We start from the raw sequence: 126,895 nt of genomic DNA on the forward strand, positions 1-126,895 counted from the left end.
CACTCTAACACAAGGCTACGCACTCTAACACCAGGCTACGCACTCTAACACCAGGCTACGCACTCTAACACCAGGCTACGCACTCTAACACAAGGCTTGGTACTCTAACACAAGGCTACGCACTAACACAAGGCTACGCACTCTAACACAAGGCTACGCACTCTAACACAAGGCTACGCACTCTAACACAAGGCTACGCACTCTAACACAAGGCTACGCACTCTAACACAAGGCTACGCACTCTAAAACAAGGCTACGCACTCTAAAACAAGGCTACGCACTCTAAAACAAGGCTACGCACTCTAAAACAAGGCTACGCACTACAATTTTGTCAGCGACACCAACACTTCAGGCGTGTTTTGAAAACAACAGCTCACAACCCTGCTCAAAAGCAAAAAACACCCTGTTCAGAAATATCCTTGCTCCTGGAAAAGCAATTGAAGAAGTATAACCAGCGCAACAAAACTGTGAGTTCTACTCAATCTATTTTCTAGTGCCCTATAAAAAAGGCGGAGGCCTCCGTCCGATCCTGGACCTACCGTGCCTGAATAGTCATCTTCCAGCACTTCAAAATGCTGCCAATCAAAACTGTCTTGTAGCTGCAGGGTTGCCCCCAAAATTGTCCTTCAGCCAATTTCTGTAATTTTGACCCTCCCCCGGGAGCTCCCGGCTGCAGGGAAGAACCCCGGGAGCTCCCGGCTGCGGGGAAGAACCCCGGGAGCTCCCGGCTGCAGGGAAGAACCCATCTACATAGATTCTATATAGTATAAAGAAACAAAAACCAGACTTCTTTGACAGAATTTGGTGTCCGTATGTGGACCAGCTCAGGAAGTGTGGTGCTTGAGTGACGGTGAAGGCTACCGTGTTAGCGTGTTGGTCGGGGCTGGTGGCTGCGGTGGTTTCCGACTTGTGTCACGTTCAGACCGGTTGGCAGGCCATGGGGGGTCTCAGTTTCAATCAATCAATCGTTTCGGTTTGTGAATGTCCATTTATTTTGGATCGATTTTTTTATTTTATTTTAAGATTTTGTTCAGTAATTATATATTTTTTTAAATATGTGTATATGGCAGCCATCTCTATGGGATCATGACCTGATTGGTGCACAAACAGGCTCACACACTCCTGTATCTGAATTCATGAATGGTGGCTCCTTCACACCCTCATGGGAGTTAGATGTTGTCCTACGATCATTTATGAGCCTGTCTTGACTTTAGCTATGGGAGCTCTTAGCCAAGACTGCCTTTCTACTGGCTATGGTTTCAGCCAAACGTGTTGGATAATTACATGCGCTATCTACCCATCATGCCTCACTTTAGCAGAAGATTGGATCTAAAGCAGTGCTTGGGCCAAACTTCTTACCTAAGGTGCTTTCATCATCACATGCTAACCAGCTTTTAATCTTAGTGGTATTTCAACCGCCTACCCACTCCTCACAGGAGAGTCCAGAGTTGCATGCACTTTGCCGGGTTAGGGCATTAAGTACCTATGTTGCTGCAACAAGAACAGTTTGTCAAACCGAGCAGATTGTTTTGTGTGTTATGGGGAGAACACAAAAAGGTCCAGCTGTCTCCAAGCAGAGAACGTTGGATTACCAATGCAGTAGGGTAGACCAACTCCAGACACCGTGGTAGTACAATCCACGTCATGGACGCTGTTCAGAGGAGCCTCCTGGACTCGATCTGTGCTGTTGCCAGTTGGGCAACACCCATGACTTTCATGAGGTACTACAGACTGCATGTTATGTCCACACCCATCAGTCTGTGGTCCAGGTCACCTTGGTTTTCAGAAAGTCCGGGTCTTAGGTGTGTGAATGCGAGTGAAACAAGCATGCCATTTCGCCGTGTTACGTGATCAGGCCTTAGATTGCTGGTGTTTGTGGAAAGACAAATTGACATAGAACCCTAGAAGTGAGTCTGTTAAAAAACTCTGTCTCACCCAGGTGGTTGACCCCCAGCTGCATCTCGAAACCGTCCTTGGTCTTCATGTAGGGACACATCATGACCCCAGCATTGTTGATCAGGATGTGGAGGTGGTTGACCTCTGCAGGGGTCAGATACAGAGTCAATATTATACTTTGCTTTACAGAGTAAACACATTATAATATTAGTGCTTGCCTTGAAATATACTGTAATAACACCAGAATAAATACTGTGATATACTGTAATAACACCAGAATAAATACTGTAATAAACTGTAATAACGGCAGAATAAATACTGTAATAACACCAGAATAAATACTCTAATAACACCAGAATAAATACTGTAATAACACCAGAATAAATACTGTAATATACTGTAATAACGCCAGAATAAATACTCTAATAACACCAGAATAAATACTGTAATATACTGTAATAACGGCAGAATAAATACTGTAATAACGCCAGAATATATACTGTAATAAACTGTAATAACGCCAGAATAAATACTGTAATAACACCAGAATAAATACTGTAATATACTGTAATAACACCAGAATAAATACTGTAATATACTGTAATAACACCAGAATAAATACTGTAATAACACCAGAATAAATACTCTAATAACACCAGAATAAATACTGTAATAACACCAGAATAAATACTGTAATATACTGTAATAACACCAGAATAAATACTGTAATAACACCAGAATAAATACTGTAATATACTGTAATAACACCAGAATAAATACTGTAATAACACCAGAATAAATACTGTAATATACTGTAATAACACCAGAATAAATACTGTAATAACACCAGAATAAATACTGTAATATACTGTAATAACACCAGAATAAATACTGTAATATACTGTAATAACACCAGAATAAATACTGTAATATACTGTAATAACACCAGAATAAATACTGTAATATACTGTAATAACACCAGAATAAATACTGTAATATACTGTAATAACACCAGAATAAATACTGTAATAACACCAGAATAAATACTGTAATATACTGTAATAACACCAGAATAAATACTGTAATATACTGTAATAACACCAGAATAAATACTGTAATATACTGTAATAACACCAGAATAAATACTGTAATATACTGTAATAACACCAGAATAAATACTGTAATATACTGTAAAGGTTACGGGGAGGTCTATGTCCCAAATTGCACAAAAGTAGTGCACTACATAGGGAATAGGGCTCTGGTCTAAAGTAGTGCACTATATATGGAATAGGGCTCTGGTCTAAAGTAGTGCACTATATAGGGAATAGGGCTCTGGTCTAAAGTAGTGCACTACATAGGGAATAGGGCTCTGGTCTAAAGTAGTGCACTATATAGGGAATAGGGCCCTGGTCTAAAGTAGTGCACTATATAGGGGAATAGGGCTCTTGTCTAAAGTAGTGCACTATATAGGGAATCGGGCTCTGGTCTAAAGTAGTGCACTATATAGGGAATAGGGCTCTGGTCTAAAGTAGTGCACTATATAGGGAATAGGGCCCTGGTCTAAAGTAGTGCACTATATAGGGGAATAGGGCTCTTGTCTAAAGTAGTGCACTATATAGGGAATAGGGCTCTGGTCTAAAGTAGTGCTCTATATAGGGAATAGGGCTCTGGTCTAAAGTAATGCACTACATAGGGAATAGGGCTCTGGTCTAAAGTAGTGCACTACATAGGGAATAGGGCTCTGGTCTAAAGTAGTGCACTACATAGGGAATAGGGCTCTGGTCTAAAGTAGTGCACTACATAGGGAATAGGGCCCTGGTCTAAAGTAGTGCACTACATAGGGAATAGGGTGCGATTTGGGACGCATATTGGAGTTAGTAGGCTGACCTCGGAGGAAGCGTTGAGCGAAGGCCCGTATGGAGCTGGTATCAGCCAGGTCTAGCTCTCGGACCTCTACGTTTGCCTTAGAGTAGATGCGTCGTATAGATGCTGCGGCCGCCTCACCCTTCTCCACATCCCTGCACGCCATGATCACCCTCGCACCTGGCAATAGACAATAAAACAGTAAGGCCCGAGGGGGTGTGGTATACGGTCTGATATACCTTGGCTTTCAGCCAATCAGCATTCAGGGCTCGAATCCGCCAAGTTTATAATAACCAATCATCAGCATCGTTGATACTTTATTGAATGGTCTCTTCTCTTCTTCTGTTATCATTATCTTTGTGGTGATGAAGGACAGGAGGCCTCACCATGAAGGACTGTTGGGAAGACCATTAATGAGTCCTAAATGGCGCCATACACCCTCAAGTGCACTACTTTAGACCAGGGCCCCAAAGTAGTGCACTATATGGGGAATAGGGTATCAATTTAGCAGAGTTTACACAGGCAGCTCAATTCTGATCTTCTACCCAATTACTAGCATAAGATCTGACTGGTCAAAATACCCATTAGTGGCAAAAGACCCAGAATGGGCTGCCTGTGTAAACGTTAGTCACCTCTGATAGCCAGGTCCAGAGCAGTCTCCTTCCCAATACCAGTGTTGGCTCCAGTAATCAGGACCGTCTTCCCGTCCAGCCGAGTCATAGACATACATGCTCCACCTGCTGAGTATTTCCTGGACAGAGAAACAAAATGGATTTGTTTTTATTTATCTACAATCAAACTTCCATATCAGTCCTGTCTGTGTTGGCGAGGTTGGCTATGGCATATAGTGGAAGTCCACACCTGGGCTGCTGTTACAACCCCATTCTCCATATCGTTCCCCATTCCCACTACATTGAGAATAGGACGCCATTTGGGAGGTATCCTGAGGCTACAGAATAGAGATACAGGTGTTCAACTTTTTTATTTTGACAGTAAAGTTGATTATTATTATTATTATTATTATATATGACTATTATTGATCGTTCAACATGCAACATTATTGTTACTCAATATGCAAGATCACTTTCTGGCAACAACGATCAAACGTCAAATCGTACGACTCAGTCACGCCACAAAACCTGGCTCGGTCTCACCGAACAATAACGGTTACAAATATAACTCCGCCCACGCGCGCAACGCTGTCGTGCATAATCATGTCATGAAATATTGTAGCGAGCTACTGTACAGCACTTCCTTACCTAAGGAATTGCATTATCGTTTGCTCATATTGACATATAAACCATGTTCAATTTATTCCACAAAACAACAACAAATGAATGTTATTTTTGAAAAATGTGGTTGTCTTCATTATGGAAAAAAAATAGTGTTGATCTAGGCTGTACTGCATAAAAATAATCTGGATCATCGTCATCAACGTTGATGTCGATTCACCCATTCATCCCCGCCAATAGTCTTCTTAACCCCAATGGCAAAACACAATCCTTTCGTTTTTAGCTTGACAATGACGGTAATTCATTTCTATTGAGGTTAGACTAATTAGCCAAGCATAGAATCAGATGATGCATCGACTACAGCCTCGAACATAAAAAAAAATCTTACCTAATGTGGGGTGCGAATAAAACCATGAGCAGTGCGACCACCCCAAGACCTGCGACAATCAATACGAGCACCATCATGACACGGATTCTTTCGCTGTCTCTCTATTGTAGCCCCTTCTTCACTGCTCTTCATTCATAGCGCCGTTCTGTGTTCACCTGACCAACAGCTGATCCAACATGTCAAAGCATTATGGGGGAGGTGTCGGAGGAGGAGTTATTACACATCACGTGTTGTCACAGTGATGCTCGTTCAATGGAATCCTGGGATTGTAGTCTTCCAATAGATTCGACACAAACGCACTACTATTTCCACTTGCCTATTGTATTTGAAGTTGTATTGAAAGACAGTTCCGCTATGCATATGTATTAATTTGTAAAAACAATAGGCCTATTTTGTAATTCACAGAAAATTCTACAATTTTTACAAACTGCCATTTGGTTTGAAATATACTAGTCTATATCCTAATCCTCAGATGAAAAAAAAATAATATTAATCTGAAAGAAGGTAAAGATCGCCAGTTTGTAGTCCTGTAAAAACCGGAAATGAGTTGCCTTTGGATCATTCAGCCATTCCTACGGGGGAAAAATTGGGTTTGTGGGATAAACGCCGAAAATAATGTCTGAGGTTAACACAAGTTTAGGAGATCTTATACGTTTTGTTCTATGATATAATAACCGTTAGTTAACATGACCTTTATGAATTATGAAGCCTTTATTTTACTTCATGTGCACTTTGGATTACATAAATGCCCCAAAATTCAAAGTGACATTAGCTGATGAAGATTATGTCATAGAACAAAATGTAGAACAAATCAAATTGTATTAGTCACACGCGCCAAATACAACTGGTGTAGACCTCACAGTGAAATGTTTACTTACGAGCCCCTAACCAACAATGCAGTTTAAAAAATATGGATAAGAATAAGAAATAAAAGTAACACGATATTGAAGAGCAGCAGTAAAAAATTGCAATATATACAGGGGGGTGCCGGTACAGAGTCAATGTGCGGCCCCATTGATGTACTGGGCTGTTCGCACTACCCTCTGTAGTGCCTTGCAGTCGGAGTCCGAGCAGTTGCCATACCAGGCAGTGATGCAACCAGTCAGGATGCTCTCGATGGTGCAGCTGTAGAACCTTTTGAGGATCTGAGGACCCATGCCAAATTATTTAGTCTCCTGAGGTGGAATAGGTTTTGTCGTGCCCTCTTCATGACTGTCTTGGTGTGCTTGGACCATGTTAGTTTGTTGGTAATGTGGACACCAAGGAACTTGAAGCTCTCAACCTGCTCCACTACAGCCCCGTCGATGAGAATGGGGGCGTGCTCGGTCCTCTTTTTCCTGTAGTCCACAATCATCTCATATGTCTTGATCACGTTGAGGGAGAGGTTGTTGTCCTGGCACCACATGACCAGGCCTCTGACCTCCTCCCTATAGGCTGTGTTGTCGGTGATCAGGCCTACCACTGTTGTGTCATCGGCAAGTTTAATGATGGTGTTAGAGTCGTGCCTGGCCATGCAGTCATGAGTAAACAGGGAGTACAGGAGGGGGCTGAGCATGCACCCCTGGGGGGGGCCCTGTGTTGAGGATCAGCGGGGCGGATGTGTTGTTACCTACCCTTACCACCTGGGGGCGGCCCATCAGGAAGCCCAGGATCCAGTTGCAGAGGGAGGTGTTTAGTCCTAGGGTCCTTAGCTTATTGATGAGCTTTGAGGGCACTATGGTGTAGAACGCTGAGCTGTAGTCAATGAACAGCAATCTCACATAGGTGTTCCTTTTGTCCAGGTGGGAAAGGGCAGTGTGGAGCGCAATAGAGATTGCATCATCTGTGGATCTGTTGGGGCAGTATGCAAATTGGAGTAGGTCTAGGGTTTCTGGGATGATGGTGTTGATGTGAGCCATGACCAGCCTTTCAAAGCACTTCATGGCTACAGACGTGAGTGCTACGGATTGGTAGTTATTTAGGCAGGTTACCTTAGTGTTCTTGGGCACAGGCACTATGGTGGTCTGCTTAAAACATGTTGGTATTACAGACTCGGACAGGGAGAGGCTGAAAATGTCAGTGAAGACACTTGCCAGTTGGTCAGCGCATGCTCGCAGTACACGTCCTGATAATCCATCTGGCCCTGCGGCCTTGTGAATGTTGACCTGTCTAAAGGTCTTACTCACATCGGCTGCGGAGTGTTATTACACAATCTTCCGGTACAGTTGGTGCTCTCATGCATGTTTCAGTGTTATTCGCCTTGAAGCAAGAATAGAAGTAGTTTAGCTTGTCTGGTAGGCTCGTGTCACTGGGCAGCTCTCAGCTGTGCATCCCTTTGTAGTCTGTAATGGTTTGCAAGCCCTGCCACATCCAACGAGCGTCAGAGCCGGTGTAGTACGTCTCGATCTTAGTCCTGTATTGACGCTTTTCCTGTTTTGATGGTTCGTCGGAGGGCATAGCGGGATTTCTTATAAGCTTCTGGGTTACAGTCCTGCTCCTTGAAACCTGCTCCTTTAAACAGTGAAGGTGGAAGCAGACCAGAGGTCTACACGGTGAAGGTGGAAGCAGACCAGAGGTCTACACGGTGAAGGTGGAAGCAGACCAGAGGTCTACACGGTGAAGGTGGAAGCAGACCAGAGGTCTACACGGTGAAGGTGGAAGCAGACCAGAGGTCTACACGGTGAAGATAGAAGCAGACCAGAGGTCTACACGGTGAAGATAGAAGCAGACCAGAGGTCTACACGGTGAAGATAGAAGCAGACCAGAGGTCTACATGGGGAAGATAGAAGCAGACCAGAGGTCTACATGGTGAAGACAGAAGCAGACCAGAGGTCTACACGGTGAAGGGGAGGCAGCGTAGCCTTCATAAAGGAAACTGAAATCGCATAGTTTTTAATGGAGATTTTAGAATATTCACGTAAGTCTGTACCCTATTGGATGGAAACCTGCACATCAGGATCTCAGTTGCAATGTGTAAGGGACTCTCAGAGAATTCATTTATAGACACTGAATTGAGCTGAGAGTCACAGGGTTGTGATGGAGCTCATATAATTAAAGATTAAAGATGGACTTTATGATAACTCTGACTTGTGTGTGGTTTGCTCTCATGATTTGGTAAATACAGGAACATTTCCACTACAACACTACAAGCTTTGTATATTGTGAATGATGTTTGGCTTAGTTCAGTACTCAATTCCAGATTAACAACAGATTTTAACTCTTGACTTTGCACAGCAAACATGTACTACATGATAAATCATTGTAGTCAATGACCAGAATTTATTTATGTTGTAGAAAGTGTAAGTTCTGAATGAGAAATGGTTTAATGTGTGTAAACTAATTTACCACACTGTAATGGATGAGGTGTTTCAGTGAGGTGTTTCAGTGAGGTGTTTCAGTGAGGTGTTTCAGTGAGGTGTTTCAGACACCGTTTTCAACATACTAATGTTATTTTGCAGTGGCTTTTATCCAAAAGTGACTTAGTGCTAACGTGCTAACGTTTGACGTTTGGGTGGTCCAGTGAACGTAGTCAACAGGTCAACCTAACGTTTGGGTGGTCCTGTGAACGTAGTCAACAGGTCAACCTAACGTTTGGGTGGTCCTGTGAACGTAGTCAACAGGTCAACCTAACGTTTGGGTGGTCCTGTGAACGTAGTCAACAGGTCAACCTAACGTTTGGGTGGTCCTGTGAACGTAGTCAACAGGTCAACCTAACGTTTGGGTGGTCCTGTGAACGTAGTCAACAGGTCAACCTAACGTTTGGGTGGTCCTGTGAACGTAGCCAACAGGTGTTTATTATCTATGCATAGTCACTTTACCCCAACCTACATGTACACATTACCTCAACTAACCTGTACCCTCGCACACTGACTCTGTACCGGTACCCCCTGTATATAGCCTCCACATTAACTCTGTACTGGTACCCCCTATATATAGCCTCCACATTAACTCTGTACTGGTACCCCCTATATATAGCCTCCACATTGACTCTGTACCGTAACACCCTGTATATAGCCTCCACATTGACTCTGTACTGGTACCCCCTGTATATAGCCTCCACATTGACTCTGTACCGGTACCCCCTGTATATAGCCTCCACATTGACTCTGTACCGGTACCCCCTGTATATAGTCTCTACATTGACTCTGTACTGGTACCCCCTGTATATAGTCTCTACATTGACTCTGTACCGGTACCCCCTGTATATAGCCTCCACATTGACTCTGTACCGGTACCCCCTGTATATAGCCTCCACATTGACTCTGTACTGGTACCCCCTGTATATATCCTCCACATTGACTCTGTACCGGTACCCCCTGTATATAGCCCCCACATTGACTCTGTACCGGTACCCCCTGTATATAGCCTCCACATTGACTCTGAACCAGTACCCCCTGTATATAGCCTCCACATTGACTCTGTACCGCTACCCCCTGTATATAGTCTCCACATTGACTCTGTACCGGTACCCCCTGTATATAGCCTCCACATTGACTCTGTACTGGTACCCCCTGTATATAGTCTCTACATTGACTCTGTACCGGTACCCCCTGTATATAGCCTCCACATTGACTCTGTACTGGTACCCCCTGTATATAGCCTCCACATTGACTCTGTACCGGTACCCCCTGTATATAGCCTCCACATTGACTCTGTACCAGTACCCCCTGTATATAGCCTCCACATTGACTCTGTACTGGTACCCCCTGTATATAGCCTCCACATTGACTCTGTACCGGTACCCCCTGTATATAGCCTCCACATTGACTCTGTACTGGTACCCCCTGTATATAGCCTCCACATTGACTCTGTACCGGTACCACCTGTATATAGCCTCCACATTGACTCTGTACTGGTACCACCTGTATATAGCCTCCACATTGACTCTGTACTGGTACCCCCTGTATATAGCCTCCACATTGACTCTGTACCGGTACCCCCTATATATAGCCTCCACATTGACTCTGTACCGTAACACCCTGTATATAGCCTCCACATTGACTCTGTACTGGTACCCCCTGTATATAGCCTCCACATTGACTCTGTACTGGTACCCCCTGTATATAGCCTCCACATTGACTCTGTACCGGTACCCCCTGTATATAGCCCCCACATTGACTCTGTACCGGTACCCCCTGTATATAGCCTCCACATTGACTCTGAACCAGTACCCCCTGTATATAGCCTCCACATTGACTCTGTACCGCTACCCCCTGTATATAGCCTCCACATTGACTCTGTACCGGTACCCCCTGTATATAGTCTCTACATTGACTCTGTACCGGTACCCCCTGTATATAGCCTCCACATTGACTCTGTACCGGTACCCCCTGTATATAGCCTCCACATTGACTCTGTACTGGTACCCCCTGTATATAGCCTCCACATTGACTCTGTACTGGTACCCCCTGTATATAGCCTCCACATTGACTCTGTACCGGTACCCCCTGTATATAGCCTCCACATTGACTCTGTACTGGTACCCCCTGTATATAGCCTCCACATTGACTCTGTACTGGTACCCCCTGTATATAGCCTCCACATTGACTCTGTACTGGTACCCCCTGTATATAGCCTCCACATTGACTCTGTACTGGTACCCCCTGTATATATCCTCCACATTGACTCTGTACTGGTACCCCCTGTATATAGCCTCCACATTGACTCTGTACTGGTACCCCCTGTATATAGCCTCCACATTGACTCTGTACCGGTACCCCCTGTATATAGCCTCCACATTGACTCTGTACCGGTACCCCCTGTATATAGCCTCCACATTGACTCTGTACTGGTACCCCCTGTATATAGCCTCTACATTGACTCTGTACTGGTACCCCCTGTATATAGCCTCCACATTGACTCTGTACCGGTACCCCATGTATATAGCCTCCACATTGACTCTGTACCGGTACCCCCTGTATATAGCCTCCACATTGACTCTGTACCAGTACCCCCTGTATATAGCCTCCACATTGACTCTGTACCAGTACCCCCACATTGACTCTGTACCGTAATACCCTGTATATAGCCTCCACATTGACTCTGTACCGGTACCCCCACATTGACTCTGTACCGTAATACCCTGTATATAGCCTCCACATTGACTCTGTACCGTAATACCCTGTATATATCCTCCACACTGACTCTGTACCGTAATATACTGTACATATACCAATACAGTCGGACAAATATGATGGAGATAACATTGTAAAAAAAAAGTGGTTTACTTTTCGAGTGCAGTAGTCAGCCGTGTGTTCCTATAGTCAATGATTGTTTTTTACATAATCCCAAAACCATCCGTTTATAAATTACAATCTGGGTCAGGTGGGCATGATTTGAAAGCTTGGTCTATTGCCAACTAAAGTAGCTAAGTTATGAAATATGATCTCACAGGGGTTATGCTTTAATGACCTGATGTATAGCATGTTACTGGACAGCCTGACCTGATGTATAGCATGTTACTGGACAGCCTGACCTGATGTATAGCATGTTACTGGACAGCCTGACCTGATGTATAGCATGTTACTGGACAGCCTGACCTGATGTATAGCATGTTACTGGACAGCCTGACCTGATGTATAGCATGTTACTGGACAGCCTGACCTGATGTATAGCATGTTACTGGACAGCCTGACCTGATGTTTAACATGTTACTGGACAGCCTGACCTGATGTATAGCATGTTACTGGACAGCCTGACCTGATGTTTAACATGTTACTGGACAGCCGGACCTGATGTATAGCATGTTACTGGACAGCCTGACCTGATGTTTAACATGTTACTGGACAGCCTGACCTGATGTATAGCATGTTACTGGACAGCCTGACCTGATGTTTAACATGTTACTGGACAGCCGGACCTGATGTATAGCATGTTACTGGACAGCCTGACCTGATGTATAGCATGTTACTGGACAGCCTGACCTGATGTGTTACTGGACAGCCTGACCTGATGTATTACTGGACAGCCTGACCTGATGTGTTACTGGACAGCCTGACCTGATGTATAGCATGTTACTGGACATCCTGACCTGATGTATAGCATGTTACTGGACAGCCTGACCTGATGTATAGCATGTTACTGGACAGCCTGACCTGATGTATAGCATGTTACTGGACAGCCTGACCTGATGTATAGCATGTTACTGGACAGCCATTTTCAACCTGTGTACGGGTATGAGTGTAAAGGGTTAAGCAGAGAAGGGGGCACTCGTGTTTCTGGGATATGTAGTTGGTAAGGCAGGTGACAGCAGGTGGTTGTGGCACAGCGATAAAAGAGTATAAAGTAACAGGAAGTAGCTATGCAGATTCAGGGTGTCACGTTCGTCGTAACGAGGAGACCAAGGTGCAACGTGATTGGAATACATTCTTCTTTTATTAAAACAAAGAACACTTAAACAAACTAACAAAACAACAAAACAAACGTGCCGCTATAAACAACGAGTGCTGACATGCAACTACACATAGACAATAACCCACAAAACCAAAATGGAAAATGGCAACCTAAATAGGATCCCCAATCAGAGACAACGATAAACAGCCACCATAGACCTACAAATATACCTAGACAATACCAAAACCCCATAGAAGTACAAAAACCCTATAGAAGTACAAAAACCCTAGACAAGACATAAAACACACACACCACCCTCGTCACACCCTGACCTAACCAAAATAATAAAGAAAACAAAGAATACTAAGGTCAGGGCGTGACACAGGAGGTGGTGATAAGACTATAAAGTAACAGGAAGTAGCTATGCAGATTCAGGAGGTGGTGATAGGAGTATAAAGTAACAAGAAGTAGCTATGCAGATTCAGGAGGTGGTGATAAGACTATAAAGTAACAGGAAGTAGCTATGCAGATTCAGGAGGTGGTGATAGGAGTATAAAGTAACAGGAAGTAGCTATGCAGATTCAGGAGGTGGTGATAGGAGTATAAATTAACAGGAAGTAGCTATGCAGATTCAGGAGGTGGTGATAGGAGTATAAATTAACAGGAAGTAGCTATGCAGATTCAGGAGGTGGTGATAAGAGTATAAATTAACAGGAAGTAGCTATGCAGATTCAGGAGGTGGTGATAAGAGTATAAATTAACAGGAAGTAGCTATGCAGATTCAGGAGGTGGTGATAAGAGTATAAATTAACAGGAAGTAGCTATGCAGATTCAGGAGGTGGTGATAGGAGTATAAATTAACAGGAAGTAGCTATGCAGATTCAGGAGGTGGTGATAGGAGTATAAAGTAACAGGAAGTAGCTATGCAGATTCAGGAGGTGGTGATAAGACTATAAAGTAACAGGAAGTAGCTATGCAGATTCAGGAGGTGGTGATAGGAGTATAAATTAACAGGAAGTAGCTATGCAGATTCAGGAGGTGGTTATAGGAGTATAAATTAACAGGAAGTAGCTATGCAGATTCAGGAGGTGGTGATAAGACTATAAAGTAACAGGAAGTAGCTATGCAGATTCAGGAGGTGGTGATAAGAGTATAAATTAACAGGAAGTAGCTATGCAGATTCAGGAGGTGGTGATAGGAGTATAAATTAACAGGAAGTAGCTATGCAGATTCAGGAGGTGGTGATAGGAGTATAAAGTAACAGGAAGTAGCTATGCAGATTCAGGAGGTGGTGATAAGAGTATAAATTAACAGGAAGTAGCTATGCAGATTCAGGAGGTTGTGATAAGACTATAAAGTAACAGGAAGTAGCTATGCAGATTCAGGAGGTGGTGATAGGAGTATAAATTAACAGGAAGTAGCTATGCAGATTCAGGAGGTTGTGATAAGAGTATAAATTAACAGGAAGTAGCTATGCAGATTCAGGAGGTGGTGATAGGAGTATAAATTAACAGGAAGTAGCTATGCAGATTCAGGAGGTGGTTATAGGAGTATAAATTAACAGGAAGTAGCTATGCAGATTCAGGAGGTGGTGATAAGACTATAAAGTAACAGGAAGTAGCTATGCAGATTCAGGAGGTGGTGATAAGAGTATAAATTAACAGGAAGTAGCTATGCAGATTCAGGAGGTGGTGATAGGAGTATAAATTAACAGGAAGTAGCTATGCAGATTCAGGAGGTGGTGATAGGAGTATAAAGTAACAGGAAGTAGCTATGCAGATTCAGGAGGTGGTGATAGGAGTATAAATTAACAGGAAGTAGCTATGCAGATTCAGGAGGTGGTGATAGGAGTATAAATTAACAGGAAGTAGCTATGCAGATCCAGGAGGTGGTGGGACCAGCACACAGTAAGATATAGGGGCTCCCGAGTGGCGCAGCGTTCAGGAGGCGTCACTACAGACCCTGGTTCGAATCCAGGCTGCATCACATCTGGCCGTGATAGAGAGTCCCATAGGGCGGCGCACAATTGGCCCAGCGTCGTCCAGGTTTGGCCCGGGGTAGGCCGTCAATTGTAAACAAGAATTTGTTCTTAACTGACTTGCCTAGTTAAATAAAGGTTAAATAAAAATAATATATATATATATATATATATATATATATAGAAACATGTCCATCATGACTGTCAGGGCTAAACCAGACAAAAGGTGTGTCTATAGATTGGGATTAAACCTTAGGTCAGAGATGATATATATATATAAGACAATATCTTAGGTCAGAGATGAAGCAACTACTTTTCCACGTACAGACAGCCTGACCTGCCGTTTTATTGTGTGCAAAATGATGCGATATCAACACAATCCTGAACAATGTGTCATCTCAATACTTAACTGATTTCCAGTTATAAATTCTTACCCTGCACTGACTCTGACTGCTCAATAGAGGAGGGCATCAGTTGCAACACCATGAGATGGCGCCATCTCTTTTGGGATCTTCCCAAACTTTAGTCAGAAAGACCACAACCTCCATTTGTTCTCCGTCAACAAGCTCGCAACCAGTCACATACAGTGCCTTGCGAAAGTATTCGGCCCCCTTGAACTTTGCGACCTTTTGCCACATTTCAGGCTTCAAACATAAAGATATAAAACTGTATTTTTTTGTGAAGAATCAACAACAAGTGGGACACAATCATGAAGTGGAACAACATTTATTGGATATTTCAAACTTTTATAACAAATCAAAAACTGAAAAATTGGGCGTGCAAAATTATTCAGCCCCCTTAAGTTAATACTTTGTAGCGCCACCTTTTGCTGCGATTACAGCTGTAAGTCGCTTGGGGTATGTCTCTATCAGTTTTGCACATCGAGAGACTGACATTTTTTCCCATTCCTCCTTGCAAAACAGCTTGAGCTCAGTGAGGTTGGATGGAGAGCATTTGTGAACAGCAGTTTTCAGTTCTTTCCACAGATTCTCGATTGGATTCAGGTCTGGACTTTGACTTGGCCATTCTAACACCTTGATATGTTTATTTTTGAACCATTCCATTGTAGATTTTGCTTTATGTTTTGGATCATTGTCTTGTTGGAAGACAAATCTCCGTCCCAGTCTCAGGTCTTTTGCAGACTCCATCAGGTTTTCTTCTAGAATGGTCCTGTATTTGGCTCCATCCATCTTCCCATCAATTTTAACCATCTTCCCTGTCCCTGCTGAAGAAAAGCAGGCCCAAACCATGATGCTGCCACCACCATGTTTGACAGTGGGGATGGTGTGTTCAGGGTGATGAGCTGTGTTGCTTTTACGTCAAACATAACGTTTTGCATTGTTGCCAAAAAGTTCAATTTTGGTTTCATCTGACTAGAGCACCTTCTTCCACATGTTTGGTGTGTCTCCCAGGTGGCTTGTGGCAAACTTTAAACAACACTTTTTATGGATATCTTTAAGAAATGGCTTTCTTCTTGCCACTCTTCCATAAAGGCCAGATTTGTGCAATAACAGTTTCCAGTATCCCTGCGTTGCTTTCAGGTCAATCGCTGGTCTCTCAGACGATCTTTACAGCTGCAAATAATTTGATGACCGTTTTCCTTTTTAAAACAATAATACAAATAATGATTTGTGATGGACTAAATGGTAATTTGCAAGGGTATTACTTAAACCCTTTTGCTCTTTGGGGAGTGTAGGTCATACATGAACACACAGAGGCACATCCCGTCACCTAGCATCTAAGAACGAGTTTCTGTTTGATAACAGTCTCCAGTATCAATGCGTTTCTGTTTGATAACAGTCTCCAGTATCAATGCGTTTCTTAGATGCTAGATGACACGTGTTTTGTTTGATAACAGTCTCCAGTATCAATGCGTTTCTGTTTGATAACAGTCTCCAGTATCAATGCGTTTCTGTTTGTTAACAGCCTCCAGTATCAATGCGTTTCTTAGATGCTAGGTGACACGTGTTTTGTTTGATAACAGTCTCCAGTATCAACATTTACAAGCGAACAAAAACAGGGAGAAGGGAGAATCTAAACAGCAGTTACCTTGCCAGCTACATCAGTGAACTAGTAGTGGCACGTTCCTGCTCTGCTTGCGCAACACACCTGAAGCACACATATATCAGATCCCTTCCTGTGACACTAGCTAAACAAGCATATAATGAATTGAAATAAGCCCACACCAAATAACATTTTATTTGTCACATACACTTGGTTAGCAGATGTTGATCTGAGTGTAGCGAAATGCTTGTGCTTCTAGTTCCGTTAGTTATGCAGTAATATCTAACAAGTAATCTAGAAATTCCACAACAACTACCTTATACACACACATCTAAAGGGGTGTAATGAGAATATATTCATATAATTATATGAGTGAGCGATGGTGAGCGGCATGGGCAAGATGCAGTAGATGGTGTAGAATACAGTATGTACGTATGAGATGAGTAATATAGGATATGTACACGTTATTTAATGATACCTTTTATTAAGTCCATTTATTTAAGTGGCCAGAGATTTGAGTCCGTGCGTTGGCAGTAGCTGTTTGAATGTTAAATGACGAGACAGAGGCATTGATGCGAGTAACCAGTCTTGTTCAGTACATGACAACACATCCGGGTATCTCAAGCACCCCGGTAAAACACAAGAGTTGCAGTAATGAACATTTACCAACAGATGGCATCACTGTGCCATCTTACACCCATAACATCTTCCATTTAATAAAATAGGACAGGAGGTGTCAATTCACTAACAAAACAAACCTAGTAACAATTTCCAACATGAACAGTTTAGTATTTGTTGTTGTTTTTTCCAGGTAACAACAACACATTTTGATATTCTCTTCACTTTTATCTCTGTCAACAATCCCTGATGGGAAACCTACAGATTAAGTATTTTTGGTGGCTGAGACAGACGCCCGCAGCGTGAAAAGACAGGGGGCTTGTCTGCGAGGACTGCGGGTTCCCGCACAGGCGTGTCACCTGAATGTCTAAGGGGAGAATTGATGGGCGAGGGAGCGGCCGACCTGTGATCCCCTGGCTCTTCGCCCAGTGCCTCAGGCCCCATGTGACTTGCTGTGGTTCTGTCTTTTGTCATGCGACCCCTTTGACCATCAGGGTTCTGAGTAGGTGCTGGCTCAGCAATCCGAAGGTCAACCCTGTTACGACGGTACAGTGATCCATTCACTTCGACCAAGTAGGAGCGTGGTGCCACTTTCTGTACACAGGATCTGAGTCTCCAGAGGCCTGTCCGGTCCCCTGGTAGTGGCTTCATTCGCACCGTTTCACCCACCCTGATCTCAGGTAAGTCTTTTGCCGATTTGTCGTAGATGAACTTGGAGACCTGTCTTCTGTGACGTAGCTTCACCAGCACGTCTGTCACCACACATGGCTCCAGGAGAGTGCTGGCTACTGGCAGAGCTGCTTTTAAGCGCCGTGCCATGAGGCGCTGTGCCGGGCTGCTGTCCATGCCTTCTGTCGGGGTATTGCGCCACTGCAAGATTGCTTTCCAGGCATCTTTGCCCTCTCGCAGAGCCTTTTTGCAGAGGTTCTTTGCGATTTTTACTGCGGACTCTGCCTTCCCATTAGCTTTTGGGTGTCGTGGTGATGAAGTGACGTGCTCGAATTCCCATCCTGCAGCAAATTTTCGGAACTCAACTCCGGAGAATTGAGGTCCATTGTCTGAAATTACCCTATCTGGCTGGCCATAGCGGGCAAACTGAGCCTTGCAGTGTTTGATCGTTGTCTCTGCTGAGAGGTCGGGGAGGAGGTCGATCTCCCAAAAGTCTGAGTAATGATCGACTACCAGCAGAATGTCTTTGCCACTGTGCTGGAAGAGATCTAGACTTACTATCTGCCAGGGGCGCATCGGTAGCTCGTGGGACATCATCGTCTCTCTCTGTTGCTCAATGGCATATTCATTGCAGATTGTGCATTTACTGACATAGTCTTTGATTTCACTCTGCATTCCTGGCCAATACAGTGTGTCACGTGCTTGTCTGTAACAGGCCTCACCTCCTATGTGACTTGAGTGCACGCGTGCCAACATCTCAGGGCGCAGAGACCGGGGAATAACGACTCTCTGACTCTTGAATATTACTCCGTTTTGAACACTGAGCTCCTCTTTGATTGGCCAATATTCTCTGGCGGATAAAGCAGTTTCTTCCCTGCAGTCGGGCCAGCCCATCAGAATCACAGACCTCAATGCCTGGAGTTGCCCGTCCCTGTCTGTGTGCTGTCTGATTTGTATAAGGCGCTGGTCCGTAACATTAAGGTAGTCAGCCTGGTTGATGTGTTCAACATCCACTTGCTCTGTTTGTAAGCTGCACACTGCATGTTGTTCATGCATGGAGCGTGTGTGAGTGCCTGATGCAGTAGCCCTGCTGAGCGTTTCACTCACATACATCTCTGGCCCTGGCTTATACACCACCTTGAGGTTGTAGTTTTGTAGGGCCAGTAGCATGCTCTGCAGTCGTTTTGGGGCATTCAGGAGAGGCTTGCTGAATATAGCAATAAGGGGCTTGTGATCTGTCTCTGCGGTAATATTGTCGCGCCCGTACAGGTAGTGGTGGAAGCGTTGGCATGCAAACACAATGCTGAGGCACTCCTTCTCTATCTGGGCATAGTTCTGCTCTGTTGGGGTGAGTGCCCTTGAGGCGAATGCCACAGGCTGGTCCTCCTGCATGAGGCAACAGCCAAGTCCATACTGGCTTGAGTCACTCTGAATCGTGACAGGTTTTGACACATTGTAGTATCGCAGTACAGGTGTCTGGGTGACCAGTTGTTTTATTTCCCTCACCGCTGCGTCATGTTTTGGGAGCCAATGTCAGATGGTGTCCTTGTCCATGAGCCTCCTCAGTGGCTCACACACTTCAGAGAGCCGCGGTAGGAATTTGGCCAGGTAGGTGACGAATCCGACGAAGCGCTGCACTCCCTTCACGTCAGGTGGGTGGGGCATTTCCAAGATAGCCTTCACTTTTTCAGGATCCGCCTTCAATCCGGTGGAGGACAAGATGTGCCCATGAAAGCAGACCTCTGGCACTTTAAACTGAAGCTTTTTTATGCTTAGCCTTAGCTTGACCTGTCTGCATCTGACCATCAGGGCCAGCAGCTTGGCGTCATGGTCACATTCTGCCTCCTCATCACTGTCCCCACAGCCCACTACGAGGATGTCATCTGCTATGGGCTCCACGCCACTGAGTCCCATCAACAGCATGCTGTTTCCGCTGATACACCTCTGGAGCCACGGAGACACCAAACGGAAGTTTCAACCACCTCTTCCTGCCCCAGGGTGTCCAAAAGGTGGTCATGTAGCTGCTGGGCTCGTCGAGCTTGCACTGCAGGAAGGCATCACTGGCATCCACGAGCGTGAAGACTCTGGCCTTTGGGAGCTTGTAAAGAACATCCTCCAACGTGGGCATAATGTAATGTGAACGTCGCAGAGCCCGGTTGAGGTGTTTAGGATCAATGCATATCCGTAGCTTGTCTGGTTTCTTGACGATAACCATATTACTTATCCAGTCCGTAGGCTCGGTGACGGATATGATGTGGCCATCTGCTTCGTATTTGTCAAGCTGAGCCTTCGTAGCTGCTTTCATGGCCACTGGTACATTGCGGGGTGCACACTGGACAGGCTGGATTGCTGCGTCCAACTCCAAGTGGACTTCCCCAGGAACTGACTCGACCGGTGCGTTGAAGACATCATGGTACTTGCTTAGGAGTGTCTCCTTGATCAGGGGCCCAGCCTGGACTTTGTCTATAATGTTAAGATCAGCTGGGATGGTGAAGTTAATAAGTCCAAGGCGCTCGCATGTAGAACCTGACAGTAATGGCTGTTGACTAGCCTCAACTATTTCAAACTCAAGGGTGTATTTCTGGCCACGTAAAACACACTCTGTCACAAACAGGCCTAAAGAGGTCATGAACTGGCCTGAATACAGTTTCAGCTTGGTGCTATTCTGTGTGAGTTTGTCTCTGGGCGTGAGCCTCCTTTTGTCTTTAAGGCTCATAACGTTGCATGTGGCCCCTGAATCTAGCTGGCATTGCTGTGGTTTATTATTAAGTAGCAGAGTGACAAACCACTTTTGTCCTTTTGCCCTCACTGCCCCTATGCACTCGCTAGCATATACATCCTCTGTGCTGTCGTTCCCTTCATCTGTGTTTGTTTCCATGGAGTGCACTTTACCCTCCTTTCTCTTGCTTTTCATGCAGACCCTTGCGAAGTGATTAGCTGTACCACAGGATTTGCATATTTTTCCATAGGCTGGGCAGTGTTCTTTTCCTCGTCCATGAGAAATGCCACAATATCGGCATGTATTGGGGTTGTCTACTGCAGAGTTGGCTGTAGTATTAGCATTAGCTGTTGCAAAGGGGAATTTCTTTACTGGCTGCCTGAATGTAGCATTGACATTGTCCGTATGTTGCCTTTCTAGCTCCATGGACCTTATCCGTATATCAGTAAGCTCTGCTGCACGGCATGTCTCCACTGCCAAGGCCAGCGTCAGGTCACGTTCTCTCAGCAAACGTCTGCGGGTGCCCTCATCCGTTATGCCAAGCACAATCTTATCTCTGATCAGTTCATCTCTTAAAGCACCATAGTCACCATAGTCACATGTAGCCTTTACCCTTAACCTAGTGACAAAGCTGTAAATGGACTCCCCGTCCTCCTGTTTGCAACGACCGAAAACATAACGGTGGCTGTTTAACAGTCTGATGGCCTTGAGATAGAAGCTGTTTTTCAGTCTCTCGGTCCCAGCTTTGATGCACCTGTACTGACCTCGCCTTCTGGATGATAGCGGGGTGAACAGGCAGTGGCTTGGGTGGTTGTTGTCCTTGATGATCTTTTTGGCCTTCCTGTGACATCGGGTGGTGTAGGTGTCCTGGAGGGCAGGTAGTTTGCCCCCGGTGATGCGTTGTGCAGACCGCACTACCCTCTGGAGAGCCCTGCGGTGCAATTCCCATACCAGGCAGTGATACAGCCCGACAAGATGCTCTTGATTGTGCATTTGAAAAAGATTGTGAGTGTTTTAGATGACAAAGCCACATTTCTTCAGCCTCCTTAGGTTGAATTGACGCTGATGCGCTTTCTTCACCACGCTGTCTGTGTGGGTGGACTATTTCAGTTTGTCCGTGATGTGTCCGTGATGGGAACTTAAAACTTCCCACCTTCTCCACTACTGTCCCGTCGATGTGGATAGGGGGGGATGCTCCCTCTGCTGTTTCCTCAAGTCCACGATCATCTGCCATTAATCTAAGGTTTCTGGTTGGGGAAGGTTTTAATAGTCACAGAGGGTATGACATCTCCGATGCACTTGCTAAAAAAAACTCGCTCACTGAGTCAGCGTATACAACAACAAATGTTGTTGTCTGAGGCTATCCGGAACATATCCCAGTCCACGTGATCGAAGCAATCTTGAAGCTTGGAATTCGATTGGTCAGACCAGCGTTGTATTGACCTGAGCACGGGCGTTTCCTGTTTTTAGTTTCTGTCTATAGGCTGGGAGCAACAAAATGGAGTCGTGGTCAGACTTGCCGAAGGCAGGGCGGGGGAGGGCTTTGTATGCATCACGGAAGTTCGAGTAGCAATGATCCAGAATGCTACCAGCTTGTGTCGCGCATTCGATGTGCTGATAGAATTTAGAAAGTATTGATCTTAGGTTAGCTTTGTTAAAATCCCTGGCTACAATAAATGCAGCCTCAGGATGTATTGTTTCCAGGTTACATAGAGTCCAGTGAAGTTCTTTCAGGGCCGACGAGGGATCTGCTTGGGGTGGGATATACGTGGCTGTGACTATAATCTAAGAGAATTCTCTTGGTAGATAATGCGGTCGGCATTTGATTGTAAGGAATTCTAGGTCAGGTGAACAAAAGGACTTGAGTTCCTGTATGTTGTTGTGATTATACCATGAGTCGTTAGTCATAAGGCACACACCCCCGCCCTTCTTCTTACCAGAGAGATGTTTGTTTCTGTCGGCGTGATGCGTGAAGAAACTGGGTGGCTGTACCAACTCTGACAACGTATCCCGAGGGAGCCATGTTTCCTTGAAAACAGAGAATGATACAATCTCTGATGTCTCTCTGGAAGGCAACTCGTGCCCTAATTTCGTTCACCTTGTTATCTAGAGATTGGACATTGGTGAGTAATATGCTCGGAAGCGGTGGATGGTGTGCTCGCCGTCTGAGTCTGACCAGTAGGCCGCTCCGTCCGCCTCTCCTGCGGTGACCGCGTTGTTTTGGGTCGGGCCTCCGGGATCAGATCCCACGTCCGGGGTTAAGGTCCGAACACGGGAAAGACGTATTCCTGGTCATAATGATGGTTAGTTGTATTCCTGGTCATAATGATGGTTAGTTGTATTCCTGGTCATAATGATGGTTAGTTGTATTCCTGGTCATAATGATGGTTAGTTGTATTCCTGGTCATAATGATGGTTAGTTGTATTCCTGGTCATAATGATGGTTAGTTGTATTCCTGGTCATAATGATGGTTAGTTGTATTCCTGGTCATAATGATGGTTAGTTGTATTCCTGGTTATAATGATGGTTAGTTGTATTCCTGGTCATAATGATGGTTAGTTGTATTCCTGGTCATAATGATGGTTAGTTGTATTCCTGGTCATAATGATGGTTAGTTGTATTCCTGGTCATAATGATGGTTAGTTGTATTCCTGGTCATAATGATGGTTAGTTGTATTCCTGGTTATAATGATGGTTAGTTGTATTCCTGGTCATAATGATGGTTAGTTGTATTCCTGGTCATAATGATGGTTAGTTGTATTCCTGGTCATAATGATGGTTAGTTGTATTCCTGGTCATAATGATGGTTAGTTGTATTCCTGGTCATAATGATGGTTAGTTGTATTCCTGGTCATAATGATGGTTAGTTGTATTCCTGGTCATAATGATGGTTAGTTGTATTCCTGGTCATAATGATGGTTAGTTGTATTCCTGGTCATAATGATGGTTAGTTGTATTTCTGGTCATAATGATGGTTAGTTGTATTCCTGGTCATAATGATGGTTAGTTGTATTCCTGGTCATAATGATGGTTAGTTGTATTCCTGGTCATAATGATGGTTAGTTGTATTCCTGGTCATAATGATGGTTAGTTGTATTCCTGGTCATAATGATGGTTAGTTGTATTCCTGGTCATAATGATGGTTAGTTGTATTCCTGGTCATAATGATGGTTAGTTGTATTCCTGGTCATAATGATGGTTAGTTGTATTCCTGGTCATAATGATGGTTAGTTGTATTCCTGGTCATAATGATGGTTAGTTGTATTCCTGGTCATAATGATGGTTAGTTGTATTCCTGGTTATAATGATGGTTAGTTGTATTCCTGGTCATAATGATGGTTAGTTGTATTCCTGGTCATAATGATGGTTAGTTGTATTCCTGGTCATAATGATGGTTAGTTGTATTCCTGGTCATAATGATGGTTAGTTGTATTCCTGGTCATAATGATGGTTAGTTGTATTCCTGGTTATAATGATGGTTAGTTGTATTCCTGGTCATAATGATGGTTAGTTGTATTCCTGGTCATAATGATGGTTAGTTGTATTCCTGGTCATAATGATGGTTAGTTGTATTCCTGGTCATAATGATGGTTAGTTGTATTCCTGGTCATAATGATGGTTAGTTGTATTCCTGGTCATAATGATGGTTAGTTGTATTCCTGGTCATAATGATGGTTAGTTGTATTCCTGGTCATAATGATGGTTAGTTGTATTCCTGGTCATAATGATGGTTAGTTGTATTTCTGGTCATAATGATGGTTAGTTGTATTCCTGGTCATAATGATGGTTAGTTGTATTCCTGGTCATAATGATGGTTAGTTGTATTCCTGGTCATAATGATGGTTAGTTGTATTCCTGGTCATAATGATGGTTAGTTGTATTCCTGGTCATAATGATGGTTAGTTGTATTCCTGGTCATAATGATGGTTAGTTGTATTCCTGGTCATAATGATGGTTAGTTGTATTCCTGGTCATAATGATGGTTAGTTGTATTCCTGGTCATAATGATGGTTAGTTGTATTCCTGGTTATAATGATGGTTAGTTGTATTCCTGGTCATAATGATGGTTAGTTGTATTCCTGGTCATAATGATGGTTAGTTGTATTCCTGGTCATAATGATGGTTAGTTGTATTCCTGGTCATAATGATGGTTAGTTGTATTCCTGGTCATAATGATGGTTAGTTGTATTCCTGGTTATAATGATGGTTAGTTGTATTCCTGGTCATAATGATGGTTAGTTGTATTCCTGGTCATAATGATGGTTAGTTGTATTCCTGGTCATAATGATGGTTAGTTGTATTCCTGGTCATAATGATGGTTAGTTGTATTCCTGGTCATAATGATGGTTAGTTGTATTCCTGGTCATAATGATGGTTAGTTGTATTCCTGGTCATAATGATGGTTAGTTGTATTCCTGGTCATAATGATGGTTAGTTGTATTCCTGGTCATAATGATGGTTAGTTGTATTTCTGGTCATAATGATGGTTAGTTGTATTCCTGGTCATAATGATGGTTAGTTGTATTCCTGGTCATAATGATGGTTAGTTGTATTCCTGGTCATAATGATGGTTAGTTGTATTCCTGGTCATAATGATGGTTAGTTGTATTCCTGGTCATAATGATGGTTAGTTGTATTCCTGGTCATAATGATGGTTAGTTGTATTCCTGGTCATAATGATGGTTAGTTGTATTCCTGGTCATAATGATGGTTAGTTGTATTCCTGGTCATAATGATGGTTAGTTGTATTCCTGGTCATAATGATGGTTAGTTGTATTCCTGGTCATAATGATGGTTAGTTGTATTCCTGGTCGTAATGATGGTAAGTTGTATTCCTGGTCATAATGATGGTTAGTTGTATTCCTGGTCATAATGATGGTTAGTTGTATTCCTGGTCATAATGATGGTTAGTTGTATTCCTGGTCATAATGATGGTTAGTTGTATTCCTGGTCGTAATGATGGTAAGTTGTATTCCTGGTCATAATGATGGTTAGTTGTATTCCTGGTCATAATGATGGTTAGTTGTATTCCTGGTCGCAATGATGGTTAGTTGTATTCCTGGTCATAATGATGGTTAGTTGTATTCCTGGTCGTAATTATGGTAAGTTGTATTCCTGGTCATAATGATGGTTAGTTGTATTCCTGGTCATAATGATAGTTAGTTGTATTCCTGGTCATAATGATGGTTAGTTGTATTCCTGGTCATAATGATGGTTAGTTGTATTCCTGGTCATAATGATGGTTAGTTGTATTCCTGGTCATAATGATGGTTAGTTGTATTCCTGGTCATAATGATGGTTAGTTGTATTTCTGGTCATAATGATGGTTAGTTGTATTCCTGGTCATAATGATGGTTAGTTGTATTCCTGGTCATAATGATGGTTAGTTGTATTCCTGGTCATAATGATGGTTAGTTGTATTCCTGGTCATAATGATGGTTAGTTGTATTCCTGGTCATAATGATGGTTAGTTGTATTCCTGGTCATAATGATGGTTAGTTGTATTCCTGGTCATAATGATGGTTAGTTGTATTCCTGGTCATAATGATGGTTAGTTGTATTCCTGGTCATAATGATGGTTAGTTGTATTCCTGGTCATAATGATGGTTAGTTGTATTCCTGGTCGTAATGATGGTTAGTTGTATTCCTGGTCATAATTATGGTAAGTTGTATTCCTGGTCATAATGATGGTTAGTTGTATTCCTGGTCATAATGATAGTTAGTTGTATTCCTGGTCATAATGATGGTTAGTTGTATTCCTGGTCATAATGATGGTTAGTTGTATTCCTGGTCGTAATGATGGTTAGTTGTATTCCTGGTCATAATGATGGTTAGTTGTATTCCTGGTCATAATGATGGTTAGTTGTATTCCTGGTCGTAATGATGGTTAGTTGTATTCCTGGTCATAATGATGGTTAGTTGTATTCCTGGTCGTAATGATGGTAAGTTGTATTCCTGGTCATAATGATGGTTAGTTGTATTCCTGGTCATAATGATGGTTAGTTGTATTCCTGGTCATAATGATGGTAAGTTGTATTCCTGGTCATAATGAGGGTTAGTTGTATTCCTGGTCGTAATGATGGTTAGTTGTATTCCTGGTCATAATGATGGTTAGTTGTATTCCTGGTCATAATTATGGTTAGTTGTATTCCTGGTCATAATGATGGTTAGTTGTGTTCCTGGTCATAATGATGGTTAGTTGTATTCCTGGTCATAATGATGGTTAGTTGTATTCCTGGTCATAATGATGGTTAGTTGTATTCCTGGTCATAATGATGGTTAGTTGTATTCCTGGTCATAATGATGGTTAGTTGTATTCCTGGTCATAATGATGGTTAGTTGTATTCCTGGTCATAATGATGGTTAGTTGTATTCCTGGTCATAATGATGGTTAGTTGTATTCCTGGTCATAATGATGGTTAGTTGTATTCCTGGTCATAATGATGGTTAGTTGTATTCCTGGTCATAATGATGGTTAGTTGTATTCCTGGTCGCAATGATGGTAAGTTGTATTCCTGGTCATAATGATGGTTAGTTGTATTCCTGGTCGTAATGATGGTTAGTTGTATTCCTGGTCATAATGATGGTTAATTGTATTCCTGGTCATAATGATGGTTAGTTGTATTCCTGGTCATAATGATGGTTAGTTGTATTCCTGGTCATAATGATGGTTAGTTGTATTCCTGGTCATAATGATGGTTAGTTGTATTCCTGGTCATAATGATGGTTAGTTGTATTCCTGGTCATAATGATGGTTAGTTGTATTCCTGGTCATAATGATGGTTAGTTGTATTCCTGGTCATAATGATGGTTAGTTGTATTCCTGGTCATAATGATGGTTAGTTTACATCACTTTTATATCCAATCGTTCTTCCCGGCTGTATGTAAAAACACTTGAGATTTTCTGGGCTAACAATGTAAGAAATAACACATTAAAAAACAAATAACTGCATAGTTTTCTAAGGACCTGACGTGAGGCGACCTTCTCTGTCGGAGCCATTTCCCTCTTCCAAGCCCAACAGTGCAGCTCAACCTTTAAAAGTTCATCATCTTTTGATAGTAACATCAGTGTTCCTGTTTTCAGAAGAGAATAAGAGATTGGTGAGATATTTTGATGAAAGACAAGAAGCAGAGGAAGTGGTAAGTACTATGACAGTCATGTAGTCAATGACTGGAACGAACTGCAAAAATCACTGAAGCTGGAGACTCATATCTCCCTCACTAATTTTAAGCACCAGCTGTCAGAGCAGCTCACAGATCACTGCACCTGTAAATAGCCCATCTGTAAACAGCCCATCTATCTACCTACCTCATCCCCATACTGTATTTATTTATTTATCTTGCTCCTTTGCACCCCAGTATCTCTACTTGCACATTCATCTGCACATCTACCATTCCAGTGTTTAATTGCTATATTGTAATTGCTTCGCCACTGTGGCCTATTTATTGCCTTTACCTCCCTTATCCTACCTCATTTGCACACATTGTATATATACTTTTTCTACTGTATTATGTATGTATGTATGTATTATAAATGTATGTTTGTTTATGTATGTTTGTTTATGTATGTATGTTTGTTTATTCCATGTGTAACTCTGTGTTGTTGTTTGTGTCGCACTGCTTTGCTTTATCTTGACCAGAGGTCGCAATTGTAAATGAGAACTTGTTCTCAACTAGCCTACCTGGTTAAATAAAGGTGTTCTCAACTAGCCTACCTGGTTAAATAAAGGTGTTCTCAACTAGCCTACCTGGTTAAATAAAGGTGTTCTCAACTAGCCTACCTGGTTAAATAAAGGTGTTCTCAACTAGCCTACCTGGTTAAATAAAGGTGTTCTCAACTAGCCTACCTGGTTAAATAAAGGTGTTCTCAACTAGCCTACCTGGTTAAATAAAGGTGTTCTCAACTAGCCTACCTGGTTAAATAAAGGTGTTCTCAGCTAGCCTACCTGGTTAAATAAAGGTGTTCTCAACTAGCCTACCTGGTTAAATAAAGGTGTTCTCAACTAGCCTACCTGGTTAAATAAAGGTGTTCTCAACTAGCCTACCTGGTTAAATAAAGGTGTTCTCAACTAGCCTACCTGGTTAAATAAAGGTGAAATAAATATAAAATAATAGGTTAATATCCAAATATTTTTTTTTAGCACGTAATCATTGATTTTCTACACCAGGGGGCACTAGTGAGCTGTAACGGTTCACTGATTTAACCTGGATCACATAGACCTGCTACTGGCATACAGGTTAAATTCACCTCTAACCAGTACTACCATTGAACTGAGTAGACATTTCACTTATGATTTGTTTAAATGGCACGTGTTTCTCATTGGTCAATCTCCATATCTGTATTGTACTGTATGTAGATGATGTGTCTACAGCATTTTCTCCTCTCAGAATGAACACACGTGTGAGTCTACTGACTTTACATAGTGTATAGTGGGAGGTTGCCCCTAGACGCTGATCTGAGGGGTAAATTTAGCAATTTTCCCACCACTAATGGTTATGGTTACAATTGGGGAAAGGGGAAGTTGATCCTAGATCTGTACCGAGGAGTAACGTACATACACCATTCACCTTAACCCTACAGTACGATGAGTAGTGTAGTTTACAACTGGTAGTGGTAAAAGACGATATAGTCCTGATATGTGGTGATGCTGTGGAGATATTGAGATACAAGACAACGTTCCTGAAAGGGGACCCAATAAAGAACATATTCAGGGCTTACAGCTTATTGCACTTTCCATGCAGGTATTGATTGATTATTAATTGATTGATTTATATTATATTATCTGTTTGGTTTCAGACCTTTAGCTTCAGTCTCAGAGGGCCTTGCTGCTCCAGGGACACGAGCACCTGAACAACGCCAGTCAGAGTATAGAGAGGAGTTAGAGCATTTCTGCCGAGACAGACCAGATCGCCGCCGAGACAGACCAGATCGGTGCGGACATCATCCAAGAGCTGGGTAATCAGAGAGAACAGACGAAACCGCATCAGAGACAGAGTGAGTCAGTAGGAAGAGTCTGGAGACATAAGGCTCTGAGTGGGAAGGTATTGGGGAAGCTTCTCCTGGTAGGAGTGCTGATCTAGGATCAGTTTTGTATTGTAGATCATAATGAATGAGATGATATGGACAGATCCTAGATCAGAATGAATGAGATGATATGGACAGATCCTAGATCAGAATGAATGAGCTGATAGGGACAGATCCTAGATCAGAATGAATGAGATGATATGGACAGATCCTAGATCAGAATGAATGGAAGATGATATGGACAGATCCTAGATCATAATGAATGGAAGATGATATGGACAGATCCTAGATCAGAATGAATGGAAGATGATATGGACAGATCCTAGATCATAATGAATGAGATGATATGGACAGATCCTAGATCAGAATGAATGAGCTGATAGGGACAGATCCTAGATCAGAATGAATGAGATGATATGGACAGATCCTAGATCAGAATGAATGGAAGATGATATGGACAGATCCTAGATCATAATGAATGGAAGATGATATGGACAGATCCTAGATCAGAATGAATGGAAGATGATATGGACAGATCCTAGATCATAATGAATGAGATGATATGGACAGATCCTAGATCAACACTCTTACTTTGAGATGCTTTGTGGATATGGGCCTATGTGTCAGAACTATGGCAGCCTGGTCCCGAGTCTCTCCTAGCCTGGTCCCGAGTCTCTCCTAGCCTGGTCCCGAGTCTCTCCCAGCCTGGTCCCGAGTCTCTCCTAGCCTGGTCCCGAGTCTCTCCTAGCCTGGTCCCGAGTCTCTCCCAGCCTGGTCCCGAGTCTCTCCTAGCCTGGTCCCGAGTCTCTCCTAGCCTGGTCCCGAGTCTCTCCCAGCCTGGTCCCGAGTCTCTCCCAGCCTGGTCCCGAGTCTCTCCTAGCCTGGTCCCGAGTCTCTCCCAGCCTGGTCCCGAGTCTCTCCTAGCCTGGTCCCGACTCTCTCCTAGCCTGGTCCCGAGTCTCTCCCAGCCTGGTCCCGAGTCTCTCCCAGCCTGGTCCCGAGTCTCTCCCAGCCTGGTCTCGAGTCTCTCCTAGCCTGGTCCCGAGTCTCTCCCAGCCTGGTCCCGAGTCTCTCCCAGCCTGGTCCCGAGTCTCTCCTAGCCTGGTCTCGAGTCTCTCCCAGCCTGGTCCCGAGTCTCTCCCAGCCTGGTCCCGAGTCTCTCCTAGCCTGGTCCCGAGTCTCTCCCAGCCTGGTCCCGAGTCTCTCCCAGCCTGGTCCCGAGTCTCTCCCAGCCTGGTCCCGAGTCTCTCCCAGCCTGGTCCCGAGTCTCTCCCAGCCTGGTCCCGAGTCTCTCCCAGCCTGGTCCCGAGTCTCTCCCAGCCTGGTCCCGAGTCTCTCCTAGCCTGGTCCCGAGTCTCTCCCAGCCTGGTCCCGAGTCTCTCCCAGCCTGGTCCCGAGTCTCTCCCAGCCTGGTCCCGAGTCCCTCCCAGCCTCCTCCACTACACTATCTGTCTATCTAGACCTCCTCCACAACCCTGGTTATTGTAAGGACCAACGCCGGCCATGAGAAGCAGGTACAGGGAGTCAAACATATAATCAGGAACAGACATAAAACAAGACAGGAACAACGTCAGTACACTGGAAAACAAGGACATAAGACAATCAATGCTGCAGCAGGGAACAGAACGGGGAACCAGACAGATATAGGGGAGGTAATGACAGACGTTATTGAGTCCAGGTGAATCCAATAATCGCTGATGTGCGTGACGAGGGGAAGGCAGTTATGGGTAATGATGGCAGGAGGGCGCAATGCAGGTTAGCCTGGCGCCCTCGAGCGCCAGGGGGGAAGTGCGGGAGCGGGCGTGACAGTACACCTCCCTCTAGCGGTGCCACCTGGGCGAGCCTGACGAGCCAGCTGGGCGTGAAACTTTGACGAACTGGCTGAGGCGTCAAAACCTGACGATCCGGCTGAGGCCTGACGTGGGATGGGCGCCTTCTGAGTCAAACGGGGCAAGAAACCTCTTAAGCCAACAAGGGCGTGACAGCCCCACACGCTGGGCTTAGGCAACTCCGGTTGCATCGGTGTCGAGCCCCGTACCCGACGTCAGCACACCCCAATGCTTCGTATGGTGGCTACTGTAAGGACCGACGCCGGCGATGAGAAGCAGGAACGGAGAGTCAAACATATAATCAGGAACAGACATAAAACAAGACAGGAACAACGTCAGTACACTGGAAAACAAGGACATAAGACAATCACTGCTGCAGCAGGGAACAGAACGGGGAACCAGACAGATATAGGGGAGGTAATGACAGACGTTATTGAGTCCAGGTGAGTCCAATAATCGCTGATGTGCGTGACGAGGGGAAGGCAGTTACTGGGTAATGATGGCAGGAGGGCGCAATGCAGGTTAGCCTGGCGCCCTCGAGCGCCAGGGGGGAAGTGCGGGAGCGGGCGTGACAGTACACCTCCCTCTAGCGGTGCCACCTGGGCGAGCCTGACGAGCCAGCTGGGCGTGAAACTTTGACGAACTGGCTGAGGCGTCAAAACCTGACGATCCGGCTGAGGCCTGACGTGGGATGGGCGCCTTTTGAGTCAAACGGGGCAAGAAACCTCTTAAGCCAACAAGGGCGTGACAGCCCCACACGCTGGGCTTAGGCAACTCCGGTTGCATCGGTGTCGAGCCCCGTACCCGACGTCAGCACACCCCAATGCTTCGTATGGTGGCTACTGTAAGGACCGACGCCGGCGATGAGAAGCAGGAACGGAGAGTCAAACATATAATCAGGAACAGACATAAAACAAGACAGGAACAACGTCAGTACACTGGAAAACAAGGACATAAGACAATCAATGCTGCAGCAGGGAACAGAACGGGGAACCAGACAGATATAGGGGAGGTAATGACAGACGTTATTGAGTCCAGGTGAGTCCAATAATCGCTGATGTGCGTGACGAGGGGAAGGCAGTTACTGGGTAATGATGGCAGGAGGGCGCAATGCTGGGTAGAATGGCGCCCTCGAGCGCCAGGGGGGGAAGAGCGGGAGTGACAATTATATCTGTCTATCAAATCAATTCAATTCAATTCAAGGGGCTTTATTGGCATGGTAAACATGTGTTAACATTGCCAAAGCAAGTGAGGTAGATAATATACAAAATTGAAATAAACAATAAAAATTAACAGTTAACATTACACATACAGAAGATTCAAAAGAATAAAGACATTACAAATGTCATATTATGTATATCTATCTAGACCTCCTCCACAACCCTGGTTATATCTGTCTACCTAGACCTCCACCACAACCCTGGTTATATCTGTCTACCTAGACCTCCTCCACAACACTGGTTATATCTGTCTACCTAGACCTCCTCCACAACCCTGGTTATATCTGTCTACCTAGACCTCCACAACCCTGGTTATATCTGTCTACCTAGACCTCCTCCACAACACTGGTTATATCTGTCTACCTAGACCTCCTCCACAACACTGGTTATATCTGTCTACCTAGACCTCCACAACCCTGGTTATATCTGTCTACCTAGACCTCCTCCACAACCCTGGTTATATCTGTCTACCTAGACCTCCTCCACAACCCTGGTTATATCTGTCTACCTAGACCTCCTCCACAACCCTGGTTATATCTGTCTACCTAGACCTCCTCCACAACACTGGTTATATCTGTCTACCTAGACCTCCTCCACAACCCTGGTTATATCTGTCTACCTAAACCTCCTCCACAACCCTGGTTATATCTGTCTACCTAAACCTCCTCCACAACACTGGTTATATCTGTCTACCTAGACCTCCACAACACTGGTTATATCTGTCTACCTAGACCTCCACCACAACCCTGGTTATATCTGTCTACCTAGACCTCCTCCACAACCCTGGTTATATCTGTCTACCTAGACCTCCACCACAACCCTGGTTATATCTGTCTACCTAGACCTCCACAACCCTGGTTATATCTGTCTATCTAGACCTCCTCCACAACCCAAGTTATATCTGTCTACCTAGACCTCCACCACAACACTGGTTATATCTGTCTACCTAGACCTCCTCCACAACCCCGGTTATATCGGTCTACCTAGACCTCCACCACAACCCTGGTTATATCTGTCTACCTAGACCTCCTCCACAACCCCGGTTATATCGGTCTACCTAGACCTCCACAACACTGGTTATATCTGTCTACCTAGACCTCCTCCACAACCCCGGTTATATCGGTCTACCTAGACCTCCACCACAACCCTGGTTATATCTGTCTACCTAGACCTCCTCCACAACCCCGGTTATATCGGTCTACCTAGACCTCCACAACACTGGTTATATCTGTCTATCTAGACCTCCTCCACAACCCAAGTTATATCTGTCTACCTAGACCTCCACCACAACACTGGTTATATCTGTCTACCTAGACCTCCTCCACAACCCCGGTTATATCGGTCTACCTAGACCTCCACCACAACCCTGGTTATATCTGTCTACCTAGACCTCCTCCACAACCCCGGTTATATCGGTCTACCTAGACCTCCACAACACTGGTTATATCTGTCTACCTAGACCTCCTCCACAACCCCGGTTATATCGGTCTACCTAGACCTCCACAACCCTGGTTATATCTGTCTACCTAGACCTCCTCCACAACCCTGGTTATATCTGTTTACCTAGACCTCCTCCACAACCCTGGTTATATCTGTCTACCTAGACCTCCTCCACAACCCCGGTTATATCGGTCTACCTAGACCTCCTCCAATGAAGTCATTGTATCGTGGTTACAAATACAACAGGGGCGTGGTGTGGATAACAGCATGTTGTGTTGTTAACAACACCTGTTACTATCCAATGACTTCCCACACGTGGCTGATCAGTTATTATTTTGTGTGTTTTTCCATTCAGCGTCACTCCCAGGGAAATATAGTTTAGAGATACTAACTAACTCCCTTTAATAAATATGAACACGAATGACTGTATTAAGGAAGTAATTCAAATACGGAGCTATAATGTATGCTCAAAATATTTGGCAAATGATATTATTTTATACTAATACAATTGCTCAGAGAAATATATTTTGTTTAGGGGAGAGTGGGGGTAAATTGAACCAAAGGTGTTAAGTTAAGCCCCCTTGAACCGTTCTCATCCGATGGGTTTTGAAGAGGCGGCAAGGATTTTTACCATGGTCTTCTCACGATTCCTTGTGTCCTTTACTTGAAATCCTCTCCTTGCTTCCTACTGAAGTTGAGAGAGAAATGCGGGGAGAGGACAGATGGAAAGACTATATAATGACAGTCTTTAGAGTATGTGATTATTCCAGAACATATCGGTGCCTTGTAGCCTCATGAAACCAGACTGGGCACACTGAACACTCCATATATAGACCTGGTTATATAAGACTGAACATTATATAATAGAGTAAAACCAACTAGATTTGCCCTGCCAGTCATAAAGCCACGCGTCTCCGCGGTAACTAGTAATGAACACACATCTCCGTGGTAACTAGTAATAAACACAGACTGACGTCGTTGTGGAAAGACTAAATTACTTTATTTAAAATACAGATTTAGTGGTCACATCAAAAGGCACGTTTTTACATTTAGTAAATAAAATAATATTACTTCACTCTTATCAGCATTTACCATATCCATTACGTACAGTACTTTTAACTGATATAAATTTACTGGAGAAAAGCGTTACCTAGTCATTTAAAACTGACAAATGTATAAACATACAGTAAATATATAAACATGGATTCATAATAGTGATTATTCAATGTAAAACTACAAAACACAATACTTCTAATAAAATGTGTCAAAACCACATCTGGTCCAAAAGTGCAAAAGCATCCCTACGACAACTCAACTGGCACAGCATCCCTACCAACTGGCACAGCATCCCTATCAACTGGCACAGCATCCCTACCAACTGGCACAGCATCCCTACCAACTGGCACAGCATCCCTATCAACTGGCACAGCATCCCTACGACAACTCAACTGGCACAGCATCCCTATCAACTGGCACAGCATCCCTACGACAACTCAACTGGCACAGCATCCCTATCAACTGGCACAGCATCCCTACCAACTGGCACAGCATCCCTACCAACTGGCACAGCATCCCTATCAACTGGCACAGCATCCCTATCAACTGGCACAGCATCCCTACCAACTGGCACAGCATCCCTATCAACTGGCACAGCATCCCTACGACAACTCAACTGGCACAGCATCCCTATCAACTGGCACAGCATCCCTACCAACTGGCACAGCATCCCTACCAACTGGCACAGCATCCCTATCAACTGGCACAGCATCCCTACGACAACTCAACTGGCATAGCATCCCTACCAACTGGCACAGCATCCCTACGACAATTCAACTGGCACAGCATCCCTACGACAATTCAACTGGCACAGCATCCCTACCAACTGGCACAGCATCCCTACGACAACTCCACTGGCACAGCATCCCTATGGCAATTCAACTGGCACAGCATCCCTACCAACTGGCACAGCATCCCTACGACAACTCAACTGGCACAGCATCCCTACGACAACTCAACTGGCACAGCATCCCTACGACAACTTTAACTGGCACAGCATCCCTGCGACAATTCAACTGGCACAGCATCCCTACGACAACTCAACTGGCACAGCCACTTCGTATTTAGCTGAGGTATATGTCCAAACCAAACAGTGTCTGGGGTAATAATAACAGTCTGCACCTAAACGTAGTTTTGAGGCAGTTTCATGCTTGTCGTTGTGTCCGGCTTCATACAACCCCATTACAGAACTGCAGGGTCAAGTCGTCAGCAACTAGCCGGCAGTAGGCGGCCTAGTGGTTAGAGCGTTGGACTAGCAACCGTAAAAGTTGCAAGTTCATATCCCCCGAGCTGACAAGGTACAAATCTGTCGTTCTGCCCCTGAACAAGGCAGTTAACCTAGGACGTCATTGAAAATAATAATTTGTTCTTAACTGACTTGCCTAGTTAAATAAAGTGTATGGCATACCGCTGATCACTATGTCTATGGCATACCGCTGATCACTATGTCTATGGCACACTGCTGATCACTATGTCTATGGCACACTGCTGATCACTATGTCTATGGTATACCGCTGATCACTATGTCTATGGCATACCGCTGATCACAGTCAAATACAGTCAACATTTCCCTAGTGGAGCTAGGGAGGCTGTCTTTCCAAAGGCCAGGGAGACCAGCTGATCACATCAATTACAGTTGACATTTTAGATGAGAGCTTTCTATAGCCTGGGTACCAGTCTGTTTGTGTGACTATTTTGTGCGATTCCTTGTCCTGCCAAACAGATGATATGATAGCAAAGATCTGGGCCCAGGCTAAGTTTTTCAAGTCATCTTAGTAAATAAGGCGTATAAAGCCTTTAATTGGGCTTATTAGTTATTATAAGTTCAGTCATGATTGAAGTTTGACTGTCTGTTGGACAGGTTGCCATACAGCACCATACACACAGAAGATGTAACAAAACACTTTCCAACTACTGCATCAGTGTGTGTATGTAAAGTCTTTTGGAATTCAGGAATGCCAAGTGGTCACATGTTGAAATGTGTTCCAGAAGCTGTGTGTTCTAGAAGCTGTGTGTTCTAGAAGCTGTGTGTTCTAGACGCTGTGTGTTCTAGACGCTGTGTGTTCTAGAGCCGGAGCTGTTCCGTGTCCTCTTTAAGCGTTTGTGACTCCTGAGTGATGGGACCTCCCTCGCGGGTCTGCCCTAGGGCGGATGCGATGACGTCCACCGCCATGGAAGCGGTGCTCTCCACCGCCTCACGACTCGCCCCCAGGTCTGGGTTGACCTCAACAAGGTCCATCACTGACAACAACCCTGGAGATTAAACACAATCTATTAGTTTCAGTTCCTTTGGTAGAACGTTGCAGACAGAAATCAGAAATTTTACTTCAAACAAAGAAACTGGACGTCGAACAACGTTTCAGATCGAAATGTTACTTCCTAGACAACGTTTATATTCTCATCGTACCACAAGTATAAATATAATAAAGGTTACGTACCCACTATTCTCATCCTACCAAGAGTCGGCCATAACCTAGAGGAACTAAATCAAACATTCTAAACTCCTTGCACACAGAACTCCCAGCTGGTGATATAACCGAGTAGAACAATCCTTCTACACCAGACTGACAACATTACCTACATCCTTCATCCACAGAACACCCAGCTGGTGATATAACCGAGTAGAACAATCCTTCTACACCAGACTGACAACATTACCTACATCCTTCATCCACAGAACTCCCAGCTGGTGATATAACCGAGTAGAACAATCCTTCATTCCTACTTGAAGAAACTTCTCCAAGTTTAACGACAGACCTTCCCTCCTTATTTCTTCTGAATGTGTTTGTGTGACAGTTTCTTTGTTTGAAGTAAAAATTTCTGATCATTATCCATGTATTTCAGTGTCTATGTGTAACAGTTTAGACCTTACGTCCGTCCCCTCTCCCCGACCCGGGCGCGAACCAGGGACGCTCTGCACACGTCAACAGTCACCCCTCGAAGCATCGTTACCCATCGCTCCACAAAAGCCGCGGCCCTTGCAGAGCAAAGGGGGAACCACTACTTCAAGGTCTCAGAGCGAGTGACGTCACCAATTGAAATGCTATTAGCGCGCACCACCGCTAACTAGCTAGCAATTTCACATCGGCTACGTGTGGCTGCCATGTGAATATATATATTTTTTAAACTCCCTCTTCTCAAAACAGAATAATTATAGCCCTAACATACCTGTGTTGTGGATCATTATAGCCCTAACATACCTGTGTTGTGGATCATTATAGCCCTAACATACCTGTGTTGTGGATCATTATAGCCCTAACATACCTGTGTTGTGGATCTCCTCTGTGATCCAGATTCCTTCTCTTTAAGTCAGACCTCCGTTTACTGGTGTTCCTGTGTTGTGGATCATTATAGCCCTAACATACCTGTGTTGTGGATCTCCTCTGTGATCCAGATTCCTTCTCTGTAGGTCAGTCCTCCGTTCACTGGTGTTCCTGTGGCGGGGGCCAAAGACGGGTCCATCGCATCAATGTCAAAACTCAGATGGATCGGCCGCTGCTTCCTGTTGGACAAGAGAAGAAGAAAACGGGTTCGGAATACAGTTCGGCGAATCAACTTTCAACTCAAATTCAACTGTCAACTGAATGCATCCAAATTGTCAACTAAATACATCCAAACGATCAACCACAATGGCTAAATACATCCAAACTATCGACCACAATGGTATGGTGTAATTAAATGACCTTGACAAGAGGTGGTGGAAAGTGACTTCCATGACTCTCTGGATGCCGAGCCTGTCGATGTCTCTCATTGTGAAGTACTGGACACCCAAGTCCTTCAGGATGTCGCTGTGAGGAGAAAGGAGAGTAGAATGTCATTAGTATCATGTCTGGAAGTATATTTGGATGTAAATAAAAAATAAGTCAATTCATATTTGAGTCAGTTAGCAGACAATCTTATCCAGATCAACTTTACTATCAGAATACAGAAACACAAAGACGAAACCAAGTGACTGTGGTTTACCTGTGGTATGACTGGTATGTGGTTGTCCCACCTAGCTACCTTAAGTTGAATGCACTGTGAGTCACTCTGGATAAGAGTATCTGCTAATGACTAAAATGTAATGGAAGTGTATACTACTGCTACAATACACAACAGATATAAGTTTGTTTGTTTATTTGCATTGTTTGTAACTTATTATTTTTTAAAAACTTATTTTGTACATAATTTTGCCACTACCGTCTCTTATGACCGAAAATAACTTCTAGACATCAGGACTGCGATTACTCAGCATGGACTAGCAGAATCATTTTTTTGCCTTTAATGAGTCTGACGAGCCCGACGCGAACAATATACTGCTTTCTCGGGAACAGGCCCAGATCCCCGTGATTTGCGTGAAGAGGAGGAAGAGAAAAAGGGGCAAGAAGGCAGGCTGCCATCTGAGAATTCCTAGGCGATTGAATAAACCGCCACTTCCTTCCATTCTGCTAGCAAACGTTCAATCTTTGGAGAATAAAATAGAAGACCTACGTGGAAGATTAAACTACCAACGGGACATTCACAACTGTAATATCTTAAGCTTCACGGAGTCGTGGCTGAACGACGACATTATCAACATACAGCTAGCTGGCTGTTATACACTGTACCGGCAGGATAGAACAGCGGCGTCTGGTAAGACAAGGGGCGGTGGACTATGTATTTTTGTAAATAACAGCTGGTGCACGATATCTAAGGAAGTCTCGAGCTATTGCTCGCCTGAGGTAGAGTTTCTCATGATAAGCTTTAGACCACACTATCTACCTAGAGAGAGTTTTCATCTGTGTTTTTTGTAGCTGTCTACATACCACCACAGACTGAGGTTGGCACTAAGACAGCATTGAATGAGCTGTATTATAAGCAAACAAGAAAACGCTCACCCAGAGGCGGCGAACCATCATTGATTACAGCTCAGCGTTCAACACCATAGTGCCCTCAAAGCTCATCAATAAGCTAAGGACCTTGGAACTAAACACCTCCCTCTACAACTGGATCCTGGACTTCCTGACGGGCCGCCCCCAGGTGGTAAGGGTAGGTAACAACACATCCACCACGCTGATCCTCAACACAGGGGAACCCTCAGGGGTGCGTGCCCAGCCCCCTCCTGTACTCCCTGTTCACTCATGACTGCACAGCCAGGCACGTCTCCAACACCATCATTAAGTTTGCAGATGACACAACAGTGGTAGGCCTTATCACCGACAACGACGAGACAGCCTATAGAGAGGAAGTCAGAAACCTGGCAGTGTGTTGCCAGGACAACAACCTCTCCCTCAACGTGATCAAGACAAAGCAGATGATTGTGGACTACAGGAAAAGGAGGACCGAGCACGCCCCCATTCTCATCGACAGGGCTGCAGTTGAGCAGGTTGAGAGCTTCAAGTTCCTTGGTGTCCACATCACCAACAAACTATCATGGTCCAAGCACACCAAGACAGTCTTGAAGAGGGCACGACAAAACCTATTCCCCCTCAGGAAACTGAAAATATTTGGCATGGGTCCTCAGATCCTCAAAAGGTTCTACAGCTGCACCATCGAGAGCATTCTGACTGGTTGACTATTTTCATCCCCCCCCCCCCTATTTTACACCACTGCTGCTCTCTGTTATCATCTATGCATAGTCACTTTAATAACTCTACCTACATGTACATATTACCTCAACTAACCGGTGTCCCCGCACATTGACTCTGTACCGGTACAACCCTGTCTATAGTCTCGCTATTGTTATTTTACTGCTCCTCTTTAATTACTTGTTACTTTTATCTCTTATTCTTATCTGTATTTTATTTAAACTGCATTTGTTGGTTAGGGGCTTTTCAGAAAGCATTTCACTGTACGTTCTACACCTGTTGTAATCCGCTATACTACTATATTACTATACTACTATACTACTATACTACTACTTAAACCAAGGGTTTTAACTGTGTGTTATAATCCAGATTATTGTACTTAGTAGTGTACAGAGAAGTGTACTTACTACTCTCCCGGGTCTACGTCTCTCAGGCCAATGTAGACCAGGTCTTTAGCCGACAGGAAGGGCTTCACCCAGGAGAACCCTGGGAGCTCTGGCATCTACAGACAACAATAACAAGGAGGTGAGTATCAGGGCAGAGGAGTTTTACTGTCGTAAAGTGTAGCCTTGTTGTAGTGAGAATATAGCCTGCTCCCAGAACATGACATGCCAATAGGAGTAGGTTATACAGCACAAACAGATCTGGGAACAGGCTTGTCCTGAGACATGGCTGTAGACTCCTATGGTATCTAAAAGAAGGCTAGGCAGCACGAACAGATCTGGGAACAGGCTTGTCCTGAGACATGGCTGTAGACTCCTATGGTATCTTAAAGAAGGTTATGCAGCACGAACAGATCTGGGACCAGGCAGATAGTTATAATAGTCTACAGGCATGTCTCAGGGGAAGAACCAGGCTAGTGAGAATGCCCCAAGGCCCCGTTCTCTGACCTTGTTCTGCAGCTCTTTGAGCATGAAGGCCACCGACTGTCCGTGGAGGTTGCCTGAGGGAGAGGTGAAGGGCGTGTTTATGTCAGCGTGGGCGTCGACCCAGATCAGACACAGGTCAGGACACTGCTTGGCGTGGCCTTCCACTGAACCAATGGCCAGGCTGCGAGGAGAGAGATCAGGAAGTGAGTTAGTATCCAATCACCATTATTCGACCCTCCCTGGGAACACTGACCTATATGTTGTCCCTATCATAAAGAAGCTGCTTACCCAGTTTACTCTCGCTGTGTCTAGGGTCCTAAGCCTAATACTTCATTTCCTAACACTGTCAACGTTGACAGTTCTATAAGTCGCTGTTGCTAAAATAACCACAGTGTTCTCCGAGAACATGAAGGGTTGTTGTTGTGATGTGTACCTGTGGTCTCCTCCCAGCATGATGGTAGTGTGTCCGGCTCCCACCGCGTTGCTGACGGCCCCTGACAGCAGTTTGTTAGCTCTGCCCACAGTGCGAGGGAAGGGGACGTGCATGTAGGGCTCGTCCTTCTCCAGATACTGGAAGCTCAGGTCTCCGAAGTCATGCACTGGGTAATCTGCACAATGAAATCACATAACTGTCATGCACTGGGTAATCTGCACAATGAAATCACATAAATGTCATGCACTGGGTAATCTGCACAATGAAATCACATAAATGTCATGCACTGGGTAATCTGCACAATGAAATCACATAAATGTCATGCACTGGGTAATCTGCACAATGAAATCACATAAATGTCATGCACTGGGTAATCTGCACAATGAAATCACATAAATGTCATGCACTGGGTAATCTGCACAATGAGATTAAATAAATGTCATGCACTGGGTAATCTGCACAATGAGATTAAATAAATGTCATGCACTGGGTAATCTGCACAATGAAATCACATAAATGTCATGCACTGGGTAATCTGCACAATGAAATCACATAAATGTCATGCACTGGGTAATCTGCACAATGAAATCACATAAATGTCATGCACTGGGTAATCTGCACAATGAAATCACATAACTGTCATGCACTGGGTAATCTGCACAATGAAATCACATAAATGTCATGCACTGGGTAATCTGCACAATGAGATTAAATAAATGTCATGCACTGGGTAATCTGCACAATGAGATTAAATAAATGTCATGCACTGGGTAATCTGCACAATGAAATTAAATAAATGTCATGCACTGGGTAATCTGCACAATGAAATTAAATAAATGTCATGCACTGGGTAATCTGCACAATTAAATTAAATAAATGTCATGCACTGGGTAATCTGCACAATGAAATTAAATAAATGTCATGCACTGGGTAATCTGCACAATGAAATCACATAAATGTCTGCATGAGGAAATTAAAGCTATTTTTTATATTCATTATTGTTTTTAAAAAATGGATTAAACTGGATTAATTTAACAGCAAATGGAGGAACATTGCTCATGGCTAAGTGCATAACTGATGGATTCCTGAGACCTAGAAGGATCTAGACCCCAGATCGAGAAACAGGCCTTGGCTTTTCTGGGTTTGTTGGACGGACGCTGCTTTCAGAGCTTGTTGTGTTGAAGGGATGTGAGTTTGTGGCCCAGACGGTTGTGGCAGAATTTTCACTGTCACATTAAGCTACACACACACATACATACATATATATATATACATACATACATACATACACATATACAGTTGAAGTCTGAGGTTTTTCAACCACTCCACAAATGTCTTGTTAACAAACTATAGTTTTGGCAAGTCAGTTAGGACATCTACTTTGTGCATGACACAAGTCATTTTTTTCCAACAATTGTTTACAGACAGATTATTTCAATTCCAGTGGGTCAGAAGTTTACATACACTAAGTTGACTGTGCCTTAAACCAGCTTGGAAAATTCCAGAAAATTATGTCATGGCTTTAGAAGCTTCTGATAGGCTGAGTCAATTGGAGGTGTACCTGTGGATGTATTTCAAGGCCAACCTTCAAACTCAGTGACTCTTTGCTTGACATCATGGGAAAATCAAAAGAAATCAGCCAAGACCTCAGAAAAAAATTGTAGACCTCCACAAGTCTGGTTCCTACTTCGGAGCAATTTCTAAACTCCTGAAGGTACAAACAATAGTACGCAAGTATAAACACGATGGGACCAAGCAGCCGTCATACCGCTCAGGAAGGAGACGTGTTCTGTCTCCTAGAGATGAACATACTTTGGTGTGAAAAGTGCAAATCAATCCCAGAACAACAGCAAATGACCTTGTGAAGATGCTGAGGAAACAGGTACAAAGTATCTATATCCACAGTAAAACGAGTCCTATTTCGACATAACCTGAAAGGCCGCTCAGCAAGAAAGAAGCCACTGCTACAAAACCGCCATAAAAATGCCAGACTTCGGTTTGCAACTACACATGGGGACAAAGATCGTACTTTTTAGAAAAATGTCCTCTGGTCTGATGAAACAAAAATGGAAAAGTTTGGCCTTAATGACCATCGTTATGTTTGGAGGAAAAAGGGGGAGGCTTGCAAGCCGAAGAACACCATCCCAACCGTGAAGCACGGGGGTAGCAGCATCATGTTGTGGGGGTGCTTTGCTGCAGGAGGGACTGGTGCACTTCACAAAATAGATGGCATCACGAGGCAGGAAAATTATGTGGATATATTGAAGCAACATCTCAAGATATCAGTCAGGAGTTAAAGCTTGGTCGCAAATGGGTCTTCCAAATGGACAATGACCCCAAGCATACTTCCAACGTTGTGGCAAAATGCCTTATTAAGGCCCTGACCTCAACCCTATAGAACATTTGTGGGCAGAACTGAAAAAGCGTGTGCGAGCAAGGAGGCCTACAAACCTGACTCAGTTACACCAGCTCTGTCAGGAGGAATGGGCCAAAATTCACACAACTTATTGTGGGAAGCTTGTGGAAGGCTACCCGAAACTTTTGAGCCAAGTTAAAGAATTTAAAGGCAATGCTACCAAATACTAATTGAGTGTATGTAAACCTCTGACCCACTGGGAATGTGATGAAAGAAATAAAAGCTGAAATAAATAATTCTCTCTACTATTATTCTGACATTTCACATTCTTAAACTAACGTGATCCTAACAGACCTAAGACAGGCAATTAATTTTTAATAGGATGAAATGTCAGGAATTTTGAAAAACGGAGTTTAAATGAATTTGGCTAAGGTGCATGTAAACTTCTGACTTCAACTGTATATATATTTTTTTAACCTTTATTTAACTAGGCAAGTCAGTTAAGAACAAATTCTTAGTTACAATGACGGCCTACAGGGGAACAGTAGGTTAACTGCCTTGCTCAGGGGAAGAACGATAGATTTTTACCTTGTCAGCTCAGGGATTCGATCCAGCAACCTTTCGGGTTACTGGCCCAACTCTCTAACCACTAGGTTACTCGCCACCCCAAAGGGTCTTTCTCCAGGCTCTGATGTCCAACCCCCTCTACCCTTGCTCTCTTTACACCCCCTCCCCCTCTCATAGCATCTCTGATTGCCCGAGACGGAGTCATTCAAGCTGTCGCTGGAACCCCTGTATGTCTGACTGGGCACTACTTTCCACGTGTCCCATTTCCCATGTGTGTCCTCTCAGGTTTCTCCAAGACAAGATCACCTCCCTGCTACCACTGCTACGGTTGCGACGAAATTGAGTTGCAATGCACCCCAATCTACTAGTATCGGCACCTCGGACTAATGACTTACGAGTTGAAGTCAACAAGGGATTTGAAACAACATCTGTGGGTGACAATATTCCACTGGATTGGTGGGTGTAGAGTTACTTAGCTGATCAAGACCAATGTGGTACCTCGTTATGTCTAACACACCCCCATGTTACCATCTTAGACCGCTGGACAGGAATAGCTGAATCCTGTACTCGGGAGGGGGTGGGGCATCTCTGTTCATGCAATCATGATCTAATACAGTTATGTATTTACACTTGACACAACGTCAGTGATATTCGATGCAGTTCAAAGGGATGTTTCCCCATCTTGACAAAGTGCACAATGACTGAACATCTCTGTCTTCAATGACTGAACATCTCAGTCTTCAATGACTGAACATCTCAGTCTTCAATGACTGAACATCTCAGTCTTCAATGACTGAACATCTCAGTCTTCTAGATATTAAAGGAGGATTTTCCTTGTTGCCAAATCAGAAAAAAAGTTAATTTACTTTTCGTTTTTTTTGTTTTTAATAAACGTCTCATCTCAGCAGTTTAAGTCCCCGTTTTCAAACAACTGAAATAGCACTATATTACATATCGAGTGAATGATTTTACAAGAGATCATGAGTCATATCAACAAGGCACGTGCTTGGACACAACAGGAGATGAACAGAGCATTGTTCTCAAAGATTGACTAAAGGCCTTAAGGATGAGTAAACCGGAACATTTTCTTCCCAATGAGCTGCAAGTTACAACAGAGGTCACAAATACTTATAAATGTACCAGTAGTCTGGGCTCATATAAAACTAAAAATAAAAGCACTTAAATGCCATAAAATCCTCTTGGACTTGTGTATTTAAAAATGTTGGTGTTTCTTATGGGGTTTGATGTCTTGTTAAAAGTATGCCAGTGGTCCACATCCGACAACAGAGAGAGAGAGAGAGAGAAAACACACCATCTAAAGATAGGCTTCTCATATTACACCACAGACCGTCTCTGGGAATGGTTGACTGGGTGGGACGGTTGATTGGGTAACTGCCCCAAAAAAAAAGCACCTTGTCGTGCCATGAGTGCAAGCTGTTGATCTGTCCCACAGCTGAGTGCTCAGGGATGAGATGAAGCTAAGATTACAGGAAATGACTTGCACATTCCAGAACTGAACCTGGCGTTCTCTACACTGGAACATTTGTGTCTCACTTAAACGTTTACACTCAACTAGATGTAGGCATGCTGCACTTCATTCAGATGTGTTGTGTGTGCTGAGAACTTGCCATTCCCTGGGACATCATAGGACTCGCTATTTATGACCTGACAATAATCCCATTGGTTAAGAAGTGGAATCATCTTGTCTGAGGAAATGAATGAGCCTCTGCTAAGACCCGGTCCATATAGTGTCCTTAGGCAGACAAGTAGCCTCACACATGGACAATGTTCTACGATTTACCAACTTACTGCTCTACTCTTTTGCTGAGAAAAACTCGTTATGTGTGGCATCCCTAGCCTAGCCTAGCCTATGTAGATTATTTTATATTTTCACAATTAAGATCTGACCCTTTTAATTATTTAATTATGAAGTATTTGGAAGTGTAAGAATATTGTCTGAGGCAATTTGTGCCCATGGTTTACTCTGGATTGGAACACAATCTGTATATTACCAAAGACATTAACGTTACAGTATGCAGTCACGTGGAGCCGGATGGGTGATATAATCTCACTGTTAGGCTTACACAAACTATTTTTTTCGTTTCATCTTTCAAACATTCAAGACAGCGATAGGGCCTCCAATGAATATATTATAGTCGCGAGCGTACAAAGGGAGAGCTGTAGTCCTACATGGGAGGAGAGAGTTCGCTTTTTCGGGGAAGGTTCTGTATGTGCGTAAGGCGTGACGACAGCAGAGACTTGCTCATTCTTTCTCGCCCATGTGGCCCAATAAAACCGCTCTTTTACCGTTCTATTTACGAGATAATAATCGTTTTAGATTAAAAATAAATAAATACATCTGTTTAGATCGCAGGCATTCAAGGTCTAAACAATATCCTAAATATGATTGTTTTCTTTGTTTGGCAACATTAGCTTAGACCCATTTATTGTAAAAGACTGATGTAATACATAATGCTTTACTTCCCGTAATAGAAGGAAAAGAGGAAGCAGCTCTCACATAAACCATTAACCTATTTCAAGGTTAGAATACGTTTTATACACAATTATTTTAATCCACCAGCACATTTCTAAGTTTGTTTTATAATTTTAAGATTTTCCATCACTTACCCAGATGTGAAAGTCTCTCGATCAGACCAGCATCTCTGATGGCTTTGGGTCCATTTTCCACCCCTCCCCTTTTCTAAAAGAAAAAACGACAACGTTCAATAATTCTGGTAAACGAAATAGCCCAATCAAATAATCATTAAATAAATGAATCCTAATAGTATATGAGCTTTTTCCTTACCTGTCCTTTTGAGAATGGTGCTCCTAAAACAGCCACAGAATGCGCTCTGCTCTGACAGGTATTGTTGAGTTGCGTCCGTAGGAGACGACACAGTGGCCCTCTTAATGTCATGTTTAAATCCTATTTAATTTATCCGTTAACTTCAAAATAATTGATAACAGCCGTTTAACGACCAAGGCTGCGATTCAAAAGGTCTTCTGTAGGATCCCCCCTCTCTCTTATGATGTTGATGCTCTACCGGGGGCTGGTCTTATGCTCCCCTTTGATCTCATTAATATTCATGAGAGGATGCCAAGAGCACGATCAACTGAAATGTGTAATCCTTCATTTGTTTCTAAGCATCACTGGGCCGTATAATTATAATTATAATTAATATTATTTTTAAACCCCAAATCATGATTGAACCTTTATTTAATTAGGCACGTCAGTTAATTAAGAACAAATTACTATTTACAATGACGGCCTACACAGGACAAACCTCATTGGGGAACGTGCGTCAATACCACATGCCACACCTTCGCACAAGCCAATGAGATGAGTCCAATAGATGGGTTTGTTCCGAAGGAGTGTCTCGTGTTTCTGAAACGCACCCATGATCCCGCAATTTCGCAGGGGCGGAAATTTCCACCAACACAGCAAACTGCGGTTGCCAAACATGTTGCTTGACCTCGATGTCTGCTTTCCATAGTTGTGAAAAACATATTAGATATCAGTCTGTACCCTCTGTTTACTTGCATTGGAGTGCGACCGATTGACCATATACCAATTTGCTCTTTCAATAAGCCTGTTTTTTTTTTTTAGGGGGGGGGGGGGGGGGGGGGCTAGGATAGGCTTATTAAAATAGCAAATAGGTATATTTTTATTATGGGCTATACAGTAAAAGTCAACCATTGTTTTATTTTGTGGAAATACAATAATTTAGATGAATTGTGTTGTTGTTATTGAAGAACATAATGTAACAGAACGTTGCCCATGGGTACAGCTTCTCATCACCTAAATACAGTGGTTTGTGTCTGTTCTGTTGACATGTTATGGAGCAAAAACATGAAACAAACTAAACGGTGGTATGGGGCCAGGGTACCGTACTATATATAATAAACAGGGGTATTTTGGACCGGTATGTACCCCTGTCGCCCCCAAGTGTTGAACAATTGTAAACGTTTTAATTTATGTTTCAATGGCATATCCCACAATGCATTGCAAAAAACACAGGTCCTTGTTAGAGGCATAACGTAGCTAGCAAGTTAGCCATTGAAAGACCGATCAAATATCGTTCATATAGTAATTTAGACTGACTTATATGAAAACAGATATAATACGTTGGTTACAAGAGTACATTGTGTGCACGACGCCTGTTTTCAGGTATGTTAACACTAAACTATTTTAGTAAATAGTCCATAACGTTAGCTAGCTAGCTAACTTGCGTGGTAGCGGTGGTATCTACCAGCCAGCAGGGAATGTGAACTAGCAGGGAATGTGAAATCAATGTTGTTGTATTGATTAGCTAACCAGCCAGTATATAGAATTTAACCTTCTATGTGGAATGTTTAAATGCATGGCTTTTTTTTTAGGTTGTGTAGGCTAACCAAATACCTAAGGATAGCAGTAACATAAGCTAGCCGGTATAGCCAGCCTAGCTAGTTTATCCCCGCAGGCCAGAATCTATCCATGGGTACCCCCATGGTAGTCCCTAAACCTGTGCGTCTCTTCTTGTTCCCCCAGGTCACTCCACCTCCCAAGATGTCGTACCCCCCTCACCTGAACCGCCTCCCCCAGTTGCCCCCCGGGATTCGCCCTCCCCACTTCGCAGGGTTCCCCCAGGGAGTCCCAGCAGGTGGGTTAAAGTCTAGTAGAGCTGTGCAATATGGACAAATATCCATAGCGCAAAAAAATTGCCTGAATTGATGCGATAACGATACATGGAACGTTTATAACATTAATGTGCACCACCGTAAAACATAATAATATATATTTCAAACAACTAGTTTGTTGTAGTCATTTTGAATTATTTTATCTTTATTTAACTAGGCAAGTCAGTTAAGAACAAATTCTTATTTTTCAATGACGGCCTAAGAACAGTGGGTTAACTGCCTTGTTCAGGGGCAGAACGACAGATTTGTACCTTGTCAGCTCGGGGGTTTGAACTTGCAACCTTCCGGTTACTAGTCCAACGCTCTAACCACTACCGCCCCTCATCAATTGTCCCATTAACAATCACCCATATTAGCAAACATATTTCATTAAATATCAGAACATTCTTCGTCCACTTTAAGGGATATTGACATTCAGCTCTCCCGAGGGGAGAGTTTGAAGGTGATAGATTATGATGATGTCTCTCGGTTTTCTTCCAGGTACACCCATGATTCCAGTCCACATGGGGATAATGACCTCTGCACCTACGGTGAGCTTGAACTGTTATTAACACACACACACACACACACACACACACACACACACACACACACAGGTATACATTCATCACACTGGCTGGCAGACAACTCTATTTCCTAATGTGTGTATTGTGTTGTAATGCAGGTCCTGGTTCCTACCACAGTGTCTATGGTCCAGAAGCCTCCTGCTCAGAGGAAAGAGCTGAACCCAGTCAGAGCCAAGGAGAACCAGGAGGGGGGCAGTGGTCCCACCACCACAGTGTTTGTAGGGAACATCTCCGAGAAGGCTTCAGACATGCTGGTCAGACAGCTGCTAGCGGTAAGCAAGCCTGGGATTGGAAACACGGGTTGGAATTTTATATAGAAATAATACTTTTGTTCAGCTTAACCAAGTCTCACACACGGGGGTTAAAGCTCTCAGTCACACAGAGGGGGGGGTGTGGAGATCACACAGAGGGGGGGTGTGGAGATCACACACGGGGGTTAAAGCTCTCAGTCACTGTGACGGATTTCCGTCATATGGATTCTGGAGAGGTCGTTTTTGAGATCACACAGAGGGGGGGTGTGGAGATCACACAGAGGGGGGGTGTGGAGATCACACAGAGGGGGGGTGTGGAGATCACACAGAGGGGGGGTGTGGAGATCACACAGAGGGGGGGTGTGGAGATCACACAGAGGGGGGGTGTGGAGATCACACAGAGGGGGGGTGTGGAGATCACACAGAGGGGGGGTGTGGAGATCACACAGAGGGGGGTGTGGAGATCACACAGAGGGGGGTGTGGAGATCACACAGAGGGGGGTGTGGAGATCACACAGAGGGGGGGGTGTGGAGATCACACAGAGGGGGGTGTGGAGATCACACAGAGGGGGGGGTGTGGAGATCACACAGAGGGGGGTATGGAGATCACACAGAGGGGGTATGGAGATCACATAGCCTAATACAGAAGCATGTCTGTTCTACAAAATATATTCCTGAATAAATATATTCCCTTTATTAAATATACTCCCGAATAAATATAATCCCTTTATTAAATATAATCCCAAATATATTCCCTTTATTAAATATATTCCGAAATAAATATATTCCCTTTATTAAATATATTCCTGAAATAAATATAATCCCTTTATTAAATATATTCCCTTTATTAAATATAATCCCGAATAAATATATTCCCTTTATTAAATATAATCCCAAATAAATATATTCCCTTTATTAAATATAATCCTGAATAAATATATTCCCTTTATTAAATATATTCCTGAAATAAATATATTCCCTTTATTAAATATAATCCCAAATAAATATATTCCCTTTATTAAATATAATCCTGAATAAATATATTCCCTTTATTAAATATATTCCTGAAATAAATATATTCCCTTTATTAAATATAATCCCAAATAAATATATTCCCTTTATTAAATATATTCCCAAATAAATATATTCCCTAATGTGTTCTCAAATATGACATTTTCTCTGTTACGCTGTGTGCACGGCACTGACATGCATGATTGTTGCTGACACTCCGGTGTTCAGATGAAAGGAATTAAACCATCTGTAATGCTTACCACGCGGCGCTCCACTCAGACAGTGGTGTGTAGCCTAATGTAGCCTGCTGGCAAAGTCATTCAAAGCCTCTACTTTATCACTCAGGTCTCAGGATGTACCTTTCCAGTCGACTATATTTTTGCATATAATGTTGTTATTAAGAACAAACTTGGACAACCCTATAGAATAGTTGGCCTGTTTACTTAGTCGACTTGTTCAATGCCAGATAAATATTCCTATCGAGGAGCATTGAAGTTGCAAGAGCCAACCCTGTTCCTGGAGAGATACCTACTGTAGGTTGACATCTATCTAGTCCAGGGCTCTCCAACCCTGTTCCTGGAGAGATACCTACTGTAGGTTGACATCTATCTAGTCCAGAGCTCTCCAACCCTGTTCCTGGAGAGATACCTACTGTAGGTTTACATCTATCTAGGCAAGGGCTCTCCAACCCTGTTCCTGGAGAGAGACCCTCCTGTAGGTTTACATCTATCTAGTCCAGGGCTCTCCAACCCTGTTCCTGGAGAGATACCTACTGTAGGTTTACATCTATCTAGGCAAGGGCTCTCCAACCCTGTTCCTGGAGAGAGACCCTCCTGTAGGTTTACATCTATCTAGTCCAGGGCTCTCCAACCCTGTTCCTGGAGAGATACCCACTGTAGGTTTACATCTATCTAGTCCAGGGCTCTCCAACCCTGTTTCTGGAGAGATACCTACTGTAGGTTGACATCTATCTAGTCCAGGGCTCTCCAACCCTGTTCCTGGAGAGATACCCACTGTAGGTTTACATCTATCTAGTCCAGGGCTCTCCAACCCTGTTTCTGGAGAGATACCTACTGTAGGTTGACATCTATCTAGTCCAGGGCTCTCCAACCCTGTTCCTGGAGAGATACCTACTGTAGGTTGACATCTATCTAGTCCAGGGCTCTCCAACCCTGTTCCTGGAGAGATACCTACTGTAGGTTGACATCTATCTAGTCCAGGGCTCTCCAACCCTGTTCCTGGAGAGATACCTACTGTAGGTTGACATCTATCTAGTCCAGGGCTCTCCAACCCTGTTTCTGGAGAGATACCTACTGTAGGTTTACATCTATCTAGTCCAGGGCTCTCCAACCCTGTTCCTGGAGAGATACCTACTGTAGGTTGACATCTATCTAGTCCAGGGCTCTCCAACCCTGTTCCTGGAGAGATACCTACTGTAGGTTTACATCTATCTAGTCCAGGGCTCTCCAACCCTGTTCCTGGAGAGATACCTACTGTAGGTTTACATCTATCTAGGCAAGGGCTCTCCAACCCTGTTCCTGGAGAGATACCTACTGTAGGTTTACATCTATCTAGTCCAGGGCTCTCCAACCCTGTTCCTGGAGAGATACCTACTGTAGGTTTACATCTATCTAGTCCAGGGCTCTCCAACCCTGTTCCTGGAGAGATACCTACTGTAGGTTTACATCTATCTAGTCCAGGGCTCTCCAACCCTGTTTCTGGAGAGATACCTACTGTAGGTTTACATCTATCTAGGCAAGGGCTCTCCAACCCTGTTCCTGGAGAGATACCTACTGTAGGTTTACATCTATCTAGTCCAGGGCTCTCCAACCCTGTTCCTGGAGAGATACCTACTGTAGGTTTACATCTATCTAGTCCAGGGCTCTCCAACCCTGTTCCTGGAGAGATACCTACTGTAGGTTTACATCTATCTAGTCCAGGGCTCTCCAACCCTGTTCCTGGAGAGATACCTACTGTAGGTTTACATCTATCTAGTCCAGGGCTCTCCAACCCTGTTCCTGGAGAGATACCCTACTGTAGGTTTACATCTATCTAGTCCAGGGCTCTCCAACCCTGTTCCTGGAGAGATACCTACTGTAGGTTGACATCTATCTAGTCCAGGGCTCTCCAACCCTGTTCCTGGAGAGATACCTACTGTAGGTTTACATCTATCTAGTCCAGGGCTCTCCAACCCAGTTCCTGGAGAGATACCTACTGTAGGTTTACATCTATCTAGTCCAGGGCTCTCCAACTCTGTTCCTGGAGAGATACCTACTGTAGGTTTACATCTATCTAGACCAGGGCTCTCCGACCCTGTTCCTGGAGAGATACCTACTGTAGGTTGACATCTATCTAGTCCAGGGCGCTCCAACCCTGTTCCTGGAGAGACACCTACTGTAGGTTGACATCTATCTAGTCCAGGGCTCTCCAACCCTGTTCCTGGAGAGATACCTACTGTAGGTTGACATCTATCTAGTCCAGGGCTCTCCAACCCTGTTCCTGGAGAGATACCTACTGTAGGTTGACATCTATCTAGTCCAGGGCTCTCCAACCCTGTTCCTGGAGAGATACCTACTGTAGGTTTACATCTATCTAGGCAAGGGCTCTCCAACCCTGTTCCTGGAGAGATACCTACTGTAGGTTTACATCTATCTAGGCAAGGGCTCTCCAACCCTGTTTCTGGAGAGAGACCCTCCTGTAGGTTTACATCTATCTAGTCCAGGGCTCTCCAACCCTGTTCCTGGAGAGATACCTGGAGAGCTGCCTACTGTAGGTTGACATCTCTCTAGTCCAGGGCTCTCAAACCCTGTTCCTGGAGAGAAACCCTCCTGAAGGTTTTCGGGCCAACCCCAGTTGTTACAAACCTGATTAATCTTGTCAACCAGCTAATTATTAGAATCAGGTGCACTAGATTAGGGTTGGAGCAAAAACCTACAGAACGGTAGCTCTCCAGGTACAAGATTGGAGAACCCTGGGCTATATTATTTTAATTTAATTTAACCTTTATTTAATTAGGCAAGTTGGTTAAGAGCAAATTCTTATTTACAATGACACCCTACACTGGCCAAACCTGGATGACGCTTGGCTAATTGTGCGCAGCCCTATGGGACTCCCGATCACGGCCGGTTGTGATACAGCCTGGATTCGAACCAGGGTGTCTGTAGTGACGCCTCTAGCACTGAGATGCAGTGCCTTTAGACCCCTGCGCCACTCGGGAGCCCCATATCCATGGTCCAATATTTAAAAATAATTTTTACCAATATGTTATTGGGCTCATTTCTAGAGGTGAAAATTATAGTTTCGATGATGTCAGCATAATAAATGAAATAAATTCATTATAGAGAATCCCCCAGAGTCCTTCAGCAACTGGACTGGAATTGGTCAAACTCACAAAATGTACAAAATGATCCTCTTTCCCTAAAAACATGATGGTCATGACTTTCTGACATGAAAGGGTTAACTTTGGCCCCCGACAATCCATCTGAGATCAATATGAGTTTCAGTCATATTACTGTAAACCCCACACATAATTTATCTTCAAGAAAATGACCCATTTCTAGTTTGTGTTGGTTCTGGTTCTTCTTGCGTTTTATTTTTCCTTCGGGCACTTTTCTTCTGCCTGTTCTTTGGGTTCTAGTCCGTGTTAAAATTTAAAACACTTTGTGACAACCGTTTTACATAAAAATGGCATATATTAAGTAGAGGTCGACCTCTAATATTAAGTAATGTGATTGAATGATGATGGATCACTCTGACATTGGTGTTTAGTCTCAGATGAGGTCCCCTCCTTTCCTCCATCCTGTAGAAATGTGGCCTGGTCCTGAGCTGGAAGAGGGTCCAAGGGGCTTCTGGGAAACTGCAAGGTAAAAACAAAACAGGTACAATACTTCTACTATACTTTCCCCCCTTTCCTTGTTGTGTTGTTAACGTGTTGTTACCGCCAAGCCTGTGTTGTTACCGTGTTGTTACCTCCAAGCCTGTGTTACCGCCAAGCCGTGTTGTTACCATGTTACCGCCAAGCCCGTGTTGTTACCGCCAAGCCTGTGTTGTTACCATGTTGTTACCGTGTTACCGCCAAGCCTGTGTTGTTACCATGTTGTTACCTCCAAGCCTGTGTTGTTACCGCCAAGCCCGTGTTGTTACCGTGTTGTTATCCGCCAAGCCCGTGTTACCGCCAAGCCTGTGTTGTTACCATGTTGTTACCGCCAAGCCCGTGTTGTTACCATGTTGTTACCGCCAAGCCTGTGTTGTTACCTCCAAGCCCGTGTTGTTACCATGTTGTTACCGTGTTACCGCCAAGCCCGTGTTGTTACCGTGTTACCGCCAAGCCCGTGTTGTTACCGCGAAGCCCGTGTTGTTACCATGTTGTTACCGTGTTACCGCCAAGCCCGTGTTGTTACCGCCAAGCCCGTGTTGTTTCCATGTTGTTACCGCCAAGCCCGTGTTGTTACCGCCAAGCCCGTGTTGTTACCTCCAAGCCCGTGTTGTTACCATGTTGTTACCGTGTTACCGCCAAGCCCGTGTTGTTACCGTGTTGTTACCGTGTTTTTACCGCCAAGCTCGTGTTGTTACCTCCAAGCTTGTGTTGTTACCGCCAAGCCCGTGTTGTTACCGTGTTGTTACCGCCAAGCCCGTGTTGTTACCATGTTGTTACCGCCAAGCCCGTGTTGTTACCGCCAAGCCTGTGTTGTTACCATGTTGTTACCGCCAAGCCCGTGTTGTTACCGTGTTGTTACCGCCAAGCCCGTGTTGTTACCGTGTTTTTACCGCCAAGCTCGTGTTGTTACCTCCAAGCTTGTGTTGTTACCGCCAAGCCCGTGTTGTTACCGTGTTGTTACCGCCAAGCCTGTGTTGTTACCGTGTTGTTACCGCCAAGCTCGTGTTGTTACCATGTTGTTACCGCCAAGCCCGTGTTGTTACCGCCAAGCTTGTGTTGTTACCTCCAAGCCCGTGTTGTTACCATGTTGTTACCGCCAAGCCCGTGTTGTTACCATGTTGTTACCGTGTTACCGCCAAGCCCGTGTTGTTACCGTGTTGTTACCGTGTTTTTACCGCCAAGCTCGTGTTGTTACCTCCAAGCTTGTGTTGTTACCGCCAAGCCCGTGTTGTTACCGTGTTGTTACCGCCAAGCCCGTGTTGTTACCGTGTTGTTACCGCCAAGCTCGTGTTGTTACCATGTTGTTACCGCCAAGCCCGTGTTGTTACCGCCGAGCCCGTGTTGTTAACATGTTGTTACCACCAAGCCCGTGCTGTTACCTCCAAGCTTGTGTTGTTACCTCCAAGCCCGTGTTGTTACCGTGTTGTTACCGCCAAGCCCGTGTTGCTACCATGTTGTTACCGCCAAGCCCGTGTTGTTACCGCCAAGCCCGTGTTGTTACCATGTTGTTACCGTGTTACCGCCAAGCCCGTGTTGTTACCGTGTTGTTACCGTGTTGTTAGTGTTGTTACCGTGTTGTTACCGCCAAGCCCGTGTTGTTACCGTGTTGTTACCGCCAAGCCCGTGTTGTTACCGCCAAGCTTGTGTTGTTACCTCCAAGCCCGTGTTGTTACCATGTTGTTACCGCCAAGCCCGTGTTGTTACCGCCAAGCCCGTGTTGTTACCATGTTGTTACCGTGTTACCGCCAAGCCCGTGTTGTTACCGCCAAGCCCGTGTTGTTACGGCCAAGCCCGTGTTGTTACGGCCAAGCCCGTGTTGTTACCGCCAAGCCCGTGTTGTTACCATGCTGTTACCGTGTTACCGCCAAGCCTGTGTTGTTACCGCCAAGCCCGTGTTGTTACCGTGTTGTTACCGTGTTGTTACCGCCAAGCTCGTGTTGTTACCTCCAAGCTCGTGTTGTTACCGCCAAGCCCGTGTTGTTACCACCAAGCCCGTGTTGTTACCGTGTTGTTACCGCCAAGCCCGTGTTGTTACCGCCAAGCCCGTGTTGTTACCGCCAAGCCCGTGTTGTTACCATGTTGTTACCGCCAAGCCCGTGTTGTTACCGCCAAGCCCGTGTTACCGCCAAGCTCGTGTTGTTACCTCCAAGCTCATGTTGTTACTGCCAAGCCCGTGTTGTTACCGTGTTGTTACCATGTTGTTACCTCCAAGCTCGTGTTGTTACCTCCAAGCTCGTGTTGTTACCTCCAAGCCCGTGTTGTTACCGCCAAGCCTGTGTTTTTACCGTGTTGTTATCGCCAAGCCTGTGTTGTTACCGCCAAGCCTGTGTTGTTACCACCAAGCCCATGTTGTTACCGTGTTGTTACTGTGTTGTTACCGCCACGTCTCTAGAATGTCATGTTTAGTTAAGGAGTTGGCTCTGGTTCTGTACAACAGATGGGTTTTTAGAAACAAATGCCCTTTTCTTCTTGATCGCTGATGTAAATCATAGTTAATTTATTCAAAATAAGATTTTAAAGAGAACAGAGTTTGTCTTTCTCTGTCAGCTCGGTACTCACTCTTGTCCTGTCTTTTCCCCACCTGAGTGTACACTAGTAACCACTCTCTGTTTGTAACGTTAGTGACATCTTCCATGTCTCTCTCTCCGTCTCCATCTTCTCCTCCCCCCTTTCTCTCTTTCACTCTCTCTTTCTCCCTCACTCCCTTCCTCTCTCTTTCACTCTCTCTCTTTCTCCCTCGCTCCTTCCTCTCTTTCACTCTCTCTATCTCCCTCGCTCCCTTCCTCTCTCTATCACGCTCCCTTCCTCTCTCTATCGCGCTCTCTATCTCCCTCGCTCCCTTCCTCTCTGTCTGTGTCTCTGTAGCGTTTGGTTTCTGTGAGTACAAGGAGCCAGAGTCCACCCTGCGTTCCCTGCGTCTGCTACACGAGCTGTTGCTGGGAGACAAGAAGCTGCTGGTCAAGGTGGATGCTAAGACCAAGGCCCAGCTTGAAGAATGGAAGGCTAGGAAGAGGAACTCCAACGGGGTGAACACACACACACACACACACACACACACACACACACACACACACACACACACACAGAACATGGGGTGATCGGTAGACCTATATCCTGTCTATCATCAGAGGTTTAATTTAACCTTTTATTTAACGAGGCAAGTCAGTTAAGAACACATTCTTATTTACAATGACGGCCTACCACCGGCCAAACCCGGGAAGACGCTGGGCCAATTGTGTGCCGCCCTATGCGACTCCCAATCACGGCCGGTTGTGATACAGCCTGGATTTGAACCAGGGTGTCTGTAGGGACGTCTCTAGCACTGAGATGGAGTGCCTTAGACCGCTGCACCACTTGGGATACAACCTATGATTCCATTTACAGCCAAGGTAAATATCATATCCATTAGAAATGGGAATTCATAATGAGAACCAACCGTCTCCGCTTTCTGTTTCTGTCTCATAGGGAGCCATGTCAGAGGACGGGCTCAAGGAGGAGGAAGAAGAGGAGGAGGAGGAGGATCTTGATGAGGACACAAAGCGCCGTGACCAGATAGTGAAAGGGGCCATCGAGGGGTTGATCCGGGAGTACGGCAGTGAGCTCAACGCCCCTTCTCAGGACGGAGACAACCAGCCCCGCAAGAAGAAGAGAGAGAAGAAAGAGGAGGTAGTAGCGTCCGTTCCACTGGAGAGAGGAGGTAGTAGCGTCCGTTCCTCCGGAGAGAGGAGGTAGTAGCGTCCGTTCCTCCGGAGAGAGGAGGTAGTAGCGTCCGTTCCTCCGGAGAGAGGAGGTAGTAGCGTCCGTTCCTCCGGAGAGAGGAGGTAGTAGCGTCCGTTCCTCCGGAGAGAGGAGGTAGTAGGGTCCGTTCCACTGGAGAGAGGAGGTAGTAGCGTCCATTCCGTTGGAGAGAGGAGGTAGTAGCGTCCGTTCCTCCGGAGAGAGGAGGTAGTAGCGTCCGTTCTACTGGAGAGAGGAGGTAGTAGCGTCCGTTCCACTGGAGAGAGGAGGTAGTAGCGTCCGTTCTACTGGAGAGAGGAGGTAGTAGCGTCCGTTCCTCCGGAGAGAGGAGGTAGTAGCGTCCGTTCCTCCGGAGAGAGGAGGTAGTAGCGTCCGTTCTACTGGAGAGAGGAGGTAGTAGCGTCCGTTCCGTTGGAGAGAGGAGGTAGTAGCGTCCGTTCCGTTGGAGAGAGGAGGTAGTAGCGTCCGTTCCACTGGAGAGAGGAGGTAGTAGCGTCCGTTCCACTGGAGAGAGGAGGTAGTAGCGTCCGTTCCACTGGACAGAGGTGGTAGTAGCGTCCGTTCCACTGGAGAGAGGAGGTAGTAGCGTCCGTTCCTCCGGAGAGAGGAGGTAGTAGCGTCCGTTCTACTGGAGAGAGGAGGTAGTAGCGTCCGTTCTACTGGAGAGAGGAGGTAGTAGCGTCCGTTCTACTGGAGAGAGGAGGTAGTAGCGTCCGTTCCACTGGAGAGAGGAGGTAGTAGCGTCCGTTCCACTGGAGAGAGGAGGTAGTAGCGTCCGTTCCTCTGGAGAGAGGAGGTGGTAGCGTCCGTTCCACTGGAGAGAGGAGGTAGTAGCGTCCGTTCCACTGGAGAGAGGACGTAGTAGCGTCCGTTCTACTGGAGAGAGGAGGTAGTAGCGTCCGTTCCTCCGGAGAGAGGAGGTAGTAGGGTCCGTTCCACTGGAGAGAGGAGGTAGTAGCGTCCGTTCCACTGGACAGAGGAGGTAGTAGCGTCCGTTCCACTGGAGAGAGGAGGTAGTAGCGTCCGTTCCTCCGGAGAGAGGAGGTAGTAGCGTCCGTTCTACTGGAGAGAGGAGGTAGTAGCGTCCGTTCCACTGGAGAGAGGAGGTAGTAGCGTCCGTTCCGTTGGAGAGAGGAGGTAGTAGCGTCCGTTCCGTTGGAGAGAGGAGGTAGTAGCGTCCGTTCCGTTGGAGAGAGGAGGTAGTAGCGTCCGTTCCGTTGGAGAGAGGAGGTAGTAGCGTCCGTTCCACTGGAGAGAGGAGGTAGTAGCGTCCATTCCACTGGAGAGAGGAGGTAGTAGCGTCCGTTCCTCTGGAGAGAGGAGGTAGTAGCGTCCGTTCCACTGGAGAGAGGAGGTAGTAGCGTCCGTTCCACTGGAGAGAGGAGGTAGTAGCGTCCGTTCCGTTGGAGAGAGGAGGTGGTAGCGTCCGTTCCGTTGGAGAGAGGAGGTAGTAGCGTCCGTTCTACTGGAGAGAGGAGGTAGTAGCGTCCGTTCCGCCGGAGAGAGGAGGTAGTAGCGTCCGTTCTACTGGAGAGAGGAGGTAGTAGCGTCCGTTCCGCCGGAGAGAGGAGGTAGTAGCGTCCGTTCCACTGGAGAGAGGAGGTAGTAGCGTCCGTTCCGTTGGAGAGAGGAGGTAGTAGCGTCCGTTCCGTTGGAGAGAGGAGGTAGTAGCGTCCGTTCTACTGGAGAGAGGAGGTAGTAGCGTCCGTTCCACTGGAGAGAGGAGGTAGTAGCGTCCGTTCCGTTGGAGAGAGGAGGTGGTAGCGTCCGTTCCGTTGGAGAGAGGAGGTAGTAGCGTCCGTTCCACTGGAGAGAGGAGGTAGTAGCGTCCATTCCACTGGAGAGAGGAGGTAGTAGCGTCCATTCCTCTGGAGAGAGGTAGTAGCGTCCGTTCCACTGGAGAGAGGAGGTAGTAGGGTCCGTTCCTCTGGAGAGAGGAGGTAGTAGCGTCCGTTCCACTGGAGAGAGGAGGTAGTAGGGTCCGTTCCTCTGGAGAGAGGAGGTAGTAGCGTCCGTTCTACTGGAGAGAGGAGGTAGTAGGGTCCGTTCCTCTGGAGAGAGGAGGTAGTAGCGTCCGTTCCACTGGAGAGAGGAGGTAGTAGGGTCCGTTCCTCTGGAGAGAGGAGGTAGTAGCGTCCGTTCCACTGGAGAGAGGAGGTATTAGCGTCCGTTCCACTGGAGAGAGGAGGTAGTAGGGTCCGTTCCACTGGAGAGAGGAGGTAGTAGCGTCCGTTCCGCCGGAGAGAGGAGGTAGTAGCGTCCGTTCCTCTGGAGAGAGGAGGTAGTAGCGTCCGTTCCTCTGGAGAGAGGAGGTAGTAGCGTCCGTTCCTCTGGAGAGAGGAGGTAGTAGGGTCCGTTCCACTGGAGAGAGGAGGTAGTAGCGTCCGTTCCTCCGGAGAGAGGAGGTAGTAGGGTCCGTTCCACTGGAGAGAGGAGGTAGTAGCGTCCGTTCCTCCGGAGAGAGGAGGTAGTAGGGTCCGTTCCTCTGGAGAGAGGAGGTAGTAGCGTCCGTTCCTCTGGAGGGAGGAGGTAGTAGCGTCCGTTCCTCTGGAGGGAGGAGGTAGTAGTGTCCGTTCCTCCGGAGAGAGGTAGTAGGGTCCGTTCCACTGGAGAGAGGAGGTAGTAGCGTCCGTTCCACTGGAGAGAGGAGGTAGTAGCGTCCGTTCCTCTGGAGAGAGGAGGTAGTAGCGTCCGTTCCACTGGAGAGAGGAGGTAGTAGCGTCCGTTCTACTGGAGAGAGGAGGTAGTAGGGTCCGTTCTACTGGAGAGAGGAGGTAGTAGCGTCCATTCTACTGGAGAGAGGAGGTAGTAGGGTCCGTTCTACTGGAGAGAGGAGGTAGTAGCGTCCGTTCTACTGGAGAGAGGAGGTAGTAGCGTCCATTCTACTGGAGAGAGGAGGTAGTAGCGTCCGTTCTACTGGAGAGAGGAGGTAGTAGCGTCCGTTCTACTGGAGAGAGGAGGTAGTAGCGTCCGTTCCACTGGAGAGAGGAGGTAGTAGCGTCCGTTCCACTGGAGAGAGGAGGTAGTAGCGTCCGTTCCTCTGGAGAGAGGAGGTAGTAGCGTCAGTTCCGCCGGAGAGAGGAGGTAGTAGCGTCAGTTCCGTTGGAGAGAGGAGGTAGTAGCGTCGGTTCCACTGGAGAGAGGAGGTAGTAGGGTCCGTTCCGCCGGAGAGAGGAGGTAGTAGCGTCCGTTCTACTGGAGAGAGGAGGTAGTAGCGTCAGTTCCGCCGGAGAGAGGAGGAAGTAGCGTCCGTTCCTCTGAACAGAGGAGGTAGTAGCGTCCGTTCCACTGGAGAGAGGAGGTAGTAGCGTCCGTTCCACTGGAGAGAGGAGGTAGTAGCGTCCGTTCCACTGGAGAGAGGAGGTAGTAGCGTCAGTTCCGTTGGAGAGAGGAGGTAGTAGCGTCCGTTCCGCCGGAGAGAGGAGGTAGTAGCGTCAGTTCCGCCGGAGAGAGGAGGTAGTAGCGTCAGTTCCGCCGGAGAGAGGAGGTAGTAGCGTCCGTTCCACTGGAGAGAGGAGGTAGTAGCGTCCGTGGAGAGAGGAGGTAGTAGCGTCAGTTCCGCCGGAGAGAGGAGGTAGTAGCGTCAGTTCCGCCGGAGAGAGGAGGTAGTAGCGTCAGTTCCTCTGGAGAGAGGAGGTAGTAGCGTCCGTTCCACTGGAGAGAGGAGGTAGTAGGGTCCGTTCCTCTGGAGAGAGGAGGTAGTTGCGTCCGTTCCACTGGAGAGAGGAGGTAGTAGCGTCCGTTCCACTGGAGAGAGGAGGTAGTAGGGTCCGTTCCACTGGAGAGAGGAGGTAGTAGCGTCCGTTCCGCCGGAGAGAGGAGGTAGTAGCGTCCGTTCCGCCGGAGAGAGGAGGTAGTAGCGTCCGTTCCGCCGGAGAGAGGAGGTAGTAGCGTCCGTTCCTCTGGAGAGAGGAGGTAGTAGCGTCCGTTCCTCTGGAGAGAGGAGGTAGTAGGGTCCGTTCCACTGGAGAGAGGAGGTAGTAGCGTCCGTTCCTCCGGAGAGAGGAGGTAGTAGGGTCCGTTCCACTGGAGAGAGGAGGTAGTAGCGTCCGTTCCTCCGGAGAGAGGAGGTAGTAGGGTCCGTTCCTCTGGAGAGAGGAGGTAGTAGCGTCCGTTCCTCTGGAGGGAGGAGGTAGTAGCGTCCGTTCCTCTGGAGGGAGGAGGTAGTAGTGTCCGTTCCTCCGGAGAGAGGTAGTAGGGTCCGTTCCACTGGAGAGAGGAGGTAGTAGCGTCCGTTCCACTGGAGAGAGGAGGTAGTAGCGTCCGTTCCTCTGGAGAGAGGAGGTAGTAGCGTCCGTTCCACTGGAGAGAGGAGTTAGTAGCGTCCGTTCTACTGGAGAGAGGAGGTAGTAGGGTCCGTTCTACTGGAGAGAGGAGGTAGTAGCGTCCATTCTACTGGAGAGAGGAGGTAGTAGGGTCCGTTCTACTGGAGAGAGGAGGTAGTAGCGTCCGTTCTACTGGAGAGAGGAGGTAGTAGCGTCCGTTCTACTGGAGAGAGGAGGTAGTAGCGTCCGTTCCACTGGAGAGAGGAGGTAGTAGCGTCCGTTCCACTGGAGAGAGGAGGTAGTAGCGTCCGTTCCACTGGAGAGAGGAGGTAGTAGCGTCCGTTCTACTGGAGAGAGGAGGTAGTAGCGTCCGTTCTACTGGAGAGAGGAGGTAGTAGCGTCCGTTCCACTGGAGAGAGGAGGTAGTAGCGTCCGTTCCTCTGGAGAGAGGAGGTAGTAGCGTCAGTTCCGCCGGAGAGAGGAGGTAGTAGCGTCAGTTCCGTTGGAGAGAGGAGGTAGTAGCGTCAGTTCCGCCGGAGAGAGGAGGTAGTAGCGTCAGTTCCGCCGGAGAGAGGAGGTAGTAGCGTCAGTTCCGCCGGAGAGAGGAGGTAGTAGCGTCCGTTCCACTGGAGAGAGGAGGTAGTAGCGTCCGTGGAGAGAGGAGGTAGTAGCGTCAGTTCCGCCGGAGAGAGGAGGTAGTAGCGTCAGTTCCGCCGGAGAGAGGAGGTAGTAGCGTCCGTTCCACTGGAGAGAGGAGGTAGTAGCGTCAGTTCCGTTGGAGAGAGGAGGTAGTATCGTCCGTTCCGCCGGAGAGAGGAGGTAGTAGCGTCCGTTCCTCTGGAGAGAGGAGGTAGTAGCGTCCGTTCCGCTGGAGAGAGGAGGTAGTAGCGTCTGTTCCGTTGGAGAGAGGAGGTAGTAGCGTCCGTTCTACTGGAGAGAGGAGGTAGTAGCGTCCGTTCTACTGGAGAGAGGAGGTAGTAGCGTCCGTTCTACTGGAGAGAGGAGGTAGTAGCGTCCGTTCTACTGGAGAGAGGAGGTAGTAGCGTCCGTTCTACTGGAGAGAGGAGGTAGTAGCGTCCGTTCCACTGGAGAGAGGAGGTAGTAGCGTCCGTTCCACTGGAGAGAGGAGGTAGTAGCGTCCGTTCCGCTGGAGAGAGGAGGTAGTAGCGTCCGTTCCGCTGGAGAGAGGAGGTAGTAGCGTCCGTTCCGTTGGAGAGAGGAGGTAGTAGCGTCCGTTCCGTTGGAGAGAGGAGGTAGTAGCGTCCGTTCCACTGGAGAGAGGAGGTAGTAGCGTCCGTTCCACTGGAGAGAGGAGGTAGTAGCGTCCGTTCCACTGGAGAGAGGAGGTAGTAGCGTCCGTTCCACTGGAGAGAGGAGGTAGTAGCGTCCGTTCCGCTGAACAGAGGAGGTAGTAGCGTCCGTTCTACTGGAGAGAGGAGGTAGTAGCGTCCGTTCTGCTGGAGAGAGGAGGTAGTAGCGTCCGTTCCACTGGAGAGAGGAGGTAGTAGCGTCCGTTCCGCCGGAGAGAGGAGGTAGTAGCGTCCGTTCCGCCGGAGAGAGGAGGTAGTAGCGTCCGTTCCACTGGAGAGAGGAGGTAGTAGCGTCAGTTCCGCCGGAGAGAGGAGGTAGTAGCGTCCGTTCTGCTGGAGAGAGGAGGTAGTAGCGTCCGTTCCGCCGGAGAGAGGAGGTAGTAGCGTCCGTTCCGCTGGAGAGAGGAGGTAGTAGCGTCCGTTCTGCTGGAGAGAGGAGGTAGTAGCGTCCGTTCCACTGGAGAGAGGAGGTAGTAGCGTCCGTTCCGCCGGAGAGAGGAGGTAGTAGCGTCCGTTCCCCTGGAGAGAGGAGGTAGTAGCGTCCGTTCCCCTGGAGAGAGGAGGTAGTAGCGTCCGTTCCCCTGGAGAGAGGAGGTAGTAGCGTCCGTTCCGCTGAACAGAGTAGGTAGTAGCGTCCGTTCCCCTGGAGAGAGGAGGTAGTAGCGTCCGTTCCCCTGGAGAGAGGAGGTAGTAGCGTCCGTTCCCCTGGAGAGAGGAGGTAGTAGCGTCTGTTCCACTGGAGAGAGGAGGTAGTAGCGTCCGTTCCGTTGGAGAGAGGAGGTAGTAGCGTCCGTTCCACTGGAGAGAGGAGGTAGTAGGGTCCGTTCCACTGGAGAGAGGAGGTAGTAGCGTCCGTTCCACCGGAGAGAGGAGGTAGTAGCGTCCGTTCCACCGGAGAGAGGAGGTAGTAGCGTCCATTCCTCTGGAGAGAGGAGGTAGTAGGGTCCGTTCCGCTGGAGAGAGGAGGTAGTAGCGTCCGTTCCACTGGAGAGAGGAGGTAGTAGCGTCCGTTCCGCCGGAGAGAGGAGGTAGTAGCGTCCGTTCCGCCGGAGAGAGGAGGTAGTAGCGTCCGTTCCACTGGAGAGAGGAGGTAGTAGCGTCAGTTCCGCCGGAGAGAGGAGGTAGTAGCGTCCGTTCTGCTGGAGAGAGGAGGTAGTAGCGTCCGTTCCGCCGGAGAGAGGAGGTAGTAGCGTCCGTTCCGCTGGAGAGAGGAGGTAGTAGCGTCCGTTCTGCTGGAGAGAGGAGGTAGTAGCGTCCGTTCCACTGGAGAGAGGAGGTAGTAGCGTCTGTTCCGCCGGAGAGAGGAGGTAGTAGCGTCCGTTCCCCTGGAGAGAGGAGGTAGTAGCGTCCGTTCCCCTGGAGAGAGGAGGTAGTAGCGTCCGTTCCCCTGGAGAGAGGAGGTAGTAGCGTCCGTTCCGCTGAACAGAGGAGGTAGTAGCGTCCGTTCCCCTGGAGAGAGGAGGTAGTAGCGTCCGTTCCCCTGGAGAGAGGAGGTAGTAGCGTCTGTTCCACTGGAGAGAGGAGGTAGTAGCGTCCGTTCCGTTGGAGAGAGGAGGTAGTAGCGTCCGTTCCACTGGAGAGAGGAGGTAGTAGGGTCCGTTCCACTGGAGAGAGGAGGTAGTAGCGTCCGTTCCACCGGAGAGAGGAGGTAGTAGCGTCCGTTCCACCGGAGAGAGGAGGTAGTAGCGTCCATTCCTCTGGAGAGAGGAGGTAGTAGGGTCCGTTCCGCTGGAGAGAGGAGGTAGTAGCGTCCGTTCCACTGGAGAGAGGAGGTAGTAGCGTCCGTTCCTCTGGAGAGAGGAGGTAGTAGCGTCCGTTCTACTGGAGAGAGGAGGTAGTAGCGTCCGTTCTACTGGAGAGAGGAGGTAGTAGCGTCCGTTCTACTGGAGAGAGGAGGTAGTAGCGTCCGTTCTACTGGAGAGAGGAGGTAGTAGCGTCCGTTCCGCTGAACAGAGGAGGTAGTAGCGTCCGTTCTACTAGAGAGAGGAGGTAGTAGCGTCCGTTCCGCTGAACAGAGGAGGTAGTAGCGTCCGTTCCGCCGGAGAGAGGAGGTAGTAGCGTCCGTTCCACTGGAGAGAGGAGGTAGTAGGGTCCGTTCCACTGGAGAGAGGAGGTAGTAGCGTCCGTTCCACTGGAGAGAGGAGGTAGTAGCGTCCGTTCTACTGGAGAGAGGAGGTAGTAGCGTCCGTTCCGCTGGAGAGAGGAGGTAGTAGCATCCGTTCTACTGGAGAGAGGAGGTAGTAGGGTCCGTTCCGCTGGAGAGAGGAGGTAGTGGGGTCCGTTCCGCTGGAGAGAGGAGGTAGTAGCGTCCGTTCCACTGGAGAGAGGAGGTAGTAGCGTCCGTTCTACTGGAGAGAGGAGGTAGTAGCGTCCGTTCCACTGGAGAGAGGAGGTAGTAGCGTCCGTTCTACTGGAGAGAGGAGGTAGTAGCGTCCGTTCTACTGGAGAGAGGAGGTAGTAGCATCCGTTCCACTGGAGAGAGGAGGTAGTAGCGTCCGTTCCGCTGGAGAGAGGAGGTAGTAGCGTCCGTTCCGCTGAACAGAGGAGGTAGTAGCGTCCGTTCCACTGGAGAGAGGAGGTAGTAGCGTCCGTTCCGCTGGAGAGAGGAGGTAGTAGCGTCCGTTCCGCTGGAGAGAGGAGGTAGTAGCGTCCGTTCCGCCGGAGAGAGGAGGTAGTAGCGTCCGTTCCACTGGAGAGAGGAGGTAGTAGCGTCTGTTCCGCCGGAGAGAGGAGGTAGTAGCGTCCGTTCCGCCGGAGAGAGGAGGTAGTAGCGTCCGTTCTACTGGAGAGAGGAGGTAGTAGCGTCCGTTCCGCTGAACAGAGGAGGTAGTAGCGTCCGTTCCGCTGGAGAGAGGAGGTAGTAGCGTCCGTTCCGCCGGAGAGAGGAGGTAGTAGCGTCCGTTCCACTGGAGAGAGGAGGTAGTAGCGTCCGTTCCACTGGAGAGAGGAGGTAGTAGCGTCCGTTCCTCCGGAGAGAGGAGGTAGTAGCGTCCGTTCCACTGGAGAGAGGAGGTAGTAGCGTCCGTTCCACTGGAGAGAGGAGGTAGTAGCGTCCGTTCCGCCGGAGAGAGGAGGTAGTAGCGTCCGTTCCCCTGGAGAGAGGAGGTAGTAGCGTCCGTTCCCCTGGAGAGAGGAGGTAGTAGCGTCCGTTCCGCTGAACAGAGGAGGTAGTAGCGTCCGTTCCCCTGGAGAGAGGAGGTAGTAGCGTCCGTTCCCCTGGAGAGAGGAGGTAGTAGCGTCTGTTCCACTGGAGAGAGGAGGTAGTAGCGTCCGTTCCACCGGAGAGAGGAGGTAGTAGCGTCCATTCCTCTGGAGAGAGGAGGTAGTAGGGTCCGTTCCGCTGGAGAGAGGAGGTAGTAGCGTCCGTTCCACTGGAGAGAGGAGGTAGTAGCGTCCGTTCCTCTGGAGAGAGGAGGTAGTAGCGTCCGTTCTACTGGAGAGAGGAGGTAGTAGCGTCCGTTCTACTGGAGAGAGGAGGTAGTAGCGTCCGTTCTACTGGAGAGAGGAGGTAGTAGCGTCCGTTCTACTGGAGAGAGGAGGTAGTAGCGTCCGTTCCGCTGAACAGAGGAGGTAGTAGCGTCCGTTCTACTAGAGAGAGGAGGTAGTAGCGTCCGTTCCGCTGAACAGAGGAGGTAGTAGCGTCCGTTCCGCCGGAGAGAGGAGGTAGTAGCGTCCGTTCCACTGGAGAGAGGAGGTAGTAGGGTCCGTTCCACTGGAGAGAGGAGGTAGTAGCGTCCGTTCCACTGGAGAGAGGAGGTAGTAGCGTCCGTTCTACTGGAGAGAGGAGGTAGTAGCGTCCGTTCCGCTGGAGAGAGGAGGTAGTAGCGTCCGTTCTACTGGAGAGAGGAGGTAGTAGGGTCCGTTCCGCTGGAGAGAGGAGGTAGTAGGGTCCGTTCTACTGGAGAGAGGAGGTAGTAGCGTCCGTTCTACTGGAGAGAGGAGGTAGTAGCATCCGTTCCACTGGAGAGAGGAGGTAGTAGCGTCCGTTCCGCTGGAGAGAGGAGGTAGTAGCGTCCGTTCCGCTGAACAGAGGAGGTAGTAGCGTCCGTTCCACTGGAGAGAGGAGGTAGTAGCGTCCGTTCCGCTGGAGAGAGGAGGTAGTAGCGTCCGTTCCGCTGGAGAGAGGAGGTAGTAGCGTCCGTTCCGCCGGAGAGAGGAGGTAGTAGCGTCCTTTCCACTGGAGAGAGGAGGTAGTAGCGTCTGTTCCGCCGGAGAGAGGAGGTAGTAGCGTCCGTTCCGCCGGAGAGAGGAGGTAGTAGCGTCCGTTCTACTGGAGAGAGGAGGTAGTAGCGTCCGTTCCGCTGAACAGAGGAGGTAGTAGCGTCCGTTCCGCTGGAGAGAGGAGGTAGTAGCGTCCGTTCCGCCGGAGAGAGGAGGTAGTAGCGTCCGTTCCACTGGAGAGAGGAGGTAGTAGCGTCCGTTCCACTGGAGAGAGGAGGTAGTAGCGTCCGTTCCTCCGGAGAGAGGAGGTAGTAGCGTCCGTTCCACTGGAGAGAGGAGGTAGTAGCGTCCGTTCCCCTGGAGAGAGGAGGTAGTAGCGTCCGTTCCCCTGGAGAGAGGAGGTAGTAGCGTCCGTTCCGCTGAACAGAGGAGGTAGTAGCGTCCGTTCCCCTGGAGAGAGGAGGTAGTAGCGTCCGTTCCCCTGGAGAGAGGAGGTAGTAGCGTCTGTTCCACTGGAGAGAGGAGGTAGTAGCGTCCGTTCCGTTGGAGAGAGGAGGTAGTAGCGTCCGTTCCACTGGAGAGAGGAGGTAGTAGGGTCCGTTCCACTGGAGAGAGGAGGTAGTAGCGTCCGTTCCACCGGAGAGAGGAGGTAGTAGCGTCCGTTCCACCGGAGAGAGAAGGTAGTAGCGTCCATTCCTCTGGAGAGAGGAGGTAGTAGGGTCCGTTCCGCTGGAGAGAGGAGGTAGTAGCGTCCGTTCCACTGGAGAGAGGAGGTAGTAGCGTCCGTTCCTCTGGAGAGAGGAGGTAGTAGCGTCCGTTCTACTGGAGAGAGGAGGTAGTAGCGTCCGTTCTACTGGAGAGAGGAGGTAGTAGCGTCCGTTCCGCTGAACAGAGGAGGTAGTAGCGTCCGTTCTACTAGAGAGAGGAGGTAGTAGCGTCCGTTCCGCTGAACAGAGGAGGTAGTAGCGTCCGTTCCGCCGGAGAGAGGAGGTAGTAGGGTCCGTTCCACTGGAGAGAGGAGGTAGTAGCGTCCGTTCCACTGGAGAGAGGAGGTAGTAGCGTCCGTTCTACTGGAGAGAGGAGGTAGTAGCGTCCGTTCCGCTGGAGAGAGGAGGTAGTAGCGTCCGTTCTACTGGAGAGAGGAGGTAGTAGGGTCCGTTCCGCTGGAGAGAGGAGGTAGTAGGGTCCGTTCCGCTGGAGAGAGGAGGTAGTAGCGTCCGTTCCACTGGAGAGAGGAGGTAGTAGCGTCCGTTCCACTGGAGAGAGGAGGTAGTAGCGTCCGTTCTACTGGAGAGAGGAGGTAGTAGCGTCCGTTCCACTGGAGAGAGGAGGTAGTAGCGTCCGTTCTACTGGAGAGAGGAGGTAGTAGCGTCCGTTCTACTGGAGATCGGAGGTAGTAGCGTCCGTTCCACTGGAGAGAGGAGGTAGTAGCGTCCGTTCCGCTGGAGAGAGGAGGTAGTAGCGTCCGTTCCGCTGAACAGAGGAGGTAGTAGCGTCCGTTCCACTGGAGAGAGGAGGTAGTAGCGTCCGTTCCACTGGAGAGAGGAGGTAGTAGCGTCCGTTCCGCTGGAGAGAGGAGGTAGTAGCGTCCGTTCCGCCGGAGAGAGGAGGTAGTAGCGTCCGTTCCACTGGAGAGAGGAGGTAGTAGCGTCCGTTCCGCCGGAGAGAGGAGGTAGTAGCGTCCGTTCCGCCGGAGAGAGGAGGTAGTAGCGTCCGTTCTACTGGAGAGAGGAGGTAGTAGCGTCCGTTCCGCTGAACAGAGGAGGTAGTAGCGTCCGTTCCGCTGGAGAGAGGAGGTAGTAGCGTCCGTTCCGCCGGAGAGAGGAGGTAGTAGCGTCCGTTCCACTGGAGAGAGGAGGTAGTAGCGTCCGTTCCTCCGGAGAGAGGAGGTAGTAGCGTCCGTTCCACTGGAGAGAGGAGGTAGTAGCGTCCGTTCCACTGGAGAGAGGAGGTAGTAGCGTCCGTTCCGCCGGAGAGAGGAGGTAGTAGCGTCCGTTCTGCTGGAGAGAGGAGGTAGTAGCGTCCGTTCCGCTGGAGAGAGGAGGTAGTAGCGTCCGTTCCGCTGAACAGAGGAGGTAGTAGCGTCCGTTCCCCTGGAGAGAGGAGGTAGTAGCTTCTGTTCCACTGGAGAGAGGAGGTAGTAGCGTCCGTTCCGTTGGAGAGAGGAGGTAGTAGCGTCCGTTCCACTGGAGAGAGGAGGTAGTAGGGTCCGTTCCACTGGAGAGAGGAGGTAGTAGCGTCCGTTCCACTGGAGAGAGGAGTTAGTAGCGTCCGTTCCGCTGGAGAGAGGAGGTAGTAGCGTCCGTTCCACTGGAGAGAGGAGGTAGTAGCGTCAGTTCCGCCGGAGAGAGGAGGTAGTAGCGCCAGTTCCGCCGGAGAGAGGAGGTAGTAGCGTCCGTTCCACTGGAGAGAGGAGGTAGTAGCGTCAGTTCCGTTGGAGAGAGGAGGTAGTAGCGTCCGTTCCGCCGGAGAGAGGAGGTAGTAGCGTCTTTTCCGCTGGAGAGAGGAGGTAGTAGCGTCCGTTCCACTGGAGAGAGGAGGTAGTAGCGTCCGTTCCGCCGGAGAGAGGAGGTAGTAGCGTCCGTTCCTCTGGAGAGAGGAGGTAGTAGCGTCCGTTCCTCTGGAGAGAGGAGGTAGTAGGGTCCGTTCCACTGGAGAGAGGAGGTAGTAGCGTCCGTTCCACCGGAGAGAGGAGGTAGTAGCGTCCGTTCCACCGGAGAGAGGAGGTAGTAGCGTCCATTCCTCTGGAGAGAGGAGGTAGTAGGGTCCGTTCCGCTGGAGAGAGGAGGTAGTAGCGTCCGTTCCACTGGAGAGAGGAGGTAGTAGCGTCCGTTCCTCTGGAGAGAGGAGGTAGTAGCGTCCGTTCTACTGGAGAGAGGAGGTAGTAGCGTCCGTTCTACTGGAGAGAGGAGGTAGTAGCGTCCGTTCCGCTGAACAGAGGAGGTAGTAGCGTCCGTTCTACTAGAGAGAGGAGGTAGTAGCGTCCGTTCCGCTGAACAGAGGAGGTAGTAGCGTCCGTTCCGCCGGAGAGAGGAGGTAGTAGCGTCCGTTCCACTGGAGAGAGGAGGTAGTAGGGTCCGTTCCACTGGAGAGAGGAGGTAGTAGCGTCCGTTCCACTGGAGAGAGGAGGTAGTAGCGTCCGTTCTACTGGAGAGAGGAGGTAGTAGCGTCCGTTCCGCTGGAGAGAGGAGGTAGTAGCGTCCGTTCTACTGGAGAGAGGAGGTAGTAGGGTCCGTTCCGCTGGAGAGAGGAGGTAGTAGGGTCCGTTCCGCTGGAGAGAGGAGGTAGTAGCGTCCGTTCCACTGGAGAGAGGAGGTAGTAGCGTCCGTTCTACTGGAGAGAGGAGGTAGTAGCGTCCGTTCCACTGGAGAGAGGAGGTAGTAGCGTCCGTTCCGCTGGAGAGAGGAGGTAGTAGCGTCCGTTCCGTTGGAGAGAGGAGGTAGTAGCGTCCGTTCCGTTGGAGAGAGGAGGTAGTAGCGTCCGTTCCACTGGAGAGAGGAGGTAGTAGCGTCCGTTCCACTGGAGAGAGGAGGTAGTAGCGTCCGTTCCGCTGAACAGAGGAGGTAGTAGCGTCCGTTCTACTGGAGAGAGGAGGTAGTAGCGTCCGTTCTGCTGGAGAGAGGAGGTAGTAGCGTCCGTTCCACTGGAGAGAGGAGGTAGTAGCGTCCGTTCCGCCGGAGAGAGGAGGTAGTAGCGTCCGTTCCGCCGGAGAGAGGAGGTAGTAGCGTCCGTTCCACTGGAGAGAGGAGGTAGTAGCGTCAGTTCCGCCGGAGAGAGGAGGTAGTAGCGTCCGTTCTGCTGGAGAGAGGAGGTAGTAGCGTCCGTTCCGCCGGAGAGAGGAGGTAGTAGCGTCCGTTCCGCCGGAGAGAGGAGGTAGTAGCGTCCGTTCTGCTGGAGAGAGGAGGTAGTAGCGTCCGTTCCACTGGAGAGAGGAGGTAGTAGCGTCCGTTCCGCCGGAGAGAGGAGGTAGTAGCGTCCGTTCCCCTGGAGAGAGGAGGTAGTAGCGTCCGTTCCCCTGGAGAGAGGAGGTAGTAGCGTCCGTTCCCCTGGAGAGAGGAGGTAGTAGCGTCCGTTCCCCTGGAGAGAGGAGGTAGTAGCGTCCGTTCCGCTGAACAGAGGAGGTAGTAGCGTCCGTTCCCCTGGAGAGAGGAGGTAGTAGCGTCCGTTCCCCTGGAGAGAGGAGGTAGTAGCGTCTGTTCCACTGGAGAGAGGAGGTAGTAGCGTCCGTTCCGTTGGAGAGAGGAGGTAGTAGCGTCCGTTCCACTGGAGAGAGGAGGTAGTAGGGTCCGTTCCACTGGAGAGAGGAGGTAGTAGCGTCGGTTCCGCCGGAGAGAGGAGGTAGTAGCGTCCGTTCCACTGGAGAGAGGAGGTAGTAGCGTCCGTTCCGCCGGAGAGAGGAGGTAGTAGCGTCCGTTCCGCCGGAGAGAGGAGGTAGTAGCGTCCGTTCCACCGGAGAGAGGAGGTAGTAGCGTCCGTTCCGCTGAACAGAGGAGGTAGTAGCGTCCGTTCCGCTGGAGAGAGGAGGTAGTAGCGTCCGTTCCGCCGGAGAGAGGAGGTAGTAGCGTCCGTTCCACCGGAGAGAGGAGGTAGTAGCGTCCGTTCCTCCGGAGAGAGGAGGTAGTAGCGTCCGTTCCACTGGAGAGAGGAGGTAGTAGCGTCCGTTCCACTGGAGAGAGGAGGTAGTAGCGTCAGTTCCGCCGGAGAGAGGAGGTAGTAGCGCCAGTTCCGCCGGAGAGAGGAGGTAGTAGCGTCCGTTCCACTGGAGAGAGGAGGTAGTAGCGTCAGTTCCGTTGGAGAGAGGAGGTAGTAGCGTCCGTTCCGCCGGAGAGAGGAGGTAGTAGCGTCTTTTCCGCTGGAGAGAGGAGGTAGTAGCGTCCGTTCCACTGGAGAGAGGAGGTAGTAGCGTCCGTTCCGCCGGAGAGAGGAGGTAGTAGCGTCCGTTCCTCTGGAGAGAGGAGGTAGTAGCGTCCGTTCCTCTGGAGAGAGGAGGTAGTGTGGTCCGTTCCACTGGAGAGAGGAGGTAGTAGCGTCCGTTCCACCGGAGAGAGGAGGTAGTAGCGTCCGTTCCACCGGAGAGAGGAGGTAGTAGCGTCCATTCCTCTGGAGAGAGGAGGTAGTAGGGTCCGTTCCGCTGGAGAGAGGAGGTAGTAGCGTCCGTTCCACTGGAGAGAGGAGGTAGTAGCGTCCGTTCCTCTGGAGAGAGGAGGTAGTAGCGTCCGTTCTACTGGAGAGAGGAGGTAGTAGCGTCCGTTCTACTGGAGAGAGGAGGTAGTAGCGTCCGTTCCGCTGAACAGAGGAGGTAGTAGCGTCCGTTCTACTAGAGAGAGGAGGTAGTAGCGTCCGTTCCGCTGAACAGAGGAGGTAGTAGCGTCCGTTCCGCCGGAGAGAGGAGGTAGTAGCGTCCGTTCCACTGGAGAGAGGAGGTAGTAGGGTCCGTTCCACTGGAGAGAGGAGGTAGTAGCGTCCGTTCCACTGGAGAGAGGAGGTAGTAGCGTCCGTTCTACTGGAGAGAGGAGGTAGTAGCGTCCGTTCCGCTGGAGAGAGGAGGTAGTAGCGTCCGTTCTACTGGAGAGAGGAGGTAGTAGGGTCCGTTCCGCTGGAGAGAGGAGGTAGTAGGGTCCGTTCCGCTGGAGAGAGGAGGTAGTAGCGTCCGTTCCACTGGAGAGAGGAGGTAGTAGCGTCCGTTCTACTGGAGAGAGGAGGTAGTAGCGTCCGTTCCACTGGAGAGAGGAGGTAGTAGCGTCCGTTCCGCTGGAGAGAGGAGGTAGTAGCGTCCGTTCCGTTGGAGAGAGGAGGTAGTAGCGTCCGTTCCGTTGGAGAGAGGAGGTAGTAGCGTCCGTTCCACTGGAGAGAGGAGGTAGTAGCGTCCGTTCCACTGGAGAGAGGAGGTAGTAGCGTCCGTTCCACTGGAGAGAGGAGGTAGTAGCGTCCGTTCCGCTGAACAGAGGAGGTAGTAGCGTCCGTTCTACTGGAGAGAGGAGGTAGTAGCGTCCGTTCTGCTGGAGAGAGGAGGTAGTAGCGTCCGTTCCACTGGAGAGAGGAGGTAGTAGCGTCCGTTCCGCCGGAGAGAGGAGGTAGTAGCGTCCGTTCCGCCGGAGAGAGGAGGTAGTAGCGTCCGTTCCACTGGAGAGAGGAGGTAGTAGCGTCAGTTCCGCCGGAGAGAGGAGGTAGTAGCGTCCGTTCTGCTGGAGAGAGGAGGTAGTAGCGTCCGTTCCGCCGGAGAGAGGAGGTAGTAGCGTCCGTTCCGCCGGAGAGAGGAGGTAGTAGCGTCCGTTCTGCTGGAGAGAGGAGGTAGTAGCGTCCGTTCCTCTGGAGAGAGGAGGTAGTGTGGTCCGTTCCACTGGAGAGAGGAGGTAGTAGCGTCCGTTCCACCGGAGAGAGGAGGTAGTAGCGTCCGTTCCACCGGAGAGAGGAGGTAGTAGCGTCCATTCCTCTGGAGAGAGGAGGTAGTAGGGTCCGTTCCGCTGGAGAGAGGAGGTAGTAGCGTCCGTTCCACTGGAGAGAGGAGGTAGTAGCGTCCGTTCCTCTGGAGAGAGGAGGTAGTAGCGTCCGTTCTACTGGAGAGAGGAGGTAGTAGCTTCCGTTCTACTGGAGAGAGGAGGTAGTAGCGTCCGTTCCGCTGAACAGAGGAGGTAGTAGCGTCCGTTCTACTAGAGAGAGGAGGTAGTAGCGTCCGTTCCGCTGAACAGAGGAGGTAGTAGCGTCCGTTCCGCCGGAGAGAGGAGGTAGTAGCGTCCGTTCCACTGGAGAGAGGAGGTAGTAGGGTCCGTTCCACTGGAGAGAGGAGGTAGTAGCGTCCGTTCCACTGGAGAGAGGAGGTAGTAGCGTCCGTTCTACTGGAGAGAGGAGGTAGTAGCGTCCGTTCCGCTGGAGAGAGGAGGTAGTAGCGTCCGTTCTACTGGAGAGAGGAGGTAGTAGGGTCCGTTCCGCTGGAGAGAGGAGGTAGTAGGGTCCGTTCCGCTGGAGAGAGGAGGTAGTAGCGTCCGTTCCACTGGAGAGAGGAGGTAGTAGCGTCCGTTCTACTGGAGAGAGGAGGTAGTAGCGTCCGTTCCACTGGAGAGAGGAGGTAGTAGCGTCCGTTCCGCTGGAGAGAGGAGGTAGTAGCGTCCGTTCCGTTGGAGAGAGGAGGTAGTAGCGTCCGTTCCGTTGGAGAGAGGAGGTAGTAGCGTCCGTTCCACTGGAGAGAGGAGGTAGTAGCGTCCGTTCCACTGGAGAGAGGAGGTAGTAGCGTCCGTTCCACTGGAGAGAGGAGGTAGTAGCGTCCGTTCCGCTGAACAGAGGAGGTAGTAGCGTCCGTTCTACTGGAGAGAGGAGGTAGTAGCGTCCGTTCTGCTGGAGAGAGGAGGTAGTAGCGTCCGTTCCACTGGAGAGAGGAGGTAGTAGCGTCCGTTCCGCCGGAGAGAGGAGGTAGTAGCGTCCGTTCCGCCGGAGAGAGGAGGTAGTAGCGTCCGTTCCACTGGAGAGAGGAGGTAGTAGCGTCAGTTCCGCCGGAGAGAGGAGGTAGTAGCGTCCGTTCTGCTGGAGAGAGGAGGTAGTAGCGTCCGTTCCGCCGGAGAGAGGAGGTAGTAGCGTCCGTTCCGCCGGAGAGAGGAGGTAGTAGCGTCCGTTCTGCTGGAGAGAGGAGGTAGTAGCGTCCGTTCCACTGGAGAGAGGAGGTAGTAGCGTCCGTTCCGCCGGAGAGAGGAGGTAGTAGCGTCCGTTCCCCTGGAGAGAGGAGGTAGTAGCGTCCGTTCCCCTGGAGAGAGGAGGTAGTAGCGTCCGTTCCCCTGGAGAGAGGAGGTAGTAGCGTCCGTTCCGCTGAACAGAGGAGGTAGTAGCGTCCGTTCCCCTGGAGAGAGGAGGTAGTAGCGTCCGTTCCCCTGGAGAGAGGAGGTAGTAGCGTCTGTTCCACTGGAGAGAGGAGGTAGTAGCGTCCGTTCCGTTGGAGAGAGGAGGTAGTAGCGTCCGTTCCACTGGAGAGAGGAGGTAGTAGGGTCCGTTCCACTGGAGAGAGGAGGTAGTAGCGTCCGTTCCACCGGAGAGAGGAGGTAGTAGCGTCCGTTCCACCGGAGAGAGGAGGTAGTAGCGTCCATTCCTCTGGAGAGAGGAGGTAGTAGGGTCCGTTCCGCTGGAGAGAGGAGGTAGTAGCGTCCGTTCCACTGGAGAGAGGAGGTAGTAGCGTCCGTTCCTCTGGAGAGAGGAGGTAGTAGCGTCCGTTCTACTGGAGAGAGGAGGTAGTAGCGTCCGTTCTACTGGAGAGAGGAGGTAGTAGCGTCCGTTCTACTGGAGAGAGGAGGTAGTAGCGTCCGTTCTACTGGAGAGAGGAGGTAGTAGCGTCCGTTCCGCTGAACAGAGGAGGTAGTAGCGTCCGTTCTACTAGAGAGAGGAGGTAGTAGCGTCCGTTCCGCTGAACAGAGGAGGTAGTAGCGTCCGTTCCGCCGGAGAGAGGAGGTAGTAGCGTCCGTTCCACTGGAGAGAGGAGGTAGTAGGGTCCGTTCCACTGGAGAGAGGAGGTAGTAGCGTCCGTTCCACTGGAGAGAGGAGGTAGTAGCGTCCGTTCTACTGGAGAGAGGAGGTAGTAGCGTCCGTTCCGCTGGAGAGAGGAGGTAGTAGCGTCCGTTCTACTGGAGAGAGGAGGTAGTAGGGTCCGTTCCGCTGGAGAGAGGAGGTAGTAGGGTCCGTTCCGCTGGAGAGAGGAGGTAGTAGCGTCCGTTCCACTGGAGAGAGGAGGTAGTAGCGTCCGTTCTACTGGAGAGAGGAGGTAGTAGCGTCCGTTCCACTGGAGAGAGGAGGTAGTAGCGTCCGTTCTACTGGCGAGAGGAGGTAGTAGCGTCCGTTCTACTGGAGAGAGGAGGTAGTAGCGTCCGTTCCACTGGAGAGAGGAGGTAGTAGCGTCCGTTCCGCTGGAGAGAGGAGGTAGTAGCGTCCGTTCCGCTGAACAGAGGAGGTAGTAGCGTCCGTTCCACTGGAGAGAGGAGGTAGTAGCGTCCGTTCCGCTGGAGAGAGGAGGTAGTAGCGTCCGTTCCGCTGGAGAGAGGAGGTAGTAGCGTCCGTTCCGCCGGAGAGAGGAGGTAGTAGCGTCCGTTCCACTGGAGAGAGGAGGTAGTAGCGTCCGTTCCGCCGGAGAGAGGAGGTAGTAGCGTCCGTTCCGCCGGAGAGAGGAGGTAGTAGCGTCCGTTCTACTGGAGAGAGGAGGTAGTAGCGTCCGTTCCGCTGAACAGAGGAGGTAGTAGCATCCGTTCCGCTGGAGAGAGGAGGTAGTAGCGTCCGTTCCGCCGGAGAGAGGAGGTAGTAGCGTCCGTTCCACTGGAGAGAGGAGGTAGTAGCGTCCGTTCCACTGGAGAGAGGAGGTAGTAGCGTCCGTTCCTCCGGAGAGAGGAGGTAGTAGCGTCCGTTCCACTGGAGAGAGGAGGTAGTAGCGTCCGTTCCGCCGGAGAGAGGAGGTAGTAGCGTCCGTTCCACCGGAGAGAGGAGGTAGTAGCGTCCGTTCCCCTGGAGAGAGGAGGTAGTAGCGTCCGTTCCCCTGGAGAGAGGAGGTAGTAGCGTCCGTTCCGCTGAACAGAGGAGGTAGTAGCGTCCGTTCCCCTGGAGAGAGGAGGTAGTAGCGTCCGTTCCCCTGGAGAGAGGAGGTAGTAGCGTCTGTTCCACTGGAGAGAGGAGGTAGTAGCGTCCGTTCCGTTGGAGAGAGGAGGTAGTAGCGTCCGTTCCACTGGAGAGAGGAGGTAGTAGGGTCCGTTCCACTGGAGAGAGGAGGTAGTAGCGTCCGTTCCACTGGAGAGAGGAGGTAGTAGCGTCCGTTCTACTGGAGAGAGGAGGTAGTAGCGTCCGTTCCGCTGGAGAGAGGAGGTAGTAGCGTCCGTTCCGCTGAACAGAGGAGGTAGTAGCGTCCGTTCCGCCGGAGAGAGGAGGTAGTAGCGTCCGTTCCACTGGAGAGAGGAGGTAGTAGGGTCCGTTCCACTGGAGAGAGGAGGTAGTAGCGTCCGTTCCACTGGAGAGAGGAGGTAGTAGGGTCCGTTCCACTGGAGAGAGGAGGTAGTAGCGTCCGTTCCACTGGAGAGAGGAGGTAGTAGCGTCCGTTCTACTGGAGAGAGGAGGTAGTAGCGTCCGTTCCGCTGGAGAGAGGAGGTAGTAGCGTCCGTTCTACTGGAGAGAGGAGGTAGTAGGGTCCGTTCCGCTGGAGAGAGGAGGTAGTAGGGTCCGTTCCGCTGGAGAGAGGAGGTAGTAGCGTCCGTTCCACTGGAGAGAGGAGGTAGTAGCGTCCGTTCTACTGGAGAGAGGAGGTAGTAGCGTCCGTTCCACTTGAGAGAGGAGGTAGTAGCGTCCGTTCTACTGGCGAGAGGAGGTAGTAGCGTCCGTTCTACTGGAGAGAGGAGGTAGTAGCGTCCGTTCCACTGGAGAGAGGAGGTAGTAGCGTCCGTTCCGCTGGAGAGAGGAGGTAGTAGCGTCCGTTCCGCTGAACAGAGGAGGTAGTAGCGTCCGTTCCACTGGAGAGAGGAGGTAGTAGCGTCCGTTCCGCTGGAGAGAGGAGGTAGTAGCGTCCGTTCCGCTGGAGAGAGGAGGTAGTAGCGTCCGTTCCGCCGGAGAGAGGAGGTAGTAGCGTCCGTTCCACTGGAGAGAGGAGGTAGTAGCGTCCGTTCCGCCGGAGAGAGGAGGTAGTAGCGTCCGTTCCGCCGGAGAGAGGAGGTAGTAGCGTCCGTTCTACTGGAGAGAGGAGGTAGTAGCGTCCGTTCCGCTGAACAGAGGAGGTAGTAGCGTCCGTTCCGCTGGAGAGAGGAGGTAGTAGCGTCCGTTCCGCCGGAGAGAGGAGGTAGTAGCGTCCGTTCCACTGGAGAGAGGAGGTAGTAGCGTCCGTTCCACTGGAGAGAGGAGGTAGTAGCGTCCGTTCCTCCGGAGAGAGGAGGTAGTAGCGTCCGTTCCACTGGAGAGAGGAGGTAGTAGCGTCCGTTCCGCCGGAGAGAGGAGGTAGTAGCGTCCGTTCCACCGGAGAGAGGAGGTAGTAGCGTCCGTTCCCCTGGAGAGAGGAGGTAGTAGCGTCCGTTCCCCTGGAGAGAGGAGGTAGTAGCGTCCGTTCCGCTGAACAGAGGAGGTAGTAGCGTCCGTTCCCCTGGAGAGAGGAGGTAGTAGCGTCCGTTCCCCTGGAGAGAGGAGGTAGTAGCGTCTGTTCCACTGGAGAGAGGAGGTAGTAGCGTCCGTTCCGTTGGAGAGAGGAGGTAGTAGCGTCCGTTCCACTGGAGAGAGGAGGTAGTAGGGTCCGTTCCACTGGAGAGAGGAGGTAGTAGCGTCCGTTCCACTGGAGAGAGGAGGTAGTAGCGTCCGTTCTACTGGAGAGAGGAGGTAGTAGCGTCCGTTCCGCTGGAGAGAGGAGGTAGTAGCGTCCGTTCTACTGGAGAGAGGAGGTAGTAGGGTCCGTTCCGCTGGAGAGAGGAGGTAGTAGGGTCCGTTCCGCTGGAGAGAGGAGGTAGTAGCGTCCGTTCCACTGGAGAGAGGAGGTAGTAGCGTCCGTTCTACTGGAGAGAGGAGGTAGTAGCGTCCGTTCCACTGGAGAGAGGAGGTAGTAGCGTCCGTTCCGCCGGAGAGAGGAGGTAGTAGCGTCCGTTCCACCGGAGAGAGGAGGTAGTAGCGTCCGTTCCCCTGGAGAGAGGAGGTAGTAGCGTCCGTTCCCCTGGAGAGAGGAGGTAGTAGCGTCCGTTCCGCTGAACAGAGGAGGTAGTAGCGTCCGTTCCCCTGGAGAGAGGAGGTAGTAGCGTCCGTTCCCCTGGAGAGAGGAGGTAGTAGCGTCTGTTCCACTGGAGAGAGGAGGTATTAGCGTCCGTTCCGTTGGAGAGAGGAGGTAGTAGCGTCCGTTCCACTGGAGAGAGGAGGTAGTAGGGTCCGTTCCACTGGAGAGAGGAGGTAGTAGCGTCCGTTCCCCTGGAGAGAGGAGGTAGTAGCGTCTGTTCCACTGGAGAGAGGAGGTAGTAGCGTCCGTTCCGCTGGAGAGAGGAGGTAGTAGCGTCCGTTCCGTTGGAGAGAGGAGGTAGTAGCGTCCGTTCCGTTGGAGAGAGGAGGTAGTAGCGTCCGTTCCACTGGAGAGAGGAGGTAGTAGCGTCCGTTCCACTGGAGAGAGGAGGTAGTAGCGTCCGTTCCGCTGAACAGAGGAGGTAGTAGCGTCCGTTCTACTGGAGAGAGGAGGTAGTAGCGTCCGTTCTGCTGGAGAGAGGAGGTAGTAGCGTCCGTTCCACTGGAGAGAGGAGGTAGTAGCGTCCGTTCCGCCGGAGAGAGGAGGTAGTAGCGTCCGTTCCGCCGGAGAGAGGAGGTAGTAGCGTCCGTTCCGCCGGAGAGAGGAGGTAGTAGCGTCCGTTCCACTGGAGAGAGGAGGTAGTAGCGTCAGTTCCGCCGGAGAGAGGAGGTAGTAGCGTCCGTTCTGCTGGAGAGAGGAGGTAGTAGCGTCCGTTCCGCCGGAGAGAGGAGGTAGTAGCGTCCGTTCCGCTGGAGAGAGGAGGTAGTAGCGTCCGTTCTGCTGGAGAGAGGAGGTAGTAGCGTCCGTTCCACTGGAGAGAGGAGGTAGTAGCGTCCGTTCCGCCGGAGAGAGGAGGTAGTAGCGTCCGTTCCCCTGGAGAGAGGAGGTAGTAGCGTCCGTTCCCCTGGAGAGAGGAGGTAGTAGCGTCCGTTCCCCTGGAGAGAGGAGGTAGTAGCGTCCGTTCCGCTGAACAGAGGAGGTAGTAGCGTCCGTTCCCCTGGAGAGAGGAGGTAGTAGCGTCCGTTCCCCTGGAGAGAGGAGGTAGTAGCGTCTGTTCCACTGGAGAGAGGAGGTAGTAGCGTCCGTTCCGTTGGAGAGAGGAGGTAGTAGCGTCCGTTCCACTGGAGAGAGGAGGTAGTAGGGTCCGTTCCACTGGAGAGAGGAGGTAGTAGCGTCCGTTCCACCGGAGAGAGGAGGTAGTAGCGTCCGTTCCACCGGAGAGAGGAGGTAGTAGCGTCCATTCCTCTGGAGAGAGGAGGTAGTAGGGTCCGTTCCGCTGGAGAGAGGAGGTAGTAGCGTCCGTTCCACTGGAGAGAGGAGGTAGTAGCGTCCGTTCCGCCGGAGAGAGGAGGTAGTAGCGTCCGTTCCACCGGAGAGAGGAGGTAGTAGCGTCCGTTCCCCTGGAGAGAGGAGGTAGTAGCGTCCGTTCCCCTGGAGAGAGGAGGTAGTAGCGTCCGTTCCGCTGAACAGAGGAGGTAGTAGCGTCCGTTCCCCTGGAGAGAGGAGGTAGTAGCGTCCGTTCCCCTGGAGAGAGGAGGTAGTAGCGTCTGTTCCACTGGAGAGAGGAGGTATTAGCGTCCGTTCCGTTGGAGAGAGGAGGTAGTAGCGTCCGTTCCACTGGAGAGAGGAGGTAGTAGGGTCCGTTCCACTGGAGAGAGGAGGTAGTAGCGTCCGTTCCCCTGGAGAGAGGAGGTAGTAGCGTCTGTTCCACTGGAGAGAGGAGGTAGTAGCGTCCGTTCCGCTGGAGAGAGGAGGTAGTAGCGTCCGTTCCGTTGGAGAGAGGAGGTAGTAGCGTCCGTTCCGTTGGAGAGAGGAGGTAGTAGCGTCCGTTCCACTGGAGAGAGGAGGTAGTAGCGTCCGTTCCACTGGAGAGAGGAGGTAGTAGCGTCCGTTCCGCTGAACAGAGGAGGTAGTAGCGTCCGTTCTACTGGAGAGAGGAGGTAGTAGCGTCCGTTCTGCTGGAGAGAGGAGGTAGTAGCGTCCGTTCCACTGGAGAGAGGAGGTAGTAGCGTCCGTTCCGCCGGAGAGAGGAGGTAGTAGCGTCCGTTCCGCCGGAGAGAGGAGGTAGTAGCGTCCGTTCCGCCGGAGAGAGGAGGTAGTAGCGTCCGTTCCACTGGAGAGAGGAGGTAGTAGCGTCAGTTCCGCCGGAGAGAGGAGGTAGTAGCGTCCGTTCTGCTGGAGAGAGGAGGTAGTAGCGTCCGTTCCGCCGGAGAGAGGAGGTAGTAGCGTCCGTTCCGCTGGAGAGAGGAGGTAGTAGCGTCCGTTCTGCTGGAGAGAGGAGGTAGTAGCGTCCGTTCCACTGGAGAGAGGAGGTAGTAGCGTCCGTTCCGCCGGAGAGAGGAGGTAGTAGCGTCCGTTCCCCTGGAGAGAGGAGGTAGTAGCGTCCGTTCCCCTGGAGAGAGGAGGTAGTAGCGTCCGTTCCCCTGGAGAGAGGAGGTAGTAGCGTCCGTTCCGCTGAACAGAGGAGGTAGTAGCGTCCGTTCCCCTGGAGAGAGGAGGTAGTAGCGTCCGTTCCCCTGGAGAGAGGAGGGGAACGTAGCGTCTGTTCCACTGGAGAGAGGAGGTAGTAGCGTCCGTTCCGTTGGAGAGAGGAGGTAGTAGCGTCCGTTCCACTGGAGAGAGGAGGTAGTAGGGTCCGTTCCACTGGAGAGAGGAGGTAGTAGCGTCCGTTCCACCGGAGAGAGGAGGTAGTAGCGTCCGTTCCACCGGAGAGAGGAGGTAGTAGCGTCCATTCCTCTGGAGAGAGGAGGTAGTAGGGTCCGTTCCGCTGGAGAGAGGAGGTAGTAGCGTCCGTTCCACTGGAGAGAGGAGGTAGTAGCGTCCGTTCCTCTGGAGAGAGGAGGTAGTAGCGTCCGTTCTACTGGAGAGAGGAGGTAGTAGCGTCCGTTCTACTGGAGAGAGGAGGTAGTAGCGTCCGTTCTACTGGAGAGAGGAGGTAGTAGCGTCCGTTCCGCTGAACAGAGGAGGTAGTAGCGTCCGTTCTACTAGAGAGAGGAGGTAGTAGCGTCCGTTCCGCTGAACAGAGGAGGTAGTAGCGTCCGTTCCGCCGGAGAGAGGAGGTAGTAGCGTCCGTTCCACTGGAGAGAGGAGGTAGTAGGGTCCGTTCCACTGGAGAGAGGAGGTAGTAGCGTCCGTTCCACTGGAGAGAGGAGGTAGTAGCGTCCGTTCTACTGGAGAGAGGAGGTAGTAGCGTCCGTTCCGCTGGAGAGAGGAGGTAGTAGCGTCCGTTCTACTGGAGAGAGGAGGTAGTAGGGTCCGTTCCGCTGGAGAGAGGAGGTAGTAGGGTCCGTTCCGCTGGAGAGAGGAGGTAGTAGCGTCCGTTCCACTGGAGAGAGGAGGTAGTAGCGTCCGTTCTACTGGAGAGAGGAGGTAGTAGCGTCCGTTCCACTGGAGAGAGGAGGTAGTAGCGTCCGTTCTACTGGAGAGAGGAGGTAGTAGCGTCCATTCTACTGGAGAGAGGAGGTAGTAGCGTCCGTTCCACTGGAGAGAGGAGGTAGTAGCGTCCGTTCCGCTGGAGAGAGGAGGTAGTAGCGTCCGTTCCGCTGAACAGAGGAGGTAGTAGCGTCCGTTCCACTGGAGAGAGGAGGTAGTAGCGTCCGTTCCGCTGGAGAGAGGAGGTAGTAGCGTCCGTTCCGCTGGAGAGAGGAGGTAGTAGCGTCCGTTCCGCCGGAGAGAGGAGGTAGTAGCGTCCGTTCCACTGGAGAGAGGAGGTAGTAGCGTCCGTTCCGCCGGAGAGAGGAGGTAGTAGCGTCCGTTCCGCCGGAGAGAGGAGGTAGTAGCGTCCGTTCTACTGGAGAGAGGAGGTAGTAGCGTCCGTTCCGCTGAACAGAGGAGGTAGTAGCGTCCGTTCCGCTGGAGAGAGGAGGTAGTAGCGTCCGTTCCGCCGGAGAGAGGAGGTAGTAGCGTCCGTTCCACTGGAGAGAGGAGGTAGTAGCGTCCGTTCCACTGGAGAGAGGAGGTAGTAGCGTCCGTTCCTCCGGAGAGAGGAGGTAGTAGCGTCCGTTCCACTGGAGAGAGGAGGTAGTAGCGTCCGTTCCGCCGGAGAGAGGAGGTAGTAGCGTCCGTTCCCCTGGAGAGAGGAGGTAGTAGCGTCCGTTCCGCTGAACAGAGGAGGTAGTAGCGTCCGTTCCCCTGGAGAGAGGAGGTAGTAGCGTCCGTTCCCCTGGAGAGAGGAGGTAGTAGCGTCCGTTCCCCTGGAGAGAGGAGGTAGTAGCGTCTGTTCCACTGGAGAGAGGAGGTAGTAGCGTCCGTTCCGTTGGAGAGAGGAGGTAGTAGCGTCCGTTCCCCTGGAGAGAGGAGGTAGTAGCGTCTGTTCCACTGGAGAGAGGAGGTAGTAGCGTCCGTTCCGTTGGAGAGAGGAGGTAGTAGCGTCCGTTCCACTGGAGAGAGGAGGTAGTAGGGTCCGTTCCACCGGAGAGAGGAGGTAGTAGCGTCCGTTCCACCGGAGAGAGGAGGTAGTAGCGTCCGTTCCACCGGAGAGAGGAGGTAGTAGCGTCCATTCCTCTGGAGAGAGGAGGTAGTAGGGTCCGTTCCACCGGAGAGAGGAGGTAGTAGCGTCCATTCCTCTGGAGAGAGGAGGTAGTAGCGTCCGTTCCACTGGAGAGAGGAGGTAGTAGCGTCCGTTCCTCTGGAGAGAGGAGGTAGTAGCGTCCGTTCTACTGGAGAGAGGAGGTAGTAGCGTCCGTTCTACTGGAGAGAGGAGGTAGTAGCGTCCGTTCCGCTGAACAGAGGAGGTAGTAGCGTCCGTTCTACTAGAGAGAGGAGGTAGTAGCGTCCGTTCCGCTGAACAGAGGAGGTAGTAGCGTCCGTTCCGCCGGAGAGAGGAGGTAGTAGGGTCCGTTCCACTGGAGAGAGGAGGTAGTAGCGTCCGTTCCACTGGAGAGAGGAGGTAGTAGCGTCCGTTCTACTGGAGAGAGGAGGTAGTAGCGTCCGTTCCGCTGGAGAGAGGAGGTAGTAGCGTCCGTTCTACTGGAGAGAGGAGGTAGTAGGGTCCGTTCCGCTGGAGAGAGGAGGTAGTAGGGTCCGTTCCACTGGAGAGAGGAGGTAGTAGCGTCCGTTCCACTGGAGAGAGGAGGTAGTAGCGTCCGTTCTACTGGAGAGAGGAGGTAGTAGCGTCCGTTCCACTGGAGAGAGGAGGTAGTAGCGTCCGTTCTACTGGAGAGAGGAGGTAGTAGCGTCCGTTCTACTGGAGAGAGGAGGTAGTAGCGTCCGTTCCACTGGAGAGAGGAGGTAGTAGCGTCCGTTCCGCTGGAGAGAGGAGGTAGTAGCGTCCGTTCCGCTGAACAGAGGAGGTAGTAGCGTCCGTTCCACTGGAGAGAGGAGGTAGTAGCGTCCGTTCCACTGGCGAGAGGAGGTAGTAGCGTCCGTTCCGCTGGAGAGAGGAGGTAGTAGCGTCCGTTCCGCCGGAGAGAGGAGGTAGTAGCGTCCGTTCCACTGGAGAGAGGAGGTAGTAGCGTCCGTTCCGCCGGAGAGAGGAGGTAGTAGCGTCCGTTCCGCCGGAGAGAGGAGGTAGTAGCATCCGTTCTACTGGAGAGAGGAGGTAGTAGCGTCCGTTCCGCTGAACAGAGGAGGTAGTAGCGTCCGTTCCGCTGGAGAGAGGAGGTAGTAGCGTCCGTTCTGCCGGAGAGAGGAGGTAGTAGCGTCCGTTCCACTGGAGAGAGGAGGTAGTAGCGTCCGTTCCTCCGGAGAGAGGAGGTAGTAGCGTCCGTTCCACTGGAGAGAGGAGGTAGTAGCGTCCGTTCCACTGGAGAGAGGAGGTAGTAGCGTCCGTTCCGCCGGAGAGAGGAGGTAGTAGCGTCCGTTCTGCTGGAGAGAGGAGGTAGTAGCGTCCGTTCCGCTGGAGAGAGGAGGTAGTAGCGTCCGTTCCGCTGAACAGAGGAGGTAGTAGCGTCCGTTCCCCTGGAGAGAGGAGGTAGTAGCGTCCGTTCCCCTGGAGAGAGGAGGTAGTAGCGTCCGTTCCCCTGGAGAGAGGAGGTAGTAGCGTCTGTTCCACTGGAGAGAGGAGGTAGTAGCGTCCGTTCCGTTGGAGAGAGGAGGTAGTAGCGTCCGTTCCACTGGAGAGAGGAGGTAGTAGGGTCCGTTCCACTGGAGAGAGGAGTTAGTAGCGTCCGTTCCGCTGGAGAGAGGAGGTAGTAGCGTCCGTTCCACTGGAGAGAGGAGGTAGTAGCGTCAGTTCCGCCGGAGAGAGGAGGTAGTAGCGCCAGTTCCGCCGGAGAGAGGAGGTAGTAGCGTCCGTTCCACTGGAGAGAGGAGGTAGTAGCGTCAGTTCCGTTGGAGAGAGGAGGTAGTAGCGTCCGTTCCGCCGGAGAGAGGAGGTAGTAGCGTCTTTTCCGCTGGAGAGAGGAGGTAGTAGCGTCCGTTCCACTGGAGAGAGGAGGTAGTAGCGTCCGTTCCGCCGGAGAGAGGAGGTAGTAGTGTCCGTTCCTCTGGAGAGAGGAGGTAGTAGCGTCCGTTCCTCTGGAGAGAGGAGGTAGTAGGGTCCGTTCCACTGGAGAGAGGAGGTAGTAGCGTCCGTTCCACTGGAGAGAGGAGGTAGTAGCGTCCGTTCCTCTGGAGAGAGGAGGTAGTAGCGTCCGTTCTACTGGAGAGAGGAGGTAGTAGCGTCCGTTCTACTGGAGAGAGGAGGTAGTAGCGTCCGTTCCGCTGAACAGAGGAGGTAGTAGCGTCCGTTCTACTAGAGAGAGGAGGTAGTAGCGTCCGTTCCGCTGAACAGAGGAGGTAGTAGCGTCCGTTCCGCCGGAGAGAGGAGGTAGTAGCGTCCGTTCCACTGGAGAGAGGAGGTAGTAGGGTCCGTTCCACTGGAGAGAGGAGGTAGTAGCGTCCGTTCCACTGGAGAGAGGAGGTAGTAGCGTCCGTTCCACTGGAGAGAGGAGGTAGTAGCGTCCGTTCTACTGGAGAGAGGAGGTAGTAGCGTCCGTTCCGCTGGAGAGAGGAGGTAGTAGCGTCCGTTCTACTGGAGAGAGGAGGTAGTAGGGTCCGTTCCGCTGGAGAGAGGAGGTAGTAGGGTCCGTTCCGCTGGAGAGAGGAGGTAGTAGCGTCCGTTCCACTGGAGAGAGGAGGTAGTAGCGTCCGTTCTACTGGAGAGAGGAGGTAGTAGCGTCCGTTCCACTGGAGAGAGGAGGTAGTAGCGTCCGTTCTACTGGAGAGAGGAGGTAGTAGCGTCCGTTCTACTGGAGAGAGGAGGTAGTAGCGTCCGTTCCACTGGAGAGAGGAGGTAGTAGCGTCCGTTCCGCTGGAGAGAGGAGGTAGTAGCGTCCGTTCCGCTGAACAGAGGAGGTAGTAGCGTCCGTTCCACTGGAGAGAGGAGGTAGTAGCGTCCGTTCCACTGGAGAGAGGAGGTAGTAGCGTCCGTTCCGCTGAACAGAGGAGGTAGTAGCGTCCGTTCCCCTGGAGAGAGAAGGTAGTAGCGTCCGTTCCCCTGGAGAGAGGAGGTAGTAGCGTCTGTTCCACTGGAGAGAGGAGGTAGTAGCGTCCGTTCCGTTGGAGAGAGGAGGTAGTAGCGTCCGTTCCACTGGAGAGAGGAGGTAGTAGGGTCCGTTCCACTGGAGAGAGGAGGTAGTAGCGTCCGTTCCACCGGAGAGAGGAGGTAGTAGCGTCAGTTCCGCCGGAGAGAGGAGGTAGTAGCGTCAGTTCCGCCGGAGAGAGGAGGTAGTAGCGTCCGTTCCACTGGAGAGAGGAGGTAGTAGCGTCAGTTCCGTTGGAGAGAGGAGGTAGTAGCGTCCGTTCCGCCGGAGAGAGGAGGTAGTAGCGTCTTTTCCGCTGGAGAGGAGGTAGTAGCGTCCGTTCCTCCGGAGAGAGGAGGTAGTAGCGTCCGTTCTGCTGGAGAGAGGAGGTAGTAGCGTCCGTTCCGCTGGAGAGAGGAGGTAGTAGCGTCCGTTCCGCTGAACAGAGGAGGTAGTAGCGTCCGTTCCCCTGGAGAGAGGAGGTAGTAGCGTCCGTTCCCCTGGAGAGAGGAGGTAGTAGCGTCCGTTCCCCTGGAGAGAGGAGGTAGTAGCGTCTGTTCCACTGGAGAGAGGAGGTAGTAGCGTCCGTTCCGTTGGAGAGAGGAGGTAGTAGCGTCCGTTCCACTGGAGAGAGGAGGTAGTAGGGTCCGTTCCACTGGAGAGAGGAGGTAGTAGCGTCCGTTCCACTGGAGAGAGGAGTTAGTAGCGTCCGTTCCGCTGGAGAGAGGAGGTAGTAGCGTCCGTTCCACTGGAGAGAGGAGGTAGTAGCGTCAGTTCCGCCGGAGAGAGGAGGTAGTAGCGCCAGTTCCGCCGGAGAGAGGAGGTAGTAGCGTCCGTTCCACTGGAGAGAGGAGGTAGTAGCGTCAGTTCCGTTGGAGAGAGGAGGTAGTAGCGTCCGTTCCGCCGGAGAGAGGAGGTAGTAGCGTCTTTTCCGCTGGAGAGAGGAGGTAGTAGCGTCCGTTCCACTGGAGAGAGGAGGTAGTAGCGTCCGTTCCGCCGGAGAGAGGAGGTAGTAGTGTCCGTTCCTCTGGAGAGAGGAGGTAGTAGCGTCCGTTCCTCTGGAGAGAGGAGGTAGTAGGGTCCGTTCCACTGGAGAGAGGAGGTAGTAGCGTCCGTTCCACTGGAGAGAGGAGGTAGTAGCGTCCGTTCCTCTGGAGAGAGGAGGTAGTAGCGTCCGTTCTACTGGAGAGAGGAGGTAGTAGCGTCCGTTCTACTGGAGAGAGGAGGTAGTAGCGTCCGTTCCGCTGAACAGAGGAGGTAGTAGCGTCCGTTCTACTAGAGAGAGGAGGTAGTAGCGTCCGTTCCGCTGAACAGAGGAGGTAGTAGCGTCCGTTCCGCCGGAGAGAGGAGGTAGTAGCGTCCGTTCCACTGGAGAGAGGAGGTAGTAGGGTCCGTTCCACTGGAGAGAGGAGGTAGTAGCGTCCGTTCCACTGGAGAGAGGAGGTAGTAGCGTCCGTTCCACTGGAGAGAGGAGGTAGTAGCGTCCGTTCTACTGGAGAGAGGAGGTAGTAGCGTCCGTTCCGCTGGAGAGAGGAGGTAGTAGCGTCCGTTCTACTGGAGAGAGGAGGTAGTAGGGTCCGTTCCGCTGGAGAGAGGAGGTAGTAGGGTCCGTTCCGCTGGAGAGAGGAGGTAGTAGCGTCCGTTCCACTGGAGAGAGGAGGTAGTAGCGTCCGTTCTACTGGAGAGAGGAGGTAGTAGCGTCCGTTCCACTGGAGAGAGGAGGTAGTAGCGTCCGTTCTACTGGAGAGAGGAGGTAGTAGCGTCCGTTCTACTGGAGAGAGGAGGTAGTAGCGTCCGTTCCACTGGAGAGAGGAGGTAGTAGCGTCCGTTCCGCTGGAGAGAGGAGGTAGTAGCGTCCGTTCCGCTGAACAGAGGAGGTAGTAGCGTCCGTTCCACTGGAGAGAGGAGGTAGTAGCGTCCGTTCCACTGGAGAGAGGAGGTAGTAGCGTCCGTTCCGCTGAACAGAGGAGGTAGTAGCGTCCGTTCCCCTGGAGAGAGAAGGTAGTAGCGTCCGTTCCCCTGGAGAGAGGAGGTAGTAGCGTCTGTTCCACTGGAGAGAGGAGGTAGTAGCGTCCGTTCCGTTGGAGAGAGGAGGTAGTAGCGTCCGTTCCACTGGAGAGAGGAGGTAGTAGGGTCCGTTCCACTGGAGAGAGGAGGTAGTAGCGTCCGTTCCACCGGAGAGAGGAGGTAGTAGCGTCAGTTCCGCCGGAGAGAGGAGGTAGTAGCGTCAGTTCCGCCGGAGAGAGGAGGTAGTAGCGTCCGTTCCACTGGAGAGAGGAGGTAGTAGCGTCAGTTCCGTTGGAGAGAGGAGGTAGTAGCGTCCGTTCCGCCGGAGAGAGGAGGTAGTAGCGTCTTTTCCGCTGGAGAGGAGGTAGTAGCGTCCGTTCCTCCGGAGAGAGGAGGTAGTAGCGTCCGTTCTACTGGAGAGAGGAGGTAGTAGCGTCCGTTCTACTGGAGAGAGGAGGTAGTAGCGTCCGTTCTACTGGAGAGAGGAGGTAGTAGCGTCCGTTCCGCTGGAGAGAGGAGGTAGTAGCGTCCGTTCCACTGGAGAGAGGAGGTAGTAGCGTCCGTTCTACTGGAGAGAGGAGGTAGTAGCGTCCGTTCTACTCTAGAGAGGAGGTAGTAGCGTCCGTTCCGCTGGAGAGAGGAGGTAGTAGCGTCCGTTCCACTGGAGAGAGGAGGTAGTAGCGTCCGTTCCTCTGGAGAGAGGAGGTAGTAGCGTCCGTTCCTCTGGAGAGAGGAGGTAGTAGCGTCCGTTCCACTGGAGAGAGGAGGTAGTAGCGTCCGTTCTACTGGAGAGAGGAGGTAGTAGCGTCCGTTCTACTGGAGAGAGGAGGTAGTAGCGTCCGTTCCACTGGAGAGAGGAGGTAGTAGCGTCCGTTCCGCTGGAGAGAGGAGGTAGTAGCGTCCGTTCCGCTGAACAGAGGAGGTAGTAGCGTCCGTTCCACTGGAGAGAGGAGGTAGTAGCGTCCGTTCCACTGGAGAGAGGAGGTAGTAGCGTCCGTTCCGCTGAACAGAGGAGGTAGTAGCGTCCGTTCCCCTGGAGAGAGGAGGTAGTAGCGTCCGTTCCCCTGGAGAGAGGAGGTAGTAGCGTCTGTTCCACTGGAGAGAGGAGGTAGTAGCGTCCGTTCCGTTGGAGAGAGGAGGTAGTAGCGTCCGTTCCACTGGAGAGAGGAGGTAGTAGGGTCCGTTCCACTGGAGAGAGGAGGTAGTAGCGTCCGTTCCACCGGAGAGAGGAGGTAGTAGCGTCAGTTCCGCCGGAGAGAGGAGGTAGTAGCGTCAGTTCCGCCGGAGAGAGGAGGTAGTAGCGTCCGTTCCACTGGAGAGAGGAGGTAGTAGCGTCAGTTCCGTTGGAGAGAGGAGGTAGTAGCGTCCGTTCCGCCGGAGAGAGGAGGTAGTAGCGTCTTTTCCGCTGGAGAGAGGAGGTAGTAGCGTCCGTTCCTCCGGAGAGAGGAGGTAGTAGCGTCCGTTCTACTGGAGAGAGGAGGTAGTAGCGTCCGTTCTACTGGAGAGAGGAGGTAGTAGCGTCCGTTCTACTGGAGAGAGGAGGTAGTAGCGTCCGTTCCGCTGGAGAGAGGAGGTAGTAGCGTCCGTTCCACTGGAGAGAGGAGGTAGTAGCGTCCGTTCTACTGGAGAGAGGAGGTAGTAGCGTCCGTTCTACTGGAGAGAGGAGGTAGTAGCGTCCGTTCCGCTGGAGAGAGGAGGTAGTAGCGTCCGTTCCTCTGGAGAGAGGAGGTAGTAGCGTCCGTTCCTCTGGAGAGAGGAGGTAGTAGCGTCCGTTCCTCTGGAGAGAGGAGGTAGTAGCGTCCATTCCGCTGGAGAGAGGAGGTAGTAGCGTCCGTTCCACTGGAGAGAGGAGGTAGTAGCGTCCGTTCCACTGGAGAGAGGAGGTAGTAGCGTCCGTTCCTCTGGAGAGAGGAGGTAGTAGCGTCCGTTCCTCTGGAGAGAGGAGGTAGTAGCGTCCGTTCCACTGGAGAGAGGAGGTAGTAGCGTCCGTTCCTCTGGAGAGAGGAGGTAGTAGCGTCCGTTCCACTGGAGAGAGGAGGTAGTAGCGTCCGTTCCTCTGGAGAGAGGAGGTAGTAGCGTCCGTTCCTCTGGAGAGAGGAGGTAGTAGCGTCCGTTCCTCTGGAGAGAGGAGGTAGTAGCGTCCGTTCCTCTGGAGAGAGGAGGTAGTAGCGTCCGTTCCGCTGGAGAGAGGAGGTAGTAGCGTCCGTTCCACTGGAGAGAGGAGGTAGTAGCGTCCGTTCCACTGGAGAGAGGAGGTAGTAGCGTCCGTTCTACTGGAGAGAGGAGGAAGTAGGGTCCGTTCCACTGGAGAGAGGAGGTAGTAGCGTCCGTTCCACTGGAGAGAGGAGGTAGTAGCGTCCGTTCTACTGGAGAGAGGAGGTAGTAGCGTCCGTTCTACTGGAGAGAGGAGGTAGTAGCGTCCGTTCCACTGGAGAGAGGAGGTAGTAGCGTCCGTTCCACTGGAGAGAGGAGGTAGTAGCGTCCGTTCCACTGGAGAGAGGAGGTAGTAGCGTCCGTTCCTCTGGAGAGAGGAGGTAGTAGCGTCCGTTCCACTGGAGAGAGGAGGTAGTAGGGTCCGTTCCTTCGGAGAGAGGAGGTAGTAGGGTCCGTTCCTCTGGAGAGAGGAGGTAGTAGCGTCCGTTCCGTTGGAGAGAGGAGGTAGTAGCGTCCGTTCCTCTGGAGAGAGGAGGTAGTAGCGTCCATTCTACTGGAGAGAGGAGGTAGTAGCGTCCATTCCACTGGAGAGAGGTGGTAGTAGCGTCCGTTCCGCTGAACAGAGGAGGTAGTAGCGTCAGTTCCGCTGAACAGAGGAGGTAGTAGCGTCCGTTCTACTGGAGAGAGGAGGTAGTAGCGTCAGTTCCGCTGAACAGAGGAGGTAGTAGCGTCCGTTCTACTGGAGAGAGGAGGTAGTAGCGTCCGTTCCTCTGGAGAGAGGAGGTAGTAGCGTCCGTTCCACTGGAGAGAGGAGGTAGTAGCGTCCGTTCCTCTGGAGAGAGGAGGTAGTAGCGTCCGTTCCTCTGGAGAGAGGAGGTAGTAGCGTCCGTTCCACTGGAGAGAGGAGGTAGTAGCGTCCGTTCTTCTGGAGAGAGGAGGTAGTAGCGTCCGTTCCACTGGAGAGAGGAGGTAGTAGCGTCCGTTCCTCTGGAGAGAGGAGGTAGTAGCGTCCGTTCCTCTGGAGAGAGGAGGTAGTAGCGTCCGTTCTACTGGAGAGAGGAGGTAGTAGCGTCCGTTCTACTGGAGAGAGGAGGTAGTAGCGTCCGTTCTACTGGAGAGAGGAGGTAGTAGCGCCCGTTCTACTAGAAATGTATGTTTGTAAATTGGTGTAGAATTGCATGTATGACTGCAGGCTACCAGTAAGCTACCACTGCCTTCTGGTAGAATTTACCATCTGTAAGTCCTAGTCCCATTTCGAGGAGGTAGTAGTATGACTGGTCTATTAACTAATTCACCGCCTGGTGATGTCACAGTGGAACGCCAAAACTCCATCCCACCAAAACAGGTAGACATTTCTGTTCGTTCTTTTCAAACAGCTCTTACACTAAATGGGAATGATCATAATTTTCGCAATTTCACAGTATTATTATTATTTTAACCTATTAGTGTGGAAATATATATCAAACACAGGATATCACATTTTAAATGCGCTGGCCCTTTAAATTCTTGAGTCACCATTTTGTGAGAGATTGTCATCTTATCAATCTGATTGGCTTACGGACTGTGTTTGTTTCTTTACTTACAGTGCCTTGAAAAAGTATTCATCCCCCTTGGCGTTTTTCCTATTTTGTTGCGTTACAACCTGTTTATTGAAATGGATGTGTATTTCATGTAATGGACAAACACAAAATTGTCCAAATTGGTGAAGTGATTTTTTATATTTTTTTTATTACTAAAAAAAATATGCAAAAGTGGTGTGTGATAGATTGCATAACGGTGGACTTTATTTAAGTGTCACATGATCTCAGTGTATATATATACAGCTGTTTTGAAAGAACCCAGAGTCTGCAACACCAGTAAGCAAGGGGCTCCATGAAGACCAAGGAGCTCTCCAAACAGCTCAGGGACAAAGTTGTGGAGAAGAACAGATCAGGGTTGGGTTATAAAAAAATATCAGAAACTTTGAACATCCCCCTTGGCGTTTTTGGGGTGAATAGTTATGCTCAAGATTTCAGTTTTTTTATGTCTTATTTGTTTTGTTTCACAAAAAAATGTTTTGCATCTTCAAAGTGGTAGGCATGTTGTGTAAACCAAATGATACATCCTCCCCCCCAAAAATAGATTTTTAATTCCAGGTTGAAAGTGCAAGACAATAGGAGAAATGCCAAGGGGGGGTGAATACTTTCGCAAAGCGCTGTATGTTCCAGGAGGACATCGACGCCGTAGAGATGAAATGAAGTTGGTCAATGTAAATAAGTGTATTAATTCAGCCCGACTGAGAGCTACCAACAAATGCTACTACTATTAGTGATTCTGGTTGACCTGAAATCATAAAGGTGGTCTCACCCCATTGGTCATATTTAAATACTAGCGAGTTGCCATTTTGTGGCGAGAGAATGCCATCTTATCAAACTCATTTACATACATTTACCGGTACACTCATTCAAATTAGTGGATTTGGCTATTTCAGCCACACCCGTTGCTTAGAGGTGTATAAAATCGAGCACGCAGCCCATGCAATCTCCATAGACAAACATTGGCATATCGGCAGTAGAATGGCCCTTTACTGACGAGCTCAGGGACTTTCAACGTGGCACCGTCGTAGGAAGTCACCTTTCCAACGAGTCTGTTCGTAACATTTCTGCCCTGCTAGCTCTGCCTCGGATCAACTGTAAGTGGTGTTATTGTGAAGTGGAAATGTCTAGGAGCAACAACGGCTCAGCCGCAGAGTGGTAGGCCACACAATCTCACAGAACGGAACCACCGAGTTCTGAAGCGAGTAGCGCGTAAAAATCGTCTGTCCTCGGTTGCAACACTCACTACTGAGTTCCAAACTGCCTCTGGAAGCAACTTCAGCACAAGAGCTGTCTGTTCGTCAGGAGCTTCATGAAATGGGTTTCCATGGCCGAGCAGCCGCACACAAGCCTCATATTGCCAAGCGTCGGCTGGAGTGGTGTAAAGCTCGCCTCTATTGGACTCCGGAGCAGTGGAAACACGTTCTCTGTAGTGATGAATCACACTTCACCATCTGGCGTTCTGACGGACGAATCTGTCAGGTGGCCACGTACTTTTGGTAATGTTAGTGTATGTACAGTAGTCTGTTTCGTGACTTGTCTTCCTGTACTGTATTACCTCCAGCTATTGGATAACCTGTTTCGTGACTTGTCTTCCTGTACTGTATTACCTCCAGCTATTGGATAACCTGTTTCGTGACTTGTCTTCCTGTACTGTATTACCTCCAGCCATTGGATAACCTGTTTTGTGACTTGTGTTCCCCAGGAGGACATCAATGTGATGGAGATGGAGGATGACAAAAGAGACCTGATATCCAGAGAGATCTCTAAGTTCCGGGACACTCACAAGGTAACACAGCCCACTGTTCTCTTACCTTACCACTCACATTAGGCTTTGGAGAGAAAAAGAACTACACTACCCACATCTACACTACACCTAGTGTAGTTTTAACATCCTGTTACCTATTGGACTTCAAATTCATGTATTGAACACCCTTCCTAAGATCATTCATTCAACAATATCAACATTAGTTAAAAATGTAATATTTTATAAACAATATGTATCTATCAGTCGACAATGTCCTGCTATTTCAGTAGCCCCAACATCGTAGGATCAACTGTTAACTAATAGTGACTTGAGATGAAACTACGCAGTAGAACTACCAGCTAGAGAGTAAGGTGGATGTAATGTAATGGTTCTTTTAAATCTATTGATTATAAAACCCCAACCATTATGGTAGACGATATATTGATGAATCTCAGAGCTTTGGGGATATCATCTTTTAATTCCTTCTCTCTACGTCTCAGGCGTTCCTTTCTGGAGGACTTGCATAGGGGCAGCTGGCTCTGAGACTGTTACTGCACTATATATATATATATATATACCCAACGCTGGTCAAAAGGAGTGTAATATGTTTATTATATCTTCATTTAACAAGTCAGTTAAGAACAAATTCTTATTTTCAATGACGGCCTAGTGGGTTAACTGCCTTGTTCAGAGGGCAGAACGACAGATTTGGACCTTGTCAGCTCGGGGATTCGAACTTGCCACCTTTCGGTTACTAGCCCAACGCTCTAACCACTAGGCTAGCCTGCCGCCCCCATGTAGGGAATAGGAATGTGAACCCTCACCCCACCCAGTCTGAGGTCCTGAGCACTCTGGATCCTTGGTTTTCATCAAGGATCTCTCTGTACTTTGCTCCGTTTATCTTCCCCTCGATCCTGACTGGTCTCCAAGTCCCTGCCGCTGAAAAACATCCCCACAGCATGATGCTGCCACCACCATGCTTCACCGTAGGGATGCTGCCAGGTTTCCTCCAGACGTGACGCTTGGCATTCAGGCCAAAGATGGTCTGAGAGTCTTTAGGTGCCTTTTGGCAAACTCCAAGCAGGCTGTCATGCACCTTTTACTGAGGAGTGGCTTCCATCTGGCCACTCTACCATAAAGGCCTGATTGGTGGAGTGCTGCAGAGATGGTTGTCCTTCTGGAAGGTTCTCCCATCTCCACAGAGGAACTCTGGAGCTCTGTCAGAGTGACCATCGGGTTCTTGGTCACCTCCCTTACCAAGCCTCTTCTCCCCTGATTGCTCAGTTTGGCCGGGTGGCCAGCTCTAGGAAGAGTCTTGGTGGTTCTAAACTTCTTCCATTTAAGAATGATGGAGTCCACTGTGTTATTAGGGACCTTCAATGCTACAGACATTTTTTGGTACCATTCCCCAGATCTGTGCCTCGACACAATCCTGTCTCAGAGCTCTACGGACAATTCCTTCGACCTCATGGTTTGGTTTTTGCTCTGACATGCACTGTGAACTGTGGGACCTTATATAGACAGGTGTGTGTGCCTTTCCAAGTCATGTACAATCAATTGAATTTACCACAATTACAATCAAGTTGTAGAAACATCTCTAGGATGATCAATGGAAAGGGGATGCACCTGAGCTCAAATTCGAGACTAATAGCAAAGGGTCTGAATAGTTATGTAAATAAGGTATTTCTGTTTTAATACATTTGCAAAAACCTATTTTTGCTTTGTCATTATGGGGTATTGAGTCAATGTGGGGTATTGAGTCAATGTGGGGTATTGTGGGGTATTGAGTCATTGTGGGGTATTGAGTCATTGTGGGGTATTGAGTCATTGTGGGGTATTGAGTCAATGTAGGGTATTGAGTCATTGTGGGGTATTGAGTCATTGTGGGATATTGTGGGGTATTGAGTCAATGCGGGGTATTGAGTCAATGCGGGGTATTGAGTCATTGTGGGGTATTGAGTCATTGTGGGGTATTGAGTCAATGTGGGGTATTGAGTCAATGCGGGGTATTGAGTCATTGTGGGGTATTGAGTCATTGTGGGGTATTGAGTCAATGTAGGGTATTGAGTCATTGTGGGGTATTGAGTCATTGTGGGATATTGTGGGGTATTGAGTCATTGTGGGGTATTGAGTCATTGTGGGATATTGTGGGGTATTGAGTCAATGCGGGGTATTGAGTCATTGTGAAGTATTTTGTGTAGATTGAGGACCATTTTTTTATATTCAATCTATTGTAGAATAAGACTGTAACGTAACACAATGTGGACACAGGGGAAGGGGTCTGAATACTTTCCAAATTCACTGTATAAATCAAATCACATTGTGTTGGTCACATACACATATTTAGCAGATGTTATTGCGGGTGTAGCGAAATGCTTGTGTTCCTAGCGCCAACATTGCAGTTGTATCTAACAATTCACACATCTAAAAGTCAAAATAATGGAATGAATTAATATATAGATGTCAGAGTGGCATTAACTAAAACTGAGTATGTACATATGAGATGAGTAAAGCAGTATGTGAACATTATTAAAGTGACTAGTGATTCCATGTCTATGTATATGGGGCAGCAGCCTCTTAAGGTGCAGGGTTGAGTAACCGGGTGGTGCAGCCTCTTAAGGTGCAGGGTGGATGCCGGCTAGGGATGGCTATTTAACAGTCTGATGGCCTTGAGTTAGGAGCTGTTGTGTCGGGAGGAGTTCAGTCCCAGGGCTGTGAGCATTGTGGTGAGTTTGGTAAGTCGATGTACAGCATCCTCACTAATGCATTCCTTTTGTCCAGGTGGGTAGTGGGCATCGTCCGTAGGGATGTTGGGATACTGCACAGTTTCCTAGACCCCAATGCGTGCATTCTTTACAATCGAGTCCAGTTCAGGTGTCACATGGGCCTCTGGAAGCAACTTCGGCACAATACCTGTTTGTCGGGAGCTTCATGAAATGGGTTTCCATGGCCGAGCAGTCGCACACAAGCCTAAGATCACCATTCACAATGCCAAGCGTCAGCTGGAGTGGTGTAAAGCTCACTGCCATTGGACTCTGAAGCAGTGGAAACACATTCTCTGGAGTGATGAATCACACTTCACCATCTGGCAGTCCGACGGACGAATCTGGGTTTGGCGGATGCCGGGAGAACGCTACCTGCCCCAATGCAGAATGCCAACTGTAAAGTTTGGTGTAGGAGAAATAATGGTCTAGGGCTGTTTTTTTCATGGTTCAGGTAGCTTGTTCTCACTGCTGTGTTGACTGTGTTGTCTATGGGGAATACAGCAGTAGAGTGACTAACACAGGATACTCCTCTTCTTCCTGTAGAAACTGGTTGTCCTTGGTGAATACAACTGTAGAGTGATAACACAGGATACTCCTCTTCTTCCTGTAGAAACTGGAGGAGGAGAAGGGTAAGAAAGAGCAGGAACGGCAAGAGATCGATAAGGACAGGAGGGAGAGGGACAAAGAGAGGGAGCGAGAGAGGGAGCGCCGGGACCGCGAGAGGGAGAAGGAGAAGGAGAGAAACGACAACATCAAGGAGAGAGAGCGGGACAGAGACCGGGACCGCATCGATCGGGAACGTGAACGGACGAAGGAGAGAGAAAGGGAGAGGGGAGAGAGGGAACGAGGAGAGAGGGAACGGGGAGAGAGGGAACGAGGAGAGAGGGAGCGAGGAGAGAGGGAACGCGTGAAGGAGCGGAGTCGAGAAGTCAGCAAAGACCGCAGTAAATCCAGGTTGGTATGAGGTCCCTAGTTCAGCACTCTGAGGCGCTGGTCAGCTGTCCAAGTGGCTAGTGTTTGAACTCACGTCTCTGCCTGTAGAGAACGGAGCCGCGATGAGAAGAAACACGACCGCGAGGAAGATCAGGAGGAGGCGTACGAACGCAGGAAACTGGAGAGGAAGATGAGGGACAAGGAGACTGCTTACCAGGAAGTAAGTTTGACATGTAGTCCATGTTTGACGAGGCTGAATTTATACCCTATGCAAGTACACAACGTAAGAACTACATTACCCACGGAGGAATGGTGGTACTTCTGTGACGTTGCAAAAATACACAAACATGCAACTCCATACACGATTAACATTCTTATTTGCTAACAGCTTTCTTGCATTACATACGTGTGTGTGTAGGGTAAATTAGGCTTTACTTTAGGCACTACTGCAATATACTGTCGTAGCATGAGAACACAACCAGTCTGACAACTCTTTCTGATTCCCTCAGGCTTTAGGCACTTAGGAATCTGTTCCAAATGGCACCCTGTTCCCTATATAGTACACTACTTTACACCAGAGCCCTATGCCACTGTGTTCCCTATATAGTGCACTACTTTAGACCAGGGCCCTATAGAACCCTATTCCCTATATAGTGCACTACTTTAGACCAGAGCCCTATTCCCTATATAGTACACTACTTTAGACCAGAGCCCTATTCCCTATATAGTGCACTACTTTAGACCAGAGCCCTATTCCCTATATAGTGCACTACTTTAGACCAGAGCCCTATTCCCTACATTGTACACTACTTTAGACCAGAGCCCTATTCCCTATATAGTGCACTACTTTAGACCAGAGCCCTATTCCCTATATAGTGCACTACTTTAGACCAGAGCCCTATTCCCTATATAGTGCACTACTTTAGACCAGAGCCCTATTCCCTATATAGTGTACTACTTTAGACCAGAGCCCTATTCCCTATATAGTGTACTACTTTAGACCAGAGCCCTATTCCCTATATAGTGCACTACTTTAGACCAGAGCCCTATTCCCTATATAGTGCACTACTTTAGACCAGAGCCCTATTCCCTATATAGTGCACTACTTTAGACCAGAGTCCTATTCCCTATATAGTGAACTACTTTAGACCAGAGCAGGGTTATTTTTGAACTCATTTGAACACCTGTCTATGTAAAGATGCAAATTACAGTTGGTTTTGGATGCTGATTGGCTGAAACAGCATTCCGTGTGTGTGTGTATATATATCAGATGCTGTTGCTCTTCTTCTCAGCGTCTGAAGAACTGGGAGATCAGGGAGAGGAAGAAGGCTCGGGACTACGACAAAGAGAACCAGAGAGAGGAGGAGAGACGCCATGAGATGGTCAGAGAGATGATTCTATACAGTGGGGCAAAAAAGTATTTAGTCAGCCACCAATTGTGCAAGTTCTCCCACTTAAAAAGACGAGAGAGGCCTGTAATTGTGGCTAAGCTTGTGTTTGAATATATTTATTTCATTTCATTTGCGATTTTCATGAATAGGAAAAGTTGCGTTATGCTAACGCATTTGAGGCTATGATTACTCTCCCGGATAATACGGGTTTGCTCGTCCCAAGAGGTTAAAAATCCTACAATGTGATTTTCTGGATTTTTTCCCCTCATTTTGTCTGTCATAGTTGAAGTGTACCTATGATGAAAATTACAGGCCTCTCTCATCTTTTTAAGTGGGAGAACTTGCACAATTGGTGGATGACTAAATATTTTTTTGCCCCACTGTATATGTATACTTATTGAAAGCAATCTTCCTGACTCTGTCAACCTGTAACTGTCATGTCCTGACCATAGAAAGCTTTTATTTTCTATGGTAGAGTAGGTCAGGGTGTGACTGGGGGGTTGTTCTAGTTTATATTTTCTATGGTAGAGTAGGTCAGGGCGTGACTGATGGGGGGTTGTTCTAGTTTATATTTCCTATGGTAGAGTAGGTCAGGGCGTGACTGGGGGGGGTTGTTCTAGTTTATATTTTCTATGGTAGAGTAGGTCAGGGTGTGACTGGGGGGGGGGTTCTAGTTTATATTTTCTATGGTAGAGTAGGTCAGGGCGTGACTGGGGGGGGGGTTGTTCTAGTTTATATTTTCTATGGTAGAGTAGGTCAGGGCGTGATGGGGGGTTGTTCTAGTTTATATTTTCTATGGTAGAGTAGGTCAGGGCGTGATGGGGGGTTGTTCTAGTTTATATTTTCTATGGTAGAGTAGGTCAGGGCGTGATGGGGGGTTGTTCTAGTTTATACTTTCTATGGTAGAGTAGGTCAGGGCGTGACTGGGGGGGGTTGTTCTAGTTTATATTTTCTATGGTAGAGTAGGTCAGGGCGTGACTGGGGGGGGGTTGTTCTAGTTTATACTTTCTATGGTAGAGTAGGTCAGGGCGTGACTGGGGGGGGGTTGTTCTAGTTTATACTTTCTATGGTAGAGTAGGTCAGGGCGTGACTGGGGGGGGTTGTTCTAGTTTATATTTTCTATGGTAGAGTAGGTCAGGGCGTGACTGATGGGGGGTTGTTCTAGTTTATATTTTCTATGGTAGAGTAGGTCAGGGTGTGACTGGGGGGGTTGTTCTAGTTTATATTTTCTATGGTAGAGTAGGTCAGGGTGTGACTGGGGGGGGGGGGGTTCTAGTTTATATTTTCTATGGTAGAGTAGGTCAGGGCGTGACTGTGGGGGGGGTGTTCTAGTTTATATTTTCTATGGTAGAGTAGGTCAGGGCGTGACTGATGGGGGGTTGTTCTAGTTTATATTTTCTATGGTAGAGTAGGTCAGGGTGTGACTGGGGGGGGGGGGTTGTTCTAGTTCATACTTTCTATGGTAGAGTAGGTCAGGGCGTGATGGGGGGGTTGTTCTAGTTTATATTTTCTATGGTAGAGTAGGTCAGGGCGTGACTGATGGGGGGTTGTTCTAGTTTATATTTTCTATGGTAGAGTAGGTCAGGGTGTGATGGGGGGGTTGTTCTAGTTTATATTTCCTATGGTAGAGTAGGTCAGGGTATGACTGGGGGGGGTTGTTCTAGTTTATATTTTCTATGGTAGAGTAGGTCAGGGTGTGACTGGGGGGGTTGTTCTAGTTTATATTTTCTATGGTAGAGTAGGTCAGGGTGTGACGGGGGGGGGGTTCTAGTTTATATTTTCTATGGTAGAGTAGGTCAGGGTGTGACTGGGGGGGGGGGTTCTAGTTTATATTTTCTATGGTAGAGTAGGTCAGGGCGTGACTGTGGGGGGGGGTGTTCTAATTTATATTTTCTATGGTAGAGTAGGTCAGGGTGTGACTGGGGGGGGGGGTTGTTCTAGTTTATACTTTCTATGGTAGAGTAGGTCAGGGCGTGATGGGGGGGTTGTTCTAGTTTATATTTTCTATGGTAGAGTAGGTCAGGGCGTGACTGATGGGGGGTTGTTCTAGTTTATATTTTCTATGGTAGAGTAGGTCAGGGTGTGATGGGGGGGTTGTTCTAGTTTATATTTCCTATGGTAGAGTAGGTCAGGGTATGACTGGGGGGGGTTGTTCTAGTTTATATTTTCTATGGTAGAGTAGGTCAGGGTGTGACTGGGGGGGTTGTTCTAGTTTATATTTTCTATGGTAGAGTAGGTCAGGGTGTGACTGGGGGGGGGGGTTCTAGTTTATATTTTCTATGGTAGAGTAGGTCAGGGTGTGACTGGGGGGGGGGTTCTAGTTTATATTTTCTATGGTAGAGTAGGTCAGGGCGTGACTGTGGGGGGGTGTTCTAGTTTATATTTTCTATGGTAGAGTAGGTCAGGGTGTGACTGGGGGGGGGGGTTGTTCTAGTTTATACTTTCTATGGTAGAGTAGGTCAGGGCGTGATGGGGGGGTTGTTCTAGTTTATATTTTCTATGGTAGAGTAGGTCAGGGCGTGACTGATGGGGGGTTGTTCTAGTTTATATTTTCTATGGTAGAGTAGGTCAGGGTGTGATGGGGGGGTTGTTCTAGTTTATATTTCCTATGGTAGAGTAGGTCAGGGCGTGACTTGGGGGGTTGTTCTAGTTTATATTTTCTATGGTAGAGTAGGTCAGGGTGTGATGGGGGGGTTGTTCTAGTTTATATTTTCTATGGTAGAGTAGGTCAGGGTGTGATGGGGGGGTTGTTCTAGTTTATATTTTCTATGGTAGAGTAGGTCAGGGCGTGACTGGGGGGGGGGGTGTTCTAGTTTATATTTTCTATGGTAGAGTAGGTCAGGGCGTGACTGGGGGGGGGGGGGTGTTCTAGTTTATATTTTCTATGGTAGAGTAGGTCAGGGCGTGACTGTGGGGGGGTTGTTCTAGTTTATATTTTCTATGGTAGAGTAGGTCAGGGCGTGACGGGGGGGGGGTGTTCTAGTTTATATTTTCTATGGTAGAGTTGGTCAGGGCGTGACTGGGGGGGGGGGTGTTCTAGTTTATATTTTCTATGGTAGAGTAGGTCAGGGCGTGACTGTGGGGGGGTTGTTCTAGTTTATATTTTCTATGGTAGAGTAGGTCAGGGTGTGACGGGGGGGGGGGGTGTTCTAGTTTATATTTTCTATGGTAGAGTTGGTCAGGGCGTGACTGGGGGGGGGGGTGTTCTAGTTTATATTTTCTATGGTAGAGTAGGTCAGGGCGTGACTGTGGGGGGGGTGTTCTAGTTTATATTTTCTATGGTAGAGTAGGTCAGGGCGTGACTGTGGGGGGGTTGTTCGAGTTTATATTTTCTATGGTAGAGTAGGTCAGGGCGTGACGGGGGGGGGGGTGTTCTAGTTTATATTTTCTATGGTAGAGTTGGTCAGGGCGTGACTGGGGGGGGGGGTGTTCTAGTTTATATTTTCTATGGTAGAGTAGGTCAGGGCGTGACTGTGGGGGGGGGGGGGGGGGGTGTTCTAGTTTATATTTTCTATGGTAGAGTTGGTCAGGGCGTGACTGGGGGGGGGTGTTCTAGTTTATATTTTCTATGGTAGAGTTGGTCAGGGCGTGACTGTGGGGGGGGTGTTCTAGTTTAGATTTTCTATGGTAGAGTAGGTCAGGGTGTGACGGGGGGGGGGGGGTGTTCTAGTTTATATTTTCTATGGTAGAGTTGGTCAGGGCGTGACTGGGGGGGGGGTTCTAGTTTATAATTTCTATGGTAGAGTAGGTCAGGGCGTGACTGGGGGGTTGTTCTAGTTTATATTTTCTATGGTAGAGTAGGTCAGGGCGTGACTTGGGGGGTTGTTCTAGTTTATATTTTCTAGGTTAAAGTTGGTCAGGTAGGTCAGGGCGTGGGGGGGGGGTGTTCTAGTTTATATTTTCTATGGTAAAGTAGGTCAGGGCGTGGGGTGTGTTCTAGTTTATATTTTCTATGTGGGGTTCTAGGTATGATTTTCTACGTTGGTGATTTGTATGATTCCCAATTAGAGGCAGCTGGTTATCGTTGTCTCTAATTGGGGATCATACTTAAGTAGCATGTTTTTTCCCACCTGTGGGTGATGGGATATTGTTTATGTTTAGTTGCCTGTTCGCTCTGCATTGTCGTCAAAATTCGTTTATTGTTTTGCTTTTTCTAAGTTTCACTCTCTAATAAATAACGTGGAACTCTACGTACCTTGGTCCGTCTATACTAACGAACGTGACAGTATTGCCGCGTACATGTTATCCGTTTAGTTGCCTCTGATTCTGTCCTAAATCTGTGATGTGTGGAGACTTAGAGTTAGTATGTCATCCAGTGTTCTTCCTCTTCCTCCAGACCAAAGAAGCCAAGCGTCTGAAAGAGTTCCTGGAAGATTATGACGATGACAGAGATGAGTCCAAATACTACAGGTGAGATGAGTCCAAATACTACAGGTGAGATGAGTCCAAATACTACAGGTGAGACGAGTCAAAATACTACAGGTGAGACGAGTCCAAATACTACAGGTGAGACGAGTCAAAATACTACAGGTGAGACGAGTCAAAATACTACAGGTGAGACGAGTCAAAATACTACAGGTGAGACGAGTCCAAATACTACAGGTGAGACGAGTCCAAATACTACAGGTGAGATAAGTCCAAATACTACAGGTGAGATGAGTCCAAATACTACAGGTGAGACGAGTCAAAATACTACAGGTGAGACGAGTCCAAATACTACAGGTGAGACGAGTCAAAATACTACAGGTGAGACGAGTCAAAATACTACAGGTGAGACGAGTCCAAATACTACAGGTGAGACGAGTCCAAATACTACAGGTGAGACGAGTCCAAATACTACAGGTGAGACGAGTCCAAATACTACAGGTGAGACGAGTCCAAATACTACAGGTGAGACGAGTCCAAATACTACAGGTGAGACGAGTCCAAATACTACAGGTGAGACGAGTCCAAATACTACAGGTGAGACGAGTCCAAATACTACAGGTGAGACGAGTCCAAATACTACAGGTGAGACGAGTCCAAATACTACAGGTGAGACGAGTCAAAATACTACAGGTGAGACGAGTCCAAAATACTACAGGTGAGACGAGTCCAAATACTACAGGTGAGACGAGTCCAAATACTACAGGTGAGACGAGTCCAAATACTACAGGTGAGACGAGTCCAAATACTACAGGTGAGACGAGTCAAAATACTACAGGTGAGACGAGTCCAAATACTACAGGTGAGACGAGTCCAAATACTACAGGTGAGACGAGTCCAAATACTACAGGTGAGACGAGTCCAAATACTACAGGTGAGACGAGTCCAAATACTACAGGTGAGACGAGTCCAAATACTACAGGTGAGACGAGTCAAAATACTAGCTGTAGAAACGGGTCTGTGGAAGCCACAAACAAAGGAGCCTCCTGTTCCAATGCTATTTTAAATCATTTCATAAGCTCAAGTTGGGCTTGATTTTGAGTTTGTGTGGTGTAAAACAAATAGCAAACCCCGCCCATCTGGCGCTATAGGCAGCCTAAAGCAAATGCTAAGTATTTGAATGATTACAAACAGTACTTGAACCCGGGTCTGTAGTGTTAGTCTGTATGACTGACTGTCTCTCTGTCCCCCTCCCCTCAGGGGTAGTGCTTTACAGAAACGTCTGAGAGACCGTGAGAAGGAGACGGAGCTGGATGATAGAGACCGGAAGAGGGAGAAGGAGGAGCATGATCAGATCAGACAGAGACTGTTAGCTGAGGGACACCCAGACCCTGAGGCCGAGCTGCAGAGGGTATGTCTGTCTGTCTGTTGTGGAACAGGAGCCAGAGGGTATGTCTGTCTGTCTGTTGTAGAAGAGGAGCCAGAGGGTATGTCTGTCTGTCTGTTGTGGAACAGGAGCTGCAGAGGATATGTCTGTCTGTTGTGGAACAGGAGCTGCAGAGGGTATGTCTGTCTGTTGTAGAACAGGAGCTGCAGAGGGTATGTCTGTCTGTTGTAGAACAGGAGCTGCAGAGGGTATGTCTGTCTGTTGTAGAACAGGAGCTGCAGAGGGTATGTCTGTCTGTTGTAGAACAGGAGCTGCAGAGGGTATGTCTGTCTGTCTGTTGTAGAACAGGAGCTGCAGAGGGTATGTCTGTCTCTGTCTGTCTGTTGTAGAACAGGAGCTGCAGAGGGTATGTCTGTCTCTGTCTGTCTGTTGTAGAACAGGAGCTGCAGAGGGTATTACTGTCTGTCTGTTGTAGAACAGGAGCTGCAGAGGGTATGTCTGTCTGTCTGTTGTAGAACAGGAGCTGCAGAGGGTATGTCTGTCTGTTGTAGAACAGGAGCTGCAGAGGGTATGTCTGTCTGTTGTAGAACAGGAGCTGCAGAGGGTATGTCTGTCTGTCTGTCTGTTGTAGAACAGGAGCTGCAGAGGGTATGTCTGTCTGTCTGTTGTAGAACAGGAGCTGCAGAGGGTATGTCTGTCTCTGTCTGTCTGTTGTAGAACAGGAGCTGCAGAGGGTATGTCTGTCTCTGTCTGTCTGTTGTAGAACAGGAGCTGCAGAGGGTATGTCTGTCTGTCTGTTGTAGAACAGGAGCTGCAGAGGGTATGTCTGTCTGTCTGTTGTAGAACAGGAGCTGCAGAGGGTATGTCTGTCTGTCTGTTGTAGAACAGGAGCTGCAGAGGGTATGTCTGTCTGTCTGTTGTGGAACAGGAGCTGCAGAGGGTATGTTTGTCTGTCTGTTGTAGAACAGGAGCTGCAGAGGGTATGTCTGTCTGTTGTAGAACAGGAGCTGCAGAGGGTATGTCTGTCTGTTGTAGAACAGGAGCTGCAGAGGGTATGTCTGTCTGTTGTAGAACAGGAGCTGCAGAGGGCATGTCTGTCTGTCTGTTGTGGAACAGGAGCTGCAGAGGGTATGTCTGTCTGTTGTAGAACAGGAGCTGCAGACGGTATGTCTGTCTGTCTGTTGTAGAACAGGAGCTGCAGAGGGTATGTCTGTTGTAGAACAGGAGCTGCAGAGGGTATGTCTGTCTCTGTCTGTCTGTTGTAGAACAGGAGCTGCAGAGGGTATGTCTGTCTCTGTCTGTCTGTTGTAGAACAGGAGCTGCAGAGGGTATGTCTGTCTGTTGTAGAACAGGAGCTGCAGAGGGTATGTCTGTCTGTCTGTTGTGGAACAGGAGCTGCAGAGGGTATGTCTCTCTGTTGTAGAACAGGAGCTGCAGAGGGTATGTCTGTCTGTCTGTCTGTTGTAGAACAGGAGCTGCAGAGGGTATGTCTGTCTGTCTGTTGTAGAACAGGAGCTGCAGAGGGTATGTCTGTCTGGCTGTTGTGGAGCTCCTATATGACCAAGGTCGTGTTCAGAAGGGCACATCGTAACAATGCGTTTTGCAAGGGAAAACGCCTCCTGTCTGTCTCCTGTGTGTCTCCTGTGTGTCTCCTGTGTGTCTCCTGCCTGTCTCCTGTCTGTCTCTCGTGCGTCTCCTGTCTGTCTCTTGTGCGCCTCCTGTCTGTCTCCTGTACTACAGAGTAAAATCAGCCAGCTGGTTAACTTTGGCACAGTAACAGAAAGGAGAAATGTTGATCAGTGTGTATTGTACCTGTCCAATGGGGACAATACACACTAATCAACAAGGCACATTCATGACAGTTTGTTTTTCTTTATTTTCATTTGTAAAAGTGTGTTGAGACTTTAAATAAATAGTGATTTGATTTTAAACCAAGATGGAGGAGGAGGCAGAGCGGAGGCGGCAGCCCCCAGTGAAGCCGGAGGAGGAGGTGCAGCAGGAGAAACCACACAGGGAGAGGGAGCACAGGGAGCACCGAGAGAGGGAGCACCGAGAGAGGGAGCACCACAGGGACAGGAGAGGAGGAGGAGGTGGTGGAGGTGCAGACAGGCCTCCTCCCGAACACCCTCAGTCCCAATCAGACGATGACGTGGAGGATGGAGAGGAGCTTGACGATCGTGACGGGGACGACTCGTCAGACGCCAGGACACACCCACACCTCAAGCCCACACTGCGGCCAATCACGTCGGCACCCTCTGTGTCGTCGGGCAGCGGCGGCGCCACGCCCAACTCCCCTGGCAACGAGTCTCCGTGTGGCATCATCATTCCTCATGAGAACTCTCCAGACGCCCAGCCCACAGATGAACACCGGCCCAAGATAGGCCTCAGCCTCAAACTGGGTGAGTTAGAACTATTCTGACTGGGCCGGGTAGAAGTGGTCCGACTGGGCCGGGTAGGACTGGGCCGGGTAGAACTATTCTGACTGGGCCGGGTAGAACTATTCTGACTGGGCCGGGTAGAACTATTCTGACAGGGCCGGGTAGAACTGGTCCGACTGGGCCGGCCGGGTAGAACTGGTCTGACTGGGCCGGCCGGGTAGAAGTGGTCCGACTGGGCCGGGTAGAACTGGTCTGACTGGGCCGGGTAGAACTGGTCTGACTGGGCCGGGTAGAACTGGTCCGACTGGGCCGGCCGGGTAGAACTGGTCCGACTGGGCCGGCCGGGTAGAACTGGTCCGACTGGGCCGGCCGGGTAGAACTGGTCCGACTGGGCCGGCCGGGTAGAACTGGTCCGACTGGGCCGGCCGGGTAGAACTGGTCCGACTGGGCCGGCCGGGTAGAACTGGTCCGACTGGGCCGGCCGGGTAGATTTGGTCCGGCCGGGCCGGCCGGGTAGAACTGGTCCGGCCGGGCCGGCCGGGTAGAGCTGGTCCGGCCGGGCCGGCCGGGTAGAACTGGTCCGGCCGGGCCGGCCGGGTAGAACTGGCCCGGCCGGGCCGGCCGGGTAGAACTGGCCCGGCCGGGCCGGCCGGGTAGAACTGGCCCGGCCGGGCCGGCCGGGTAGAACTGGCCCGGCCGGGCCGGCCGGGTAGAACTGGCCCGGCCGGCCGGGTAGAACTGGCCCGGCCGGGCCCGGCCGGGTAGAACTGGGCCGACTCAGACCTGTAGCTGCTGTCAAAGCCTATACTACATCACCATGTGGTAAATTGGTTAATAGACCAATGACAGAGTTCCAAACCTCTCTGCCAATAACAACTAGTTTCCAGTATTCCTCTACCCAATCAGACCACTCCCAGACAGTCCTAGTTAAATTCTTCCTTGAGAAATGGCTCTGGTGATTGTAATGGGAATCTATTACAGTAAGGTACTTAATTGGTGTATGAATGGGTGTGGGGGGAGGTCGCAATTGTAAATGAGAACTTGTTCTCAACTAGCCTACTGGGGTGTGGGAGGAGTGATTGGGGGAGAGGGGCGGTATGAATGGGCGAGGAGGGGGGGTATGGGGGGGAGTGAGGAGGGGGGTAGGAATGGGAGTGTGGTGGTGTGTAGTAATGGGTGTGTGGTGGGGGGTAGGAATGGGTGTGTGGTGGGGGGTAGGAATGGGTGTGTGTGGGGTGTGGGGTAGGAATGGATGTGTGTGTGGTGGGGGGTAGGAATGTGTGTGTGTGGTGGGGGGTAGGAATGGGGGTGTGTGTGGTGGGGGGTAGGAATGGGGGTGTGGTGGTGTGTAGGAATGGGGGGGTGTGGTGGGGGTAGGAATGGGGGGGGGTTTTGGGGGGTAAGAATGGGGGTGTGGTGGGGGTAGGAATGGGGGTGTGTGGTGGGGGGTAGGAATGGGGGTGTGGTGGTGTGTAGGAATGGGGGGGTGTGGTGGGGGTAGGAATGGGGGGTGTGGTGGGGGTAGGAATGGGGGGGTGGTGGGGGGTAGGAATGGGGGTGTGTGTGGTGGTGTGTAGGAATGGGGGTGTGTGTGGTGGTGTGTAGGAATGGGGGTGTGTGTGGTGGTGTGTAGGAATGGGGGTGTGTGGGGTGGTGTGTAGGAATGGGGGTGTGTGGGGTGGGGGGTAGGAATGGGGGTATGGGGGTGTGGTGGGGGTAGGAATGGGGGTGTGTGGGGTGGGGGGTAGGAATGGGGGGAGTGTGGTGGGGGTAGGAATGGGGGGGTGTGGTGGGGGTAGGAATGGGGGTGTGTGGTGGGGGTAGGAATGGGGGGGTGTGGTGGGGGGTAGGAATGGGGGTGTGGTGGTGTGTAGGAATGGGGGTGTGGTGGGGGTAGGAATGGGGGTGTGTGGTGGTGTGTAGGAATGGGGGTGTGTAGGAATGGAGGTGTGTGGGGGTGTGTAGGAATGGGGGTGTGTGGTGGGGGGTAGGAATGGGGGTGTGGTGGTGGGTTTAGGAATGGGGGTGTGTGGTGGGGGGTAGGAATGGGGGTGTGTGGTGGGGGGTAGGAATGGGTGTGTGGTGGGGGGTAGGAATGGGGGTGTGGTGGTGTGTAGGAATGAGGGTGTGTGGTGGGGGTTAGGAATGGGGGTGTGTGTTGGTGTGTAGGAATGGAGGTGTGTGTTGGTGTGTAGGAATGGGGGTGTGTGGTGGTGTGTAGGAATGGGGGTGTGTGGTGGGGGGTAGGAATGGGGGTGTGTGGTGGGGGGTAGGAATGGGTGTGTGGTGGGGGGTAGGAATGGGTGTGTGGTGGGGGGTAGGAATGGGGGTGTGGTGGTGTGTAGGAATGGGGGTGGGTGTGGTGGGGGTAGGAATGGGTGTGTGGAATGGGGGTGTGGTGGGGGTTAGGAATGGGTGTGTGGTGGTGTGTAGGAATGGGGGTGTGGTGGTGTGTAGGAATGGGGGTGTGTAGGAATGGTGGTGTGTAGGAATGGGGGTGTGTAGGAATGGGGGTGTGTGGTGGTGTGTAGGAATGGGGGTGTGTGGTGGTTGGTAGGAATGGGGGTGTGTGGTGGGGGGTAGGAATGGGTGTGTGGTGGGGGGTAGGAATGGGGGTGTGGTGGTGTGTAGGAATGGGGGTGTGGTGGTGTGTAGGAATGGGGGTGTGGTGGTGTGTAGGAATGGGGGTGTGGTGGTGTGTAGGAATGGGGGTGTGGTGGTGTGTAGGAATGGGGGTGGGTGTGGTGGGGGGTAGGAATGGGTGTGTGGTGGTGGGTAGGAATGGGGGTGTGTGTGGTGGGGGTAGGAATGGGGGTGTGTGGTGGGGGGTAGGAATGGGTGTGTTCATAGATAAAACAAAAGTCCTTTATTAAAATGTCCAACCTTGTCTCAGCCAAATTATAATAGTACCAACTCAATGGAGTTCAAACAACAACAAACGGGCAGCAACCTCCCTTTAACTGAGATGCCCAGATACGTCTGGCAGGGCAATGACAGTCCAGCAACACTTAACATCAAAGGTAGAGGTCGACCGATTAGGATTTTTCAACGCCGATACCGATTATTGGAGGACCAAAAAAGCCGATACCGATTAATTGGCCGATTTTTTTTTAAAAAATTTTTTTTATGTATTTTATTTTTAATTTTATTTGTAATAATGACAATTACAACAATACTGAATGAACACTTATTTTAACTTAATATAATACAACAATAAAATCAATTTAGCCTCAAATAAATAATGAAACATGTTCAATTTGGTTTAAATAATGCAAAAACAAAGTGTTGGAGAAGAAAGTAAAAGTGCAATATGTGTCATGTAAGAATGCTAACGTTTAAGTTCCTTGCTCAGAACATGAGAACATATGAAAGGTGGTGGTTCCTTTTAACATGAGACTTCAATATTCCCAGGTAAGAAGTTTTAGGTTGTAGTTAATATAGTATTTATAGGACTATTTCCCTCTATACCATTTGTATTTCATCAACCTTTGACTATTGGATGTTCTTATTGGCACTTTAGTATTGCCAGTGTAACAGTATAGCTTCCGTCCCTCTAGTTGGCGTGCGCTAACTAGCCAGCCATTTCACTTCAGTTACACCAGCCTCATCTTGGGAGTTGATAGGCTTGAAGTCATAAACAGCGCAATGCTTGACGCACAACAAAAGCTGCTGGCAAAACGCACGAAAGTGCTGTTTGAATTAATGTTTACGCGCCTGCTTCTGCCTACCACCGCTCAGTCAGATACTTGTATGCTCAGTCAGATTATATGCAACACAGGACACGCTAGATAATATCTAGTAATGTCATCAACCATGTGTAGTTAACTAGTGATTATGATTGTTTTTTATAAGATACATGTAATGCTAGCTAGCAACTTACCTTGGCTTACTGCATTCGCTTAACAGGCAGTCAGTCTCCTTGTGGAGTGCACCGAGAGAGAAGCAGGTCGTTATTGCGTTGGACTAGTTAAATGTAAAGTTGCAAGATTGGATCCCCTGAGCTGACAAGGTGAAAATCTCTCGTTCTGCCCCTGAACGAGGCAGTTAACCCACCGTTCCTAGGCCGTCATTGAAAATAAGAATGTAAGAATTGCATTAAGAATAAGATTTGCCTAGTTAAAAAAAGATTAAAGGTGTCATTTTTTTTTTTATCTGCAAAATTCGTGTCCAAACGATTTCCGATTTATTATGAAACTTGAAATTGGCCCTAATTAATTGGCCATTCCGATTAATCGGTCGACTTCTAATCACAGGGAGGGGAGGGGGAGGGGAGACAGACAGTCTGCTGCAGTGTAAAGCACTGGAACGATCGAGAGAAAATGAATGTCGGTGAGAGAACGGTGTTGACCTGTTGACTTCCTGCCTTGTAATTCCACCTGTTGACTTCCTGCCTTGTAGTTCCACCTGTTGACTTCCTGCCTTGTAGTTCCACCTGTTGACTTCTTGCCTTGTAGTTCCACCTGTTGACTTCCTGCCTTGTAGTTCCACCTGTTGACTTCCTGCCTTGTAGTTCCACCTGTTGACTTCTTGCCTTGTAGTTCCACCTGTTGACTTCCTGCCTTGTAGTTCCACCTGTTGACTTCTTGCCTTGTAGTTCCACCTGTTGACTTCTTGCCTTGTAGTTTCACTGACTGTCCGTCGGATACACCTGGTGGTTGGTTGGTTGGTTTGTTTGTCGTAGCTTCACAACGATGTTGCTACCACTCCATGCGATCGATGACCCCGGAGCGGTCCCAACAGATAACCACGAGCTAGAGCGCTAACACAGGGCCATCGACTTAAACATTTCACAAGCTAAACACGCTGAAAATTAACAAGACTTCTACAGAGTTGCACAAACTGTCGAACTGCCAACTGATACAGTGCCTTGCGAAAGTATTTGGCCCCCTTGAACTTTGCGACCTTTTGCCACATTTCAGGCTTCAAACATAAAGATATAAAACTGTATTTTTTTGTGAAGAATCAACAACAAGTGGGACACAATCATGAAGTGGAACGACATTTATTGGATATTTCAAACTTTTTTAACAAATCAAAAACTGAAAAATTGGGCGTGCAAAATTATTCAGCCCCCTTAAGTTAATACTTTGTAGCGCTGCGATTACAGCTGTAAGTCGCTTGGGGTATGTCTCTATCAGTTTTGCACATCGAGAGACTGAATTTTTTTCCCATTCCTCCTTGCAAAACAGCTCGAGCTCAGTGAGGTTGGATGGAGAGCATTTGTGAACAGCAGTTTTCAGTTCTTTCCACAGATTCTCGATTGGATTCAGGTCTGGACTTTGACTAGGCCATTCTAACACCTGGATATGTTTATTTTTGAACCATTCCATTGTAGATTTTGCTTTATGTTTTGGATCATTGTCTTGTTGGAAGACAAATCTCCGTCCCAGTCTCAGGTCTTTTGCAGACTCCATCAGGTTTTCTTCCAGAATGGTCCTGTATTTGGCTCCATCCATCTTCCCATCAATTTTAACCATCTTCCCTGTCCCTGCTGAAGAAAAGCAGGCCCAAACCATGATGCTGCCACCACCATGTTTGACAGTGGGGATGGTGTGTTCAGTGTGATGAGCTGTGTTGCTTTTACGCCGAACATAACGTTTTGCATTGTTGCCAAAAAGTTCAATTTTGGTTTCATCTGACCAGAGCACCTTCTTCCACATGTTTGGTGTGTCTCCCAGGTGGCTTGTGGCAAACTTTAAACAACACTTTTTATGGATCTTTAAGAAATGGCTTTCTTTTTGCCACTCTTCCATAAAGGCCAGATTTGTGCAATATACGACTGATTGTTGTCCTATGGACAGAGTCTCCCACCTCAGCTGTAGATCTCTGCAGTTCATACAGAGTGATCATGGGCCTCTTGGCTGCATCTCTGATCAGTCTTCTCCTTGTATGAGCTGAAAGTTTAGAGGGACGGCCAGGTCTTGGTTGATTTGCAGTGGTCTGATACTCCTTCCATTTCAATATTATCGCTTGCACAGTGCTCCTTGGGATGTTTAAAGCTTGGGAAATCGTTTTGTATCCAAATCCGGCTTTAAACTTCTTCACAACAGTATCTCAGACCTGCCTGGTGTGTTCCTTGTTCTTCATGATGCTCTCTGCGCTTTTAACGGACCTCTGAGACTATCACAGTGCAGGTGCATTTATACGGAGACTTGATTACACACAGGTGGATTGTATTTATCATCATTAGTCATTTAGGTCAACATTGGATCATTCAGAGATCCTCACTGAACTTCTGGAGAGAGTTTGCTGCACTGAAAGTAAAGGGGCTGAATAATTTTGCACGCCCAATTTTTCAGTTTTTGGTTTGTTAAAAAAGTTTGAAATATCCAATAAATGTCGTTCCACTTCATGATTGTGTCCCACTTGTTGTTGATTCTTCACAAAAAAAATACAGTTTTATATCTTTATGTTTGAAGCCTGAAATGTGGCAAAAGGTCGCAAAGTTCAAGGGGGCCGAATACTTTCGCAAGGCACTGTAGTTCTCCACAAAGAGCCGAAGGAGCGATCTTTTTCCCCCTGTGTCAACGCACGGTGCTTCATTTCGCCACAGTTGTATATGTGGGGTACAGAGATGAGGCAGTCATTCAAAAATCATGTCAAACACACTTTGTGTGCCTACGCTGTCCATGCGCCAACTTAGTATGTGATCAGATTAAAGGAGATTTCTACTCCTGAATGTATTGAGGCTTGCCATAACGAAAGGGGTTGAATACTTTATTGACTCAAGACATTTCGGCTTTTCATTTGTAAAGTATTTCTAAAAACATGATTCGACTTTGACGTTATGGGGTTGTGTGTGTGTGTGTGTGTGTGTGTGTGTGTGTGTGTGTGTGTGTGTGTGTGTGTGTGTGTGTGTGTGTGTGTGTGTGTGACCCGATCTTTAATATCAAGCTGTAACAAAATGTGGAAAAAGTGAAGTGGTGTCTGAAGAAGTTTAACATTTTATGTTAAAGGATTCATCACTTTTCTTCTAATAGATTTAAAAGTTAATAGTTGTCATCTTCATTTCTCAGCCTTATCGTTTTGGCCCTTCATTCACTATAACACACTTTCATTCCGTCTCTCTCTCTCTCTCTCTCCTTCCGTCTCTCTCTCTCTCTCTCTCTCCTTCCCTCTCTCTCTCTCTCTCTCTCTCGCTCTCCTTCCCCCTCTCTCTCTCTCTCTCTCTCTCTCTCTCTCTCTCTCTCTCTCTCGCTCTCCTTCCCTCTCTCTCTCTCGCTCTCCTTCCCTCTCTCTCTCTCTCTCTCTCTCTCTCTCTCTCTCTCTCGCTCTCCTTCCCTCTCTCGCTCTCCTTCCCTCTCTCGCTCTCCTTCCCTCTCTCTTTCTCTCTCGCTCTCCTTCCCTCTCTCTATCTCTCTCGCTCTCCTTCCCTCTCTATCTCTCTCGCTCTCCTTCCCTCCCTCTCTCTCTCTCTCTCGCTCTCCTTCCCTCTCTCTCTCTCTCTCGCTCTCGCTCTCCTTCCCTCTCTCTCTCTCGCTCTCCTTCCCACTCTCTCGCTCTCCTTCCCTCTCTCTCGCTCTCCTTCCCTCTCTCTCTCTCTCTCCTTCCCTCTCTCCTTCCCCACTATAACCCACTGTTTCTCTCTTGTCCCCCCCCCCCACCCTCGTCCCCAGGAGCCGGCGCCAGCCCCAGCCATCAGGTCCACACTGGGAGTAAACGTAAGAAGCTGGCCAACGTCGACAGCGTCTTCAACAAGTTCGGCGAGGAGGAGGCCGACGAGGCGCCTCGTAAACGTAAGCTGGTTCCGCTGGACTACGGCGAGGATGATAAGAGCTTGGGTCTGGACGGGGCAGAGGTACCCGGAGGGAAGGGAGGACAAAACACAGAGGAGAAACGGAAACACATCAGGAGTCTCATTGAGAAGATCCCTACAGCCAGACCGGAGCTGTTTAACTACCCTCTGGACTGGACTGCTGTGGACTCGGTAAGGATGAAGAGGAGGGCAGTGGAGACACTATAGGACCTGGTCTTATGGATAGATTACTGAGATTGACATCAATCAGACTGCTGTGGACTCATTAAGCATGAAGAGGGGGCAGAGAGACTTTAGGACCTGGTTTTATGGATAGATTACTGAGATTTACATCAACAGACTGCTGTGGACTCATTTAGGATGATGAGGAGGGCAGTGGAGAGACTATGGGACCTGGTCTTATGGATAGATTACTGAGATATACATCAAACAGACTGCTGTGGACTCATTTAGGATGATGAGGAGGGCAGTGGAGAGACTATGGGACCTGGTCTTATGGATAGATTACTGAGATTTACATCAACAGACTGCTGTGGACTCATTTAGGATGATGAGGAGGGCAGTGGAGAGACTATGGGACCTGGTCTTATGGATAGATTACTGAGATATACATCAAACAGACTGCTGTGGACTCATTTAGGATGAAGAGGGGTTGTGGAGAGACTATAGGACCTGGTCTTATGGATAGATTACTGAGATTTACATCAAACAGACTGCTGTGGACTCATTTAGGATGAGCTCTTCTAGTCTGGTCCCTGGTATGTTTCATTTCAACTCCCAATAGATGATAGCACAAACAGACCCAGGCTAGAGCTCTCTTCTCTAAATATAGAGTGATGGATTCTAACTCCTAAACTCCTAAACTTGAAATAGGGTGAATTATCAGGTATTCTATTGAATCATTGAGTGCTATGGTTTAGAGTGTGTGTACACCAGAGGTTAATGGGGTATCTGTAGGAGGAAGGTATATAGTGTGTGTGCAATTAAGCTTGGGATGTATTGAGTGTTAGAGAGGACGATCACATGTGGCAGGCATTGATAAGGGGAGAGAGTCATGTATTAGTGATGAAGAGGGGCGGGTCGAGGTCAGGTCACGTTTAATTAAGGGGCGGGGTCGAGGTCAGGTCACGTTTAATTAAGGGTCGAGGTCAGGTCACGTTTAATTAAGGGGCGGGGTCGAGGTCAGGTCACGTTTAATTAAGGGGCGGGGTCGAGGTCAGGGAGAAGGAACAGTTAGTTTAGTTTCCTGCCTAGCAATAAAGATGCAATGATTTAGCGAGGAGGAGGAGGAGGAGACTCCGCCCAAAGTGGGGTACATATACCACCACTATTGTAAACGTGTTTTTGTCGACTCAGCTTGTTCGATAGAGAAGTAGAACCTGAATGTTGTGTTATAATCTCTCTTAGCTATGTTTTGTAGGAGTGGATTTATACTTAGTCGCCCCGAGGTCTGGAATAAAGTCTCTCGTTTTGTAAATTAGAGTTTGGTTGCAGCCGGAATGAGCCACGAATGCCTCTTTTCATAATTTTTTTTTTCATCTTGTCCCGGGGAATCTTGTTGGAGGTGTGCTCTCTCCCTTTTACATTTCCAAGGCGCCGCGGCTAACCGTTTAATCGCGCCGGTAGGAATTTGGGCGTGTGTGTGTGTGTGTAAGTTTTATAAGGGGGGTAAACATTTTAATTTTTTTTTGTAAAAGTTGTCGGAGTTGGGACTGTCGTTCCTGTGTCTCTTTTAAAACACCAAATCTGCCACCTTTTTGTTCTTCTCCTCAGACTCTGATGGACCGTCGCATCAGACCCTGGATCAACAAGAAGATTATAGAATATATCGGAGAGGAGGAAGCTACGCTAGTCGACTTCGTTTGTTCGAAGGTGAGTTGTACCTGTCTTTCTGCACTAACTGTAATCGGCGAGGAGAGTCTGTTAAATGACTCACTACTGTAGTGTCTCTGGATCAGAGAGTCTGTTAAATGACTCACTACTGTAGTGGCTCTGGATCAGAGAGTCTGTTAAATGACTCACTACTGTAGTGGCTCTGGATCAGAGAGTCTGTTAAATGACTCACTACTGTCGTGGCTCTGGATCAGAGAGTCTGTTAAATGACTCACTACTGTCGTGGCTCTGGAACAGAGAGTCTGTTAAATGATTCACTACTCTAGTGGCTCTGGATCAGAGAGTCTGTTAAATGACTCATTACTGTTGTGGCTCTGGAACAGAGAGTCTGTTAAATGACTCACTACTCTAGTGGATCAGAGAGTCTGTTAAATGACTCACTACTGTAGTGGATCAGAGAGTCTGCTAAATGACTCACTACTGTAGTGGATCAGAGAGTCTGCTAAATGACTCACTACTGTAGTGGTCATGTCTCACGGTGTGATGTCTGACCAGCTTGTTATGTTATCTCCTAAAGGTCATGTCTCACGGCACACCGCAGGGGATCTTGGATGATGTTGCCATGGTGAGTAGATCATTAGCCAATCATTAAACATGGTCATTGGAACGATCTTCAAGGCTGAACCACTAATAGTGATCGTATGTTCACACGTATGAGCTACTTCTAGCTTGTTCCACTCGCTCAGACTTTCTACGACTTGAGATGTGTAGTGTGTAGTCTCACCTCAAGTTATTTTTAAGATGACTGCACTCAACTGTAAGTGGCTCTGGATAAGAGTCTGCTAAAGGACATGTAAATCCTACATTTGAGTTGGCTATAAAAGTGTTAAGAGACGAGATCACTAACTAACTTGACTGAATGATGTACTGTACCTGCCTGCAGGTTCTGGACGAAGAGGCCGAGGTGTTCATAGTTAAAATGTGGAGGCTGTTGATCTACGAAACGGAGGCCAAGAAGATTGGCCTGGGGAAATGAAGACTAGTACTACTACAGTACTACTATCTAGTACTACTACAGTACTACTATCTAGTACAACTACAGTATTACTGCTGTCAAGGACAGTTTTTTCTTCAAGTCTCTTTATGTCTCTGACTGATCGACTGATCACACGGACACCTCTCACTCAGTAGGGTGTCGAGACTATGAACATGGGCCTGTTACCAGTCCTCTACCCCCCAACCACCCTCTACCGCTCCCCGACCCCCTCTACCCCCTCTCTACCTCTCCCCAACCCCCTGTACCCCAATCCCTCCCTACCCCCCTCTACCGCTCCCCGACCCCCTCTACCCCCTCTCTACCTCTCCCCAACCCCCTCTACCCCAATCCCTCCCTACCCCCCTATACCTCTCCCCAACCCCCCTCTACCTCTCCCCAACCCCCCCTCTACCGCTCCCCAAACCCCCTCTACCGCTCCCCAAACCCTCTCTACCGCTCCCCAAACCCTCTCTACCGCTCCCCAAACCCTCTCTACTGCTCCCCAAACCCCCTCTACCGCTCCCCAAACCCCCTCTACTGCTCCCCAACCCCCTCTACTGCTCCCCAACCCCCTCTACCTCTCCCCAACCCCACTCTACCACACATCCCTCCTCCACCACACACCAAACCCCCTCTACCACGCACCAAACCCCCTCTACCACGCACCAAACCCCCTCTACCACGCACCAAACCCTCTCCACCACGCACCAAACCCCCTCCACCACGCACCAAACCCTCTCTACTGCTCCCCAAACCCCCTCTACCGCTCCCCAAACCCCCTCTACTGCTCCCCAACCCCCTCTACCTCTCCCCAACCCCACTCTACCACACATCCCTCCTCCACCACACACCAAATCCCCTCTACCACGCACCAAACCCCCTCTACCACGCACCAAACCCCCTCTACCACGCACCAAACCCCCTCCACCACGCACCAAACCCCCTCCACCACGCACCAAACCCCCTCCACCACGCACCAAACCCCCTCCACCACGCACCAAACCCCCTCTACCACGCACCAAACCCCCTCTACCACGCACCAAACCCCCTCTACCACGCACCAAACCCCCTCTACCACGCACCAAACCCCCTCTACCACGCACCAAACCCCCTCTACCACGCACCAAACCCCCTCTACCACGCACCAAACCCCCTCTACCACGCACCAAACCCCCTCTACCACTCATCCCCCTCTACCACTCACCCCCCCTCTACCGCTCCCCAAACCCCCTCTACCGCTCACCAAACCCCCTCTACCACGCACCAAACCCCCTCTACCACGCACCAAACCCCCTCTACCACGCACCAAACCCCCTCTACCACTCATCCCCCTCTACCACTCACCCCCCCTCTACCGCTCCCCAAACCCCATTCCATCAGTAAAGAACAACAACAGCTGCTGTGTGTGTGTGTGTGTGTGTGTGTGTGTGTGTGTGTGTGTGTGTGTGTGTGTGTGTGTGTGTGTGTGTGTGTGTGTGTGTGTGTGTGTGTGTGTGTGTGTGTGTGTGTGTGTGTGTGTCTGTGTGTGTCTGTGTGTGTGTGTGTCTGTGTGTGTCTGTGTGTGTCTGTGTGTGTCTGTGTGTGTCTGTGTGTGTCTGTGTGTGTCTGCAAGAGAGAGCTTGACTGTGTTGAATGTGAAAGTGCCCACAAGCTTACTGCATGGTATCCAAATGGTTTTGTTTCTAAGCTGGTGTGAGAGAGCCTGTCAAAGCCAGCTCAGCTGTGTGTTTTTATCCATGATTATTTTTGTCTGCTCCACTGCGTCTCACTGACACGTTGGGCTTTATGGTTTAGTATTGTCAGGAAGGTATCTCTTATCTCGTTGGTACCGTCTGATTGGAGGATTCGCTCCACTGTGTGATCTAATGATGAAATTAAAGAAGCTTTTAAAAATAAATTGAAGTGGTGCAGTTTTTGTTCAAACTGAAATAAGAAGTCAATACTGGAAGTAATTATTTAGTTTTCTGTTTTTCACCAAAGGAGTTGGGAATGAACCTCGTAATACCTACCCTTATTGACACCAATACCCTAGTTACCTACCCTTATTGACACCAATACCCTAGTTACCTACCCTTATTGACTCCAATACCCTAGTTACCTACCCTTAATGACTCCAATACCCTAGTTACCTACCCTTATTGACTCCAATACCCTAGTTACGTACCCTTAATGACTCCAATACCCTAGTTACGTACCCTAGTCACGTACCCTTAATTACACCAATACCCTAGTTACGTACCCTTAATGACTCCAATACCCTACTTACGTACCCTTAATGACTCCAATACCCTAGTTATGTTCCCCTTAATGACTCCAATACCCTAGTTACGTACCCTAGTCACGTACCCTAGTTACGTACTCTTAATTACTCCAATACCCTAGTTACTTACCCTTAATTACACCAATACCCTAGTTACGTACCCTTAATGACTCCAATACCCTAGTTACGTACCCTTAATGACTCCAATACCCTAGTTACGTACCCCTTAATGACTCCAATACCCTAGTTACGTACCCTTAATGACTCCAATACCCTAGTTACGTACCCTTAATGACTCCAATACCCTAGTTACGTACCCAATATTACACAAATACCCTAGGTACCTACCCTTAATTACTCCAATACCCTAGTTACATACCCTTAATGACTCCAATACCCTAGTTACGTACCCAATATTACACCAATACCCTAGTTACGTACCCTTAATGACTCCAATACCCTAGTTACGTACCCCTTAATGACTCCAATACCCTAGTTACGTACCCTAGTCACGTACCCTTAATTACACCAATACCCTAGTTACGTACCCTTAATGACTCCAATACCCTAGTTACGTACCCTTAATGACTCCAATACCCTAGTTACGTACCCCTTAATGACTCCAATACCCTAGTTACGTACCCTTAATGACTCCAATACCCTAGTTACAGACCCCTAATGACTCCAATACCCTAGTTACGTACCCTAGTTACATACCCAATATTACACCAATTCCCTAGTTACGTACCCTTAATAACTCCAATACCCTAGTTACGTACCCTTAATTACCCCAATACCCTAGTTACGTACCCTAGTTACGCACCCAATATTACACCAATACCCTAGTTACGTACCCTTAATGACTCCAATACCCTAGTTACGTACCCAATATTACACCAATACCCTAGTTACGTACCCTTAATGACTCCAATACCCTAGTTACGTACTCTTAATTACTCCAATACCCTAGTTACGTACCCTTAATGACTCCAATACCCTAGTTACGTACCCAATATTACTCCAATACCCTAGTTACGTACCCTTAATGACTCCAATACCCTAGTTACGTACCCTTAATGACTCCAATACCCTAGTTACGTACCCTAGTTACATACTCTTAATGACTCCAATACCCTAGTTACGTACTCTTAATGACTCCAATACCCTAGTTACGTACTCTTAATGACTCCAATACCCTAGTTACGTACTCTTAATGACTCCAATACCCTAGTTACGTACTCTTAATGACTCCAATACCCTAGTTACGCACCCTTAATGACTCCAATACCCTAGTTACGCACCCTTAATGACTCCAATACTCAGTAGGGTGTCGAGACTATGAACATGGGCCTGTTACCAGTCCTCTACCCCCCAACCACCCTCTACCGCTCCCCGACCCCCTCTACCCCCTCTCTACCTCTCCCCAACCCCCTGTACCCCAATCCCTCACTACCCCCCTCTACCGCTCCCCAACCCCCTCTACCCCCTCTCTACCTCTCCCCAACCCCCTCTACCCCAATCCCTCCCTACCCCCCTCTACCGCTCCCCGACCCCCTCTACCCCCTCTCTACCGCTCCCCAACCCCCTCTACCCCAATCCCCCTCAACACCCCTCTACCGCTCCCCAAACCCCCTCTACCGCTCCCCAAACCCCCTCTACCGCTCCCCAAACCCCCTCTACCGCTCCCCAACCCCCCTCTACCCCCTCTCTACCGCTCCCCAAACCCCCTCTACCGCTCCCCAACCCCCTCTACCTCTCCCCAACCCCCGTCTACCGCTCCCCAACCCCCCTCTACCGCTCCCCAACCCCCCTCTACCGCTCCCCAACCCCCTCTACCGCTCCCCAACCCCCCTCTACCGCTCCCCAACCCCCCTCTACCGCTCCCCAACCCCCTCTACCTCTCCCCAACCCCCTCTACCTCTCCCCAACCCCCCTCTACCTCTCCCCAACCCCCTCTACCACGCACCAAACCCCCTCTACCGCTCCCCAAACCCCCTCTACCGCTCCCCAAACCCTCTCTACCGCTCCCCAAAACCCCTCTACCACGCACCAAACCCCCTCTACCGCTCCCCAAACTCCCTCTACCGCTCCCCAAACCCCCTCTACCGCTCCCCAAACCCTCTCTACCGCTCCCCAAACCCTCTCTACCGCTCCCCAAACCCTCTCTACCGCTCCCCAAACCCTCTCTACCGCTCCCCAAACCCTCTCTACCGCTCCCCAAACCCCCTCTACCGCTCCCCAACCCCCTCTACCTCTCCCCAACCCCACTCTACCACACATCCCTCCTCCACCACGCACCAAACCCCCTCTACCACGCACCAAACCCCCTCTACCACGCACCAAACCCCCTCTACCACGCACCAAACCCCCTCTACCACGCACCAAACCCCCTCTACCACGCACCAAACCCCCTCTACCGCTCCCCAACCCCCTCTGGGGCCCTGTGGAGGGGAAGGGTTGAGGTTGGGGCCCTGTGGAGGGGAAGGGTCGAGGAAGGGTCGAGGTTGGGGCCCTGTGGAGGAGAAGTGTTGAGGTTGGGGCCCTGTGGAGGGGAAGGGTTGAGGTTGGGGCCCTGTGGAGGAGAAGGGTTGAGGTTGGGGCCCTTTTGGAGGGGAAGGGTCCAGGTTGGGGCCCTGTGGAGGGGAAGGGTCGAGGTTGGGGCCCTGTGGAGGAGAAGGGTTGAGTTTGGGGCCCTGTGGAAGGGCACTAGTATAAAACCTGGAACACTTGGAGCCCGTTTCCGGCATTCAGATTAAAAGCCCAGTGCTGCATGGACTAAAAACACTTTCAATTTATAATCTCTTTTTCAGTCCAGGACTGGTCTTAATTAACCTGGGTCTGGGAAACTGGCCCCTTAACTCTGAACCGCCAAACAGCCCTTAGGTCTTCAGCATCTATGGAAAAGGACTGTCGTCATGTCTCAATCATTCACTGTGTAAAAATCGATGGGACTATCATCAAGAATAAAGGGGTTGTCGTCAAGAATCAAAAAGACTGTCATCAAGAATCAAAGGGGTTGTCGTCAAGAATCAAAAAGACTGTCAACATGAATCAAAGGGACTGTCATCATGAATCAAAGGGGTTGTCGTCAAGAATCAAAAAGACTGTCATCATGAATCAAAAAGACTGTCATCATGAATCAAAGGGACTGTCATCATGAATCAAAGGGTCTGTCATCAAGAATCAAAGGGGTTGTCGTCAAGAATCAAAAAGACTGTCATCATGAATCAAAGGGACTGTCATCATGAATCAAAGGGGCTGTCATCATTAATTAAAGGGGCTGTCATCATGAATCAAAGGGGCTGTCATCATGAATCAAAGGGGCTGTCATCATGAATCAAAGGGACTGTCATCATGAATCAAAGGGACTGTCATCATGAATCAAAGGGACTGACTATGTTTGCCTGCATCTGTTCAGATAGAGCTGTATAATCTAGATCATGCTTTTGTTCAGGGAATGTACTATACTGTACTGTACAAGAGGGACTGGTTGTTGTGGAACTAAGAGGGACTGGTTGTTGTGGAACTAAGAGGGACTGGTTGTTGTGGAACTAAGAGGGACTGGTTGCTGTGGAGCTAAGAGGGACTGGTTGCTGTGAAACTAAGAGGGACTGGTTGTTGTGGAACTAAGAGGGACTGGTTGTTGAGGAACTAAGAGGGACTGGTTGTTGTGAAACTAAGAGGGACTGGTTGTTGTGGAACTAAGAGGGACTGGTTGCTGTGGAACTAAGAGGGACTGGTTGCTGTAGAACTAAGAGGGACTGGTTGTTGTGGAACTAACAGGGACTGGTTGCTGTGGAACTAAGAGGGACTGGTTGCTGTGGAACTAAGAGGGACTGGTTGTTGTGGAACTAAGAGGGACTGGTTGCTGTGGAACTAAGAGGGACTGGTTGCTGTGGAGCTAAGAGGGACTGGTTGTTGTGGAACTAAGAGGGACTGGTTGTTGTGGAACTAAGAGGGACTGGTTGTTGTGGAACTAAGAAGGACTGGTTGTTGTGGAACTAAGAGGGACTGGTTGCTGTGGAACTAAGAGGGACTGGTTGCTGTGGAACTAAGAGGGACTGGTTGCTGTGGAACTAAGAGGGACTGGTTGCTGTGGAACTAAGAGGGACTGGTTGCTGTGGAACTAAGAGGGACTGGTTGTTGTGGAGCTAAGAGGGACTGGTTGTTGTGGAGATGAGGGACCCCCCCCCCCCCCTCCCCTCCCACAGAGACACAGGCATCTGTGAGGTCAGGGTTCTTCTTTCCTTGTAGTCAGCTACAGGTCGATTTTTATTTAAACTGAGTCAATTCAACAGCCACTCCATTGTTCTTCCACTGACAAATTGTCTTCCTGCTGTACCAGATAAACTCCACTCTTAATCGCTGTTGCTGCTGTATCGTATCGACTCATTTGGTTAATTTTTGTTTCATTCTACTGTTTGTAATTATTGTGATTAATAAAAAATGTGATTTTGATTAAATATGTTGTGGCCGAGTCTATCAGAACCTCTTGAACAATGCCTCTTGACTATCACCAAGTCCCTACAGAATAGTCATCAGCTTGAAGAACTCAAGATGCTCCATAGGAAGCATTGGCAGTAAAGAAAATAGGCCATACCATCATGACCACTAGAGGTCAGGCTAAACCTGAGACCACTAGAGGTCCGACTAAACCTGAGACTGGTGTACTACCACTCATAACCACTAGAGGTCAGGCTATGATCCTGAGACTGGTGTACTACCACTCATAACCACTAGAGGTCAGGCTATGATCCTGAGACTGGTGTACTACCACTCATAATCAGTACAGGTCAGGCTAAACCTGAGACTTGTGTACTACCACTCATAACCACTAGAGGTCAGGCTATGATCCTGAGACTGGTGTACTACCAGTCATAACCACTAGAGGACATGCTAAACCTGAGACTGGTGTTAACACTGGATCTGTTACGTGTGTGTGTACACCCACTTTAGTATTACTTTGAGATGGGGTTTTTAAACGTGGTGGTGACACCTGTAGTTTCCACTTTTTCAGTCATTTTTACAGGAACCAATCATGAAGTTGCCCACTCTTCTTTTCTTTCAGTGTGAGTTTAACCGTCCACCGGGTCCCCCAGATAGCATATTAACTGTCTGGTACTGTCTCCATAAGTCATGAAATAAATGTTTAGAATAGCAGGAAATTAACATTAAAACTGCAGATTTTTCTCTGTCTCATTTCAAAATGTGTAGAATAGCAGGAAATTAGATCAGAGAATCTTGAAAGTCAAGACAATCCTTGTCCGGCATGGAAAATATATTTTTTTATAGA

The 126,895-nt window shown here is 49.1% G+C and overlaps 3 protein-coding genes across 6 annotated transcripts in view; 1 reads left to right on the top strand and 2 right to left on the bottom strand.

The window, feature by feature from the left end:
- Positions 1-5,756, bottom strand: part of LOC110498290 (retinol dehydrogenase 12) — an 18,483-nt gene extending 12,727 nt beyond the window's left edge. For 2 of the 3 annotated variants that reach the window (XR_005037834.1, XR_005037833.1), the window contains exons 1-4: positions 5,380-5,543; positions 4,392-4,510; positions 3,784-3,939; positions 1,936-2,040 (exon numbers count right to left, since the gene is read on the bottom strand). Coding sequence is in view for 1 of the 3 variants with exons in the window: in XM_036955365.1 (XP_036811260.1) it covers positions 1,936-2,040; positions 3,784-3,939; positions 4,392-4,510; positions 5,380-5,456 (457 nt within the window). In the remaining 2 variants the exon portion in view is untranslated. Of the gene's footprint in view, positions 1-1,935; positions 2,041-3,783; positions 3,940-4,391; positions 4,511-5,379 lie in introns of all 3 variants that reach the window. The other variant, XM_036955365.1, reaches the window with a different exon arrangement.
- Positions 5,757-35,170: 29,414 nt separating this feature from the next.
- LOC110498289 (arginase-2, mitochondrial) lies at positions 35,171-48,068 on the bottom strand. Its single transcript, XM_021574918.2, has 8 exons — positions 47,827-48,068; positions 47,649-47,721; positions 42,098-42,272; positions 41,686-41,845; positions 41,203-41,297; positions 38,933-39,037; positions 38,615-38,751; positions 35,171-37,502 (listed from the first exon to the last, which is right to left on the bottom strand). The coding sequence occupies exons 1-8, from the start codon at positions 47,935-47,937 to the stop codon at positions 37,315-37,317; spliced, it is 1,044 nt and encodes a 347-aa protein (XP_021430593.2). The 5' UTR covers positions 47,938-48,068; the 3' UTR covers positions 35,171-37,314.
- A 942-nt stretch (positions 48,069-49,010) lies between these two features.
- LOC110514319 (RNA-binding protein 25) lies at positions 49,011-119,652 on the top strand. Of its 2 annotated transcripts, none has more exons than XM_036955366.1 (18): positions 49,011-49,188; positions 49,549-49,660; positions 50,178-50,227; positions 50,362-50,535; positions 55,331-55,403; positions 58,268-58,428; positions 58,868-59,068; positions 95,457-95,540; positions 98,874-99,217; positions 99,305-99,416; positions 100,489-100,578; positions 104,924-104,997; positions 106,213-106,363; positions 108,276-108,738; positions 116,334-116,644; positions 118,247-118,345; positions 118,884-118,931; positions 119,250-119,652. In XM_036955366.1, the coding sequence occupies exons 2-18, from the start codon at positions 49,567-49,569 to the stop codon at positions 119,340-119,342; spliced, it is 2,622 nt and encodes an 873-aa protein (XP_036811261.1). In that variant the 5' UTR covers positions 49,011-49,188; positions 49,549-49,566; the 3' UTR covers positions 119,343-119,652. The 2 variants fall into 2 exon arrangements, with proteins under 2 accessions (XP_036811261.1, XP_036811262.1); XM_036955367.1 differs by having other exon boundaries at positions 55,331-55,388.
- Positions 119,653-126,895: the final 7,243 nt, after the last annotated feature.

Source organism: Oncorhynchus mykiss, chromosome 19, assembly GCF_013265735.2.
Source record: "Oncorhynchus mykiss isolate Arlee chromosome 19, USDA_OmykA_1.1, whole genome shotgun sequence".
In the NCBI taxonomy this organism is placed as follows: domain Eukaryota; kingdom Metazoa; phylum Chordata; class Actinopteri; order Salmoniformes; family Salmonidae; genus Oncorhynchus; species Oncorhynchus mykiss.

What these genes read in the sequence shown, in the direction of transcription:
- LOC110498289 (XM_021574918.2), bottom strand. Translation starts at nt 47,937, where the DNA reads ATGACATTAAGAGGGCCACTGTGTCGTCTCCTACGGACGCAACTCAAC. An exon ending in ATGCTGGGAGGAGACCACAG is followed by an intron (nt 41,846 to 42,097) that starts GTACACATCACA and finishes CTCTCCTCGCAG; the next exon opens with CCTGGCCATTGGTTCAGTGG. An exon ending in GACGTAGACCCGGGAGAGTA is followed by an intron (nt 39,038 to 41,202) that starts GTAAGTACACTT and finishes TTCTCCTCACAG; the next exon opens with CGACATCCTGAAGGACTTGG.
- LOC110514319 (XM_036955366.1), top strand. Translation starts at nt 49,567, where the DNA reads ATGTCGTACCCCCCTCACCTGAACCGCCTCCCCCAGTTGCCCCCCGGG. An exon ending in AAAGACCGCAGTAAATCCAG is followed by an intron (nt 99,218 to 99,304) that starts GTTGGTATGAGG and finishes CTCTGCCTGTAG; the next exon opens with AGAACGGAGCCGCGATGAGA. An exon ending in AGGCCTCAGCCTCAAACTGG is followed by an intron (nt 108,739 to 116,333) that starts GTGAGTTAGAAC and finishes CCTCGTCCCCAG; the next exon opens with GAGCCGGCGCCAGCCCCAGC.